This window comes from Ovis canadensis, chromosome 3 (assembly GCF_042477335.2).
Source record: "Ovis canadensis isolate MfBH-ARS-UI-01 breed Bighorn chromosome 3, ARS-UI_OviCan_v2, whole genome shotgun sequence".
Taxonomy (NCBI): Eukaryota; Metazoa; Chordata; class Mammalia; order Artiodactyla; family Bovidae; genus Ovis; species Ovis canadensis.
In genome coordinates this window covers 219768328-219899394 of record NC_091247.1, presented here as the reverse complement: position 1 = coordinate 219899394, position 131067 = coordinate 219768328, and the positions used below count along the sequence as shown (strand labels likewise).

General features: G+C 50.3%; 2 protein-coding genes across 2 annotated transcripts; one reads left to right on the top strand and one right to left on the bottom strand.

Moving 5' to 3' along the window:
- Positions 1-36905: 36905 nt before the first annotated feature.
- On the bottom strand, positions 36906-117635 carry WNT5B (Wnt family member 5B). The gene is made up of 5 exons (XM_069581566.1): positions 117274-117635; positions 49766-49915; positions 48500-48747; positions 42620-42912; positions 36906-38206 (listed from the first exon to the last, which is right to left on the bottom strand). The coding sequence occupies exons 2-5, from the start codon at positions 49840-49842 to the stop codon at positions 37748-37750; spliced, it is 1077 nt and encodes a 358-aa protein (XP_069437667.1). The 5' UTR covers positions 49843-49915; positions 117274-117635; the 3' UTR covers positions 36906-37747.
- FBXL14 (F-box and leucine rich repeat protein 14) lies at positions 75147-78023 on the top strand. The gene has a single exon (XM_069581565.1). The coding sequence runs from the start codon at positions 75303-75305 to the stop codon at positions 76503-76505; it is 1203 nt and encodes a 400-aa protein (XP_069437666.1). The 5' UTR covers positions 75147-75302; the 3' UTR covers positions 76506-78023.
- Positions 117636-131067: the final 13432 nt, after the last annotated feature.

Here is a 131067-nt window from a genome sequence, read left to right as displayed (position 1 = left end):
GAGGTTATTGCCTTAACTGTCAAAAATCTTGGTATACTAATTAAAGGAAAGCCATAAGCTTTCAAGGACGCCCATGCCCCAGGCTTGTCCATCCTGAAACTGAGTGGAACCTTGTGAGGCTCCCAGGCATGGAGGCCTTGTTTTTATGTCCCCCATTTCTTGTAAGCAAGACTCTACCCTCCACGTCCTTCTGGAGTTCCAAAGGGCAGATTTGAACAGTTGCTAATCAAGGGAGGAGACGCCAAGAAACCACCTGAGGCAAGATTAAAGGGACCAGAGGAGCTTAGCTAGATTAGGAGACCACGTGAGACCCTGCAGGGCTTCCCTCCTAGCTCAATCGGCAAAGAATCTGCTTGCAATGCTCGAGACCCAGGTTTGATTCCTGGGTCAGGAAGATCCCCTGGAGAAGGAAAGGGCAACCCACTCCAGTATTCTTGCCTGGAGAATCCCATGGACAGAGGAGCCTGGCAGGCTGTACAGTCCATGGGGTTGCAAGAGTCTGACACACTTCACCACCACCACTATGAGATCCTGTACACACCCTAATCTTGTCAACAACCCCCACCCTTGGGAAATATTGCTGTATAAATGCATGCATGCTCAGTCACATCTGACTCTTTGCGGCCCCCTTGACTGTACCCTGCCAGGCTCTTCTAAAACTCCTTATCAAATCCTCCTGGGTAAGAGGACTCTCACCCAACTATGCTGGCACCCTGATCTTAAACTTCAAGCCTTCAGAACTATGAGAAACAAACTTATGTTGTTTATAAGCTTAAAAAAAAAAAGCTTCCTGGGTAGGGACACATTTTTTCAAGGCCTGCGATATCTGCCTTTGCCTCGCAAGATAATAAAGCTATCCTTTTCTACTTCACCCAAAACTCTGCTTCTGAGATTCAATTCCCCACTGGGGTACAGAGAAGCTGAGCTTTCAGCATCACTCCCTGGGACCATACCAAGAGGAAAAAGAAAGGAAGCTGGAAAAGGGTCGCAGATCTCATATCAAAAGACCTAGGGTCTGATACATAAGGGAAAATGTTTATAATAGAGAACTTTTCAGCCTGGAAATGTAAAATCTTAAAAGTGATTAAAGTTACTAAAATCAGAAAAAGCATGAATAAGATGATCTTAATACTAATATTCTAGAATACTAGTATTAAGTCTGCCCAGGTAAGCTTGAAAAAAGCCAACAAGGACTTCCCTGGTGGCTCAGTGCTAAAGAATCTGCCTGCCAACGCAGGAGATACAGATTCGATCCCTGGTCTGGAATGACCCCCACACACCAAGGAACAACTAAGCCCATGTGCCACAACATACTGAGACTGTGCTCTGGAGTCCAGGAGCTGCAACTACCGAGCCCTGGAGCCCATACTCTGCAATAAGAGAAGCCACCGCAATGAGAATTGTGTGCATCACAGCTAAAGGGTAGCCCCTGCTCTCCACAGCTAGAGAAAGAGCTCCCGAGGCCAGGAAGATCCAGCACAGCCAATAATAAAGTACATAAATAAATAAATTTTTTAAAAAGCAGACAACCTTATACTACAGCACCTCAGAAACAACACCAGTGTGTCTGCAGAGCAAATTTGACTTACAGAAGGCAAAGAGAACTGGGGCCTCAGGCTCAATGAGAGGTCTGCTGAGGACGACAGAGCTACAGAAAGACTAGATTGTTCAAAGACTTCAAACTTTGTCTGTATCCTTCTCTAGGTGATTTTGTTTTGACAGACCAAAGCACTTTACTCTGGAGCAGTCCTTGCCCTGCTGAAACACGTGAGAAAGAGCCTTATCATTTTCCCCTCAAGATTTGCCTCCCATTCTGTCATTATGGTCCTGCCCCCAGATCACCTCTGCCAGTTCCTGATGCCTCCCAAAGATGAAACAAACCCCACCATTTCTTCAGAATGCTCACACCTTCTCAGTCAGTGAAGACATTGTCACCACCCCCAACCTGAAGGACTGGCTTCACCCATATCTCTTACCTAAAGGTCACCATTAACTGTCCCAAAACAGATTTTTCAGATCTCTCTTGCCAAATGTCCTTCAGTTCCTAATCTTTGTATATTGTCTTCTAAGTGGCCGTGCAAAAACCAAGGGGAATTCAATCAAATTCTGCATCCTCCAGCGTCAGCTGCATCTCTAGAATGTGGGTTCCCTCCATCCTGAAGGTGTCCCACTTCTCCATAGGAGGGTGGAGTACTTCCTCTCAGCAGCACCCAGGAAAGAGTCCCTTCCACCCCCACTCCCCATCCTAGTCACTGGTGACCCAACACTGCCCAGCAGCACAGCTAGTCAGATGTGGTCATCTGTACAATGACCAGATGCTGCTGACAGAGAGGTGCGTCACTGGGTAACACTCATAATCCAGGTGCGGTCACTCCATGATGAGGAAATGGCGCAGCTGAAATGGTGACAATGGGCTTGCTCTGAGGACAGCCTCAGCCTGCATTGTGATCTGCAGGTCAATAGCCAATGAGAACTGAGGAGGTCCCCAAAGTGAACAGCAAGTGAAGGTGCAGCTTTCAAATTCTGAAGCATAAAGAAAATACTCTAGACCTCATAGTGAATTTGGGGGAGCCAAGGTTTGTTTCCTCCTCCAATAAAGAAAAGAGAAATTATTTCATTTATTATTTTTTAATCAAAGCAATTGCTATTTTTAAGAGACAAAAAGGCAAATTATTCTACTAGTGACAATCAAAATTAGCAGCGTTCTTCGAAAGAACTTTTCAAAGTCTACATCTTTTCCAAAAAGAAAAATTACAAAAGGAAATTTACAGCTTCATTATTACAAAATACCTAAAACCAACCTAAACTTTTCTTTTCTCTTCCAATATCTCTAAGCTTTTGAAAGATAAACATCAGAACTAAGGGGGGAAAAAATCTGGACAAATTGGGAAATGGACCATAAAAAAGAGAAACCAGAAAAAAAAGAGCAAGAAATGTCAAACCATCCCTTGTGTTTGTCTCATATATGTTGTAGAAAAGAGAAAATTTATTTATACCCTCTTAAGTTCTATGGTGAGCCTAAGGAGTAAACAGAGATAAGACATTCACAAGAGAAAAACTTACAAATTTAATATTTTTACATGTACACAGGAGTCTTCAGAAAGAAAATGAAGACATGAGAAAGTCTTAGAGTCAAAAGCTTATATCCCTTTTTACATAACGAAATATTGTGGTGATGTCACAAGACAAAGGGGCTTTGGTGAGGCGTGGTAAATTGGGGCGACCCAACAGTGCCCTGCAGCACAGCTAGTTGGATGTCGTTATCTGTACAAATCGGGGGACAATACCTAGGAAATATGCTGCAGGAACTCATGAAAGATCAGGCTCACTCTGGTGGGGTTCTCAGTACAGGTCCATTTTGGTTTAGGTCAGCTCCCAGTCTAAGGAGATTCTTCAGAGTCATCACGTTGTACACTGTAAACTTATACAAAATTTAACGTCAATATCTCTCAAGAAAACTGGGAGACAGAAAAATGAAAGAATGTTCTCCTCCTGTTGTAAGGAGGTACCTTTTTCATGGGAACTGTTAGGACCTAAAGGGGGAGGGTTGGGACTTCCCTGGCTGTCCAGAAGTTAAGATTCCTCACTCCCAATACAGGAGGCATGAGTTTGATCCCTGGTCGGGGAACTAAGATCCCACATGCCAAGCAGTGTGGCCAAACAAATTTTAAAAATAATTTTTTTTAAGAAGAAAAGAAAGGGGAAGGGAGCATAAAGAGCCCTCCCTGTATCCTGTATCCCAATTGTCCTCAGCTCGCAATAATAAATACACCAAAGAGGCATACTTTGGAGTTATGTATTCAGGGCCTCTTCAGTATAGAACCAACAGTCAAAAGCAGGCAGCTAATCGGACTTTGAAGCATTGGGATTCAATGCTGTTAACTACTTTGAAACTAATTTACAGTAGAATTAGAGAGAAATACATCAATATCTGTATTCTGGCTTCTTGTTCAGTCGCTGAGTCGTGTCCAACTCTTTAACTCTTTGTGACCCTGTGGACTGAAGCACACCAGGCTTCTGAGTTCTTCACTGTCTCCCAGAGTTTGCTCAACAAACTCATGTCCATTGAGTTGATGATGCTGTCCAACCATCTCATCCTCTGTCGTCTCCTTCTCCTTTTGCCTTCTTCTCCTTTTCTAGAATCAGAGTCTTTTCCAGTGAGTCAGCATCAGGTGGCCAAAGTGTTGGAGCTTCAGCTTCAGCATCAATTGTTATTCTGGCTTAATTGTAATTAAACTGATCTCAAATACCTACACTGATTTTAAAAAAATCACATTCATCTTAGATTTTCAGGTTTCCAAGGAGTCCATTTCAAATGCTCAGAAAAACATCACAATACCCTAAACTCTCATTTGTGCCACACGGTGGTCATGTTTAAAACTGAGGATAGACAGCAGTATAAACATTCTGGTAATCGTGTAAATTACATTGGCAACTTCTCAAGCACAGGTTAGGTAACATGGCTCTGGGGAAGCAGCATCATTACCAATGAGCTGCTGACTCACTGCTCAGCTGTGGCCCGTGTGTTAGCTCTTGCTAAGCTTTGTATCATCACCAATGAAAGGAAGATGCTTGCTACTACATTTTTTTTAATGGACAGAAAGAAAACACACAGCTTTGTGGATGTGCTTGACACTGGGGAGAGGTAGAAGATAGGTCTGAGAACTAAGAAGGCTTCACTCTTACCAGTAATATTTCATTTCTTCTACATGAAAAAAGCTAAAGCAGATGACAAAAGTGTTTAACATTTATTAATCCTGGTGCTGTTGTCTATTAGCATCTTTTCAGAATATCTTTTATAGTTCGTTAAAATAGGCTTTTAAAATAAAATGTTAAGATAGGGAAAGATTAAAGGCAAGAGGAGAAGAGAGTGGCAGAGGATGAGATGGTTAGATAGCATCACCGACTCAATGTACCTGAACTTGAGCAAACTGGGGGAGATAGTGGAGGATGGGGGAGCCTGGCATGCTGCAGTCCATGGGGTCCCAAAGAGTTGGACATGACTTAGCAACTGAACAATGACAAAATAGGCTTTATTGAAATATATTTTACATACAATAACATGCACCAATTTTTTGTGTACAAAAGGATTCCCCCATCAAGTTAATGAACATACCAAAACCTCATTTATTTACTTTTTTTTTGGTGAGAAGTTTGAGCTCTACTCTGATTAAATTTCGATTATACAATTTAGGGACTTTGCTGGTTGATCCAGTGGCTAAGATTCTGCCTTTCCAATGCAGGGGATATTGGAAGGAGAACTGAGATCCCACATGCCACAGAGTGCGACCAAAATAAAATAAAATAGTGTCCTCAGATTTGGTAATGTCGATGAAAACGTGATCAGTCGATCTAAAAAAACATTGGAAAATTTATTCCAGACGAATTTGAAGAGCATCTGAGAAAGCTCTGAGAACTGTCCCTCCCACTAGAAGTCAAGACATAACTTATTTAAGACATTTTTGAGACAGAGGTCTGTACATTAAATGACATACTATTGAGAGTTTACCTATTCCAGATTGAAGTGCCGTCGTGGTGGCTCATGTGACCCTTTACCAGATCAAGAAGGAATGTTATCTTTTAAGGAGTTATCTATTGGCACAGGGAGAATGTTGCTGTTTATGGCTGAGCACGTATTTCTGCTTATAGGGGAGGTTCAGGTAATGCCTAAAGCACACACATGATGCACAATGAGGAGAGGTGAGGTCAAGGGGCAGATCATTTTATGTTTAAATTTTTTCTTATCTTCTCATAAATATGAGTTTTATTTTTATTGTAACTTGAAACTTCAGTCTTGCGAAATTAAATTATGGGAATTCATTGAGAAGCTGTCTCCCGGGCTATCATTCTCACTGGAGCACTGAATAAATGCTACTCTACTCACAGCTCACATTTTGCACTTGTTTCCAGTCCACAGTTAGAACCATCTCGTTATAGTTTTAATTTGCCTTTTCCTGATGACAAATGACATTGAAACTTTATTGCGTACTTACTGGCCATTCTTTTCTTTCCCAATGTGTCCATTCAAATTAACATCTTTTGCCTGTTTAAAAAAAATAGATTGTCTTCCTCCTTATTATTGAATTGTAACAGTTCTTTGCTTATGAGTCCTTTGCTAAAATAAAAAGCAAGCAGAAATTTTTTTCTTAAAGTTCTAGGGTTAAGTCTGAAATGCAGTACTTGGATGCAATCTCAAAAATGGCAGAATGATCTCTGTTCGTCTCCAAGGCAAACCATTCAATATCACAGTTATCCAAGTCTATGCCCCAACCAGTAAAGCTGAAGAAGCTGAAGTTGAATGGTTTTATGAAGTCCTACAAGATCTTTTAGAACTAACACCCAAACAAGATGTCCTTCTCATTACAGGGGACTGGAATGCAAAAGTAGGAAGTCAAGAAACACCTGGAGTAACAGGCAAATTTGGCCTTGGAATGAGGAATAAGCAGGGCAAAGGTTAATAGAGTTTTGCCAAGAAAATGCACTGGTCATAGCAAACACCCTCTTCCAACAACACAAGAGAAGACTCTACACATGGACATCACCAGATGGTCAACACCGAAATCAGATTGATTATATTCTTTGCAGCCAAAGATGGAGAAGCTCTATTCAGTCAACAAAAACAAGACTGGGAGCTGACTATGGCTCAGGTCATGAACTCCTTATTGCCAAATTCAGACTTAAATTGAAGAAAGTAGGGAAAACCACTAGACCATTCAGGTATGACCTAAATCAAATCCCTTATGATTATACAGTGGAAGTGAGAAATAGATTTAAGGGTCTAGATCTGATAGATAGAGTGCCTGATGAACTATGGAATGAGGTTCATGACATTGTACAGGAGGCAGGGATCAAGACCATCCCCAAGGAAAAGAAATGCAAAAAAGTAAAATGGCTGTCTGGGGAGGGCTTACAAATAGCTGTGAAAAGAAGAGAAGCAAAAAGCAAAGGAGAAAAGGAAAGATATAAGCATCTGAATGCAGAGTTCCAAAGAATAGCAAGAAGAGATAAGAAAGCCTTCTTCAGCGATCAGTGCAAAGAAATAGAGGAAAACAACAGAATGGGAAAGACTAGAGATCTCTTCACGAAAATTAGAGATACCAAGGGAACATTTCATGCAAAGATGGGCTTGATAAAGGACAGAAATGGTCTGGACCTAACAGAAGCAGAAGATATTAAGAAGAGGTGGCAAGAATACATGGAAGAACTGTACAAAAAAGATCTTCACTACCCAGATAATCATGATGATGTGATCACTAATCTAGAGCCAGACATCTTGGAATGTGAAGTCAAGTGGGCCTTAGAAAGTATCACTACGAACAAAGCTAGTGGAGGTGATGGAATTCCAGTTGAGCTGTTTCAAATCCTGAAAGATGATGCTGTCAAAGTGCTGCACTCAATATGCCAGCAAGTTTGGAAAACTCAGCAGTGGCCACAGGACTGGAAAAGGTCAGTCTTCATCCCAATTCCAAAGAAAGGCAATGCCAAAGAATGCTCAAACTACCGCACAATTGCACTCATCTCACATGCTAGTAAAGTAATGCTCAAAATTCTCCAAGCCAGACTTCAGCAGTACGTGAACGGTGAACCCCCTGATGTTCAAGCCGGTTTTAGAAAAGGCAGAGGAACCAGAGATCAAATTGCAAACATCCGCTGGATCATGGAAAAAGCAAGAGAGTTCCAGAAAAACACCTATTTCTGCTTTATTGACTATGCCAAAGCCTTTGACTGTGTGGATCACAAGAAACTGTGGAAAATTCTGAGAGAGATGGGAATACCAGACCACCTAACCTGCCTCTTGAGGAATCTGTATGCAGGTCAGGAAGCAACAGTTAGAACTGGACATGGAACAAGAGACTGGTTCCAAATAGGAAAAGGAGTACATCAAGGCTGTATATTGTCACCCTGCTTATTTAACTTCTATGTAGAGTACATCATGAGAAATGCTGGACTGGAAGAAACACAAGCTGGAATCAAGATTGCCGGGAGAAATATCAATAACCTCAGATATGCAGATGACACCACCCTTATGGCAGAAAGTGAAGAAGAGCTAAAAAGCCTCTTGATGAAAAAGTGAAAGAGGAGAGTGAAAAAGTTGGCTTAAAGCTCAACATTCAAAAAACAAAGATCATGGCATCTGGTCCCATCACTTCATGGGAAATAGATGGGGAAACAGTAGGAACAGTGTCAGACTTTATTTTTGGGGGGCTTCAAAATCACTGCAGATGGTGACTGCAGCCATGAAATTAAAAGACGCTTACACCTTGGAAGAAAAGTTATGACCAAACTAGATAGTATATTCAAAAGCAGAGAGATTACTTTATCAACTAAGGTCCGTCTAGTCAAGGCTGTGGTTTTTCCTGTGGTCATGTATGGATGTGAGAGTTGGACTGTGAAGAAGGCTGAGCGCCAAAGAATTGATGCTTTTGAACTGTGGTGTTGGAGAAGACTCTTGAGAGTCCCTTGGACTGCAAGGAGATCCAACCAGTCCATCCTGAAGGAGATCAACCCTGGGATTTCTTTGGAAGGAATAATGCTAAAGCTGAAACTCCAGTACTTTGGCCACCTCATGCAAAGAGTTGACTCATTGGAAAACACTCTGATGCTGGGAGGGATTGGGGGCAGGAGGAGAAGGGGACGACAGAGGATGAGATGGCTGGATGGCATCACGGACTCGATGGATGTGAGTCTGAGTGAACTCTGGGAGATGGTGATGGACAGGGAGGCCTGGCGTGCTGCGATTCATGGGGTCGCAAAGAGTTGGACACGACTGAGCTGAACTGAACTGAACTGAGGGTTATATAATATTTCAGTTACAAAGGGCTGTTTACATGTAGTCTCTCATTTGCTGTGAGAATGCAAATTGAAACAAAAAATTTTAATAACCATAAACTCATAGTAACAATGTTTTGTGTTAGAAGGTACAGAAACAAACAAACAAAAAAAACAGGAAATGGAGGTGAAAATCTATGAAGAAAAAATTAGTTTCATAAGTAATTTAGAAGCAGACATTGGTTTAAAGTCTGTTTTTTCTTAAGGAAAAATTCAAGACAGCATCTGTTCTGTTTAGCAGCTCCTTAAGCAATCATCCCCATGCAGAAAGCTGTGAACCAAAAAAAAAAGAGCATTTGTTGCACTAAACTTTAAAATCTGTAATACAAAGTAGTTCATGTGCTATATGCGTAATATGTGCTAAGTCACTTCAGTTATGTCCAACTCTTTTGACTCCATAGACCGTAGCCTGCCAAGCTTCTCTGTCCATTTGATTTCCTTAGGCAAGAATGGAGTGGGTTGCCATGCCCTCCTACAGGGGATCTTCCCTACCCACGCCTCTTACATCTCCTGCCTTGGCAGGCAGGTTCTTTACCACTAGAGCCATAAAGAACTTTGCTAACCTTCAAATGTCTTGACTTTAAATGTTTGACTGTGTAGATCACAACAAACTGTGGAAAATTCTTCAAGAAATGGGAATACCAGACCACCTGATCTGCCTCCAGAGAAATCTGTATGCAGGTCAAGAAGCAACAGTTAGAACCAGACATGGAAAAACAGACTGGCTCCAAATTGGGAAAGGAGTACATCAAGGCTGTATATTGTCACCCTGCTTATTTAGCTTATATGCAGAGTACATCATGCTAAATGCTGGGCTGGATGAAGCGCAAGCTGGAATTAAGATTACCAAAAGAAATACAAATAACCTCAGATAGGCAGATGACACCACCCTCATGGCAGTAAGCGAAGAAGAATTAAAAAGCCTCTTGATTAAAGTGAAAGAGGAGAGTGAAAAAGCTGGCTTAAAACTCAACATTCAAAAAACTAAGATCATGGCATCTGGCCCCATCACTTCATGGCAAATAGATGGAGAAACAATGGAAACCGTGAGAGACTTTGTTTTCTTGGACTCCGAAGTCACTGCAGATGGTGACTGCAGCCATGAAGTTACAAGACCCTTACTCCTTAGAAGAAAAGCTATGACCAACCCAGACAGCATAGTAAAAAGCAGAGACATTACTTTGCTGGCAAAGGTCTACCTAGTCAAATTTATGGTTTTTCCAGTAGTCACATATGGATATGAGAGCTAGACTGTAAAGAAAGCTGAGTGCTGAAGAACTGATGCTTTTGAACTGTGGTATTGGAGAAGACTCTTGAGAGTCCCTTGGACTGCAAGGAGATCCAACCACTCAATCCTAAAGGAAATCATTCCTGAATATTCACTGGAAGAACTGATGCTGAAGCTGATGCTCCAATACTTTGGCCACTTGATGCAAAGAACTGACTCACTGGAAAAGACTCTGATGATGGGAAAGACTGAAGGCTGGAGGAGAAGGGGATGACAGAGGATGATGGTTGGATGGCATCATTGACTCGATGGACGTGAGTCTGAACAAGCTCCAGGAGTTGGTGATGGACAGGGAGGCCTGGTGTACTGCAGTCCATGGGTTTGCAAAGAGTCGGACACAGCCGAGAGCGGCTGAACTGAACAGAAATGTCTTGATGCACAGCTAAAACCAGAACTTATACCCAGCAGCTTATCAGGGTCATTTGATAAGAATTCTCTCATCAGCTTACAAGGATGAACCCTGGGACCGGGGCTTACACTTTGGTAAAGTGACGACTTGCAGAAATAAGTTCCAAGAACTGGCATTTACTGAAGAGGGAACAGGACTGACCTGGAATTGAATTCCAACACCTGTGACCTGAGAGTCACTGAGGATGGAACTGTGTGGTTGGGGCTGTTCTCAGAGCTTGTTTCACTAGCTCTTGTCCCTTTTCTGTTGCTTTAGGTTAAAAGTTAAACTGGGAGGAGTAGGGGGATGTGGCAGAAAGACAAGATTCCTGCAGGATAAGTCCGCAGGCCCTGCAACGTCTCAGCCTCTCCCCTCCAACTTCCTCTGTTGAGTGATTTTATCAGCCCTGCCTGTGGGGCCTCTGACAGGCCTAAACAAGAAGGGAACAGAAGAGGAAAGGGTGAAAGAAAAGGGTGTGGGCACCAGGAAGGCTGGAGGTGGCACAAGGTGACCAGCTCAGCTCAGCACTCACTGATAAAGAGTCACTGCTTCTTCTTCCCAAACAAATGGGGGAGAGTCAGAGCTTTTCAATCTTTTGTGCACAAAGTTAACACCTGGAGGGCGTGTTAAGAATGTGGATTCCCAGGTGGGATAAATTAGGTGGTTGGGATTAACATAAACACACTACTGTATATAAAACAGATAATAAACAAAGACCTGCTGTACAGGACAGGGAACACTGGTCAATGTGCTGTAATAATCTAAATGGGAAAAGAATTTGAAAAAAAATGAATATATGTATATATATACACACACAAAAAATTGAATCACTTTATTGTACACCTAAAACTAACACAACATTGCAAATCAGCTATACTCCAATATAACACAAAAACTTAATTTAACCGTATGTAAAACAGATAGCCAGCAGGAATTTGAGGTATGACTCAGGGAACTCAAAGAGGGGCTCTGTATCAACCTAGCGGGGTGGGATACAGAGGGAAATGGGAGGGGGGCTCAAGAGGGAGGGGACATATGTATACCTATAGTGGATTCATGCTGGTGTTTGACAGAAAACAACAAAATTCTGTAAAGAAATTATCCTTCAAAAATAAAAATAAATTTAATTTTTTAAAATTTATTTTAAACAAAAAATCTTTGCCTATACAAGATCTTAAGTGAATTTTTAATTTAAAAAAAATCAAAGACTCTCAGGTGAAAAATGACTTACATACCTCTAGAAATTATAGAAACAAAAATATTAGCCATATAGAAAAATATCTGCAATATGACCATTGCTGATTTCTGTAAATGTACTTAGTCTTAATAAGAAAATTAGAAAACAGAAAGTGAAATAAAAACTCAAAGTTTGGGGGGCTTTTTTTCCAGGCATACGTTTATTTTATTAAATCAGGGGTCAACCAACTTTCTCTAAAGGGCCATAGAATAAATACTTTAGGTCTTGTTGACCATACAGTTTCAGTTCCAACTATTTGACTACTGTTGTGGTACAAAAGTGCCCACAAACAACATGAAAACAAAAGAGCATGTTTATGTTCAATAAAGTTTTTTTTTCTTTATAGAAAGATTTTTTTTTCAATATAGTTCTTTTCTTGCTTTTTTTTTATAGTTCTACTTATAAACATTGGGTGGGTAGGGAGGACGAATCACTGTTCCCAGAGATTCTGATTCATTAACACAGTAGGCTTCAGAAATCAAGATTTTTCTTTTTTTTTTTGGCTGTACTATGTGGCATGTAAAGTCTTAATCCCCCGACTATGGATGGAACGAGAGCCCCTGCAGAGGAAGCATGGAGCACTAACCACTGGACCACCAGGGAATACCCAGAAATCAGATTTTTGCCTGTCGGAATCTGGCAATTCTGATACCCTGGTCTCCTGCAGTCTCAGTTTCCCTGCATCCCTCTCTGTACTCAAAAGGACTGATAGGTACTTTCATGTTCTCTTGTCCCTGTCCTGAAATTCTGAACAGGAGGCTCACACTTTCATTCAACACTGGGTCTTACAGATTACATAGCTGGTGCCATCTGTACCCATGGACCGCGTTTTGATAAACGTAGCAATGGAGGTTAGCTCTTAGCCTTCAATCTCCCACTCCTGAATATATTCAGGCAATTAGGTATAGACCTATCGGATTTTAAGTCTCATCGACAACCAGCATCCGAATAAAATCTTTTTGCACACTTTCTTACTTGGCACTCTTGGATCAGGGTTTCCAGGAACGTTTGTTTCCAAAGGAAGCGCCCAGGGAGAGCAGCGGCCATTACTGCAGGAAGCGAACTCCTGGGGGTGGCTGTGGCAGAGATCGGTAATGACTTGTGCAAGGAAGGAATAAAGAAAAAAAAAAAGAGCAAAAGAGAGACTTCCCTCCTAGTGGTCCAGTGGTTAAGACTCCTAGCTTCCACTGCAAGGGGCTTGGGTTCAATCCCTGGCTGGGGAGCTAAGATCCCACATGCTGTGGGTGGCACAGCCCCCCACCCCCCCAAAAAAAGGAGAGACCTCAAAAATAGTACATGGGGAAAATATCACTGTCAGGCATTTGAGAAGGTCAAATAGGCCCAACAGAGGTAAATAGATAAGCCTGAAATTCAACACTCTGGGGAAAACTTTGGTCATTGAAAGCTGGACAAAGTTGACGTTTGGAGCAAATTCTAATCTGATCTGATCTGATGAACCCGTTCACCAGTGGATGTCAAAGGGTAGAGGTATGGCTCAGGCTGTCATAGTATTCTGTGGGAGAACCAGGAGAGAAGAGCTTTAGGACAGCCCATCCAAAGTTCATATTTCCCAGGGACTTCCCTTGTGGTCCAATGGTTAAGACTCTGCCTTCCAAAGCAGGGGACACAGGTTTGCTCCCTGGTGGGAAACTAATGCCTCGGGGCAACAGGCCTCGAGAGTCCACATGCCACAAATAGGGAAAAGCCTGTGAATTGCAAGGAAGACCCAGAGTAGCCAAAAAAAAAAAAAAAAAGCTTACATTTCCCAGTCCATCATTTACTCCTGGTACAGCATCAAGGATGCTCACTCCATAGGTTGAGAAACCAGAACCACGGCCATGAGTCAGTTCCACCCTAGACTGGAAAATAAAATCAGTACACGTTTTAGTTATATCTAAAAAGCAAACTGCTTTTTCCACTATAATTGCCATTATAATTGAATATACTCATCTCCACAGTCAAGTCTGGTTACCCAGGCTTAAGAGACTGGCTGGCCTTAAAGGAAAAGGTTGTGTTAGTTTTATCCAGAAGAGTCAGCTGGTTATTCAACAGTGCTTGTTGGTTGTCTTCTCATTCACTCTAAAGTGGCTTCAGGAAGGTATCAGTCATCAGGATTTTCAGCATCATTGTCATCAGTGCCACGTCTATGCAATAATTATAGTAATAATAGCTAACACATTTATAGAATATTCACTATGTGCTGAGCATTTTCTAAGCTATATATACACTCATGTAATCCTTAGCACAACTCCTAACGTATGACGTAGTACAATTGCTATCTCCAGTTTACAGATGAGGAAACTGAGGTCCAGAGAGGTTCCTTATTGTTTAAGGTCACACAGAGATGAAATAGTAGAGCCAGGATTCAAACACAGGGGCAGATGACACCACCCTTACGGCAGAAAGCGAAGAGGAACTAAAAAGCCTCTTGATGAAAAAGTGAAAGAGGAGAGTGAAAAAGTTGGCTTAAAGCTCAACATTCAGAAAACGAAGATCATGGCATCTGGTCCCATCACTTCATGGGAAATAGATGGGGAAACAGTGGAAACAGTGTCAGGCTTTATTTTTTGGGGCTCCAAAATCACTGCAGATGGTGATTGCAACTATGAGATTAAAAGACGCTTACTCCTTGGAAGGAAAGTTATGACCAACCTAGATAGCATATTCAAAAGCAGAGGCATTACTTTGCCAATAAAGGTCCATCTAGTCAAGGCTATGGTTTTTCCTGTGGTCATGTATGGATGTGAGATTTGGACTGTGAAGAAGGCTGAGTGCCGAAGAATTGATGCTTTTGAACTGTGGTGTTGGAGAAGACTCTTGAGAGTCCCTTGGACTGCAAGGAGATCCAACCAGTCCATTCTAAAGGAGATCAGTCCTGGGTGTTCTTTGGAAGGAATAATGCTAAAGCTGAAGCTCCAGTACTTTGGCCACCTCATGCGAAGAGTTGACTCATTGGAAAAGACTCTGTTGCTGGGAGGAATTGGGGGCAGGAGGAAAAGGGGACGACAGAGGATGAGACGGCTGGATGGCATCACTGACTCAATGGACATGAGTTTGGGTAAACTCTGGGAGTTGGCGATGGATAGGGAGGCCTGGCATGCTGCAATTCATGGAGTCGCAAAGAGTCGGACACGACTGAGCAACTGAACTGAACTGATGACTATGTAACCCAAGCACTTAACCTCCAGATTATGTAACAAAGGGCACCAAGCAGGGAACTTAATGAAGCAAAGCAAGCAGAGTCATTCTCAACGTTTGGGGAGTTACAGAGTCTGGAGAAGCTATAACCTTCAGAAAAATATATACACACATATTTACAAATTTCCAGAGGACATCCCCCCCTCCTCCAGGACCACATGTTGAGCTTTAGGACTCAATCCCAGGTTAAGAAATCCTGCTCCAGACACTAGTTGCTTCAAAGTGTACAATGGTTATTGCTACCAAAAGACAAAAGGATTGTTTAAAAGCGAATGGCTCCAGGGACTTTCCTGGTGGTCCAGTTGTTAAGACTCTGCCCTCCTATTGCTAGGGGTTTGATCCCTTGTCAAGGAGCAAAGATCTCACATGCCACGTGGCAAAAAAAATAATAAAGCTAATGGCTCTGTGAATTGTAAACTCAGCAACAGACTATAAGCCTGACACTCCCACCACGTCACCGAGTCCGAGAACTGGCTATTGTTAAATAACAAAGTTCAAGGCTTTTCATCAGCTGCCAAATAATTTCAAGATGGAAGAGCAGATCACTGCAACTTTTAGCACAGAACGTGATGCCTGGCCTGCACTGAGTCCTCAACAGACGTAGATAGAGAGAAGAAAAACAGACAAAGAAGACACAGCGAACCTGACGCTTCTTAGTGGTGAACTCAATGTGATTTCAGAAATATCATCCAACATTTCTTTCTTTGTTTCTTTTTTTCCATTCCACTTCTTTTTAATGGCATTCACTTGTTTGTTCACTCGTTGAGTATTTCCTTTGAAACAACGATGCTAGGGCCTCAAGAGTGCGAATTTAAAAGTTACTGTAGGGGCTCCCCTGGTGGTCCACTGGTTAGGACTTGGAGTTTTCACTGCCAAGGGCCTGGTTCGATTCCTGGTCAGGAAACTAAGGTCCTACAAGCCTTTAGAGCCAAAACAAAATATTTTTTCAAGAAAAAAATAGAAAAGTTACTGTGGAGCAAACACAGCAAAAATGTGAAATAGGAGGAATGCCAGTTGTCATGTGACAAACAAAACCAGCTATTAAAGAAGCACATCAAGGAACTGGTTTTGTTGTTTAGTCACTAAGGTGTGTCCAAGTCTTTGGGACCCCACGGACTACAGCCTGCAAGGCTCCTCTGTCCGTGGGATTTCCTGGGAAAGAATACTGGGGTGGATTGTCATTTCCTTCTCCAGGGAATCTTCCCAACCCAGGGGCTGAACTGGAGTCTCCCACGTTGGCAGGTGGATTCTTTACCATTGAGCCACTCGAGATTTGAGTGACTTAATGATCTCATGTACAGCGACGCTCGTGGACCAGCCTCTGTAACGGCAAGAGGATTGGAGACAAGAGAACTACGCATCAGAGGACAATGGATATATAAAATACAGTATCTAAATACGTTGTAATACTATGTGTCACTAAAAGGAACAAACTCCATCCACACAGATCTCAAAAGCACACGGGCTAACACCAAGTGGCAGAAAAATACGAAAGGTAAAATGGCACTGATCTGAATTAAAAAGAAAAACGTACCAGCTCATAGGATGGAGAGAGAGAGAGGGAATAGGGCTGAGAGCATCGGGTAAAGGGATTTTTAGACATTAGACATTTGTAATGTTTTATTTCTTTGCAGGAAAAAAAAGACAACCCACATAGGACGAAGGTATAACCGTTATAAATCTTGGGCTGTGAGACCAATGGTGTTGGTTATATTGTTTATGCTTTATATGTTATTATTTGTGCTTAAATTTTTAAAACACATTTTAAATTTCTGAAGATTTTACATATATATTTTTTAAGAAGAATTATGGAGTCTGAAGAACAATGTACAATTTTGGCTAATATCATCTGAGTTGTCTAAATAATCCTGCCAAGACATGAGGTTTACTGGGGCTGTGCCCCTCCACGGAGTTTGCCTCACCAAGTCTGCTCTGCATTCTATCCTTTCTAGATTCTGACGAAGTGGACGCACGCGTTCAGACCTGCTGTCCTCACGAATTTAACTCCACCATGGAGTTGCTGGGCAAGTTAGAAAGGAGCATTCTGTTTGAAGTAATAATGTCATGAATTAAGGATAAATGTTTCTCTTGCATTCATCTTTGCCGTTTACCATGGCACCAGCGTCTGGTAGGAGAGGCTTCTGTTTGAGAGACACAGCCTTTGTGGGCAAGGCTGCAGCCAGATAAGAAATGGACCTTACTCCAGGCTCCAGGTGTCGTGACTGACCTGGACTCCTGACTCAGGATGCTCTTCCCCAGGGAGTACACCTGATAACCCACCAGCCTCACATGGTGAGAGAAAAGTGTACATAGCTGAAGTGAGGACTCTAAATGAGTAAAGTCTTTTGGAAAAAGACCCTGATGCTGGGAAAGATTGAGGCCAAGACGAGAAGGGGACAACAGAGGATGAGATGATTCGATGACATCACCGACTCAATGGACATGAGTTTGAAGCTCCGGGAGATAGTGGAGGACAGGGAAGCCTGGTGTGCTGCAGTCCACGGGGTCGCGCAAAGAGTCAGACACGACTGAGCGACTGAACAACAATAAAGGTCTTTTCAAGTGAGATGTAAATTATGTCATCTCTTTAGGGAAACGTGTAGTGAGAGGGATACGTTAGGAGTTTGAGATTAACATATACACACTCATATATAAAATAGATAACCAGCAAGGACCTACTGTATAGCACGGGGAACTCTACTCAATATTCAGTAATAACCTATATAGAAAAAAATCTATTCTTTTCCCATATATATATATATATATATATATATATACACATATGTATACACACACACACACACACACAGACATATAACTGAATCACTTTGCTGTACACCCGAAAATAACACAATGTTGTACATCAGCTATACTCCAATATTAAAGAAAAAATTGAATTAAAAAAATTATGTTATCTCTTCAATTAATGGAAGGAAGTCTAAACTTCTAGTGATTTTAGATTTTATGGTCAGAATATACGTGGTGGGACGTCCCTGGAGGTCCAGAGCCTAAGACTCTGTGCACTCACTGCAAGGGACACAGGTTTGATCTGGGGTCCAGAAGCTAAGATCCCACCTGCCATGGGGCATCAGTTCAGTTCGGTTCAGTCACTCAGTTGTGTCCAACTCTTCAAGACCCCATGAATTGCAGCAGGCCAGGCCTCCCTGTCCATCACCAACTCTGAGAGTTCACCCAAACTCATGTCCATCGAGTCGCTGATGCCATCCAGCCATCTCATCCTCTGTCATCCCCTTCTCCTCCTGCCCCCAATCCCTCCCAGCATCACAGTCTTTTCCAATGAGCCAACTCTTTGCATGAGGTGGCCAGACTATTGGAGTTTCAGCTTTAGCATCGTTCCTTCCAAAGAACACCCAGGACTGATCTCCTTTAGAATGGACTAGTTGGATCTCCTTGAAGTCCATGAGACTCTCAAGAGTCTTCTCCAATACCACAGTTCAAAAGCATCAATTCTTCGGTGCTCAGCTTTCTTCACAGTCCAACTCTCACATCCATACATGACCACTGGGGAAACCATAGCCTTGACTAGATGGACCTTTATTGGCAAAGTTATGCCTTTGCTTTTCAATATGCTATCTAGGTTGGTCATAACTTTTCTTCCAAGGAGTAAGCATCTTTTAATTTCATGGCTGTAATCACCATCTGCAGTGATCTTGGAGCCCCCAAAAATAAAGTCTGACACTGTTTCTACTGTTTCCCCATCTCTTTCCCATGAAGTGATGGGACCAGATGCCATGATCTTCGTTTTCTGAATATTGAGCTTTAAGCCAACTTTTTCACTCTCCTCTTTCACTTTTTCATCAAGAGACTTTTTAGTTCCTCTTCACTTTCTGCCATAAGGGTGGTGTCATCTGCCATATCTGAGATTATTGATATTTCTCCCGGCAATCTTGATTCCAGCTTGTGCTTCTTCCAACCCAGCATTTCTCATGATGTACTCTGCATATAAGTTAGATAAGAAGGGTGACAATATACAGCCTTGACAATATACAGCCTTTTCCTATTTGGGACTGTGGGGCATAGCCCCCAAAAAAGAGTATATGTGGTGAAACAATGACTACATCATCGGGATTTCCTCCATTGACTAGCTTTGTAAGACGTGTCCTGTTGATGTGAGGATGGGAGGGTGAGAACGGAGGAGACTGAAGGAGGGAAGGGTGCAGCCCGTGGGGCTGTGCAGACGGCTGCCCGCGGTGACACAGGGTTCGATACTCAGAGCCGAAAGCCAAGGAAGAGAAGGTGATGACTTCTGGTTCTCCCAGGTGAAGACACCTCTGCCCCTCAGCAGGCTCTCCAGGGAAAACAGTGGAGGGGCCTGCACCCCTTCTGTCTCGTTTCACTCTCATCCCTCCAGGATCTGGTCCTCCTCCACCCTCAGAGTCTCAGCCCTCAGAAAGGTGTTTGACTTTAGCACCTGCCTTTCCATGTTTTTCCAGAAAGAGGGTCAGACTGGAGTGCAGGAGATATGAAAGAGGCCAAGTGTCCCCTTCCAGTCTGAGTCCTGGAGCTACTGCAAGGCTGCACAGTGAGCCCTGCGTTTTCCTTTCCTTTTTTTTTTTTTTAAAATGTATTCATTTATTTATTTGGCTGCACTTGGCCTTAGCTATAGCACTTGGGATCCTTAGTCGTGGCCTGGGGGATCTAGTTCTCCAACCAGGGATGGAACCCAGGCCCCCTGCATTGGGAGCTCGAAGTCTTAACTGCTGGACCAGCAAGGAAGTCCTGAGTCCTGCTTCTTCTAACACCAGGAGAAACAAACTGTGTTGAGGGATTCTTCGGCCTGGAGAAAGGTAGTATCCCAACAGAAGCTTAGGATGTTTCTGACAAATTATTAGAGATCATCTGATACAGAAAAACCCCCAAACAAAAATGTGCCAAGAATTTCAATCGAACCCACTCATTATTATAGTCCATTTTCCCTCGCTCCTCTTTGGCAGCCAAATAAACTGTAGTCGAAGTGAAAGGTCTTTGAGGACAAAGATCAGCCAGATTAGGGTTATTTCAGCTGTTTCCCAGCTGTCTGGGGTGTTTTCATTTCTCCTTGGTCTGAGTCTGATGGCAATGATGGTTCCCAGCCATCACAGACCCCATGGCACTGAGTGAGAGGCTTAGGGACCAGAGCACAGGCCTCAACAGGCACCCCAAGGGGCCCTCTCATTGGTGGAGGCAATGTGGGGTGACAGGCCACTGCCACTCAGACAGTTATTTCAAAATCAAGAACAGGGAGAGGCAGGCTGCTAAAAACTGGGACCAGCCAGGTTGGGCCATCCCCACATGAAGTTACAAAACCAACGCTGGGCTGGCGTCAGGCATCGGAGGTATGTCTTCCAGATCCCCGATTCCCTCTGGCCTAGACTCCCTCTACCCTACTTCTGCTCCCCGTCCAAAGGTCGGGGCTCGCCCTAATGCCTGGAGCTGCAGATAGACTTGCTCACATGGATTGTGACACTGTCTTTGGACAGAAAGCCAACTGGGCACTGGTGGAAAGGTCGGAGAGCAGTGAGATGCTATTCTCGGAGGGAGAGTAGTCTTTTCTTTTGCTGCTGTTAACGTTTGGTTATTTCTTTGGCCACACAGCAGTCTTCGTTGTAGCATACGGGATCTTTAGTTGAGGCCTGTGGGGATCTGGTTCCCTGACCAGGGGCTGAACCCAGGCCCCCTGCATTGGGAGCACAGTGTCTTGGCCGCAGGACCACCAGGGAAGTCCCAGGACAGTAGTCTTGCATCAAGATCTTATTTTCCCTGTCCAGGGTGTGAACCTAGCCGCCAGCCCACCAGGAGCTAGAGGCTAGAAGCAAAGTTCCTTGATTTTTACCCCTTCTGAAACTAAGAATGTTTCAAGGTGGCAAAACTGTAAAACAAAGACAAAGTTTATTACTAGGGACACAGCATATATATGGGAGAGCGCACAGTGAAACAGTTTATTCTTTTCTGTCAGAGGCAAGGCAGAGACACCCCCCCCAGACAGGAGTGTGGGGATCCTGAATAAGGAGCGCAGTAAAGAGGCAACACAACACTTTGTACAGGACAGTCCTTGCAGGTTTTTGCCGACATGTGGCCAATAAACTTGTTTCTTTCTCCGTTCTAGGACCCTCATCAAGATGCTTGCACAACCGTTTTCTAAGAGGGATCCCACTGCAGAGGCCTATGGGTGCATGTCCAGACTTATTATGGGATGGGAGCCCCTCCCTCCCCACCCCCAAGAAGCCTTCCTGTGCCTGTGCAGACAGAGAAGTCTGCCTTGACCTCGGGCACGGGCACATCTCTGCACTTTGGCAGAGCTCAGTTTCTGCCAATAGCTTTGTCCTTGGAGCGTCTGGGTGAGAACAAAGCTAGGATTTTATTCCACTTGATGAACACCAGGTGTCCAGCCCAGGGGTCCATCTATCTCTTACCTCAATGCCAGCCTGGGAGGAAGGGCAGCTGCGGGAGGACTTGTGGGGGAACTTGTAGGGTAGGGGCTCTCCGCTGCAGCTCTGCTCTCTAGGCCAGAAAACAGTGGGTTGTTCCCTCCCTGTGGGGGGGAGCCTGAAGAAGACTAACTGGACCCTTCTTTGTTGCTTTTAGTTTTGTTTTGTTGTTTTATTAGTTTTACACATACACGTTGTTATGTTGTTGTTCGGTCACACAGTTGTGTCCGACTCTGCAATCCCATGGACTGCAGCATGCCAGGCCTCCCTGTCCTTCACTTCACAGAGCTCTAACTCATGTCCATTGAGTCCATGATGCCATCCAACCATCTCATCCTCTGTCGTCCCCTTCTCCTCCTGACTTCAATCTTTCCTAACATCAGGGTCTTTTCCAGTGAGTCAGCTCTTCAAATCAGGTGGTCAAAGGATTGGAGCTTCAGTTTCAATGTCAGTCTTTCCAGTGAATATTCAGGGTTGATTTCCTTTAGGATTGACTGGTTCGGTCTTCTTGCAGTCCAAGGGACTCTCAAGAGTCTTCTCCAACAACGTATTTGAAAGTGTCAGTTCTTGGGCACTCAGCCTTCTTTCTGGCCCAACTCTCACATTCATACATGACTACTGGAAAAGCCATAGCTTTGACTGTATAGACTTTTATCGGCAGTGATAGCTCTGCTTTTTAATATGCTGTCTAGGTTTGACATGTTGCATATGTGTTATAGTAACATGTACTTGTGTGTGTGTATGTATATATTTATATATGAATGTCAAAGTTGCATTTCACACTCTTGTCAGAAAATTTATAGGAAAAAAATATGAACTGGTTTGGTTAAAGATCATGAGGCAACACACTGGTTACGTCCTGCACCTTTGCAAGTCAGTTAAGCCAGGTGGGCACCTTATTTAAACATTCTGCTCAAGGAAGATAACACTTGGGGCTTCCCTTGGTGGCTCAATAGTGTAGTAAAGAATCTGCCTGCAATGCAGGAGGGGTAGTTTTGAGCCCTGGATTCAGAAGATCCCTGGAGAAGAAAATGGCAACCCACTCCAGTATTCTTGCCTGGAAGATCCCCTGGACAGAGGTGTCAGGCAGGCTACAGTCTGTGGGGTTGCACAGAGTTGAGCACAACTGAGGGATGAGCATGCAGGCACATGAGATAACATTCACCATTTAACCATCTATAAGTCCATAGCTTGGCTGCATCAGGAACACTCACAGGGTCTTACAGCCATCACCACCGTCCACCCCCAGAACCTTTTCATCATCTCGAAACTGAAACTCTCCACATGAAGCACCGACTTCCTCGACTTCAGCCCCAGGACCCCCATCTGCCAGAGTCCAGCTCCGGCAGCCAGGGAATCAGCCTGAACGGATGAGCGGTGTCCGCGAAGAATGATGTAGCCTCTGACTAGAGGTGTGGGACTACATGTTTATTTCAAGCATCAGGTCTTCTTTTATACTTTGACAAAAGCATTAGGTCAGAGGTTTGACATTTTCAGCTCCCCTTCACCCAGATTTATCGTCTCACTGTTGCCCTTCAAACAGAGTTCCTGCTTCAGCATTCTCTCAGAATCGTGTTTACCTGTGATTACATCGTAACTCATGCTGATGTCTGGGCTGTATACCACATTCCTCAGTTTATTTCTTATCTTTCTAAATCCTCTTTGCCCCTAGCATCCTAAGCTCACTATCTCCTAAAAAGGCTTTTAACTATTCTTAATTATTCCTAAACCCTAAACTCAGCAAACTTCCTTTCCCATAAGAATTTCCCTCACAAACAGGTCTCAGATAACAATCCTTCCCATGGCCTCAAGCTGCGGCCTACATGCTCATCCTGGGACATTCTTTGTAAAAATACTTGAATAAATGTCAATGGTTACTTTATAGATTTTTTTCTGGGCACAACTGCAGAAGGCTTTGTGCTTTCTGATGCTTCTCTCAAGAACAATAAGCACCTTAACATTTTTTCCAGCCAACTCAACCAAAGATAGAAAAGAACAAGTCAGAATCTGACCTCCATCCACTTTTTGCCTTTGTGAAGGTGATTCCTCTGGGGACCTGGGAGAGGCGGAGTCCCTCAGACCTGTTCTGCTGGGACTGCCCTCTCAGCACAGTTGCTGCAGGGCTCCTCTGTGTTGTTCAATTTCACAGCTCATCTTCCATCAGCTCGACTCTTGTTTTCCTGCTGGGGACTCTGACACTGAAAACAGACAACCAACTAAGCTTCCTTGGCCCCGGGGCTTCCCTCGTACCACCCTAACATATATGTAAATACGTTTGCCAGAGTGGACATTTTCCAGTGCTTTTTCCTGCCTGTCCACCTCATGATTGGAGTGTTAACAGCTACTCCTGAGAATTTCCTGGTGGTCTAGTGGTTAGGACTCTGTGCTTCCATTGCAGGGGGCACGGGTTCCATCCCTCGTTGGGGAACTGAGACCCCATCTGCCGTGCAGTACAGCCAAAAAGTAAAAGAAAACAAAAAACCAGCTGCTCATGGCTCTCACTGCTAAGGGCTTCCCGGGTGGCACTAATGGTAAAGAAAAGTGAAAGTGAAGTTGCTCAGTCGTGTCCGACTCTTTGCCACCCCATGGACTGTAGCCTACCAGGCTCCTCTGTCCAAGGGATTTTCCAGGCAATAGTACTGGAGTGGATTTCCATTTCCTTCTCCAGGGGATCTTCCAGACCCAGGGATCAAACCTGGGTCTCCTGCATTATAGACAGATGCTTTACCGCCTGAGCCACCAGGGAATTCCTGGTGGTAAAGAACCCATCTGCTAATGCAGGAGGCATAAGAGATGTGGGTTCCATGCCCGGGTCAGGAAGATCCCCTGGAGGAGGGCAAGGCAACCCACTCCAGTATTGTTCTTGCCTAGAGCATTCCAAGGACAGAGGAGCCTTGCAGGTTACAGTCTGTAGGGTCAAAAAGAGCTGGACACAACTGAAGTGACTTAGCGCACACGGCTCTCAGTAGGACCCGAGCTGGGACTATGAGGATGGAGGGCCTGCACTGTCTTCCCCCATCAGGAACCCAAAGAGGGCAGGCCTCTGCTCACCTTCCTCTCCAAGTACAACAGGCTTTTAAAACGTGCTGTCTGTTTGCTTGCTCTTTGTAATTATTATTTTTAAGTAGTATGTTCAGATAGTTAAACATACACACAGTAACAGAGTGTGGTGAAAATAAGCCCCTCCCCACCCCGAACCCATGTCCTGGTCCCCTCCCAGCCATCGTCTTTCCAGAGACATTCACAGGTAACAAGCACGTGGGTGTCTTTTTACAGGAAAGATTTCACTTCATGCCCAATGCTCTGAATTGTGCTCTTTGAAAAAGTACATAAAAGTCACATAAGAAAAGCTCCCACCACCCAGTGCTGATAAAAACTCATCTTTGCTGTTTCCTTTTTTCCTTTATATAAAAGAAGTAAAATGTTACAGATAAAGTTGAAATATTCTGTAACCTTCATAGACAATCCTCTTCCCGGCTCCTTACCCCAGAGCTGAACATTGTCATTTATTTATTTCTTTCAGTAATTTTGTATGTTTCACATGTAAATTTATATCTGGCTGTGAACAACACATAGTATCATTTTGTGTGATTTTCCAGTTCGCATAATAACCATGTTTAATACCTATTCCCATTGACAGGCACTTAGGTCCTTTCAGACTTTTACTCCCCAGATAATGCCACGGGAAACTTCTTCCACATACATCTTTGTACACACATGTGACATATGAATAGGATAAACTTGTAGAAGTGTGGTCACTGGATCAAAGCATAAGAGCATTTTATTTTTAATTTACTTTTCAAATTTTAATTGATATTAATTTGTTTATTTTTGGCAACCCCAGCACATGTAGGATCTTAGTTTCCCATCCAGGAACTGAACCTGTTGCCCTCTTCACTGGAAGCATGGAGTCTTAACAACTGCGCCACCATGGAAATCCCAGGATATGTGCCTTTTACATTTTGATAGATTGTTCTGAGGAGGTGGTGCTTTTTATTCCCAGCAGCAATGCATGGAGTACCTGTTTGTTCTCTTCCTCTCCCATAGAGCAGCGCATCAAATTTGCTCATCATTACTCATCTATTAAGGATTTCCCAGGGAGTTCAGTGGTAAAGAATCCACCTACCAATACCAGAAACTCGAATTCTATCGCTGGGTTGGGAAGATCCCCTGGAGAGGGACATGGCAACCCACCCCAGCAATCTTGCCTGGAGAATCCTATGGATAGAGAAGCCTGGTGGGCTACAGTCCATGAGGTCACAAAAGAGTTGGACACAACTAAGCAACTAAACAATGACAGCAAGCTCATCTATTAGGTGGAAAAATTATATCTCCTATAGTTTGAACTAACATTTCATTTGCTATAAATGAGGTTAATCACGTCTTCATGAGTTTGACCATCACTCCTCTGAGGTGGCTGGAGGACAGCAACCAAAATGGGGGAGGTGGTCTGGCTGGAGCCCCTACAGAGCCAGGTCTTTAACCGCGGAGTGTGGCAACTCCCCCCAGGGAGTCCTCCCAGACCAGACGGCCACACCTGGGGGCTGGGAGCAAAGAGGGCCTTTACCCCAGAGGGCTTTCGCCTAAATGGCTTTGTCAGGAAAAATGCAGATTTCAGTCAAGGCAAGAAGGAGTGAGAATGTTTTCTGTCCATGGAATTCTCCAGGCAAGAATACTGGAGTGGGTAGCATTTCCCTTCTCCAGGGGATCTTCCTGACCCAGGGATTGAACCCGTGTCTCCTGCATTGCAGGTGGATTCTTTACCATGTGAGCCACCTGGGAAGCCCAAGAATGTTTTGGGAAAAGCCATTCACAGCTGTATAAGACTGTGTTTCCCTGGAATCTTCTGGGTGCTTTCCTTATTTCCCAAAGTTGGGTTTTCCGTAAGTGAATGAATCTTAGGCTTCATGGTCTTCTTTCTTGTATTGGAAGGCCTTGTATGTCATTTGTAATTTTAAAAATTGCTGTGCCCCACCCCCCGACACACACACACACACCCTGCCGGCCCGCCATTCTGACTGCGTAAGCTTTCAGCCTCACAAAACTCTTTCTACCTCTGCTTAGAATTCTACTAGTCCCAAGATGTCATGTCCAGCCTTCGAACTGTGGTTAACACTGTCGTATGGAGTGTCTAGAGACTGTTAAGAAGGTAGGTCCTAAATGTCCTCTTCACAAGGAGAAAAGGTTTTCTTTTTAAAGTCTCTAGGCGGTGATAGATTCTTCTTTTTTTTTTTGCTGCACTGCTCAGCTTGTGGGATCTTTGTTCCCCGACCAGGGATCAGACTTGGGCACCAGCAGTGGGAGCGCAACATTCTAACCACTGGACCCCCAGGGACTCTTGAGATAATGGATTTACACTAAGCTCATCATGGTCATCATCTCAGAATATGTGTAAGTCAGGTGCTGGTCCCCTAAAACTTAGTGTCTCAGTTACATTTCAAAAAAATAAAAAATAAAACTGAAAGAAAAAACAAATTAAAAAAAAAAAAGAAAAAACAAATAAAGCATTTCCCTACATGCAATGCAAGCAAACAAGCAACACCAAGACAAAACAAAACAAAAACTCCAAACAAAAACCTCCATGTTCTGATTTCTAAACAATTTCACTTCCCCTGTTCTGTTAAGAAGTGAGCAGACACCGTAAGAGGTCCCCACCCTGCCCCAGGAGTGAAGTTTGTTCTCAATGTTTCTGTCCTAGATGGTATCTGAAGGCGTGGATGTGACCTCAGCAGAGGACACAGGCACCCAGTCAGTATTCTCCAGCTCAGAAAGAAGAGCAGGCGCATGCGGGCAGGACGTGTCAGGGCCAGGGGCACAGGCTGTGTTCCTCCGGGCAGGTTTGGACCAGCCCACACTGCATGTTCATGTTCTGAGTAAGCGCTGGGACACTTGCAGGGTGTCTGCCAGCTTGCAGGGTGACACCCCGCCCACTCCCTCTCCCAGGGAGCAGAATGTCCCCGTCTGATGAATGGGCATTGTTCTCAGGGAGTTGGTAAGTCAATTGTTTAGAGTTAGAAGGCATTTCCCCAGATAAACAAGGGAATGTGTGAGCTTTGCTGTTCAGGGCATCTCTAGACAACTGCTTGCCTCACTGAAATCAAGGCCAGGGATGATGGTAGCAGAATCACCACCCTGAGTAAAGACCTGCTTCTCAACTTGTAGACTCTGTGACTGCAGAGCAGTCCCAGGTCTGGGCCCTCCAAGTGGCTGCGTGGCCTGGGGTGTAGGCAGCGAGGAGACAGGGCTCTGAGTGGGTGGCCAGACCCTGTGGAGGGTGGAGTAAGGGCCTGGTTCCTTGGCCACATCTTCCAGAGGTCCAGGGTTGGGCTTGCTTCCTTGCTGCTTCTGTGCAAGGTTTCTTTGCCCTTTTGAAGTTCCCTAAGGTCCAGAAACAGCAGGAAATAGACTTAAAAAGTGGTTTCCAGACTTTCCTGTGGTTGATTCCACCTTCAAATGCAGAGGAGTCAGGTTTGATCCCTGGAGGAGGAACTAGGGTCCCACTTGCCACACAGTGCAGCCAAAAAAGTTTTTTTAATATATTTTTTTAATGACTTCTTTTGGAAGAGCACAGTGGTCCCCTTCTCAAGAAAAATCAAAGTCAACCTAGAGAAGAATGGTGAATTTCTGGGTATTCGAAAAGCCAAACGAATCCAGATTAGATTCCTTGCATTTTCGATTGGCTCTGATCAAGTGCGTGCATGCATCCTCAGTCATGTCTGACTCTTTTCGAATCCCAGACTATAGCCCACCAGGCTCCTCTGTCCATGGGATTCTCCAGGCAAGCGTACTGGAGTGGGTTGCCATTTCCTTCTCCTGGGGTCTTCCCGACCCAGGGATCGAACCCTCATCTCCTGCATTGGCAGGCAGGTTCTTTACCACTGAGCCACCTGTGAAGCCGCAACTTTGACTGAGAGATGATTCCAAAGATCTTACACGGCATAGTTGTGTGCTTTTTAAAAACCATGTTACCTTTGATCTTGCCTTGATACAAGTACCAATATCTCCTTTAAAAAGACCTTATGGGACTTCCCTGGGAGTCCAGTGGTTAAAACTCTGCACTTCAACCACAGCAAGCGTGGCTTTGATCCCTGATCTGGGAATTAAGATCCCACATGCTGCACTGTGAAGCCCAAATGTATAAAGAAAAAAATAAACTAGGCCACAGTGAACTTTCTACATATGTATTTTTAAAAATCATAAAATTAAAAAAAATAAGACAATGTTTTACAGAAAGCTTTCACAGCCTTTATCTTATCTGAAGGAAATATATTATGGTGGCTCAGATGGTAAAGAATCTGCCTGCGATGTGGGAGTCCCAGGTTCGAACCCTGGGTTGGGAAGATCCCCTGGAGAAGGGAATGGCTACCCACTCCACTATTCTTGCCTGGAGAATCCCATGGACAGAGAAGCCTGAGACACAGTCCATGGGGTCAAAAAGAGTCAGACATGACTGAGCAACTAACACATATTATGATCCCTGTTTTATTGCTAAGGGAACTGCCTGAGATGACTTAGCCCATCCTCTGCACCAAACCTGAGCCCGTCCTGGTGTGTGTGGTTAGCTCCCCTGAGGGAGGCAGGCCTCACAGTCCTGTAGCTGAAACGAGTCTCCAGGGAATATCTGGTTTTCAACCTGTCTCCAGACACTACTAAAGTTCCCCAAACATCTCAATGCCCCTTATTTCCTTAAACTTCTCTGGGGAGTGAAATCTATAATTCTCAGTTACCTATCCTGGTGAGAAATAGCTTCTTTCTGCTTAGAAAGATAGCCTTTATTTCCACTTTGGTTCTTTTTGTTACCAAAAAAAAAAAAAAAAAAAAGTCTATTTGGCCAAGAGAGTGTTGTGTTTTTTTTTCATTTTTGTTTTTTAACCACTTTGTGGGGAATACACAATAAGGGGCTCAGAAAACAAGCCAGGGATCACTGGGTCAGTCCACAGCACACCTAAATACCAGCTAAGAGTGGGAGTGGGCACACTGCTCAAAGTTCTTGCCTGTCTCTGTGGCAGCCGAGCTTCACAGAGCCCGCCTTGGAGCGGGAAGCACTGGATAACAAACCAAAGCCTGGAATCCAGGGCTGCATCCAGGGCTCTCGCACAAGCCAAGAGCAGAGTCGGGCCAGAATTCTGGTGTCTGACTCTGGGGTTAAGAAGCAAGTCCCTATCTTACAGGGTCACACTGACCTGTAGCTTAACAGAATTTTTATCTGGAAAAGCCCTCAATTTGTGGCCAGACGCAGGACTGGTAGAAGCAGAAGCAGAGGTGACCGCAGGGGCTTTCTTTAGAGAGAACGTGACATTCACGTGCTGGCTGGTAGCCTCTGCTGGCTGGTCCCTGGCCAGGGTGGGCGGAGGGCATGCAGTGGCCAGCTCTGCCCTGCCCAGACCTGTGTGGGTACTGGCATCAACAGAGGCTCCTCTTGGGCTGCTGTCCCCTGGACTGGGACCAGCTGAGCGCCCCTTCAGTGCACATTGTGTCCTCTGGGTTTCTCCAAAGCTAGACGGGCCCATGATGAAGCCAAGCTCAAGGCTCAGGTCTGCCTCCAAGAAATGCCCTCCTTATCTGGTCATCCAAAGGGGTCCAACTGACCATAGCAGAGGTTAGAAGCAGGTCTAGGAAGTTATTATCCGTTCACACATCTTACGAAGGAGGAGGCTTTGGGGACAGGCTGTACTGATTTTAGTTTCTTGTGTGTGTGTGTGTGTGAGCTCAGTCGAGCCTGACTTTCGCAACCCCATCCACTGTAGTCTGCCAGGCTCCTCTGTCCATGGGATTTCCCAGGCAAGAATACTGGAATGGGTTGCCATTTCCTTCTCCAGGGGATCTTCCTGGTCTAGAGATCGAACCTGTGTCTCTTACTTCTCCTGCATTGGCAGGCGGGTTCTTCACCACTAGCGCCACCTGGGGAGATGCTATCAGGAAGGCCCAATGTCCGCTCGTGCAGAGTCAGTTTTGAGTGCCTAGACACTGACTTCTAGCAGGCTGATGCCCTTCACATTTTAAACCCAGCTCTTCTGCAAACAGCTGTCTCCCCTGTGTGCAAGGCAGATTCTCTGAGCCCACAGCCCTGCACCGCTGGTCCTACCTTAGGTTGAGGACAGCCTTGTGCCTCCATCAGAAGAAATTTCCCTGCTCACCCTCCTCATCCTAAATTCATGGTGGTCTGAGGGGCAGATCAGTGCGCACATCTGAGGCTCAGAAGGAAACAGGCCCCTCTTACTTCACATCCTGGGATCTCTCAGAAACCCACCAAGGAGCCAGAAGGGCCCCTGGAGTCAGTCAGCATCAGCTAGCAGCTGTGTGAGTCAGAGGATGTTCCTGATGTTCCTCCGCTTCTCTGAGTCTTTCCTCCCATCCGGAACTTGTGGATAATGACACCAACCTTGCGGAGGTACCGAGGGAATTATAGATGATGTACGCAGAGCAGCTGGTACAGTCAGTCCTCTGTGGAAACTACAGTGACTCCCCACCTCTGGGATGATGACCATCAAGCAAGAAGAGCATCTGGCTGCCGGCTCAGAGGCTGACCCAAGCCACTTCCGAGCCCGAGCTCCACTGTCATCACCCGTGTCTCGGGGGCCCATCCCAGCTGGACCGGGCACTCCCCTCATCGTCCTTCCACACTCAATTTTTAACAAATTAGTGAAATATGGGAGTTCCCTGGCGGTCCAGTGGCTGGGACTCCGAGCTCTCACTGCGAGGGACCGGGCTCGATCCCTGGCTGGGGAATTTTGTGCTGTGTGTTGTTACTAGGTCACATTCAACTCTTTGTGACCTTGTGGACTGTACCCCGCCAGGCTCCTCTGTCCATGGGATTCTCCAGGCAAGAATCTGGAGTGGGTTGCCACGTCCTCCTCCGGGGGATCTTCCCAGCCCAGGAACAGACGGCTGTTTGCAAAAGAGCTGGGTTTAATGTGTGAAGGGCATCCACCTACTAGAGGTCTCGCAGTGTGGAAAAAAAGAATTAGTAAAATCACACTGAACTGATTCTTCCCAAATGTGTTCAAATGAAACATCGAAAACTCAGCTGTTCTGCTTCCCAGAGTCTGTTTCTGGCACAAGGACCCCACGACCAGCTTTTGAACTCAAGTGTGAGTGGCAGGCGCTGGGCTGGAGCTGGTGAAACAGCGACACCGTGTGGCCAGACAGGAGCGCAGCCAGGCGAGGAGCTGGGGACCTGGCTGTGGCTCAGGGAGATGGTCCCCACCAAGGAAGGAACACAGCCCCTTACATGTGCGAGTGGACTCACGTCCTTGTCCACAAACGCTCCTCTCGTCCTCAGCCCAAGACGGGAAAGCAGGACCATGAGTGCTCTCCAATCAGAAGGATGCAAGCAGGCGGCCGCAGGGCATTTGAAGACGGCAAATTCCACATTTGCCATCTCTGCTCCCAAGGGCCCTGGGAGATTTACAGGAACATCTGGCCACCCTCATCCCTCCTGGATGTTTCTTTTTGGTGAGGACTCCGGCCCTGCCGGCCAGGGGGTGCAAAGGAAGCAGCTGGCACCGTAGTCATTACCCTCAAAGGGGAATATCTTTATTTTGTTGTTGCTTTTTAATTGTTTTAAAAAATCTTTTTCTTCTTTCTCAAAGGGACGTGTCTTTGCAATTTGGTTTTGGCCAGGCAGCATGCAGGACCTGATCCCCAACCAGCGATAGAACCTGAACCCCCTGCAGTGGCAATGCCCATCCCTCATCATTGGACTGCGAGGGACGTCCCAAAGGGACGTACATTTAAATCATTAGCAGGAACTCCTGACCCTTCAGGTCGAGCTCAGGGTAAAACAGTCTACATTCTGGGACGGAATGGCAGCAGGTTTGTCACCGTGCAGGGACACCCAGACGGTGTCCAGTCTGGGGACACCTCTTAGCAGTTTTACCCCCTCAGTCCTGCGAGTCAGAGAAAGGCTTCACCTCACCCCTGAAGGTTTTGAGGGAGTAGGGCCCCCCCTCACACTCAGCCTGGGCTCAGGTTTTCACCCCTTTGAGGAAAGTCTCAGGACCGGCCCCACAATTACATGATGTCATGGATAAGGGACTTTGTTTGACCATGTCCAGAGTAAACAGCAGTCTGCATGGGACAACAGCCATTTTGCTTTTTTGCATTTCTTTTCCATGGGGATGGTCTTGATCTCTGCCTCCTGTACAATGTCACGAACCTCATTCCATAGTTCATCAGGCACTCTATCTATCAGATCTAGGCCCTTAAATCTATTTCTCACTTCCACTGTATAATCATTAAGGATTTGATTTAGGTTATACCTGAATGGTCTAGCAGTTTTCCCTACTTTCTTCAATTTCAGTCTGAATTTGGTTATAAGGAGTTCATGATTTGAGCCACAGTCAGCTCCTGGTCTTGTTTTTGTTGACTGTATAGAGCTTCTCCATCTTTGGCTGCAAAGAATATAATCAATCTGATTTCGGTGTTGACCATCTGGTGATGTCTGTGAAAAGAAGAGAGGCGAAAAGCAAAGGAGAAAAGGAAAGATATAAGCATCTGAATGCAGAGTTCCAAAGAACAGCAAGAAGAGATAAGAAAGCCTTCTTCAGCAATCAATGCAAAGAAATAGAGGGAAAAAACAGATGGGAAAGACTAGAGATCTCTTCAAGAAAATTAGAGATACCAAGGGAACATTTCATGCAAAGATGGGCTCGATAAAGGACAGAAATGGTCTGGACCTAACAGAAGCAGAAGATATTAAGAAGAGGTGGCAAGAATACACGGAAGAACTGTACAAAAAAGATCTTCACGACACAGATAATTACGATGATGTGATCACTAATCTACTACTACTACTACCACTAAGTCGCTTCAGTCGTGTCCGACTCTGTGCGACCCCATAGAGGGCAGCCCACCAGGCTCCCCCATCCCTGGGATTCTCCAGGCAAGAACACTAGAGTGGGTTGCCATTTCCTTCTCCAATGCATGAAAGTGAAAAGTGAAAGTGAAGTCGCTCAGTCGTGTTCGACTCTTAGCGACCCCATGGACTGCAGCCCACCAGGCTCCTCCGCCCATGGGATTTTCCAGGCAAGAGTACTGGAGTGGGGTGCCATTGCCTTCTCCGGATCACTAATCTAGAGCCAGACATCTTGGAATGTGAAGTCAAGTGGGCCTTAGAAAGTATCACTACAAACAAAGCTAGTGGAGGTGATGGAATTCCAGATGAGCTGTTTCAAATCCTGAAAGATGATGCTGTGAAAGTGCTGCACTCAGTACGCCAGCAAGTTTGGAAAACTCAGCAGTGGCCACAGGACTGGAAAAGGTCAGTCTTCATTCCAATTCCAAAGAAAGGCAATGCCAAAGAATGCTCAAACTACCGCACAATTGCACTCATCTCACATGCTAGTAAAGTAATGCTCAAAATTCTCCAAGCCAGGCTTCAGCAATACGTGAACTGTGAACTCCCTGATGTTCAAGCCGGTTTTAGAAAAGGCAGAGGAACCAGAGATCAAATTGCCAACATCCGCTGGATCATGGAAAAAGCAAGAGAGTTCCAGAAAAACATCTATTTCTGCTTTATTGACTATGCCAAAGCCTTTGACTGTGTGGATCACAAGAAACTGTGGAAAATTCTGAGAGAGATGGGAATACCAGACCACCTAACCTGCCTCTTGAGGAATCTGTATGCAGGTCAGGAAGCAACAGTTAGAACTGGACATGGAACAAGAGACTGGTTCCAAATAAGAAAAGGAGTACGTCAAGGCTGTATATTGTCACACTGCTTATTTAACTTCTATGCAGAGTACATCATGAGAAATGCTGGACTGGAAGAAACACAAGCTGGAATCAAGATTGCTGGGAGAAATATCAATAACCTCAGATATGCAGATGACACCACCCTTATGGCAGAAAGTGAAGAGGAGCTAAAAAGCCTCTTGATGAAAGTGAAAGAGGAGAGTGAAAAAGTTGGCTTAAGGCTCAACATTCAAAAAACAAAGATCATGGCATCTGGTCCCATCACTTCATGGGAAATAGATGGGGAAACAGTAGAAACAGTGTCAGACTTTATTTTGGGGGGCTCCAAAATCACTGCAGATGGTGACTGCAGCCATGAAATTAAAAGACACTTACTCCTTGGAAGAAAAGTTATGACCAACCTAGATAGTATATTCGAAAGCAGAGACATTACTTTGCCGACTAAGGTCCGTCTAGTCAAGGCTGTGGTTTTTCCTGTGGTCATGTATGGATGTGAGAGTTGGACTGTGAAGAAGGCTGAGCGCCGAAGAATGGATGCTTTTGAACTGTGGTGTTGGAGAAGACTCTTGAGAGTCCCTTGGACTGCAAGGCGATCCAACCAGTCCATCCTGAAGGAGATCAACCCTGGGATTTCTTTGGAAGGAATAATGCTAAAGCTGAAGCTCCAGTACTTTGGCCACCTCATGCGAAGAGTTGACTCATTGGAAAAGACTCTGATGCTGGGAGGGATTGGGGGCAGGAGGAGAAGGGGACGACAGAGGATGAGATGGCTGGATGGCATCACGGACTCGATGGATGCGAGTCTGGGTGAACTCCGGGAGATGGTGATGGACAGGGAGGCCTGGCGTGCTGTGATTCATGGGGTCGCGAAGAGTCAGACACGACTGAGCGACTGAACTGAACTGAACTGATAGGACAACAAGCTGGAGTGTGTCCTCCCATCCAAACACCAGCAAAGAAGCCCCTCTCACCTCCATGAACTCTGAACCCCCTGCTGAGGTCCTGGGGAAGTGGGGGGCACCGGCCAGGGGTCCTCCCAGGAACTTGGCTCAAGGACTAGTGAGGGAGTCAGAGTGACTTCCAGTGGCTGTCAGTTCGGACCCTGTGGGTCCCCACCACGAGGGGCAGGGCGCAGACGGAGGGAAGCCCAGTCTGGTAGGTCCCAAGGGTCTGGGACAGGCAGCATCCCTCCAAACCCCGACGTTACCTTCCTCCTTCAGGCTGGCTCAGATCAGCCTCTGTCACTTGCAGCTTTGAGAGAACAAACCACACAGACTGAAGCCAAGGACATGGTTTTAATCTTTTGTAGGCCAGTTGGTTTAAACATCTTCTCTCATGGACCATTCCTCTCAAAAACGTCTACCAAAGGAATCTGAGTGACCGTGTGAGGAGCTGTTAAGAGTAACACAGCCAGACATTCCTTGGTGTCGAGAAAGGAGGTTCTTCTCTAGGTACGAAGACACAGCAGGAGACGGGACCACAGATGCCCTTAGGCAGAACCTGCAGTGTCATTTGCTTTTTATAACCAGATTAATTCTGCAACCCCATCCCTTCCCTAGAAACAACCTTTTCTAACATGAAACCGGTGTCTTGAGTGGCTACTGGCTCAACATCTCTCTCAGCAACTGCCTCCCTTTCTAGAGTCCCTGAGCTCTGCCTTATTCTCCCTGGCCCCAGACACTTGCTCCTTGGAAGAAAAGCTATGACAAACCTGCTAAGCTGCTAAGTCACTCCAGTCATGTCCGACTCTGTGCGACCCTTTAGACGGTAGCCCACCAGGCTCCCCCATCCCTGGGATTCTCCAGGCAAGAGCACTGGAGTGGGTTGCCATTTCCTTCTCCAATGCATGAAAGTGAAAAGTAAAAGTGAAGTCGCTCAGTTGTATCTGACTCTTATTGACCCCATGGACTGCAGCCCACCAGGCTCCTCCGTCCATGGGATATTCCAGGCAAGAGTACTGGAGTGGGGTACCATTGCCTTCTCCATGACAAACCTAGACAGCATATTAAAAAACAGACATTGCCAACAAAGGTGTATAGTCAAAGCTATAGTTTTTCCAGTAGTCATGTATGGATGTGAGAGTTGGACCCTAAAGAAGGCTGAGCGCCAAAACAATTGATGCTTTTGAACTGTGGTGTTGGAGAAGATTCTTGAGAGTCCCTTGGACTACAAGAAGATCAAACCAATCAATCCTAAGGAAGGACTAATATTGAACCTGAAGCTCCAATACTTTGGCCACCTGAGGCAAAGAGCTGACTCACTGGAAAAGACCTTGATGCTGGGACACACTGAAGGCAGGAGAAGGGATGGCATCATTGACTCAACGGACATGAGTTTGATCAAACTCCTGGAGATAGTGAAGGACAGGGAAGCCTGGTGTGCTGCAGTTCATGTGGGTCACAGAGAGTCGGACACAACCGAGTGACTGAAAAACAACAAGCAGATACTCCAAAGCTGGAGATCTGGCCCTGGACCGGACATGGTGACACAGAGAAGCCAGCAGAGAGCATCCCATCACCCGTGCAAATCCAAGAGCCAGGAGGATGGATGGGGGGTAAGATGGGGGGCCAAATGTGAGGTTTAACCTCCAACCTCTGAGCTCTGTTCAGAACAGCAGAGTTAACAGCCATGGTTGCTCCCTGAGTTACCTTTGGGGGGGCGGGCATACATGCGTCACCTTATTAATTCTCATGACATCCCCCATCCCTCTCACCCAGACCAGGGCTCTGAATGATCCCCGTCCCCTCACCCTCCTGCGTGTGTGTGTGCACCGTGCTGCAGGTTTCCGAGGATCAAAACTAAAAAGGAGCCACGCATCCAAATAAGGAAAGAGATAGAAGCTTCAGTGGAGGGTGTTTAATGTCGGAGGGAGCTACATCTGGGGCAGAGCCGAGCCCATGCCAAGAGCTGGCCCCGGCCTGCCCTGGCCTCCCTGGACAGGGAGGGCCAACGGAAGTATCAGAGCATCTGTTCCCAGCGGTGCAGGAGCCCGGTGCGACCACCTGACTGGGCACCACCTGGCTTTCTGCAGCTCGGGCACAGATGCTGTGGGAGCCGAGGTGGGAGCCCGTGAACCCTGGAGTAAGAAAATCTCTCGCTGGAAAGACGGGCCCCAGAGTCGGGGGAGGAGCTGATCCGGCCTTCAGAGGTGACAACGGGCCTCTCCTCTTTCCTGTAACTGTGGATTCTGCAAGCACACACAGACGAATATGTGAGAAGGCACCGGGCCTCTCACGGAACCGGTCAGTGTTCTGCTGGAGACCCAGAAGATGCCAGGGGTGAGGCTGAGTTCCCATCACCATCCAAGGGGCTGCCTGGCTTAGCAGCTAGGGTCGCAGGGCCGTCACCCACCCAACAAGGACTCCAGATGCCATCCACTTCTCCCTCCAAGCACCCTCTCTGTCCTCAAGGCCTCGTCGGGTAGGCCATGAACATTCCCAAGCCCCCACCTCTAGAGAGGCCCCGCCAGGGCAGAAGCCAAAGCCCACGTCCCACCCACTGGGAGCAGAGACCCCCAATCCTCAAAGACCTCCAGCATCTCTTAAATAAGCTTCTCCTTTCTGTTGTCTTCTTTTAATTATTTACCATCCAGCCTTTCCTTTATACAAATATAAAATATATTTATATAGATTTATATCCCATGGACTCCCGGCCCCGCTCAGAGGAGCGGGCAGCAGCCGCAGCTACTTGCAGACGAACTGGTCCACGACCTGCGTGCACTTCTTGCAGCGGACGAAGCAGCACCAGTGGAACCTGCAGTGGCAGCGCTCGGTCCGAACGCTCTTGAACTGGTCGTAGCCGCGGCCACAGCACATGAGCGCACAGCCGTCCAGGCCCTCGGACGTCTTGTTGCACAGGCGGCCCCGCGTGCCCAGCGAGCCCGTGCTCTCGTCGCGCAGGCAGTAGTCCGGGCTGGGGTCCACGTACACCAGGTCCTCAGGGGTGGGCGGCTTGAAGCGGCTGTTGACCAGCTCCAGCTTGCCGCGGCGGGTGATGCGCATGGCGGCCGCGCTGTCGTACTTCTCCTTCAGCTGGTCCCCCACCTTGCGGAACTCGGCCAGCTGCAGCCAGCAGGTCTTGAGGCTGCAGGACCCCGAAACGCCATGGCATTTGCAGGCCACGTCTGCCGTCTTGTACACAGCCTGTGGAGGGGAGAGAGAAGAGGATGAGGAGAACGTCCCAACAAGAGATGCCCGGAGGCTGGCTCGGGTCGCCACAGGGCGAGTGCAGGCGGGGGCTGGCGGGCTGGGCGTGTGCAGGGGCTCAGGTTCTCCAACCGCGTCCAGAGGTCTCTCCAGACTGAAAGGACATGAAGAGCAGCAGCACAGAGAAAACCGCAGGGAGGTGATGCCCAGTCTGATCTGCTTCCAGAACCACACTTGCCCTTTCGACTTTGTTGCTGTTTAGTCGCTCAGTCATGTCCAACCCCATGGACTGCAGCCCGCCAGGCTCCTCTGTCCATGGGGTTTCCCAGGCAAGAATACTGGAGTGGGCTGCCATTTCCTCCTCCAAGGGATCTTCCCAAACCCAGGGATCGAACCCGCATCTTCTGCCTCTCCTACACTGGCAGGCAGGCCCACCAGGGAAGCTCCTTTCTGTGTTATCCAACTCTTATTACTTGAAATGTGTCATTGTTACCAGCAGGGGAAGAAAAAAAGATATTTCTATCTTAATCAATGTCTCAAACAAATAAAAACCAACAAAATGAGTCCAGCTTCTGCATCATACAGAGTCCAAGACAGAAAAAAAAGAATCAGCTGTACCAGGAGCCTACAACAGAGACCTTGTCCGGCCACAAGCTCTCTCCGATCCTGCCAAGTCTCCCAGGAATTAAACGCTCCCCTTTTCTGGGTTAAGTGGGTCATTAGCTCTGCAGAGCCGTCGGGCTCCTCCCCATAAACCACAGCACACTTGTGACAAGACACCCCCTGGGAGTGGCTGCCGATGTGGGGAAGTGGGGCGGGCCCTCTGCCACGGGACAATGGATTGGGGGAGGGTGATGCTGGGAAAACAAACCCACCCAGAAGTCACTGAACCACAGCAGCGGGAGGAGACTGAACGTGGGCTACCCCAGACCCAAAGGGAAACGCAGGAGCAGACCAGAAAGCTGCTCACAAAGTGCTTTTCAGCGAAAGCATACGGACGCATTGTGTCCAGCAGCCCTGGCAGCCATCCCAGAAGTGCAGATGGTGGGATAAAGATGCAGGTCTGCCGCCCAGCATTTTCTCCTGCCACAGCTATTGTCACCGACGCGGGCAGAACTCATTTGTCAAGGGCTCCTCTCAGCTTTCTTTTCAAGGGTCCCCAGATTGTGTCTTTATTCGGCAGGAACCGCTGCAGGTGCAAGCAAGAGCTTCCACACCATCAGCTCGTATTACAACTGCCCGGGCTCCTCCCGATTTTTTTCTGGTGCAGGACTACCCCCACTGTCTTACGGTGGAGACACTGAGGACCACCCAGGAGGGAGTACACCCCAACCTTGGGGCTTAAAAAGGATTTAGGATGGAGAAGGCGGGCAGGCCCCTCCCCGAGCACTTGGCTGGCGGCTTGAAGGCAGAAGTGACCCCCCATTCCTACAGGCACTTCAAAGACAGCGCCTGCAGTCACCCTCTGGCTCTGATCCCCCGGGTCTGAGCTGGAGCCTGACTTTCCCTGGAAATGGTCCTTGGTTTGGAGAGGGACTTCCGGCACGAGGAGGAAGCATTAAGGGCCTAAAGCTGTGTACCTGCCCTAAGTGAGTGGGGGAGAAGGCAGGATAGCATCTATCTCCGTGGCGAGCAAACACTCAGGGGATCTGGGGAAAGAGAGTCGGGGAGGCTTCAGGGGAGGGACAGGAATTCCAGCAAAACGAATCTAGAAGGTAGAGAGCCACTGAGCCTCACTATTCACACGTTCATTCTCCTTCCTCCAGGAAGAAAGACATCACAGAGATAGCAACGCCTGTATTTTAGATATTTCACCGTTGCTCATATATAGACCTGCCTCTTGCAAGAGAAGGGGGAGGGGATTTTGGCCTTCCTGGTAACTGAAAAAGCAATAGCATGTTCGTAAGTTTTTCTTAGTGCTCTATCTTGCCCCCAGCAGAACCCACTCCCCCTCTTCCACATGTAACAGCGTGGCCGAGCTCAGTTACTGGCAGGATGTCACAAGGATGGGGCAGTTTTCATCTAGAAAATGCTCAGAGGCCCTGCAGTGACAAGGCAGTATCAACCCACTGCTCTGGCCTTCAGTATGTAAAATGGGGTCACTGGAGGTTCTCAAAGGCAAGAGAAATTTCTCACAAAGTGTCCCTGACGTTTACACTGCACCAATATGTCAGATCCTAGATAGCCTACTTTAAAAAAAAAATCCAGTTGTAAAATAGCAGCTCAGGCACTTTCCCATCCCCACCAGTACTCAGTCCTTCCCGAGGAAGGCTCTGTGTAGGTGTGAGGAAGTGGGAGGCCTGCTTCTTGGAGGTGGGATGAGAACTCGAGAGAGAGACAGAAGTTCCCCACCTGGAGCAGATGGAGGCCGGGGAGAGAGAAAGGGTTGTGAAGAGGCATGGAGCCTACAGGATGGGGGCCCAAAGACGGGGAGCAGACGGAGGAAGCCGGGGAGGGTGTGGGAAGGGCAGATGGAAGGCGCAGCAGAGATAAGGGCTGGAAAAAGCAAACAAACAATTAAGGGTGATGAAATGAGGAGCCAGCAGAAGTGGGGTCAAGATTCGACTGATAAGACCGGCTGAGGGTAGACGCCTGGTCCCCTCTGCCTCTGCAACCGAGTCAGAGAAGGAAAACCTTCCTCCCTGTGGCCTCTTGCTAGGAGGCCCAGGGGAGTTTCCTCTGCACTGACACATACGCCCACCAGCTAAAGAGCAGAGCAGAGGGCCCAGGGCGAGGAACAGGAAGTCCGTCTGAAAGGATCCACTGCCCTCCAGACACAGATACCATGCAGCACAGGGGATGCGAAGATGGTGGACGGCAACTGGGCTTCCTTGGTGTCTCAGACAGTAAGGAATCTATTTGCAATGCAGGAGACCAGAGTTCAATCCCTGGGTCAGGCAGATCCCCTAGAGAAGGGATTAGCAACCCACTCCAGTATTCTTGCCTGGAGAATCCCATGGACAGAGGAGCCTGGAGGGCCCACGGGGTGGCAAAGAATCAGACACGACTGAGCAACTAGCACAACGCCTGCAGGTAGTATTTACTGGGATCTTGAAAAATGGGTAGAATTTGGGCATTTAGGAGACAAGGTGAAGACCTAACATTTTTTGGTTTGTTTGTTTCTTTTTATCAACCAGGTTAGACGCCCAAAGACAGGCAAACAGAGAGGAGGTGGAGCAGATGGAAGATGCTTCACAAATGACTGGAGGAGCCGAACAGCACTGGTCTCTGAGCCCAGGTTCACAGACCAGAGCCGCGGCCTGGACTCCTGACTCACCACAGATGGGCACCCACACCTGGCTAAACAACACTCTGAACACGGACTCTGCAGAGAAGATGCTGGGCAACAACCAAGTCTAATCCCGACCTGATATCAGATAGTGACGGTGCTAAGCATCCTACCAAGACCGGGGACCCCAAGTCATATGAGAGGCAATTCCAGTCCTTTTGTTTGACATGTGCTCCTACGAAACATGAGTTAATTTTTTTTTTTAATTTAACATAGAAACACTTTCTAAGACGTATATCCATATCCTATTACTGAATCACCAATGAACCAACATTAAATTTCTGAATTTATTTCTCCTCCAGAAACTGCCGTTCCTGTTTTTGTTTTTTTTCACTGGCTCATCTTTGGTCTCGTGAAGAACCTTGCCAGGCCCCGAACCTGGGTTTGACATGGACCTGGGTGTGGACAGCTCTCCCGGAGAAAGGTCTGTGTGCTTTCCTGAGAGGTCGGGGACCAGAAGGGTCTCCTGCCACCCAGCACTCAGGCCTCACACCTCTCTCCAGGGGCACCTGGATGCACAGTGGACACCTGACCAGCAAAAGAGAGAGCTTCCAGCTTAGCAAGCCCTCTAGCCCCCACAGAGCAGACCCTGCCCGGGAAACAGGAGCAGACTGTGTGCCCGGAGGTTGGGGGCTCCCTGAGCTGGTACAGCGGATGGGCACAGAGCTTTCCAGCAGCTGTTCAGGAAGCCTAGCACCCCGGGGCGCTCTGCACATAGGATAAAGCCAGCTCCCCGAAACCTATGTGTTACTTTCCACTGAAATTGAGGCTCGGAAGCCCTTGTGTCTTTTATGAGATTGATGAGCCTAGGCCTTCAAAGGTAGCCACCTTCTGCATTTCCACTCAGGTTAAAGCACACGTACAGGTAAGAATCTCCGTGGTCAGACTCATCTCTTTCTGGACCAGCCAGAAGCTGGCAGCACAGCCCAGGAACAGCCGATGGTGTGGGGCGGGTAGGGTCCTCCGTCTGGGTGTGTATGGGGGTGAGGGTGTCTATAGTTTGGTGCGTGTGGGGAGGGGGATTACATGGTCACTGCCTATGTCCTGGCGGCCAGCAAGCCGCCCAGGTGCACAGGGGCAGAGCCCACCCTCCAGGTACGTGTGGGGCAGGGATCGCTTACCCTCCGGCCTGCCTCGTTGTTCTGCAGGTTCATGAGCACGCGGCCCTGCTCCTCCGAGCCCTTGGCGAAGTTCTTCTCCCGCTCGCGGGCATCCACGAACTCCTTGGCGAAGCGGTAGCCGTAGTCCACGTTGTCGCCGCAGCCGCCCCACAGCCAGTCCCGGGGCAGGTCCTTGGGCCGTGCGGCCCGGCTGCAGCCACAGGTGGACAGCTCGCCCTCACGGCAGGCGCGGCTGATAGCATTCACCACCCCGGCCGCGCTCACAGCGTAGGTGAAGGCCGTCTCCCGGCTCCCTGCAGACAGAGGGGCAGACAGACAAGGGGAGAGGTGAGGCCCTCCCCCGCACCCCCTCCCCTGCACCGCCCTGGCCCGCACCAGGAACAGGGCATCTCCCACTGCCGAGGCTCCAGGGTTAGAAAGCACCAGGACCAAGAACCCAAGTGTCCCTTCAGCGCCAGCCAGCACCTCATCCCATGTGGATAACTTTACCCACCGGCACCTTCCTATCAGGCCAGCCTGAATGGACCAGAGAGTGGGATTAACACGTTTGTGGACCAGCCCGAAGGAGGCTGAGAAGGGATCACGGGACCTGCAGTGCGACTCCAACCTGGCATTCATCTCTCCCTCACAGACGTGCTTCTCACCCTCCACAAGTCACTCATCTGTCTGTCTGTGGCTGCATCACCTAGGTAAACTCACACACCTGTCTACAGCTGCATAACTGAGGTAAACTCACACACCTGTCTATAGCTGCACCCCCTGGCTAAACAGCGGCCAAGACCAGGAGTAGAAATGAGCCAGTATCACAACGACCAGAATCATCCCAGCCACTTCCCTCTGTCTCCAAGGTCACCACTGCCTCCCACCCAGCAGAGCTGGGGCACAGACGCTCGGCACAGTTTCTCTAAACGTCCAGATCATTTCCTGTAAAGAATCCATCGCTAAGGCGAACCACTTAAAGGACCGTATGATGTATGCTCTACTTCAATAAAAACGCTTATAAAAATAATACTTGGCCCCCAGAGACATGCAAATCAAAATCAAAGGCATCACTTCACACCCGCGAGGAAGGCTGTCATCCAAAAGGTGACTAGTGACAAGTTGATGAGAACATGGAAAAACCGGAAGCCTCATGTGCTGCTGGTGGCAACGTTTGATGGTGCAGCTGCTTTGAAGAACAGTCTGGCAGCTCCTCGAAAGGTTAAACATAGAATTACCACGTGACCCAGCAACCCCAACACCTAAGAATATAACCAAGATAAACGGAAACATGTGTGCACAGAAAAACCTCTACCTGAATCTTCATCACAACATTATTGATACTATCTAAAAAGGTGGCAACAACCTATAATGACCATCAATGACACAGATGAATGGGTAAACGGAAGGTGGTATTGTACATGCAGTGAAATAGTATTCAGCCATGAAAAGTAATGAGGTAATGGGGACAGGCTCCAGCATGGATGAACCTTGAGGTATTAACGCGAAGTGAGCACTTCACATTTTGTATTGGACAGACCCAAAAGGCCACATATGAAATGTCCACAGTGTGAACTTTCATACAGACAGAAAGATGAGTGTTGTCTGGGGTTTGGGGAGGAGGGAGAAGACATGGAGCACACCCACGAACAGGAGTGCGGTGTCTCCACAGGGCTGTGACAACGTCCTGGCTGGTTGTACAGCCTGCTGAATATACACGGGACTGCTACACTTTAAAATGCTGTGCTATATACAATGTGCATTATATTTAGTAAAATCATCATGAGAAATAATAAATCATACTCATATGGACTCAGACATGGAGACAGGTGTTCTTAGCAAGGAGCTGAGATTCAGTCCTGATTTCAGTGAGGGAACTGGGCAGAATCTTCTTTTTTTTGAAAATGAAATAAAATTTTCAACTTTTTAAACATTCAAAACAACTTAAAAATTTTAAACATTAAACAAATTAACCTTTTTGAAAATTAAAAAATTTTCTTCTGTTTGGCTGCACTGCATTGCATGCAGGATCTTAGTTCCCTGACCAGGGATCAAACCCGTGCCTCCTGCAGTGGAAGCGTGAAGCCCTAACCACTGGATCACCAAGGAAGTCCCTTTTTTAAAAAAAATTTATTTTAATTGGGCAGACTCTTCTGCTCCCCATGTCCCCCTCTTCTGAGCCTCCGGGGTCAAAGGTGGCCATCTCACAACCTTGTCTTGGCAGGTGGTGAGGCAGGCAGTCTGAAGTCAGTGCTACATCCAGTGTGATCTGCCACCTGGCCCTACTTCTGGATGGTCGGGCAGGACACAGCGAAGTTTGCAACCAGAACACACGGGGCAAATCAGTTTTGCTCCTTTAAGCCGGGGCCGACTTCTGGTCAGATGCGGAGCAGAACAGTACCGGGAAAGCCAGGTGACACGGGAAGCCACACAGGACCAGCGGTCGGGACTGACATTTGAACCCCTGTGAACTTCGGCCAGAGTCAGGATCTATGGGTCTAGGGAATCAGACTGTGTGAGCTCCCAGGATGGTAAGATGGCCAGGAGGTCTTTGGGAGCGGGGCCTGGACCCTGCTTTGAGGGAGTCATATCTGAGAAATCTTCTTAAAACGGGCCTTGGCACCCTACCTGGCAGCCCGGGACAGATACCATCTGAAGCTGGACCAGACCTACACTCTGTCTGTCAGGAGCACTGCTTTACAACCTGCCTTGGAGAATAGGGGCCTTCCCTGGTTGAGACGGTAAAGAATCTGCCCGCAATGCAGGAGACCCGGGTTTGATCCCTGGGTCGGGAAGATCCCCTAGAAAATGGAATGGCAACCCACTCCAGTATTCTTGCCTGGAGAATCCCCTGGACAGAGGAGCCTGGCAGGCTATAGTCCATGGGGTCACAAAGAGTTTGGACATGACTGAGCATCTAGCACTAACACTTGGGAGAATCATGTTGGGTGCCCAAGGCCACCCAGCCTGTCTGTGTTAAATGACACTAGTCACCAGAATGTTCTTTCCCAGAACAAGCTGCAAGATGACTTCCTACCACTTCCCTCTGCTGGAGCTAATCCCTCCTGCGTCTGACAGCCCTTCAGTATTTGAAAACAACGAATATGCCTTTATGTTTTCCCCTTTCCAAGTTACATATGTCTGATTTCCTTTTTTTTTTTTTTTTAGTAAACACACTTTGCAGAGCTGAGTCACCCTTCTCAGAACTGCCTTTAAAAACAATGTTTCTGCAGCTGAGTGTTTACTGCAGACAACAGGGCTCTGAGGGTCCCAGCCCACCATGTAGCTGGTGACTCACCCACCGGTGAATCCGCTTGGCATCTCTCCCAGTCATTCTGCCTCCTTTGTTTCGGAGCATCACTGGGCCTGGAGTGCAGGCAACCCCGCCCTACTGGGGCAGCATGGGAGTCTCAGAACAGACCTCATGCTGCTCTCAGCAAGCAGGGAACTGGGGACTTCGGAGTGGATGAGCAATGTGGGGACATCTCTATGTGTGTGCTTAGTTGCTCAGGTGTGTCTCACCTTTTTCGACCCTTGTGGACCGTAGCCCACCAGGCTTCTCTGTCCACGGGATTCTCCTGGTTGTCCTGCAGTGTAGGCAGATTCTTTACCATCTGAGACATCAAGGAAGCCCATGTGTGAAACAATTCAGGGGATAAATGCTGATAAACCAGCAGCCATGGAGCTCCTGAGAGACAGTGCATCTCCGCCCAACAGGGAGACAGCGGGACGACATCACGCCCTCTGTCCCACGGCTGCCCAGCCTCCGGGTAGGTGCCTCCAGGTGAAGGGCCTGGTGCCCTCTGGGGCGCTCTGCTGCCCTCTGGTGGTGGATGCTTGCAGTAGCTCTAAGGGGAGGTTCCACGCCAGACACCGGGAGAGGACCAGTTAGAACCCAGCCTCCGCCCACCTTCCCAGGCAGCATAAGCCTGCAGGGAAGGTGCAGAAGGGGACAGTGACAACAAGGACAACAGCAGTGTTCCGTCTGTGACAGAACAGGGCCAGAGACTGGTGTCCGCTTTCACTGGTGAAAGCGTGTGTGTGTCCAACTCTTTGCGACCCCCTGGACTGTAGCCCGCCAGGCTCCTCTGTCAGTGGGTTTCTCCAAGCAAGAATACTGGAGTGGGTAGCCATTCCCTTCTCCAGGTATCTTCCCGACCCAGGGATCAAACTTATGTCTCTTACCTCTCTGGCACTGGCAGGCGGGTTCTTTATCACTAGTACCACCTGGGAAGCCCTCCCCACGCAAACCGGCACACTCCACAGAGATTATGGTCCCGACAACCCTTCTCCCCTAAAGCAAAGCCTCACTTTTTTGGTCTTCATGTGACAAAACCACATGAACTGAACAGAATCTGGCCAATGTCAGGCATTCACTCGGTCCCAAAGAAACACTAGCTCCCTGGCAGTGATTATGGGGTGCCTCTCTATACCTTTCACGAGGAAGAAAAATTGATGGGGGGGCATAATTCTTGAGGTATGAGCCTACTGTGTTCCCCCCTCTGCCGGCTGAGAATTAAAGCCACCTTCTTATTTCCTCCAAATTCTGTCTCCATATTTTTTATACAGCTTTGGTGGGCAGAGAAAGCCCAGATTTTGGCCTGCAACATACCTGGGCCATTCTAGTTTCTTCACCTGAGATACAGTGGGCAGGGAGAACGGCTGACCCAGATACCCACCAGGAAGAAATGACTATTTGAGAAGAACTGATAAAGAGTGCCTTGGACTGCAAGGAGATCAAACCACTCAATCCTAATGGAACTCAGCCCTGAATATTCATTGGAAGGACTGATGCAGAAAGACTGATGCATTTCAGAAGATGCTGATGGCATCTCTGGCTCAATGGACATGAGTCTGAGCTAACTCCAGGAGATAGTGAAGGACAGAGAAGCCTGGCATGCTGCAATCGATGGGGTCGAAAAGAGTTGGACACAACGGAGTGACTGAACAAGGATAAACTATGAATGAAGCCCACCTGACCCCCAGGTCCATTCTTTTGGGAAAGTTGCCCAGGAGGAGGGTTACAGGAACTCATGAGCACTCCTTTCACAGACTTCAAGCTGATATTCAAAGGAGAGAAGCAAGGTTCCAAGTGTGCTTCCCCGACCTCACTTTCTCCGCATGGGCCAGGTGCAGGGGCTCCACAACAGAAGCACAGAGAAGCCTGAGCTGCCCTGCTCACTGCCTGCCAGAAACGCAGCCTAGGGGGACTCCCGAAGGTCGCCTTTAGGGGGAAGCTGTTCTGGGAGAATGTGAGCTGCGACCTGAGGCTCTAACACCTTTCTTTTATGGCCCTGGGGATAAGAGCCAGTAGAATAGGGGCCGGATTTCTCAATTTCTTGCCAGGGAGGGGAGGACTGCATTTCAAAAGGACCTAAAACAATTAGACCCGAGATCACACCTCCATCTAAGCAATAGGGCAGCCCAAGAATCTTGGGCCAGGAGCTGGAGAGGGAGATGTGGGAATCCAGGTGGGGGTGGGGGGAGGCGGAGGGCTTCGGGGAGTGGCGGGTGGGCGCTCATCTTCCTCATTCAGTCTGCCCATCCCCCACTTTCCAACACATTCTCTTTCAAATGAAAAGGCCCAGACTGGATCTGGGTTGGGTTAATGACAGCCACTGCCAATCTGATCCAAAGTCTCTCTGAGTCCAAAAGGAAGAGACGAAACTCCGTAGACACTCAGGGCTGCAATCTTGTGTTCTCTGCCCACAGCTCGGGAGGAGGCCCTGGAGCTGAAACTGGGCACCAGTGGTGGGTGAGCTTCTCAATGTGCTCACACTCAACACGGACCCTGACCCCAGCTCGAGGCCTCGCCCGCTGGGTGGGAGACTGAGGGCCAGCTGACCACCCGCCACTGGAGACCCCCTCCTTGCCAGCGGGTCCCAGCCCATCCCCACTCACCGATCTGCAGGACTCTCCCAAAGACGGAGGCGTCGTCCACGGTGCTGCAGTTCCAACGGCGCTGCCGGAACTGATGCTGGCACTCCCTGATGCCCGTCCTGGCGCCCTCCCCGATGTAGGCCATGTGCTCCTGGTAGAGTTGGCAGAGCTTCCTCTGGCCGGCGGACAGCCCCGGGAGCTGGCTGCACACAGGCTGGGCCCCGATGATGAACATCTCGGGTCTCTGCACCGGGCTCATCGCCAAGGACCTGCAGCCAGAGGGCCGAGGTGAACGTATGGGCCAGGGCAGCAGCAGGCCCGGAGCTCCACCCCCTCCTGGAGGATGGCCCTGAGCCAAGGGCTTGGCAAGGAGAGTTAGTACAAACAGAGTTCCTGCCTTCAAAGGGAAACAGAGGCACAGAGGTAGGCGACACGCGAGACGCGGAATGTCTGAGACCGCCTTGAGCATTTAGATCCAAGTGACCAGAGGGGGAAGGGCGCTCAGCGATGGGAGCAACCTTTAGGAGACTGGGGTGAGTATGCAGGGTGGACGCAGGGTTCTGTGCAGGAGTGTCGAGGCCACTGTGGCCCAAGGGTGCCACATGTGTGGAAAGTAACCAAGGCCTTCAAAGAGAATTCCCCTTAGGCCTTAAAGTCGAATGTGATTTACATGCAGGGCCAGATACTCTCAAAGTTCTCATTTCCTGCTCACCCCCACAGCCCCTGAGCCCACCCTCTAGGGCTCTCCCCTGGCTCATAGAATAAAATGCTGAGCTGTGAATCTGCCAGCTGAGCAGGATGAGAGCAGAGCCCAGACCAAACAGGGGTGGGGGGGTGGGGGGGGTGGGTGCCTGACGTTTCCCTTTGCACCTAGCAATGACAGTCATCTTGAAAACACAAAAGGAAGCCACACGTGGTCCCGTCAATCCCTCATGCGGGTTTTCAGACTTATAAACCGGGAACCCTAGTCTCCTTGCCCTCACCAGCAGAAGGAAAAAAAATCAATATTCTTATTGATCCTATAACAAGAAAAGCTATTTCTAACAAGCCATGGAGATGGGGACAGTGGGGGTGGGGTGGGGGGCAGGGAGAAGGGATTGCAGCCAGGACCAGAGAAGCCAGATGAACTAATCCTTCATCCTCTGGGAGCCGTCATGTTAACTCTGGGGCTGGAGAGAGAGAGGAAGAGCTGTCCGGTGTCCTGGGGTTCTATAAAGGAATGGCCCCTTCTCCCCCCTCCATCGCCCAGAGGAGACAGGCTGGGAAGGGCTCCGGCCCCGCACTCACCACCAGGAGCTGGCTGCGGCTTGGAGCGGGGCCCAGTAGGCGAACAGCAAGGCAAGCAGGGCCGGCAGGCTGGGCATGGTCCGCCTGCGCCCCGCCCCCCCCAGGGCCGGGGAAGACCCCGGGGATCGATGGCTTCTGAGACGGGGCTCCCTGGAGGGAACAGATGGAAGGGAGGAGAATCAGTGTGGGATGGACCAGGAGACCCCGCTCCCCTGGAAGGCCTGCCTCCCCCCAGACTCTCTCCCACTCTGGCCTTCTCACCCGAGGGTCGCCCCTGGCCGGGGAGGGAGGAGGTGAGGAGCCCTGCTCAGGACCACTCCCTAAGGCAACTGGGAGCCAAGAGACCAGGAAAGAGAGGAAAACGAGACATTTCCATATCAGGCCAGAGACGCTCGGGATGCTGCGTGCGCACCTGCCCTCCTCCAGAGACGGGACCATCTCCTCTGCCCCTCAACCCAGGGATGCAAATGTTGTACGGAGCTAAAAGCATCTGGCGAGTCCATTCCCTACGGGTTCTTGGGAGCCTTCCCTTTCAGTCTGCACCTTCTCCCTTAAAACCGTTTTCCACATCCCAGCCCACAAGGCGAGGACATTTCAGTTTCTCAAGCCCACTCCTCCGGGAGATGTAAAAGCCGCCCCTGGGCTGTGCGGCGGTATCCCCCCTCCAGTGGCCCTGCTTCCTGTATGCTTTCCAGGGGCCCCAGCAGCCCCCCAGCATGGATGCTGGAGGAACTCTGGAAATGCACCCCTCCCCCGCTCCTCCCTAAGCGCCCATCCAGGGCACGACCCACACCTCAAGGCCCCTCAGCACCCCAAGCTTCGTGAAACTCTGGCTCCTACACTCTGAGCCCCTCCTTCACACACACATCTCACCGCTCAGCGCAGGGCTTCCTGGCTCTCCGGGAGGGGGCGGCAGGGCTTCTGGGTCATCAGCCCAGGACGTATTTCTGTTCTGGGGCCACCGGGAGAGGAAGGTGGCCGAGCAGGGCCCGGGGGTGCTGGGCCACAGCTGTCCCCACCCCCTCCGGGCTTTTCTTCGGGAGGTCCCAGCTGGGGCGGGGACACCAACAGGCAGGTGGCGGGCAGCGTGGGGTAGGGGGCAGATCAAAGCCAGGATTCGTCCCTGCCTCTTTGTCATGCAGAGCCGGCTCGGAAATGATCCGGCCTGGTCAGCCACTAACAGCTCCCCCACACCCAGCTTTCCTAACAGAACTCTCGCCCTCCCCGACCCTCCCCCCCCCATAAATCCTCCCGTCCCCCAGGGCAGGAGGTCTGTGAATGCCCGCCTGGGACCAGAGATGGAGCAGAGATAGGGCCGGCACCAGAAGCTAATGGCTTTATGGAGGGGAGGGGACCAGGGCCGGAGCAGGACGGGAGGGAAGTTTCAAAGAGTTTCCTTGTCCAAACACCCTGGACCCCACCACCAGCCCTTCTGGGGAACTGGAGGGCTGGGCGCCCCTCCCTGGGGTCCTCTCCCTCCACGCCCACTCTGCAGCAGGCCTGTCCCCACACCTGAGAGCCGAGTTCTCTCTCCCAGCAGGTGACACTTCTCATTCCCAGGTCCCTCTTTCTCAAGCCTGTCCGCCACCCCCCACCCCCATCAGGCCCCTGTGAAACCCCTAGGGCTCTGCAGGCCCCAGGTTCAGCCGAGGCCACACTGGGGCCCTGTCTCTGTGGACAGGAGGCAGGGCAGCTCTGACAACAGGCGTTAAGGCCAAACTTCCCTGGAGCTGCTAATCTCGGCTCATAAAACTCACCCGGGGCAGGAATCACCACCGAGCAGCTGTTCGGCCACCCTGTGCTCTCCAGCAAACTCTCGGCTCATTAAAATACATATGTGTATGTTTTATTTTACGTACAGTAACGTCTATGCTTCTGGTGCTCTGTGACAACGTGGAGGGGTGGGATGGGGTGGGAGATGGGAGGTTTGAGAGAGAGAGGGGGGATATATGTTTACCCGTGGCTGACTCACAGTTATGTATAGCAGAAACCAGCAATTATCCTCCAAGAAAAAGTTTAAATATATATATAGATATTAAAAATTGGGGGAAAAAAGACCCTACCACGTGTGCTAGCATCTTGCTGTACCTTCCAGATAGGTGGCACCTGAAATTGAACACTTCCGCTCCCAAAACACACACAGCATCTCTCAGGACACATTCTTTCCTCAGGACAGAGGTGACACCACCCCCAGGGGTCATCTCCCCTGCCTTTCCAGGGTGGAGGGGCAGGAAAGGCAGGTGTTGATGACTGGCCTTCTTGGCATGGGCAGAATGGAAGCAGAGTCTTGCCCTGTCCGGCTGGAATAGAAGGCTCTGAGGCCCAAGGTTTGGCCTGGTGAGCAGACAGAGCAGGGTTAAGCAGGCGGGGTCCAGGGCAGGATGCCACCCCCACCACCCCGCCCAGAGAGCCAGCCAGGTCAGATAGCTGCTCTGCCCTCCAGACTCGGTGTTTCATTCCCTCAGCACAGTCATCCACCAGATGTGCCCTGGGGGCCTGCTATGTACCTGTTACGCTCCTGAGTGCCAGAGACACAGCCAGAACAGGCAAGGACATGCTACATCAAGTCCAATGAACCTCGAGGAAGGGCTGAGTGGGGACAAAGACCCAGAGTGAGGGTGTCAGTTCATCCTGAGTAGGGCCCTCGGGGGAAGCCTCCCCCAGACCCTCAAGTAGACTGATGGGGGTGCAGCCCTGGTGCCCGCAGGCCCCTCTGTGCACGTCTGTGATCACTCCCCTCTGTGATCCTTACTGAGACCTTTGTCGCAGCCAAAGGGGCGCATAATCGAATTGGGACTTTGCCAGCCACCGGTTTTCATTCCCTAAGAGGCCGCGTCCACCCCGTGCAGTTAGGAGACCCAGAGAGGGACTCGGGTGGGTGGAGCTGATCCAACAGTCCTGTCCTGGAAGGGGCGACTCGGTGCTGTCCACACACACAGTAGTGACGCCTGGGGACCCCAACCCATAGGACAAGCGCCTGCCACAGTCACTGCTGCCCTTGGAACCCCCACTGGGCTGCCTGCAGAGCCTGAGGACTGGAGCAGCTCAGGTGCCCCTAGGAAGTGTTGTCACCTCCCATACCTGCCCTGGGCCTCAGACGGACCCCCCCCCCCAAACCTGGAAACCTACCCAGAAAGAAAGCCTTTCTGAGCGTCGCCACTGGTCACTGTGTGAGCCAGCAAGGAGCCGTGTCATTCAAAGGCCCATGGCAGTTTTGTCAGCGGTCCTGGCCCGGCAGGCGGATAGCCTCAGCATTTGGGAGGGAAGCGCATCCCCCTGTGACCTCCCGGCCGCTGTCCAAGTGCTGCCCTTGGTCCCTGGATTTCTGAGGCTGGAGGAGGGGTGACCGGGGGAGGGGAGGAGGGTCCCAGAGCCACAGGCCTGTGCCTTCCGTCCCCCAGCCACTCCATCTGTATCTGCCACCGCGGAGAGGGCTCTTCATGGACCTCAGGACTCCTGACAACCCCTCCTGGAGTGCAGTCTCCTTCACCTCCATCCCACTTTCTGGAAGTGCTCTCGGCCCTGCAAGCCCCGGGGCCCAGACACCAGCTCTCCTGCAGCCTCACCATGCCCTCCCTGCCAGCCCACCCCTCCTCTTCATTTGAAAACTTTCGAAAGTTCCCAGCCGTTGAGCCCCCGAAACTTTCCCACCTGGCCTCCTTCTACCTCCGCTCTTTGCCTGAAGTTCTCACCACAGGGTCTCTCTCCCAGTCCCCCTCCTGCTCTCAGACAAGCCCTGCTCCCCTCAGGAAGGATCTCATTCCGAGCCTCTTCCTCTCCAGCAATTGAGCCTCAAACCACTCTGAAGTCCACAGTCAAGGTTCACATCCGCCCTAAAGCTGCCTTTGATTAATCCAATGCCAGGAGGCTCTTTGCACTGACCTTAGCGCCTAGAGGGCAGTGTCCATCCTGCCCTGCCCAGCCCACATGCACTGCCTGGGGACTGTGTGTGTTCCCACTTCTCTGGCAGGTGCAACGTTTCCTGAAGGTACAAGCATGCCCCACCCTGCCTCATCCCCTGGGTCCCTCATCCTGCCCACTGAACGTGTACCTGACAATAAACAGCTCCTGACTGATGACAGGTGATAATACCTAATGCTAGTGAGCATTTATTAAGTACTGTCTACATGCACTGAGCCAGATATTGCACCCATTTTTCTCATTTAACCATCACTAAAATTCTATGGTATAGGCCATTTTTATTCTCACTTTGAGCAGAGAACTGAGGCATGGAGGGGCCAGGTAACCTGGTCTCACAGCCACTGAATGGGAGACCCTGGCTTGGCAATGAGGCCTTTCCCTTCTCCCCCAAACACAGGTAAACACATGTACCAACTCTGGAGCCAACATTTTCTCTGCTCTGCCTCCTGGGAGTTCACCACTGTCCTCCTACCAAAGCTGTCCCAGGACAACATCCTGACTTAGGAAGTGGCCCCAAAGCAAATGTTGATTAAAAACCTGCAGATCGTGGACTTTCTTAGTAGTACAGTGGATAGGAATCTGCCTGCCACAGCAGGGGACATGGGTTTGATCCCTAGGCTGGGAAGATTCCACATGTCTCAAGCAACTAAGCCTAAGAGCCGCAACTTCTGAGTCTGCACGCCTACAGCCGGTGCTCCACAACAAGCGAAGCCATCACGGCAAGAAGCTTGAGCATCGCAACGAAGAGTAGGCCCCACTTGCCACAACCACAGAAAGCCCATGAGCAACAGTGAAGGCCTAGTGTGACCAAAAAAAAAACAAAAAATGCTGATTGCAAAGTAACTAATATAAACACACACACACACACACACACACACACACAGAGCCTGTGGTAGGAAGGAAAAAAAGCCAGACTTGCCCCCAAATAGAATGATATGCAGATTGAGAACAAGTCAGGCTACTTAAGGCTGGAGAAATTAGAATAGAATAAAAAGAATTTTTCTTTCATTTTTTCACTGAAGTATAGTTGATGTACAAGAAACAGAATGATAATTTTAAGGAGCTAGGGTTTTCGTTGCAATGGGAGAACTAAGATCCCACAGGCCACTCCATGTGGCCAAAAATTTAAAAAAAAAAAAATCAGGAATCACCAACCATCAGACAATCAAGTCACTTAGACTAATATAAGGTTCTGAACTATGAATGCTTCGTGGGTGGGAGAGGGGACACAGGCTGATTTTCCAAACTCCCCACCGTTCTCTGTTGCCTCTCTCCTGGTTGCTTCATGAATTCATTTTGCTTGCCAGTTTCCTAAAAGCTTTTAAGCATGTGACTCTGTTATTTATTTTTTATGACTCTGTTATTTAAAGGAATCTTAATATGTGTGGTGGTGGTGGTTTAGTCACTAAGTCGTGTCTGATTTTTGCAACCCCATAGGCTGTAGCCTACCAGGCTCCTTCATCCGTGGGATTTCCCAAAGATACTGGAATGGGTTGCCATGTCCTTTTCCAGGGGATCTTTCTGACTCAGGGATCAAACCCACATCTCCTGCTTTGCAGGTGGAGTCTTTATCACCGAGCCATCTGGAAGCCTACTATGTGTATTAAATATTATATTTTTATATACTACTAATAATAGTCATTTTACCATGTGAATAGTCTTTCTGAACTATTTATGATTCTGGATTTGCACACATGGGGTTTTCTGAAAGTAGTTACTTTTACCGGTTCTTCTTCTTAAACAACTCTGTTATTTCTTCCCAGAAACAGAGAGTTTGGATAAGTTATTGCCTCATCTTACTCTGATCTTCTTGTTCACTTAAAATCTTACTGAAGTTGCCAACCTCCTGCTTAAAAAGTGGGCGGTTTCCATTTGGAAAAATAAGATAGGTATTTCCTTCGTGTTTATAAACACACGAGATGCCTACTGCAGTTAAGAGAACTGTGGGAGCAGCAGCTTGGATCCACAGGGTGGGAACAGGGGTGTGGGACAGGCGTCCACCTCCCCCAGCCAGGCCCTGGGGCTGTGGCTGAGTCAGGACCAGCCGGACAGGCTTCCAGGGCAGAGCGGAGAGGATGGGGCGGCCGACGGTCCTAAGCCTGACCGCCCACACCGACATGCCCCTTGGCTGCCACGAACTCTAGATGATGCCCGTTGCCATCTGCAGCTGGTCTCCTGGTCTGGACTGACCCTTGGGCTGTGCTGCAGAAGAGGCAGGTCCTCAGAGGGAAGAAGCGCCGAGCATCCTTCTAATGACACTGGAGGCAGGAAGCGCTCATCCCAGGCAGAAGCCCCTAGTTCTCGGCTTCCCTAGCCAGCTCGACACCCACATTTCCTTCCCTAAAACCAGAGTCGCACAGGCGCCTTCGGGTCAGGTCTGGGGGTCTCACAGGTTCTGGCTTTTGGGATTAAATGACTCGTGTGGCTGCTTCTGGGAAAAGCAAGATCCCCAAGGCCCCAGGCAGGTTGAGGGGGCTCTTGGTTCACCACCGAGATTCTTCTCTCTCGTGACTCTGCCAGGCCCCTTCACAGGCTCCCAGCCCTCTTACTAAGGCTCCCAGTGAAGGCTGCAAGAACAAAGGCCGAGCTGGGTGGCCAGGTGACCAGGGTTGCCTCATTGGGGTCCACAGAGAATGCAGGGGACACACAGACGCCTGCAGGCTCCTCGAATTCTGCAGCCCCCGCTAAGCATCCAGTGTCCATCCTGTGACAGACAATGACTGTGGGCCCATCGAGCACCACAGAGGGGCAGACAACAGATGAGTGAGGGGTCACTCTCCCTAGGAAGACAGCCCCACTGCCCTGCCCGATATGGTAGGCCACTGGCTACTCATGACCACTGAGAGCTAAAATGACTCAGCATTTCCCTGGGGTTCCAGTGGTTAGGGCCCGGCGCTTCCACTGCAGGGGACCCAGTTCGATCACTGGTCAAAGTTTTAAGATGAGGACCCTTGTAGCAGGACCAGGGTAGGAGCAGCCAACCAAAGCCGGCCCGAGGATCCGGCCCAACACTGTCACCAGCGGCAGTGACACAGCTGTAGGACTCCTCGCCGTGGTTCAGTTCTGCACCTCCCAGAGCATAGCCGACTTGCATTATGTGTTGAATCCAACGGAAGCACCACTTGGGGCGTGGAGGAGATGTCCATATTTATTCCCTTTCTGTGACAGCCGCATCCAATGAAAAAAAGGGCTACAGGGTCCACCCAGGATCTGGAAAGCCAGCTGGGCTGTTGGAGCTTGTCTCCATTTCTCCATGAATAAACATTCGGCAGAGGAACCCTGAGCAAACAATGTCGCTAATGACATGTGAAGCAGATGGGTCCCCAAACCCCACTGGCCAGGGAGACACCAGCTCTGCCTGGCTAACTGTAGCGCAGAAATGCGTTTTTGCCGAGGAAGGCCAGTGACTCTGTAACTGGACACACGCTGAAGTCCCATGGGGCGGAAGTGATGAATCAGGAGGCATCTTTTGACTCCGCAGCTTTCCGAAGCAGACCATGCTCTGTGACCATAGCCTGTGCCTAGGTGACGCAGCAGATCAGGTCGCAGAAAAGAAAACAACTCTCTCTTGCCATCTGGGTTCCATCAGCAAAATAAAACAGCACTGTGGGTTTCAAGAGCAGTCGGAAATTCTAGAAAACTGATGTAAGTGCCTGAGGCCCGCCGCAGCAACACGACTACCTACTAATTCCTGGAAGAAGCAAAAGAGAGGTGTGTCTTCTCTGCATTCCTTCCACACTAGCACGGTCTCTGCACCAAAGTGATGCACGTTCGTGACAAGGTCCCTCCCTAATTTATATGTCGGTCGTATTTCAATAAAACAAATAGATTTAGAAAACTAACAGAGAGGGGAATTCTAACGAGGACCAAAAAATGCCCAGAAGCCAGCGCCTGCAAGTTCAAATCAAGGACACATTTGCAGGAGCAAAAACAAGGCAGGAGCGTTTTTTTTTTTTTTTTTAATTAATTATATCTTTTTCGCTGTGCTGGGTCTTCACTGCTGCGAGTGGGCTTTCTGTAGGTGTGGTGAGCAGGGGCTACCCTAATTGAGATGCGCAGGCTTCTCATTGCGGCGGCTTCTCTCGTTGCAGAGCACGGGCTCTAGGAGCATGGGCTTCCGCAGTTGTGACACGTGGGCTTAGCTGTCCCATGGCATGTGGGATCTTCCTGGACCAGGGATCGAACCAGTGTTCCCTGCATTAGCAGGCAGAATCTTTACCACTGAGCCACCAGGGAATCCCTGGCAGGAACATTCTTGATCTTCTGCAAAAGGCGTCACCCTTACAGATGCCACTGTCTGGGGGGCAGGAGCAGACAAGACAGCTAGGCTCCCTGGTCCACCAGGTAGCACAGGAGCAGCTGCAACCCCTCAACCTGCAGAAAGGCCTGAGCTTTTCACCCACAGGAATGTGAAAAAGCATCCTGATGACAATTTCCAGCTTCAAAGGGTCAGACCCCTAGGAAAATCTCAGTACTGAAAGGTGTTTGCATCAAGAGAAACCAGACACCCAACCTGAAAAGCCAGTATCAACAACCAAAGAGTCAGTGGAAAACCTCCCAGCAGAGCCCAGAAGTATAATGGGACCTACTGGGCTCCACAGGGAACAGCAGGGAATAAGGTACAGGAATGGTGAAACAGCTGTATTTGTCCAACATTCAGAAAACATCCTGAAAGACAGAGGCAGATCCAGAAAGGTCTGCATTCTCACCCAGTCCTGGGATGCTCCCCATGACACAGTCTCTGCTCGAGGCTTTAAAAGACAGCTTCCTTCTCCCTCTCTACTCCCTACACAAGACACATATTAATTAAAAAAAATCAGATAAAAGAATATTTGTTGTTGTTGTTCAGTGGCTCAACCATGTCTGACTCTTTGCAGTCTGCAAGTCCATGGACTGCAGCACGCCAGGCTTCCCTGTCCTTCACCATCTCCCAGAGCTTGCTCAAACTCATGTCCATCGAGTCGGTGATGCCATCCAACCATCTCATCCTTTATCAGCCCCTCCTCAGCATCAGGGTCTTTTCTAAAGAGTCGGCTCTTCACATCAGGTGGCCGAAGTAGTAGAGCTTCAGCATCAGTTCTTCCAGTGAATACTGAGGGCTGATGAAGAATATTTATTGGGTGCCAACTGCATACACTGTACCAGAGGCTGCAGGAAGTGAATGAGAAAGACAAACTCCTCGCCCTGGTTCAGCGAGTGCAGCCAGGCTGGAAATGTCCCGGGAGGGCATGGCGATCACAGAGGGTGGTACAAGGATTAGGGCCCCGTTCCCAGCCCTTTTCAATTCCAGGCAACCGCTGCCAGCGAATCTCTAGCTGTTCGGTCCGCTGAGCAAACAGAACTTGTGATGATTTGTAAGCATAGAAGTAAACCTCCTGTGACCTGTTAAGCCCCCTTTGACTTAAACAAACAAGCAACTTAAAAAAAAAATGAAACAAATATACACAGAATAAAATGTACAAATAAATATACAGCTCGATGAATTTTGACATTTATGTACACCCACGAAACTACCACCAGATCCAGGTTCATCTAACCATGAAGCAAACCAAACTGGTATGCTGCAGAAACGTGGGGGAGAGAATCTCTGATACGCCTCTCTAGAGTTACTTTACAGCTGTTTTCAAGTTTATTTTGGTGTTTAGAGATAGTTTACTCTTTTGGGGGGTAAGGTGGAGGTGTGGAAGGTCCACTCAAGCAGGATCTAGAAATACTCTAACAGGCACTAGGCAACCCTCCCCCAGGATGGAATAGTCTGCTTGTTTAATTTTGCAGGATCGCTAATGTCTAAGAGATGTTCACAAAAACACTCAGGCTCCAACCTACAAAAGGGGCGTGAAGCAACTCAACTTTCACGTGGAACCGGGTACTTTCTCATGTAGAACACCGCAGATGTAATCCCTCTAGCTTTCTTATTTTTTGTCACTCATTGCTTTTCATGGTAGAACAGAAATGGCAAATAATGTTTTCAGGTCTTCAAGTGTCCCTTTTCTAGCTTTGTCTTAGAATTTAAATGAATGGAATAAAATATATATGTACGTATTTTTAATGGAGACCTCCCTGGTGGTTCAGTGGTTAAGACTCAACGCTTTCAGTGCCAGGGACCCAGGTTTGATCCCTGGTCAGGGAACTAAGTTCTCACAAGCCCAAGCCATACACCATGGCCAAAAAAGGAAACAAAACAACCCCCACCCTCAGTTTGGAACACAATCCATGCATCAGAATGGAACAACTGGCTCTCTCCAAGGACAATTTTTTTTTTTTACTTTATTTTACTTTATAATACTGTATCGGTTTTGCCATACATTGACATGAATCCACCATGAGTGTACATGAGTTCCCAAACATGAACCCCCCTCCCACCTCCCACCCCATATCATCTCTCTGGATCATCCCCGTGCACCAGCCCCAAGCATCCTGTATCCTGCATCGAAAATAGACTGGCAATTCGTTTCTTACATGATAGTATACATGCTTCAATGCCATTCTCCCAAATCATCCCACCCTCTTCCTCTCCCTCAGAGTCCAAAAGTCCGCTCTACACATCTGTGTCTCTTTCCAAGGACAATTTAAGATGATCAAATTTTGAGAACTTTTTCTATTTATTTTTTGATGTGCTGCTGCTGCTGCTAAGTCGCTTCAGTCATGTCTGACTCTGTGTGACCCCATAGACGGCAGCCCACCAGGCTCCCCACATCCCTGGAATTCTCCAGGCAAGAACACTGGAGTGGGGTGCCATTTCCTTCTCCAATGCATGAACGTGAAAGTGAAAATGCATGAAAGTGAAAGTGAAGTCGCTCAGTCCTGTCCGACTCCTAGCGACCCCAGGGACTGAAGCCTACAGGCTCCTCAGTCCATGGGATTTTCCAGGCAAGACTGGACCACTTTAAAAGTCTTTACTGAATTTGTTACAATATTGTTTCTGCTTTATGTGTCTTGGTGTTTGGGCATGTAGGATCTTTTTACCCCCTGACAGGGATCAAACCTGCACCCCCTGCATTGGAAGGCAGATTTTTAACCACTGGACCATCAGGGAAGTCCCTAAGATGATCTAAACCAAACCATGGATTCTTTCATTTTTCCCCTTCAAATTAAAGTACAGTTGATTTACAATATTGTGTTAGATGTATAGCATATCGATTATTTTTGCTGATTATACTTTATTATATGTTATTACAGGGTAATGAGTATAATTCCCTCCGCTGTATCCTTGTCGCTCATCTATTTTATACATAGCAGTTTGTATCTGTTAATCCTGTGTGCCTAATTTGTCCCTCCCCTCTTAAATCATGAGATTCCTTATGTTGCTTCAGTTCAGTTCAGTTCGGTCGCTCAGTTGTGTCCTACTCTTTGCGACCCTATGAATCGCAGCACACCAGGCCTCCCTGTCCATCACCATCTCCCGGAGTTCACTCAGACTCGCATCCATCGAGTCCGTGATGCCATCCAGCCATCTCATCCTCTGTCGTCCCCTTCTCCTCCTGCCCCTAATCCCTCCCAGCATCGCAGTCTTTTCCAATGAGTCAACTCTTCACATGAGGTGGCCAAAGTACTGGAGTTTCAGCTTTAGCATCATTCCTTCCAAAGAAATCCCATAAGGATGAAGAAATGCTCAAATCTTGGCACTTCCTATTTTATACTACATAACACAAAAATATTAGCATATTAATTCACACGGTACTCACAGCTTTCCATTGGTATAGGACACCTCTTCTCAGTAAATGCTGTGTTTATATTGGACGCGTTGATGGTCAAGCCTCAGCCCAAGAAGCGGGTGCACCATTTCTACCATGAAGCATAAGACAGGCTGCAGCTGGGGTCACAGTGCAGCTCGCCCACTTCTTCTCTGTCCGCTAGAACGGTTTCTTAGCTTTTATATTATTTTTCAAAGCATGCCAAATGTTTAGCATTTATATTTTAAATCAAGAGAATGGAGAACCAAGCAAAAAGAAGACCCCAAAGGCGGGGATTTCCATTTCCCCAGAGCACGTTTTCTAAAAAATTTTACTTGTTATTTATTTCTGACTGTGCTGACTTTAGTTGCCGCACAAACTTTTCTCTAGTCCTGTGAGCGGAGGCTCCTCTCTAGTTGCAGAGTGCCGGCTTCTCACTGCAGTGGCTTCTCTTGCTGCGGAGCACGGGCTCTAGGCCACGCGGGCTTCAGCAGTGATGGTGCACAGGTTTAGTTGCTCCGTGGTATGTGGGATCTTCCTGGACCAGGGATCGAACCTGTGTCTGCTGCACTGGCAGGAGGATTCTTTACCACTAAGCTGCCAGAGAAGCCCAGTGCTTTTTCTTTGAACATACTTAACAATATGTTCATTATTTATTTGTTTATTCCTCCCACCCCAACCCTCAGCACATTTAACAGTTGCTCACACCACTGTTTGGAGTAGCTGTTTTTCCTCCCCTGCTGCAGTGTATCAGTTACCACCCTCCTCACTTAGTGGGGGAAGTGAGCCCACTTTTGGGGACTTCTGCCCATGCCTGACTATCCTTTCAGAGGCACAGTTTTGTTTTTTTTTTAATGCATTTGGCTGTGCTGGGTCTTACTTGCAGCAGATCTTAAGTTGTGGCATACGGGATTTTTCTTTTTTTTTGAGGATAATTGCTTTATAATGTTGTTAGTTTCTGCCGTCCAGCAACGTGAAACAGCTTTTAGTATACAAAATCCCCTCCCTCGTGAGCCTCCCTCCCACCCCTCCATCCCACCCCTCCATCCCACCCCTCTAGGTCATCACAGAGCTCTGAGCTGAGTTCCCTGTGCCATACAGCAACTTCCCACGAGCACCTATTTTACACATGGGAGCGGGGAGCCTGGTGGGCTTCCGTCGATGGGGTCGCACAGAGTCGGACACGACTGAAGCGACTTAGCAGCAGCAGCAGCATATATATAGGGCTTCCCTGGCGGCTCAGATGGTAAAAAATGTGCCTGCAATGCAGGAGACCCAGGAGCCATTCCTGGGTCAGGAAGATCCCCTGGAGAAGGGCATAGCAAACCACTCCAGTATTCTTGCCTGGAGAATCTCGTGACAGAAGAGCCTGGTGGGCTATAGTTCATAGGGTTGCAGAGTTGGACATGAATGAAGCAACTTGGCAGAGTGTCAATATGTCAACTGTCTCAATTTGTTCCACCCTCTCCTTCCCCTGCTGTGTCCACACACCCATTCCCCATGTCTGCATCTCTATTCCTGCCCTGCAAATAGGTTCATCTGCGCCATTCTTTCTAGATTCTATACATTTGGCATTCAGGATCTTTGGTTGCAACATGTAAACTCTAACGTGACATGTGGAATTTTGCTCCGTGACCAGGGATCGAACCCGGGCCCCTGCATCGGGAGTGCGGAGTCTTAGCCACTGGACCACCAGGGAAGTCTCCAGACACACAGAGTTCTCATAAAATATCTCATACAAGGGCAAGCCTCCGTGAGAGGTTCCCAGAGGCTCTGCAGTCCCAGGAGAGACCCTGTGACCCTGAGAAGGTCACTTCTCATTCTCCGCCTTGTTTTCTCCGTTTGTAAAACCCAGAGCTGTCCTCATGTGTCCTCACCACGCCCTCAAAGCTTCAAAAGGAACCATCATCCAGTCTCTAGTTCCCCTCTTCTCCCCAAATGCTGACAGCTTAGTCCCCCCAAACAACTAAATCACTGAATTCTGGATAGTCAACAGCAGGCATGGACCACTTGGGTCAGTTACTTGATCTTTTTGGCTTTAAACAGTACGTGACATTTAGAAATCAATAGTAAACAACAAAGAACCTCACTGAGCTCAGCACTGAGACAAGTTGCTCCAACTTTAGGAAAGTTGGGACGGGGTTTCTGTGATGCTTTCAGACCCAGACACAGCAGGGAACCCGCACTTGGACTTAGTGGCCCCTTTGGAGTAACTGTTTATCAAGAAAGTGTCAGACCCCATGATTATGTAAAGATATGATTTTTATCCTTCATGGGATGTGAAGAGTTAATACCAACAAGGCTAGATTGTGCTTTTTCACCCTTTGAGATTCTGGCTTTAACCCTATCCTCTAGGCAGAAAAGAAGATCTGGCTGTGAGCTCAGTGCCAGAGCCTACCCCTAGTCCTCCTGCGGGTCTGACATCATGCAAGAGGTGTAAATGCCCAGGCCCATCCACAGAGGACTTTCCAGCAAGGCCTGGCTCAGCGCCAGCACTATCCAAAAGGGAACAACCTTCAGACTCCGGCCTGTAAGGCTGCAGACAGCAGCGTCCTAGGATCTCGAGGAGTTACAAACCAGTGCTGAGTAAGATTGGTCTCAGTCCCCTCCCTGTGTTTGCAATATTTATCAGGATTTGACAAACAAATGAATAGGCATTGGAAGGACTGATGCTGAAGCTGAAGCTCCAGTACTTTGGCCACCTGATGCGAAGGGCTGAATCATTGGAAAAGACCCTGGTGCTGGGAAAGACTGAAGGCAGGAGAAGGGTACAGCAGGGGATGAGATGGTTGGATGGTATCACCGACTCAGTGGACATGAGTTTGAGCAAACTCGGGGAGATGGTGAAGGACAGGGAAGCCTGGCGTGCTGCAGTCCATGGGGTCGCAGAGTCAGATACGACTGAGCAACTGAACAGGACAAATCTGTGAGGATCCTGAAAAAAATGACCTTGCCCGGCAGAGAGAACAAGGCCCCAGGCTGGGGAGAAGCAGCCTAGCTAGCTGTCTACTCAGGTGGTGAAAGTTTGGAATGTACTCAGCCCTGGGATCTCATGGCCACGCCTGCTTCTCTTGGAAAAGGGAACTGAAATGGGTTAAAAATAGTCCTTCTCTACCCCCGTCAGCCCTCCAGAGAGAGAGCCCAGGGTGCAGCACCCAAGCCTGCAGACATGAAATGGCACTCACGAAAGATGGATATGCACTCTGTTCCTGTAAATGACTCCATTCATGTCGTGGTTTGAGATTCCACATAGGAGTGGTGTCACATGGTATTTGGCCTTCTCTGTTTGACTTACTTCACTCAATATGATAACCTCTAGGTCCATCCATGTTGCCGCAGAAACAGACTCACAGACTCAGAAAAAATGATGATTACCAGAGGATACGAGGGGCGGGGGGAGGATAAAAAAGGAGTTTAAGATGAACAGATACACAGTACTGTGCATACAATAGATAAACAACAAGGGCCTGCTATATAGCACAGGGGATTATATGTGATGTCTTGTAGTAACTTGTAATGGAAAAGAATCTGAAAAAAAACCAACCTGTATATATTGTGTACATATACGTACACATGTACATGTGTACACATATACACACACGTGTACATATATACACACATGTACACACATATATACACTTGTACATATATATACATACATGGGTCTTCCCACGTGGCTCAGTGGTAAAGAATCCACCTGCCAATGCAGGAGCTGAAAAGAGATGCAGGTTTAACCCCTGGGTCAGGAAAAGTCCCTGCAGGAGGAAATAGCAACCATTCCCGTATTCTTGCCTGGGAAATCCCATGGACAGAGGAGCCGGGAGGGCTACAGTCCATGGGGTGGCAGAGTCAGACACAACTGAGCGACTTAGCACACATACCATACATCCATATGTGTATACATGTATGGCTGCATCACATGCTGTACCATTGAAACCAACACAATATCACAAATCTAACAGTACTTCAGTTAAAAACAAACGGTTAAAAACGTTTGAAACACAGGAGCCTCTCTCCTCTCTCCTCTCCAGATGCTCTGCCTAATCTTTGCCCTTTCCAGACCCCACGTCTCCTGCAGCCCAGGGCCACACTCCTCTTTTCCTAGCACTTCCCCCCCACACACACCCCGTCCCCCCAACCCCCCGCTCTCCCCGACTCCCGGGCTCCCTGAGGGTCTCCTCACCCCAGGTCACCTGCACTGAGAGGGGGCTGTTTCCTAGAAAGCGGGCTAATAGGGAAGCAACCACTAGAGGGTGACATGATTACACATAAACGTGCTCCTGGGGACGGAGCAGGGCCAGAGCTGGCCAGGCATCCAGCTGGAGGCCCGGAGAGGGAGCAGGCCTCAGCACAGGTGACCCACTGTGACGAGCACACTCATAGCAGCGTCTTCAGGCTCCAGTCATGTCTGTCTGTCTGTCTCTCTGTGTGTGTCTGTCTCACACACACACACTGACCCATACTGGCTGGCTAACCAACCGGGGTTTCAGGTGTTCTGCACAAAAGCCACTCCTGGCCGTGGTCCACGACCGTGAATGGCAGAGTGCACATCTCAGCCGCTCCTTTCACGGCCCTCCTTGCAGCTCAGCCAGGTGGGAGGGCAAGCTGACATGCCTCTGCAGGGCAGTGGAGCTCAGGGGCTTAGAAAGTGGCTCAAGACCTGGACTATGGAGCTCAAGTTCCAGTTCTGTGGGCCCACTGGTCCTGAGCACTTACCTGTCTGTGCCACGGCTTCTCCACCTGTAAATGGAGGTGAGCTGACGTGAGGAACAGCTAAGTTCATACTCGTAAAGACCTCTGAAGAACGTCTAACACACAGTAAAAGCTCAGTAAATAGCAGCTGTTTTCCGACAGCTAGGAGCTCCGCTAGAAGGTTTTGTGCATTATCCTACTCAATCCTCACAAGCCCCCAAGATACGAAAGTCACTAGTCCCATTTCACAGATGGAAACACCAAGGCTCCAAGTGGTTAAATAGCTTGTCCAGAGTCACAGAGCTGATAAGAGTCAGATTCTAGGTTTTAACTCAGAATCTGTCTGACTGAAAACCCATGTTCTGGGACTTGCCTGGAGGTCCAGTGGTTAGGACTCCTCACTTCTACTACAGGGGAACATGGTTTCGATCCCTGGCTAGGGGACCTAAGATCCCACATGCCACGTGGTGCAAAGTAACTCAATAAAAATAAAATAAAATAAAAGCCCATGTTCTTTCACTACATCATGGGGAAAACTTTGGACTTTGTACCAGAAGACTCAAAGGCAAAAGATGGGGGCAAGAAGGGGAACAAAATTTTTTAAACATTATTTGTATTTTACTCAAAAAGGAAAGCCTTCAAGAAATATAATTTAGCAAAAGTTTTACAGCAGGAGAAGTTAACCCAGGGAACGGGAGGTTCTGGCAGCAGCACCGGGGAACCTGCTGAACATGTGAGTTCTCAGCAGCTCCCCAGACCTCTGACCCAAGGCCTTCCAAGTTACTCGGACGCACATGCAGGCTTGAGAGGCAGAAGGAAGCCCAAGAGCTGGTGCTGAAAACCCAGGTCAGAGGCAAAGGCGGGACATCTGTCTGGCAGACACTGAGTCTGGGACTGAGTCTTCCTGCCTCAAGGAGGAGAAAATAAGGGGCACAGAGCCAGGGCACCCCCATGTGAACACCCATCTCAGACGCTCTTGTGAGTTGGCCGCTCTGTTCCTTTGACCTGCACATTACTCAGAAACAGGAAATAACATTTTTTAAATGTTTAACTGTCAGTAAGAATGCATCTGTGTAATTTGGGGGCACATCTGTGTGGGGTTTTTTGTTTTTTTTTTTTTCTGATGGTACGTACGTTTATAAAAGAAAAAAACCAGAAGGGCATTTGTTAGGTCCCTCCCAGGGGCCAGGTTCTGCACAAGGACCCTCCCTCTCCACTGGTCCTCTAAATGGAGGACATTTTATTTATAACCATCAGCCATTGGCACTTCCACCCCGATAACTGGTCACTATTTTGCAGTGTGTTTCTGTCTGCCCTTAGGGGCAGACACACCCTCTGCATCTCTGTCTACTCCAGGGCACAGAGCCGTGCACACCAGCTGTATGTACGTCCCCTGTTCCATCAAATGATTGAAAACTTTGCCCAAGTGTTCAGTGCTTAGAAATGGCTGCGTTTACAACACGGGTTATTCTAATTTTAGGGTTGTCATAGCTACCTGCTCGGTAACAAGCCCCCAAGGTGTTTGATATTAACATGGCACCCCACTCCAGTACTCTTGCCTGGAAAATCCCATGGACGGAGGAGCCTAGTAGGCTGCAATCCATGGGGTTGCTAAGAGTCGGACACGACTGAGCGACTTCCCTTTCACTTTTCACTTTCATGCATTGGAGAAGGAAATGGCACCCCACTCCAGTGTTCTTGCCTGGAGAGTTCCAGAAACAGAGGAGCCTAGTGGGCTGCCGTCTATGGGGTTGCACAGAGTTGGACATGACTGGAGCGACTTAGCAGCAGCAGCAGCAGCTGATACTTGGGGGTTTTTTATCCAAGTAATTCTAATCCTTTGGTTGGGTGTTGGAATACATGAAAATAGGTATGAGTTAACACGCAAAAGTTGCAAATGACAAATTTCAAGTGGTAGCCAATTTCCAGAGTAGACGGAGGGAACGTCCATCCATCTGGGGGTGACTCTCAACAGTCACTCTTTCTGCATGAGTTTTTCCAGTTAGGACACAAAAGGGTACAGTCATCCTGAAGTGAGGGCTCCAGCCAAACAGACCCCAAACCCTCATTTTCCTTGGGGTGGATAAAGCCCTTGTCTATAGGATATAGTGAACTAATAATTTGAGAGTCAGTAAACAAGTAGTTCGGAGAAGGCAATGGCACCCCACTCCAGTACTCTTGCCTGGAAAATCCCATGGATGGAGGAGCCTGGTAGGCTGCAGTCCATGGGGTTGCTAAGAGTCAGACATGACTGAGCGACTTCCCTTTCACTTTTCACTTTCATACATTGGAGAAGGAAATGGCAACCCACTCCAGTGTTCTTGTCTGGAGAATCCCAGGGACGGGAGAGCCTGATGGGCTACCGTCTATGGGGTCGCACAGAGTCAGACACGACTGAAGTGACTTAGCAGCAGCAGCAGCAGCAAACAAGTAGTTTGGGGGTGTCCCCAGCAATTTGTTGATGTGAGAACAATTTTCACCTATTTTTCCTATTTATGTCTTCATTTCACATTGTTTGCTCTGTTTCTTTCATTTTCACATAATATGGAAGATACTATATCTTCCATATTTTCCTATATTTTCATTTTTAATTGTTGCAAAATACATAAACAGTAAAATTTAGCTCATAGCCATCTTAAACCGTAGAATTCCATAGTGTTAAGTACATTCATATGGTGCAACAAATTCCCAGAATTTGTTCATCTTGCAAAACTGAAACTCTATGCCCATAAACAGCCCCTCCCCCTCAGCCTCTGGCAATCACCCTTCCAGATTCTGGGATTTTTCACCACTCTGCACACCTCACATAAGTGAAATAATACCCTATTATCTTTTTGCGATTGGTTCATTTCACTTGGAATAAAGTCCCCAAGTTTCCTCCATGCTGCAGTGTGTGATAGCATTTCCTTCCTTTTTAAGGGCTATCCTGAAAGATGATGCTGTGAAAGTGCTGCACTCAGTACGCCAGCAAGTTTGGAAAACTCAGCAGTGGCCACAGGACTGGAAAAGGTCAGTCTTCATCCCAATTCCAAAGAAAGGCAATGCCAAAGAATGCTCAAACTACCGCACAATTGCACTCATCTCACATGCTAGTAAAGTAATGCTCAAAATTCTCCAAGCCAGGCTTCAGCAATACGTGAACCGTGAACTCCCTGATGTTCAAGCTGGTTTTAGAAAAGGCAGAGGAATCAGAGATCAAATTGCCAACATCCGCTGGATCATGGAAAAAGCAAGAGAGTTCCAGAAAAACATCTATTTCTGCTTTATTGACTATGCCAAAGCCTTTGACTGTGTGGGTCACAATCAACTGTGGAAAATTCTGAAAGAGATGGGAATACCAGACCACCTAACCTGCCTCTTGAGGAATCTGTATGCAGGTCAGGAAGCAACAGTTAGAACTGGACATGGAACAACAGACTGGTTCCAAATAGGAAAAGGAGTACATCAAGGCTGTATATTGTCACCCTGCTTATTTAACTTATATGCAGAGTACATCATGAGAAATGCTGGACTGGAAGAAACACAAGCTGGAACCAAGATTGCCGGGAGAAATATCAATAACCTCAGATATGCAGATGACACCACCCTTATGGCAGAAAGTGAAGAGGAGCTAAAAAGCCTCTTGATGAAAGTGAAAGAGGAGAGTGAAAAAGTTGGCTTAAAGCTCAACATTCAGAAAACGAAGATCATGGCATCTGGTCTCATTACTTCATGGGAAATAGATGGGGAAACAGTAGAAACAGTGTCAGACTTTATTTTTGGGGGGCTCCAAAATCACTGCAGATGGTGACTGCAGCCATGAAATTAAAAGACGCTTACACCTTGGAAGAAAAGTTATGACCAACCTGGATAGTATATTCAAAAGCAGAGACATTACTTTGCCGACTAAGGTCCGTCTAGTCAAGGCTATGGTTTTTCCTGTGGTCATGTATGGATGTGAGAGTTGGACTGTGAAGAAGGCTGAGCGCCAAAGAACTGATGCTTTTGAACTGTGGTGTTGGAGAAGACTCTTGAGAGTCCCTTGGACTGCAAGGAGATCCAACCAGTCCATTCTGAAGGAGATCAACCCTGGGATTTCTTTGGAAGGAACGATGCTAAAGCTGAAACTCCAGTACTTTGGCCACCTCATGTGAAGAGTTGACTCATTGGAAAAGATTGTGATGCTGGGAGGGATTGGGGGCAGGAGGAGAAGGGGACGACAGAGGATGAGATGGCTGGATGGCATCATGGACTCAACGGATGCGAGTCTGAGTGAACTCCAGGAGTTGGTGATGGACAGGGAGGCCTGGCGTGCTGTGATTCATGGGGTCGCAAAGAGTCCGACACGACTGAGTGACTGAACTGAACTGAATATTCCATTGTATGGATAGATCACATTGTGTTTATCCATCAACTGTGAGGGACACTTAGGTTGCTCCTACTCAAACCATGCATCTCAGATTGGGGCTTGAACCCATTTGCTGAAACATAAACCTGGCCAAAATCTAGTTTGGGACTCAAACCCACGTGACCAGGACTTGGCGGTGGTGGTGGTTTAGTCCTAAGTCGTGTCTGACACTTGCAATCCCATGGACTGTTGCCCACCAGGCTCTTGTGTCCATGGATTCTCCAGGCAAGAATACTGGAGTGGGTTGCCATTTCCTTCTCTAGGGGATCTTGCCGACCCAGGAATCGAACCCAGGTCTCCTGCATTGCAGGCAGATTCTTTACAAACTGAGCTATGAGGCCAGGACTTCAACCTGCCCTAAACCCATGGTCCTCCAACTCAGATCATACACCTGGTTTCAGGACCCAATGAAGCTCAGGATCTTGATGTCTCATGGCAGAAAGAATTCAGTGAGAGACAAAGTGATAGGTAAGGAGCGGATTTATTTAAACAGAAACACACTCCATGGACAAGAGTGTGGGCTATCTCAGAAGGCGAGCGTGCATGCTGAACCACTTCAGTCGTGTCCTATTCTTTGCAACTCCATAGCCCGCCAGGCTCCTCTGTCCATGGGGATTATCCAGGCAAGAATCCTGGAGTGGGTGGCTGTGCCCTCCTCCAGGGGAATCTTCCCGACCCAGGGTTTGAACCTGTGTCTCTTATGTCTACCTGCATTGGCAGGCAGGTTCTTTACCACTAGCTTTGAGAGCAGCCTCAAAAAGTGGTGTGGTTAGTTTTTATGGGTGAGGTAATTTCACACGCTAATGAGTGGGAGGATTACTTCAACTATTTTGGGGAAGGGGAGGAGTTTTCCAGGAATGAGGCCACCACCCACTTTTTGGCCTTTGATGGCTGGCCTCAGGAATGATCATGGTGCCTGTAGTTGTATCACTTAGCTTTGCTGCTGTGTCACAAGGAGTGTATACTAAGGCTCAAGGTCAAGTGAATTCATCCACAATCTTGGACCTATTTGGTTCTAATCAGCTTATGTCCTGTCCTCTGGCTATGTCATTCTTTTAAAGGGTGTGCCCTGCCCCCTCCCTCCTGTTTCACTATCTTCTGGTTGTTAATGCTATGAACTTGGGTGTACAAATGTTTCTTCTAGACTCTGCTTGTCTTTATTTTTGATATATATCCAGAAGTGGAATTGCTGGATCATAGGGGAGTTGTATTTTTAAGTTTTCGAGGAACTGCCACGCTGTTCCCTACAGCAGCTATACCATTTCACATTCCCACCAATAGCACGCCAGAACTCCGATTTCTCTGCCTCTTCACCAACACTTATTATTTTCTATTTTATTAACTGCAGCCATCCTAATGGGTACGAGGTAATGCCTTATTTGGTTTTGATTAGCATTTCTCTAATGATTAACGATGTTGAGCATCTTTTCATGTGCTTGTAGGCCATTTGTATGTCTTCACATTTACGGAGTGCCTCCTACACAGGCATGTGACATGCCATGGATACAATAGTTAATATAAAACATACACAACATAGTTTAACTCCTTTGATCCAAGGCCTGCCAGCTAGACTCTGGTTCACCGTTTCTGCACGCATATATATTATTTATATACATAACTGTCGGTCACCCAGTCTCTGGACCATGATGCTCTCCCTCTATTTTTGTGTCTCAAATCATAGCCTAAACTGAAACCCCCACGAAGCCACGTGAAATTGTCCTTACTCTCACTGGCACTGGGAACAAAGTGAAATGTTGGGACGAGACAGAACTCAAACACTCATGCTTCCCCATAGTGTGACTTGTGGGAAGATCACTGTAGACTATCCAGCCAGTCTGCCCTGGCAGAACACAAGGGGACTGAGACCCAGAATGGGGAGGCACTTCCTCCTCACCCCAGGCTCAGCAGAGGGGGCACCTATGCCCCGCTGTGTCCCCAATTCTTCCTGATGCTTATTCTATTTATTAAACATGAACATAATCATATTGCTGAAAATCACGGTTATATGTTTGAATGTCTTAAGTAAAAAGGCCCTGTACTAATAAAAGTCTAGAGTGCAACTCAAGAAAAAGTTTTGTGAGAACTAGCAGCAGGTTGTCAGCGTCTAGAGAGAGCATTTTCAGGTACCACTAAATGACTTTTCAGAGTTGAGAGCAGGGGTGAAATGAAAGTCACTCAGTCCTGTCTGACTCTTTGAAAACAGTCCATGGAATTCTCTAGGCCAGAATACTGGAGTGGGTAGCCTTTTCCTTCTCCAGGGGATCTTTCCAACCCAGGGATGGAACCCAGGTCTCCCCCAACGCAGATGGATTTTTTACCAACTGAGCTATCAGCGAAGCTAATAGAGCAGGAGAAACAGGGTTAACTTAAGCTCCTTCACTCCAGGTCAGGCAACCCCCAGCCATCCCCCCAAGCAAATCTCCCCTCCCTCCCATTTGTGGTTGAGGACTTTGTTTTGTGTTAGGGAGGTTTAAGGTGTTTTTGATTAAGACCTTGATAACAACACAAACAAGTCTGCGCCCACAGACCAACAAGAAAAGTCACTTTACAGGGCGTGTAACGTGAAAGGTTAGGCAGCAGTGGTGGGAAACCACCATAAGCCTAGATATACCCCAGGACAAGAGTGCCAGCCGAGGTGTGCCCCAGATTTGTGACTCTATTGGACAGCACATTTGGAATCCTCTAGATGACCAGCACAACCCTGTATTATTCCACGTGCGTGCACGTGAAGTCGCTTCAGTTCCATCCGACTCTTTGCTCCTCTGTCTATGGGATTTCCCAGGCAAGAAGACCGGAGTGGGTTGCCATTTCCTCCTCCGGGGGATCCCATCGCCTGCATTGGCTGGCGGGTTCTTCACCACTAGAGCTACCTGGGAAGCCCATTATTCCAGGAGAGTTATACATATCTATGGGCCTCACACCGGGTGCAACTGGGGGGTGGGGTGGGGGGATTGGGAGGGGGGAGCGTGTGTGAAGGTTTTGCTTCTGTATTTCCAGAGGGAAGAATAAGAGAGGTAGGTGGTAAAGCCTAAAACGTATGATGCCTATTACCAATCTGTATGTACTTAGCCCACTACTGGTCTCCTGGGCAAAACAGAAGTGGCCAAAAGTGAACCTCATATACTATATATGGAACGCAGTAAAAACAGTGTTCATGCCCTTAAAGAACCAATTAAACCATTCCCTACCCCCACCCCACGCGAGATCTTAGCACCTTAGTTTCTCAACTAGGAGTAGAACCCGGACTTCTCGCATTGGGAGCCCAGTCTCAGCACTAGACTGCCAGAGAAGTACCCCCAATTTCCTTTTTTGATAGCTGAGTCACGTTTGTGTGAATCCACAAATTCATTAAAAACACAGAGGTTCATTTTCTGACTGCGGAATTCTTGGTTAGGGGAAGTTAAAATGAAACTGAAATCCTATCCTCTGAGTGGTTATTTAAAACCCAGGAGCCACTTCTAAAGCATTTCATGATTCCAGCAAACACAGTTTATAAACGAACAGACATTTGCTGAAGCACTTTAAATCAAGCCCAATCGTCACTGTTTTACCCAAAGGCAAAACTGTGAAGGCACACACGAATTCACTGGCTGTCAGCACGACTGGGCCCTTCACCGTATAAGAGGCTGACAAAGAAGGCAATGCAGAGAAGGGTTTGGGGAGGCAGGAGGATGCGACCCGGCGCCGCCCGGGACTCCCGGCCGAGTGCGGAAGCGGAGGAAGTTGTGATGCGCAGGGACCGAAGGAGCGCACAGGCGGCTGTGTCTGGAAACACCCGGAACATGCTAGAAGGAAGTGGTAATGCCTAGATCCCCAGTGCGCACCGGGGGACCGAGCTCGGCTAAGGGACGCGCGGACAGAGCGGAGTTTCTCCCCAGTTTACCGCACAAGACTGGAGAGAAAGGAACCGTGGGAAGCTGCCCACTGGGAAGAACCGAGGGGGTGGCCGCACAGACGCGCCGCGGGGCCCCGGGGACGCAGGCAGGGAGGGGAGCGGAGCGGCCTCCAGCCGGGATCTGGGGAGGAGAGTCTTGAGGGAGGATAAAGGGAGCCAGCGAGAGGCTGGGCAGGGGGCGCGCGGGGCAGCCTTGGACCGGAGGCTCAGAGCCCAGACGCGCGGGCCGGGCGTGGCCGGCAGCTCCCCGCAGGCGGCGGCGGCGGAAGCGGCTGCGGGCTTCCCACGTCCAGACGGCCAGCACAGGGTTAACCCGCGGCGGGCCGGCGCTCGGTTTCCAGGGCAACGCCGGCAGTTCCGGCGCGCAGGCTCGTACCATCGCGCGCGCGCGGGGGAGCGCGGGGGGCGGGGGCGCGGAGGCGCGGAGAGCAGCGGGTCCGGCCCGGACGCCCCCGGCGCGGCCGCCGCTCGCCCCGGGTCGGCTCCGCGCGCGCGCTCCGTGCCGGCCGGCGCTGCCCCGCGCGCGGACGCGGGGGCCGAGAGCGCGCCGGCCCGAGGTCCCCCCGCTGGGGCGGCCGAGTGCGGGCGGCCCGCTGGCAGCTTTGAAAAGCGGGCGAGGACAAAGGCGGCCGCAGCCTCCCGGCGCCCAGCCCGAGCGCGCAGCCCGGCCCGCGCGGCGCCGGAGGATGCGGCCGGGGACGCGGCGGCGGCGGCGGGGCGGCGCGGGCCGGGCGCGGCGGGGCTGAGCCCAGCGAGGGCCGGGCCGCGGGGGCGCCCGCCCGGGATGTGAGCGCCGAGCGCGCCGGGCGGGGAGGGCGGGCAGGAAGGACGCGCGGACTGGAGGAGGAGCGGCGCCGAGCCGGAAGGCGGGAGGCGCGTCCGTTGGGCCCGCGGCGCGGCCGGCCAGCCGCCTCGTCGCTCGGGCGGGAGCGGGGCCCGCGCCTCCTCCCCGGCGCTGCGGGGAGGAAGATGGAGACGCACATCTCGTGCCTGTTCCCCGAGCTGCTGGCCATGATCTTCGGCTACCTGGACGTGCGCGACAAGGGGCGCGCGGCGCAGGTGTGCACGGCCTGGCGGGACGCCGCCTACCACAAGTCGGTGTGGCGGGGGGTGGAGGCCAAGCTGCACCTGCGCCGGGCCAACCCGTCGCTGTTCCCCAGCCTGCAGGCCCGGGGCATCCGCCGGGTGCAGATCCTGAGCTTGCGCCGCAGCCTCAGCTACGTGATCCAGGGTATGGCCAACATCGAGAGCCTCAACCTCAGCGGCTGCTATAACCTCACCGACAACGGGCTGGGCCACGCGTTCGTGCAGGAGATCGGCTCGCTGCGCGCGCTGAACCTGAGCCTCTGCAAGCAGATCACCGACAGCAGCCTGGGCCGCATCGCCCAGTACCTCAAGGGCCTGGAGGTGCTGGAGCTGGGCGGCTGCAGCAACATCACCAACACCGGCCTCCTGCTCATCGCCTGGGGCCTGCAGCGCCTCAAGAGCCTCAATCTCCGCAGCTGCCGCCACCTCTCGGACGTGGGCATCGGGCACCTGGCCGGCATGACGCGCAGCGCGGCCGAGGGCTGCCTGGGCCTGGAGCAGCTCACGCTGCAGGACTGCCAGAAGCTCACGGACCTGTCCCTGAAGCACATCTCCCGGGGACTGACGGGCCTGAGGCTCCTCAACCTCAGCTTCTGCGGGGGCATTTCGGACGCCGGCCTCCTGCACCTGTCGCACATGGGCAGCCTGCGCAGCCTCAACCTGCGCTCGTGCGACAACATCAGCGACACGGGCATCATGCATCTGGCCATGGGCAGCCTGCGCCTCTCGGGGCTGGACGTGTCCTTCTGCGACAAAGTGGGGGACCAGAGCCTGGCTTACATCGCGCAGGGGCTGGACGGCCTCAAGTCCCTGTCCCTGTGCTCCTGCCACATCAGCGACGACGGCATCAACCGCATGGTGCGGCAGATGCACGGGCTGCGCACGCTCAACATCGGCCAGTGCGTGCGCATCACGGACAAGGGCCTGGAGCTGATCGCGGAGCACCTGAGCCAACTCACCGGCATTGACCTGTACGGCTGCACCCGCATCACCAAGCGCGGCCTGGAGCGCATCACGCAGCTGCCGTGCCTCAAGGTACTCAACCTGGGCCTCTGGCAGATGACGGACAGTGAGAAGGTCAGGTGAGGGCGGCAGCACCCGTCCCTCCCGCGCCCCACCACCCCCAGTCCCGCCCTGTTCGCCCTCCGGCCGCGGACGCGGTGGGGCGATGACCGGAAGCCCCCAGGCTCCCCTCCCCTCTTCCCTTCTCGTGTGTCCGGGGTGGGGGTCCCTCCCCCGCCCCTCTCCTGTTCCCGGAGGGTGTGGAGATGGACCCGCCGCCCACCACCCACTCCTCCCGGCGGGGGTCTGGAGGAGGGACTGAGCTACTGTGTCCGAGCTGCGCCTGGAAGTGGGGGTGGGGGTGGGAGTGAGCAATCCCTCCAGCCCTGGGGAGTTGAGGAAAATGTCTGCCTTCACTTAAGCTTTCATTTGAATACTGTGATCTGGTTTTTATTTCGAAATGTATAAAAGCAAACCCAACTACAACGGCCTTTTCACCCTTCTTCCACTTTGTAACTAATCCCAGTCTCGCCTCATCGCTCCTCTGACAGCACTCTGCTACTCACGCTCATTTCATCCATATTGTCTCTTTTTTTATTTTTTGAAGAAACTTGACATCCACTTGTCTCTTTTTTTTTCTGCTGAGTATATTCTATATATTATATATATATAAGTTATATATATATATACACACATATATATGTCTGGCTACCTCGTTTTAGTTTACTTTTTTCTCTGAAGCCCTGGAATTCTACAAGAGAGATATTTTGAGACTGAAACATTTTTGTGCCTGGACTGGAAAGATGCCCATTGGGTTTGTACGTCTTTTTTCGTTTTGGCTTCTTCCCAAGCCCCATCCATCCAGTGTTTCCCACTTCACATTTCTGGCTCTTATTTTTCTTTTTATCCTTGTCCGTAAGCATTTGAGGACTCAGCCCATGCTCCTAAATCTTGACTTAATTTATAGCACAAATGTGTGGGAGACATGAGAGTTGGACTGTTGTTTTTTTTTGTTTGGTCTGAGATGCAGATTGTGTCTTGAAAATGATGATTATATATGCAAAGTCTGCCCTGCCCTCCCTCTCTTCCACATTTCCCCACGAAAAGGTCACAGTGAGGCTTCCTGTAGGGAGCAGAGGAGCTGGGACTGGCACTGGCTTAGAGAGGCCTCCGGCCCTGGTGTGAAGGGGAGGAGACTGAAATTCATGTCTTATCTCTATTCTGTTAATAAAACAGGTGTTGGTGGGTTTTTTAAAAATTCTGTTTCTAAATGGAGGAATAAACGCCTTGCTTTATTTTGGTGGGGGTTGGGACTTGTGGCTTTAAAAAAAAAATCACTTCTGAGTAGGATGTATATTTTTCTGTTGGAGTTTTTTGTTCGTTTTGTTTATTTTTTTAGAATCCTCCACAGCAACATGCGAGACCATGGAGTTAAAGAAACCCAGAGACCTTTATCAATTAATTGTACTGTTTGTGAATTTGTATAAATAATAACAAAGATCCTCTTAAAACGTTTATATTCTTACAGTAAAAGGTTAAACTGATATTTATATAATAAAAGAGGAAATATGAAGTATGTTTTTTGAAAAAAAAAAACCAAAAGCCTTGTATCTGTGAATTATTTTTAAGGCAGTGTGTGTGTTTGGGTCCAGGCCAAAGTAGGAGGTGGGTTTGCATCTCAGAAGTAAAAGATGCAGGGTTTGGTGGAGCCTTGTGTGGTGTGAGTAAGCTTGTGGTGAAAAATTTATCCTGTATAAAGTTTACTGCTGACATCTAAATGTTCTGTTGCTAGAAATGTGATTAGAATGGAGATTTATATCATTTCTGAACTGTCAACAACATGGAAATTTAAAGAAACTGAACAAAATGAAACTTTTGTAAGAGTCAAAATTCCACCAGGGTGGCCAGTTTTTCTCCATGAGGACATGAGACCTAGAGGACATGTTCGAGAAATGGGTCATGAGATGTGGAAGTGGAAAGAAGGATGGGTTTCTTGATTCCTAGAGGGTATGGGGGAGGCTGCGAGAGGGCGGGGTGGGCACCAGGGCCATTGTTGTTGGGAAAGTTAAGGGCACTCAGGCGAGCGGACTGAGCCTCAGAGGGAGCCGTGGGCAGGGGAGGGGGGCACCGGGTCCCTCCTTAGCATTCTCCACCAGCCCCAGAGTCGGTGGGGAGGCGGGCCTGGAGTTCTTGCCTATTTGCATTTTAAGAAGGAGGCGGGCCTGGAGTTCTTGCCCATTTGCATTTTAAGAAGGCGGTCACTCCATCCACTCTGGTGGGGTCTTAGCCTGCACTGGGGCAGAATACCAACCAATTCCAGCAAGGAGACAATAAATAACTAAATCATCTGACACCCTGTGGTTGGGCTGTGGAAACAGAAGTGTATGTAGTGAGGCTGTTCATATTCCTGGTTTCACATACGCCTGTCTGGTTTTAATACTGATCTCAGAAAACGCTGGTCCGAGCAGCACAGCACTTTCCTGGATCCACACCTCTTTCCAGGAAGAGAGCAAGAACCAGGTTTCTCTTGGGGAAGATTGTTTTGTAAAGTTTCCAAGCTCGCTGCTCAGGCCGATCACAAAAGCGGCATTGTTCCTTTTTGGAGAGCTTTCACAAGTGGGTCTAATGGAGCCTGACACTAGATCCATCTTCCTTTTCTTTGGGGAAGGTGTGGATCTGTTCCTTTCCTCTTAGGTTACAGTGCTTACTGCCTGGGGAAAAAATGTGTGAACCCTGGTGAGGACGAACTCTGAATCAGGGTCAGCTTTTTGATTCAGCATTTGCCTCTACAGCTCCCACAAGCAGTTGAGTTCTCAGACTGGTTTTCTTCTCCCAAGAGACTGCAGGGCTGTGCAGATTCAGCCAGTAAAAATCTGGGCACCTCCTAAGTCTTAGACTCTGTGGTCACCTCTCATTTAATATGAAAAGTAATCTGCCAACTATAACCGGAAGGTTTTTCTGCTTCTCTGTTTGTTTTTTACTTTCAAAGCTAAATATAAGCTTGATTCAAGGCTGGTAAGTTAATGTTTGGAAGTTAAGATAGGGGGCCTAGTTCCTCATCCTGAATTGGGCATACTTCAGAATCCATCTGGAGCGTCTCTGGCAAACAATGAACAAACCTCCTTCTTCCATCAGAGGCAACTGTCATCCCTCAACGTTTTGGGACGGAAAGAAAGGAATTGGGGTTGAGAACCTGTGCTGTGCTTTGCCTGTGCCTGTACACATCTAGTCCTCAAAGTGGTCTGCTGATAGGTACCCTCTTTTCCAGGTAAGAATACTGCTCGCCTTAAGTCAGCCAGCCACTGAGTCCAGGCCCTTTCTGCTCCCCAAGAAGGATCAAATACTGATTGCACCTTGGTTTCATGGAAGGTGACCTCCCAGAAGTGAGTGCTGGCTGCCTGAATCCAGGATGGACAAGCTCAGGCCACAGGGCACCACTTGAAAGGGAGAAGTGGGTTTGGCCTCACCGTACCTACAGGAATAGAAGGGGATGCTTTTAAAGAAGAGCAGCACTTAGAACTCAAGTGGATACGTCATTTGTGGGTGGTACACACATTAAGAGGCACTGCAGGGCAATTTTTAGAATAACAGAAAAAAACCTGGCTCGGGTGTTTGCTGAAACTTCAGAACTGACAAACCAAAACAGGAACTTAGTGTCAGTCTTATCGTCTAGAAGCAACAAACCTCAGTAGGAACTGTCTGAGTGGCAGTCAGGAAAGGGTTCCCCCAGCTTATCCGCAACTCATGGGGCAAGAGCGTTGAAACACCTGCTTAAAAGATGACCTAAGCGAGGGCAGGGTTCAGACAGCACCTGCAGCCCCTCCAGGACCAGGACAGGCCCCTAGCTAAGAGTGCTGGGTATCCTGGAATAACTCCCCTCCTCAGATTTCTTCCTGCCCAATTCTTCCATCCTAAGGTGTACGGGTTGGGGGTGGGAGGTGCCCACTTGATTCATTCCAAGTTTGGCAGCAATGACAAAGATGCTTGCTCAACTTATGGTACAACCTTAAATAGTTTAGAAAATTCAAACTGATCATATGCTTTCATGATTCAAATCAGCCAACAGAGATCTGAAAAAGCAAAGGTTCCTTTTACGGAAGTTTTTCTTTTTTTTTTTAATTAGGCTACGTTGGGTCTTACTTGCACCATACATGTGCTTAGTTGCTCTGAAGCATGTGGGATCTTAGTTCCCTGACCAGGGGGGACCAGGGATTGAACCCACAACCCATGCATTAGCAAGGCAGATTCTTAACCACTGGACCAACAGGGAGGTCCCAGCAGTTTCTTTTTAAAGCTAAGAGCCTTCTCTTAAATGGAGACATATGATATGCAAACTAAAGCACAGCCTTTCCCCCTCTCTCCCCACTTTCCCACAGTGGCTACTAGACAGGTGCTGATCTCCAAATATTAGTAAAATCTTTTCCTTCTGACTTAGAGAATTTGAACTCAGGTTTTCAAAGCCGGAGAAGAGGGTCAAGGACCTCAGGGAACACCGTGTTCACAAAAAATTAGTGCTGAGTCGTGTCCAACTCTTTGCAACCCCATGGACTGTAGCCCACCAGGCTCCTCTGTCCATGGGATTTCCCAGGCAAGAATACTGGAGTGATTGCCATTTCCTCCTCCAGGGGATCTTCCCAACCCAGAGATAGAACCCCCATCTGGCACTGATTCTTTACCACTGTCCCCCCGGGAAGCCCAAAGAATTTTGTTGTTCAATTACTAAGTCATGTCTGACTCTTGGTGACCCCATGGACTGCAGCATGCCAGGCTTCCCTGTCCTTCACCATCTCACGGAGTTTGCGCAAATTCACGTCCATTGAGTCCATGATGCTAGCTAATCATCCCCTCCTCTGCTGCCCTCTTCTCCATTTGCCTTCAGTCTTTCCCAGCATCAGGGTCTTTTCCAATGAGCTGGCTCTTCACATCAGGTGGCCAAAGTATTGGCACTTAAGCATCAGTCTTTCCAGTGAATACTCAGGGTTGATTTCCTTTAGGATTGAGGAGTTTGATCTCCTTGCAGTCCAAGGGACTCTCAAGAATCTTCTCCAGTGCCACAATTCAAAAGCATCAATTCTTCGGTACTCAGCCTTATTGTCTCACATCCATACATGATTACTGTAAAAACCATAGCTTTGACTGTAAGTAACTTTGTTGGCCAAGTGATGTCTCTGATTTTTAATACGCTATCTAGGTTTGTCATAGCTTTCCTTCCAAGGAGCAAGTGTCTTTTAATTTCATGGCTGCCATCACTGTCCAGTGATTTTGGAGCCCAAGAAAATGAAATCTGTCACTGTTTCCACTTTTTCCCCATCCATTTGTCATGAAGTGATGGGATCGGATGCCATGAATAACACCCTCTTATTGAGAGATCAGATTTGTAACCAAAACCCAGACCTCCTACAGCTTCTGACAGCAGCCCCTCTGCTCCCAGGACCCTGCTGTGGCCACAGGGCCAGTGGTCGCCCGTCTGCTGCCCTACCCCCCCTGCATCAGTTGTCACCCCCTTTAAAAAGCTAATTCTGTGCCTTTACTAGAGGGCAAGACCTAAAGTGTGTGCCAACGTGACCCATGAGGAGTCAGGGCTGGGGCTTTGTGGATCCTGGGAAACATAGGATTAGAAATCGGAAGCCAGTGCCCGGGCCACACCTCTATCTCATCTTGTCGAGGTCCTTGTTCAGAGTGGGGAGCAAGTGACAGTTTTTGAAAAGTGAATGTTATCAGACAGAGAGACCTCATATTTGGATCCATGCCAACTATTAACAACTTAGAATGTCTCCAAGGTGAGTGCACAGCTGGGAGAAGAGCAGACATTTCGGTCTCGGATAGAAGATGGGTATTTCCAGACATTGCACCTTTAAATGTCCACACCTGGTCAGTGTTAGCCCTTTCGTCTTTTCCAGGAGTGGCTCTGACATTGCCTGCTGGAGCTGCCTGTACCGAGTGCTGGGTACCACACTCAGCCCCTCCTTCAGTCTAGGGGCAAGAGCCAGAGACACAGCTCCAGATGGGGTATGTTAACGCCACCCTGCAAGTAAAACAGAATCCACGTGGAATTCTACCTCCTGTTCATTAACACAGAGACGTGCATATACTTTCTTAAAAGAAGACTTAAAAGCTTGTCACCCTTCCACTCTGTGTAAAGGACAAATGCCCCATGTCCTTGTGTGTTCACTTTCATCTGTGAGTGTGAACAGCCTCCCAGTCACACATGCCGGGCAGAGTCGAGTGGGACATGGATGCCGCCCCCGGATGCATGGAGTTGGGACCGTGTGCGGCTTCCCAGTCTCACAATTCCTGTTTTCCCAAATCTGGTAGATACTGGACATTTCATTTTAGAAATGGGGAAGGAGGCTTGATGAGGGTGAGAGACTGTGCCCAGGTGATGGCCCCAGGCGTTCCCCATCAGCGAGGAGCCAGATCCTGGTTGGTGAGCTGTTGCTAAGCAACACCAGACACGCCGACCCACTTCTGAAGGAGCTGAGCGGAGGAAGCACCCTGAATGCTGAAAGTTTTGGTTTTTGGGCCTCTCCACGTGGCATGTGGGATCTAAATTTCCTCCAGCAGTGATCTAACCCATGCCCCCTGCAATGGAAGCGTGGAGTCCTAACCATGGGGCCACCAGGAAAGCCCCCTGTAAGTTATTATTACTAGTTAATAAGTTACATTGTGCAGACTCAAATGCTGTGTCCGGCATTTTGCAAGGAGCTGGAAAGCTTGTGTAAAGAGTTGGTCAACGGGGTTAGGGTACCGGTCCCCCTGTGTGTCCCCCGCTGTCCTTCAGCACACGAGCCAGCCCCCCAGCACTGCTGTGTCACAGACACTGCAAACACCTCCACGCTGAGAAGTCACAGCCCAACACGCCACACACTCCGGGCTGCCCAGCTCACAAAGAAGAACTGAGTTGTGGGAACATGGGCTGTGTTCTTACCACTCAAGAATCAAGGGTCTTGACTTTCCAGGTGTTTTACCTACAGATCCCTCTTGTCCTGAGAGTAAAAGGGTCTAGTAGCTCCCATTGACAACCACTTCTGTCTTGCACTCCTTGGTGGATGTAACCAGGCTCACAGTGCTGGCGGAAACTGTCCCCCACACCCCCATATCAGGGTCTGAGCAATGGGAATGGCACCTCGGGGAAAGAGTTGAGTCCCAGATTCATTTTTTATAACTAGCATGAAATTATTCCACATGGCTTGGGAAGCATTGTTTTCCTGGTCTAAAAAGATCAGGAAAGTATCTACTACAAACGTCCGTAATAACGTTTCTCCTTAGGAAATTTTTACCCCAAACGGGCAGTTCTATATGGACACTTGTGCACGTTTATGTTGGAATAGCTACTGACTTCCATTCTGCTTTTTGAGAAGCAGTCTCTAAATAGAGAGGAACCCCCAAACTAGTACTGATACTCCTCAGAATCTTTAGTAAAATCACTGAGGCCAAAATTTGACAGATGGGTAAAATAGAGGAATTGTAACAGCTAAACACCTCAAATTCTTAGCCTTCTCAGATGGAAGACGAGTTGCCTATGGCTTTCAGGAGACATAAGAGACTTGGGTTTGATCCCTGGGTCAGGAAAATCTCCTGGAGTAGGAAATGGCAACTCACTCCAGTATTTCTGTCCGGAGTATCACTATGGATAAGAGGAGGCTGGTGGGCTACAGTCCATGGGGTGGTAAAGACTCGGACATGACTCAAGCAACTTAGCATAGCACATTTTAAACTTGAACTTCATAGCTCAAACCCTGCTGCTATGAACTACCAAAAAGAAAAGAAAAAAGGCCAACAAGTGTGCCTTGAGCAAACCATATGAAAATACCTAATTAAAGTGACAATTTCTAGCTCTTCTAATTCATTTCAAATGGACAATCTTTAGAATCTTTTTTAAGAGATCTGTGAAAACAGTACGGCTGAGTTCCGTGGTCTGAACTTTGTCAAGCTCCCAGTTTGCTGCCGCTGGAAGCAGAGAAAGTCCTTGGGGAGTTTTGAGCCCAGACAGGATGGACAACTGGGCTTTCCAGCTCCCTGAAGTCCAGACGCCTGTCCAGGGGCGACAGAACAGCGTGACCCACGGAAAAGGCAGCTGGTTTATCTTTCCTCCACACAGGAGGGTCCAATTCTCAACAGGATCACAGGAGGACCACTGGAAATGCACTCCAGTAAGCAGGGCACAGGGTTGAGCAGCAACAGCCCCGCCCCTTCTTGCTTCAGAATCGAAACCGTGTCCACACAAGTTAGGAGACAGGTCATGGGTGGCCCCTTGTGAAACGCAGGGGTGGAAAGTCATTCTCTCCTCCTGGGTTGCTCCTGGACCTCCACCCCCTCTCCCCTAAACCCTCTCCCACCTGTTCACCCTCTCCATGCCCCTGGGCCATGTCCACACCAGTGTCAGAGCCCGGGGTCTGGCCTCATGCTTTCCTTTACCCCAAGTTCACTAGGATTCACTGGAGGGCAGAAAAGTAAAGTACCATTCATACAAAATTCTATGTATTTGTTTTCCACGTGGAGACTACGACCGTCTTTATCCACGGCGCCTGTGAGCTTTGCGTCCGGCCAGCAGGTGGCAGCGTTGTCTGTGAACTGCTGCCCAGTTCTGAGCACCCCACAGAGAACTTCAGAGCGGGAGAACCTCACCCCTCCAGAAAGATGACAGGGAATTTTCCAGTTTCAGCCAGGTCAGGGATCCCCGTCCTGGGCACGCCGTTCGTGGAGCAGGTATCAGATGCACCCTGAGGACACTTCCCTGATGTCGCTGGCAGGAACCAAATGTCACTGTCTAATTTCAGTTTAAGACCATCATATACAAATTAGATTGGCATATTCAGGGGTTTGGAGAAGGCAATGGCAACCCACTCCAGTACTCTTGCCTGGAGAATCCCAGGGACGGGGGAGCCTGGTGGGCTGCCGTCTATGGGGTCGCACAGAGTCAGATGCGACTGAAGTGACTTAGCAGCAGCAGCAGCATTCAGGGGGTTGGGGAGAACAACTTGGGAAAATGTTTACCTTCATACATGGAAATATCCATTTTAACAGGAGGAGCAAAGGTGCTGGTTTTTTTCAACTACAAAACTAGAAAAAAATAGAAGTGTACTGTTTGTGGTGAAAAATTCTAGAGCTCCTTGGAAAAGAAACAACTGTTTTAAAATTTGGGGAGTATCAATTCTTTTGTTTGTTTGGTTTTTAATCAAAATGAGTATCTTCTAAAGGAACCCATGAACGTGAGAACGATTAAAAGCCCTGATAAAGCAGCGAGGGTCTCGCTTTCCTAGACTCCTCCTGGGGAAAACAGGCATTAGGAAAAGGCAGCAGAAAGTAAGACAAGGAGAAAGAACTTCTGAGCCATAAAATGCCACACGAGGGACACGCTGGGGGCTTCTGCCATCTTGGTCTTGATCATCTGGCCGCAGCAATGGAAGCAAGGCTCCAAAGGGCAGCTGGCACAGACGTGGGATAAAAGCGTGGAAGCCGGGAGGTGGCCGTGCCTCGCCAGGCCAGCCCAACGAGGCTCGGCCCCCAGCCTGGTGACACCAAGGTGGTTTTTGGTTAGGAAATGGGAGAAGAGAAAGGAGAAGCTTCTGGAACTCAGGGCCCAGGCCTGCAGCTGATCACCACTCCTGCCAGTGAGAAGGCTGAACGAAAGCAGAAACCCTCTGGGCAGCTCCGTGGACTCTCAGGCCAAAATACATCACTGTCAGCGACCCGCAGAACACATAGATCCAGGGAAGGAACCCAGATAAAGAAAAGAGGACACAGATCACTCAGGTTAAGCAGAGGGGACCAGGTGAGGTAAGGGCAGAGCCAGCCTGGTCCCCAAGAGGGGCTGGGGGTGCTCATCTCCCCAGAAGGGGCTGGGAGCTCGGGTTTTCAAGAAGAGAGGCCTTCTTCTCTGGTTGTGTCAAATCAGACACCAGACAAAAACTCCAGCTACAGTTCCCAGGCTGGGAGTAAAGTGATATGTTCCCCTGTGAGGTGGTGGGTCTCCTTATAAGGTGGGGGGTCCTCCCTGTGAGGTGTCGGGATCCCTGAGAGGTATTGGGTCCCCCTGTGAGGTGAGGGGTCCCCCTGAGAGGTGTTGGGTCCCCCTGTGAGGCGAGGGGTCCCCCTGAGAGGTGTTGGGTCCCCCTGTGAGGTGAGGGGTCCCCCTGAGAGGTGTCGGGTCCCCCTGTGAGGTGTTGGGTCCCCCTGTGAGGTAAGGGGTCCCCCTGAAAGGTGTTGGGTCCCTCTGTGAGGTGAGGGATCCCCCTTAGAGGTGTCAGGTCCCCCTGTGAGGTGAGGGGCCCCCTGTGAGGAGAGGGGTCCCCCGTGAGGTGTAGGGTCCCCTTGTGAGGTGAGGGGTCCCCCTGTGAGGTGAGGGGTCCCCCTGAGAGGTGTTGGGTCTCCCTGTGAGGTGTTGGGTCCCCCTGTGAGGTGAGGTGTTCCTCTGAGAGGTGTTGGGTCCCTCTGTGAGGTGAGGGATCCCCCTGAGAGGTGAGGGATTCCCCTGAGAGGTGTTGGGTCCCCCTGTGAGGTGAGGGGTTCCCCTGTGAGGTGTTGGGTCCCCCTGTGAGATGAGGGGTCCCCCTTAGAGGTGTCGGGTCCCCCTGTGAGGTGAAGGGTCCCCCTGTGAGGTGAGGGAACCCCTGGGAGGTGAGCGGTTCCCCTGAGAGGTGTCGGGTCCCCCTGTGAGGTGTTGGTTCCCTCTGTGAGGTGAGGGATCCCCTTGTGAGGTGAGGGATTCTCCTGAGAGGTGTCGGGACCCCTGTGAGGTGTTCGGTCTCCCTGTGAGGTGAGGGGTCCCCCTGAGAAGTGTCGGGACCCCTGTGAGGTGTTGAGTCCCTCCCTCTGTGAGGTGAGGGGTCCCCCTGAGAGGTGTCGGGACCCCTGTGAGGTGAGGGATCCCCCTGTGAAGTGAGGGGTCCCCCGTGAGGTGTCAGGTCCCCTTGTGAGGTGAGGGGTCCCCCTGTGAGGTGAGGTGTTCCCCTGAGAGGTGCTGGTTCCCTCTGTGAGGTGAGGGATCCCCTTGTGAGGTGAGGGATTCTCCTGAGAGGTGTCGGGACCCCTGTGAGGTGTTGGGTCTCCCTGTGAGGTGAGGGGTCCCCCTGAGAGGTGTCGGGACCCCTGTGAGGTGAGGGGTCCCCCTGTGAGGTGAGGGGTCCCTCTGTGAGGTGAGGGGTCCCCCTGTGAGGTGAGGGGTCCCTCTGTGAGGTGAGGGGTCCCCCTGTGAGGTGAGGGGTCCCCCTGAGAGGTGTCGGGACCCCTGTGAGGTGAGGGGTCCCCCTGTGAGGTGAGGGGTCCCCCTGAGAGGTGTCGGGACCCCTGTGAGGTGAGGGGTCCCTCTGTGAGGTGAGGGGTTCCCCTGAAAGGTGTTGTGTCCCCCTGTGAGGTGTTGGGTCTCTCTGTGAGGTGGGAGGTCTCCCTGTGAGGTGTTGGTTGTCCCTGTAAGGTGTCCCCCTCCCAGGCCTCAGTCATTGCTGTCCCCCTCCAGGCCCTCACTGTCGTCAGGACAAAGGTGTTCCCATCCTGCAGGGAAAATCAGCCGGCCTGACAGTGTCCTAGGGATGTTGTGATGGCCCCTATGTCCTGAGGCTCCGCTGGCCTGGACTCTGACCCTCAACCCCCAGGAGTGGGGCCTCTGTGTCCTGTCCTGGCTGTGAAGGTCTGGCCAGCACACGAGTCATCCTTCGGTCCCTGGCCCGGAGACCCCGGCACAGTGAGCAAAGCCAGGCGGCCGCACCCACTGTGCACTCACCCCTTGGCTCCCTCTGTCCGCTCCCTCCTCCCCACAAAACACAGGGGCCACTTGAAGTAGTCTGTCTGGCCGGGCCGCCTGCTCCCTGACTCCGTGGAGATGGTGACGGGGTGGGCACCACCTGGAGCAGGCAGGCCACAGCCTCTTGCCACCTCCTGACCCTGATGCCTGGAGAGAAAGCCCCACGAGGAGCCCCCATGCCCAGGGGTCAGTCCCCTCTCCCCCATCTGCTCCTCCCCCTGCACCTGCTAGGGACCTCACGGGGCTGCTGAGGAGACCCTATGGGTAAGTGGCTGCCAACACCTTCCCGCCCTCCAGGAGCCTGCCCCCGGCCCGCTGGTGCTAATCCACGCGCAGCTCGGCTCAGCGGCTCCGCTCCCCTAAGCCCCTGATAACGGTTTTACTAAAATCCTCTTTTGATGGAAAAAAACCCCAGCTGGACATTTCAGGCCTTGCACAATGTCCAGGCCTGCGGGTCCCCTTCCCACTTCACAAAGGCCTCTAATCAAGTGGAAAATGTGCTGGAGGCCAGAGGTTGGCTCTGCAATTATTTTTGAAGGGATTATGGAGAAGAATAGGGGCAGCGATGCCCTCCCCACTTTGTTTTCCGCTGGGTCCCCGATGGAGACGCAGGGGGCCGGTGGCAGCCGCCCAGGGTCTTACCTCTCCTTCCCCGGAGGAAGGAGGGCAGCTTTGAACACTGTGATTTCAGGGAGACGGGGAGAGGCTGGAAGCAACACGCAGGCCCTATTCTGACCCCCATATAAGCCCCTATTTATAAAGCCACGGTGGGGCGGGCTCCCGTGTGTGGGGAGAGCCCTCATTCATTAACCTCTAACCCTGCTCTGAGTGCAGAGGGGAGGGTCCATACGCTGCGGGGATTGCGAGCATTCAGGGGGCTTCCCAGGCTTTGCAGGGCAGAGGTCATGTTCCCAGTCTTGCCAGGTCTCCTCCCCCTTATTTATATACATTGACCCTTCCCCTCACTCTGAGCAAATATCCAAGAAACTCCTAATGCACAACACGGATAAGAATGCAAGATGCCCACCATTCTTATCAGCCTACTTGGGATCTTTGTTGAGAAATGCACAATACGGAAGGGGATGTGCCCTCCCTGTGCACTGGGAAGGACCTTTTCTGACATCATTCGTACAGGAATATTCCTTATAGATTAACTGCTGAAGATGAGCATCTCCGGTTGGCCTTCTGTTTTCATCCTTCTATTTCAGCCTAGAGAAACCTCATCCCTCCAGACCAGCTGGTTAGTGATGTATGCAGATCCCCAGTCAAAAGGACACAATCGCAAATTCCTAAACTCACCCTGGGATGGTCAAGGATTAGGCTGTTTGGCTCTGAGAGGTAGAGGTCAGCATATATTTCAAAATAAATACCAGGCTGAGTGATCATTTTCAGATCCTTTCTTCAAAGTCGCTGAAATGACTTTGGTCAAAACAAACCAACAACAACTACTAACAGCAAGACAACAACCCTGGCCTGTTTTCATTAGTATAAACGACTTGCCAACAGATTCTGCCTCATTGATTTTCCAACGCTCCTGCAGAAAAACCTTACCATCAAAAAGTAGATGGGGAGAAACATGACGATTACATTTAGGATATTACACCTAACACGGCGCAGATTCGACCGAGTATTTGATGTTGGCCCTCCTAGTGCCTTTGGTGGGTATGACAGGAGAAAGGGACCACCGTCTGTCTGGATCCGCTGGGGTCCTTGACCCAGATCATGACAAACAGGCTTACAGAATCACTGCTGCTTGTTATCAAAACTCAACAGCCTTCTCCAGGAATGAATGAATAATCTTCACCCTGCTGGAGAAGAAGATGAACTTTGAAAAAGTGCATGGCAGGAGACAGTGGACCACCTCTGAAGCAGAGTTTGAGGGGGCCCGACTCCCGGAATAAGAGCAAATCACAAGAGAAGCCTGCCTTTCACGGGAGGGCTCCCAAAGCCTCCTCCCCTGACACACTTCCTGAGTCACTGCCCAGAATGCCTGTTTACTGCAGTCCTGGGCTTATCACCCTCATTTTCGGATTCATCGTTCTCCTTACACTTCTCCATCCTTTTAACAAACTCTGCGGAACAAAAGATGAGTTGTTTTCAAAGTTGCTCTTTCAGGACTTCCCTGGGGGTCCAGTGGCTAAGACTGCGTACTCCTAGTACAGGAAGCCTGGGTTCCACCCCTGATCAGGGAACTAGATCCCATGTGCTGCAACTAAGAGTTCGCATGCCTCAACTAGAGATGCTGGGTGCTGAAACTAAGACTTGGCACAGCCCCCCACCCCCACCAAAACATATGTTAAAAAAATAAGCCATGAGACTTTCCTGGTGGTCCAGTGGATAAGAATCTGCCTTGCAATGCAGGGGACACAGTTCGATCCCTGGTCCAGGAACTAAGATCCCACATGCCACAGGGCAACTAAGCCTGCATGCCACAATTAAGACCTGACAGCAACCGAAGAAATGAATATTTTTAAAAAAAATCATCCAGAATACAAAACTTTGGATGACAAAGCTGCCCTTCGACCTCCATCTGAAGCCTTGTCCCTCCCCCCAGGGGCTCTGGTGACAGTGACCGTATCCTTTTGGACCCAACTCCAGCTTTCAGAGTTGCCAACACTAGTGAGGTGATACATACCCCCAATTTGGGGCTGATAATATTATCCTTGGGGCTTCCCCAGTTACTCGGGGGTAAAGAATCTGCCTGCAATGCAGGAGACGCAGGAGATGTGGGTTTGATCCCTGGGCTGGGAAGATCCCCCAGAGGAGGAAATAGCAACCCACTCCAGTATTCTTGTCTGAAGAATCCCATGGACAGAGGAGCCTGGCGGGCTACAGTCCATGAGGTCACAAAGAGATGGACAGAATTGAGCAACTGAGCACTCATTCTTATCCTTGGTCTGTATAAGATCTTGAAATTAAGCACTAGCCAGCCTGGGTGAGACCCCCAGAGGGTCCAGAGTAATCGGGCCACTGAAGCCCTTTCCCCCAGGCTCCTGCTCCAGAACCTCTCCCAGGTCCCCTCTGGAAGGACAATGAGTCCATCCACGTGGAGGTGACAGTCGAGCGCAGGGCCCATAACGCCTGAACCCAGCTTTATCACTTATGGAGCTAAACTCGCTTAAAGTCTGTAAAACCCTGACAAGTATCCCTTCTGACCAACCTGTACAGCATGGGTACACATCATAGGAGCCTGCTGGTTTATTGGGATTAATTGCTAACTAATAGTTAAAATGCTAGAGTTTATGAATGACTTGTTAAAAATACAAATTAGTGTGGGCTCAAGGCTCTCCTTTGCTTAGTAAATATTTATTTGGCAGTGATGGTGGTGGAGGCCCTGGGCCAGGCAGGGGATGAAGGCCCCTTCTCAGTGGGGGAGAAGGAAGAGGCTGAACTGGGAGCCACCTCCAACCTGCACCTGACTGCTCTGCACTGCAGCCAGGACCTGGGGGCCCATGCGGGAGTGCCTCCTGTGTTTTTGGGGAAACAAAGTCAGAGAGGGGGGTCCCTGCTACCAGGAGGGCTCAGTACAGGAGGCCGGGCTTCAGCCCAGGAAGGGCGCTGAAGTTCACACAGTCTACCGCCAAGTTCCCTCCAGCCCCAGCTGCTCCCTCAGGTCAGCCAGGCTAGGCTGGACTTTGTCAGCAATGCACAAGCTAAAAGCCTTAGGGGAGGCCAGGCTGGCCCAGGTCCCTGACATCCAAGACGGTTTACGTTGTCCCTGGCCCCTCCGGTCATTCTGTTTTATTAGAGAAAGCATTTGTGAGAAGGAAAGGAACAATGTAAGGGTTCCTCCTGCCGCTGGAAGCCAGTGAAATGTAGACAGAACCTTGCTGGCTGTGCAGGGGGCACTATCTCACGGGCATTTCTGAGTGGATAGAAGCCCGGGGCACAGGGTCCCTGTGGCCAGGACCCCATTGCCCCAAGATCCCGGAGAGGAAGAAGGTTCAGGGCTTGAACCCAGCCTGAACCCAGGGCTCAGTGAGTCCCAGGATCTGAGATGCTGTCCCGAGGACCGCAACCCTGACCTTACCTTCCTCAACATGCAGGAAACTCCAGCCCAGCTCACTCACTGCTGCTCTTGGGGGGGCCGCCAGGTACCTTCGTGGGCTCCCAGGACCGCCTGCTCCGAGGCAGACATGGCTGGACAGAAGCCAACAGCAGCTCTGGGGGCAAGGACGCCAGTGCTGGGGGTGGAGAGGGCCCACCAGATCCCAGAACATCTGGGAGCCACAAGGGCAATGAGGTGGAGAACATGGTCCCGGTGCCCCTGTGAGTGTTTATTCAAAGTGCCTTTAGAGGCTACCCTGGCGGTCCACTGGCTAAGACTCCATACTCCCAAGGCAGAGGTCCTAGGTTCAATCCCTGGTCAGGGAACTAGATCTCCTATGCTACAACTAAAGATTCTGCATGCCACAATTAAGAATCTTGTGTGGCCAAATAAATAAACGAATAAAATTTTTAAAAAAGCAAAGTCCCCCAGTCCTAAACAAAGATCTGTGCTTGTATCAGGGCCAGGCAGGCAGGCAGATAGGTAGATAAATGAGTCTGTCTAGACTGACTTTTTGTTCAACTTTTAATCAGCATCTCCTGAGAAACTGAACTACTTTCATCTCAAAGTGGAATAAAGGAACTCTAGGGAGCAAAGGAGGTCAAAGCCGTGGGGGATCTTTATTTTTATTTTAATAGAAGTTTTTTTTTTCTCCCTTGAGGTTTTGCTTATCTGTCCATATATGTGCATAGAAAATATTATTCTTAGAGTCCAGAGTCTGTTCACATTTGTTGTACAGATTCCTAAGGGCAGATAAAAGACAAACAGAGATATATACTTTGATACTAACTGTTGTACTTAGATGGTGTGTTTAGATCTTTCCCATCTAGTTCAGAAGTAATTTGTTTACCACGATGGACCTAAAAATACTTTTAAATACACTATTGAGTTCATCAAAGACAACTTGTAAAAGAGCCCGTAACTTCTCCAGTGAACTCCTAGCAAACATCTTGATGGTCTTGATTTTGCTGGAATTAGACAGAAGTGCTCAGGGGAAACCCCGGGGCTGTGGCCAGTCAGGACCAGGCAGACATGGCTGGACAGAGTATTGCTGGGGACCAAAGACATCAACAGGAGGTCAGCCTGATCTTGAGCAAATCTCGTCCCGCCATTGCCGTTCTCGCTGCCTCTCTTCAAGTTACCTGGTCAGTTTGATCCATCATCCTCTTTTGGTCCATATTTCATAGCCACAGGGCCTGGATTCCACAGGACACAGCTGAGGAAGGTGCACTGTTCAGTAACATTCTCCTCCAAGCTCTCTACCAGCTGTCAGTCCAGCTCTGATGGCCACAGGGTTGGAGAAACCTTGTCTCTTTTGATTGTTCCAGAAACTGCTGTTTAAGCACAGTCTAAGGACCCTGAAAGCTCTCCCCTTCCTGCTGCCCAGTGGGCCTTATTGATGTGTTTGGTTGGGTCAGGTCTAGCTGTGGTATGCCGGATTTTTGTTACGTCATACGGGGTTTCATTTGTGGTGCACGGACTCTCTAATTGTGGCACACGGGCTCAGTTGCTCAATGGCATGTGGGATCTTAGTTCCCTGACCAGGGATCAAACCCACTTCCCCTGCCTTGGAAGGCAGATTCTCAACCACTGGACCACCAGGAGAGTCCCCAGTGGGGCTTATGGTTTGGTCTCTAGTGTAAGGGTCCCAGGGCATGAACTTCCCTCGTGCAAGCCTGGTGGGCTCCGACCTGTAGCTTAGGGAGCCTTCCTGAAAACATGAGGACACCATCCATCTTGGACAGTTTGATGGCAGACCTCATACTGAATCACCAAGATTTAGAGGTAGTGATTATCCAGTCCCCTGGCTTTAAACTTATTATTTATTTTTTTAAGAAATAGAAGCCTGCTTTTCTAGAGAAATCGTGTGCTGATGCAAAAAAAATAAAAATTACGTGTGTAGTTGAAACTTGGGGAGGGGAAGGGACCTCCAAACTGGCCCCTCAGTAAGAACTGTTTTCATAAACCACTTGTCTAGCCCAGGCAGTCCTCTATGTTAGACAAGGAAATGGGTCCACAGGGAGGTCAGGCCCGTTTCCAGGTCTCGGAGTTAGTGACCAGTCCAATACCCTGAGGCTGAATTCTCTGCCCTTTCCACAGGAACACCCTGTCTTTGCAAATCTATTCTGAACCTCCTGAATTCCATGTGGCAACATTAAGCCACAAAAATGACTGACTCTGTCCTCATTAGAGACTCACCCCTGCTCATTCCCTGAGGATAACTTTTCAGTTCTTTGTGCCACATTAACTCCAATCGGTAACTGTGCATTCCCTCTGGCAGAGGTAACATAGGTCAGATTCCATTAGACACATTATCAGCAAAAAAAAAAAAAAAAAAAGAAAATTTTTTCCAAACCCAGCTCATGGTCTACAAACTCCAGTAAAATTTAATCAGCGAGCATTTAGTACTAAACTACTAAAGAATCTGGATAGTGTTTTGAGTTTTACTGTGAAGAGATTTGCCTGTATTGCATCTGTTGGCCTGTATTGGAAGATTTGATCATCCAGACAGCAGTGGACTTCCAAGCCCTCCACCAGAAACATGGCCAGATGTCACAGAATCCATCATGGGGACACCCCGGCCAGGACCCTGAGGAGTCCATCCCCTGCTCCACTTCCCTCCCCAGGCAGTCAGATGAGATATGCAATTTGCTGCCCTGGCTCAGGGCCCCTAGAACCCCCATGGCCCCCACAGGCCCCCTCTGGGATGGGCTCTGAGACCCCAGCTTCATCAGTAAGGAGCTGGATTATTGACAAGACTGGACGACTTGTTGTTTCAGTTGCTAAGTCATGTCCTACTCTTTTGCAACCCCATGGACTGTGCCCTGCCAGGCTCTTCTGTCCATGGAATTCTCCAGGGAAGAACACTGCAGTGTGTTGCCAGTTCCTCCTCCAGGGGATCTTCCCGACCCAGGGATCAAACCCAAGTCTCCTGCTTGGCAGGCAAATTCTCTACCACCGAGCCACCTGGGCAGCTCACTCGAAGACTTACTAAAGCAATACTGTCCAAGGCAGTTCAAAAGAAGAGAAGATATGAGAAGTGGAAAGAAATGTACGTGCATATATGAAACAGGGGCAGGCAGAGGCGGGTATGGGATGGGGGTTGGCACCCTGTGAAGGCTCCTGGAACCAGGGGTCCCTCTGAGTCATCCCTGCATCCCTGGAAGGGGGTTGAGGGGAGGGGAGCGCTGCAGTTTCAGGAAGGACCAGTCGCGAGAGCAACTGCAGTGCAAGGGAGAGTGCAGGAACGAGGAAGCCGTCCATACAGGGTATAAACTCAAGGCCAAGATCCAAGCAAAACATCGAACTGCAAAGAAAAAAAATAACAGAAACATTTCAGATGACAAAGTTGAGACTCTGAGGCGGCTCCTCAGATCTGCCTTTCACGCTCGACAGCCAGAATCGGAGCCCTGTCATCTCCAGACACTGTGTCGGGGATGCGCCGGGCCCTGGGTACAGAGGATGTCAGGTACAGAGGGACCCGGCCCTCGGCACAGAGGGGCACCAGACCCCGTATACAGAGGGACCCGGCCTGCCATGCAGGGGTTGGGGCAGGGACAGGTGTGTGGGGGCCGGTGCACCCCCTACTCGGGTTTCTCAACCATCAGCTTGCACTTGGAACCTGGTACTAGAACAGTTCACGCTGGGACGCTCCCTGAACTCTTGCCCTGGTCTCCTGGCCCTTCTTACCTTGCAAAGGGAGGGAAATTTAACAACACAAAGAAAACAAGGGAGAGAGGATGAAATAATTGTGAAAGCACTTGTTAGCACTGAGTCATGCACACACACGCCTGGGAGTGGTAAGGGGACCGTGTGTTCTGTGACACGTCTGACCTCAAGGGGCAGCCAGGCTCAGCTAAGGCTGAGAAGCCAGCCAGGGTCTAAACACCAGGGGCTTTTCAACACCGCCGTACCACATGGTGGTGGTGGTGGCAGCTCAGTCACTCAGTCGTGTCTGACTCTGTGCAATCCCATGGCCTCTAGCCCGCCAGGCTCCTCTGTCCATGGGATTCTCCAGGCAAGAACACTGGAGTGGGTGCATTTCCTTCTCCCGGGGATCTTTCTGATCCAGGGATCATACCCATGTCTCCTGCTTTGGCAAGCAGATTTCCAACTACTAGACCACCAGGGATGTCCCCCCGAGGAGTGTTTAAAAGTAAAAGTCGCTGGGTACTTTCCCAGACCTGCCGATCAGAACCCCTGTGGGTGGGGCTCTGGGATCTGCCAGGATTCTCAAAACATCCCAAGGAATCAATCCAACACAGTCATCTTGGTCTCGGTCCACCGTAAGATCAGTCTTAACGGTGAGGTCCCGTGATGGATCGCTGTAACAGAAGCTGAAGCTAAGGCCCCACAGAACAGGCCCCAGGCAGGGGCTGTGAGTGTTGGGAGCTGGGTGGGTTGGGACCATCATGGAAGTGGAGCTGAGTGGGGACAAGGGTGGGAACTGGAACCCGAGCTCGAGGCCGAGAAGCCAAACGCCTGGCCAGAAGACAAAGCCCTTGAGTGGGAGTGATGGGACAGAGGTCAGGGAGGAGGTTGAGACCAGCTTCACACACTCATTCATTCATTCATTCACTGTGTAAACTTATTTGGAAATAGGATCTTTATAGCGGTGATCAACTTAAAGCGAGATCATTACGGTGGGCTTTAATCCAATGTGACTGGTGTCCTTATGAAAGGGGGAAATCGGGACACAGACAGACATGCCTGGGCAGGGGAGACGATGCAGAGACACGAGGTGGGGTGCCAGGGGAAGGTGGGGGGATCAGAGTGTGAGTCTATAATCCAAGAACCTGCAGACTGCTGCCAACTACCAGGAGCAGGGACGGGGCTTGGACAGATCCCGCCCCGTCCCCCATGGCCTCAGAGAAGCCCATCCAGAAGATGCTTTGATCTCAGACCACCAGCCTCTGGATTGGGAGATGATAGATAGAATTTGTGTCTATTTCAGCCCCCAGCTTGGTGTTGGTGCTCAGTTGCTACAGCCCCTGGAAAGCGATGTTGAGCAGTAGTGGCAAAAGCAGCAGAGGGAGGTTGTGGAGTCAAGCCCTGCCTGCCCATTTTCTGGACTTCGGGGTTAACCAGCTAATTATGCACCCAGGGGTGCCGGGAACCCCTTGCTGAGTATCATCCAGTGTCCATAAATATGTGCTGGGTAGTTCATGAGATGTCGGGGGACCAGGAGGCATAAAGAGGGATTCTTGGGGAGCACAATGGGACGTGTGGCGGGACTGAAGTTCCCAGATGAGGCGACGTCTCAGGGAGAGACCCCGAGAGGTAGCTGACACAGGAGGGACCCTTGGGAGGGAAGTCTGGGCAGAGATAAAGCTTCAGGAATCGTCCATCCAGAGAGAACAGACCAGATACAGTCAGAAAAAATTATATAGGAGAAGAAAAGAGTGTAGTTTAGGGTCTCAGAAAAGAACAGAGGAAGGAGAGAGGATGTGACCAGTGGCCCAAGCTCAGGAGGAGGACGCAGCTGCGGCTCACCCGGAGCGGGATGCAGGCTTCACACGTGTCACATTATTCCCTGCCCAGGTAACCGTGGTTCTTTCTTTCCTTGTGTGTGTGTGTGTTTTAATATTTACTGGGCTGTGCTGGATGTTACTTGAGGCATGAGGGATCTTCGATTTTAGTTGTGACAAGTGGGATTTAACTCCCAGACCAGGGATGGAACCTGAGCCTCTGCCTCGAGAGGGAGGAGTCTTAGTCACTGGACCACCTGGGAAGTCCCTGGGTCTTTATCTCTTTTTAAAAATAATCTTGCTTATTTATGTTGGTTATTTGAGCTGCGCTGGGGCTTTGTTGCTGCATGCAGCCTTTCTTTAGTTGCAGAGAGTAGGGGTTACTCTCTGGCTGTGCTGCACAGCCTTCTCATTGCAGCGGCTTCTCCTGTTGCAGAGCACGGGCTCTAGGGCACATGAGCTTCAGTGGTTGCAGCCCAGGGGCTCAGTAGTTGCAGCTCCTGGGCTCTAAAGCACAGTCTCAGTAGTTGGGGTGCATGGGCTGAGTTGCTTTATGACATGTAGGATCTTCCCTGAACTAGGGATCGAACCTATGTCCCCTGCATTGCAAGGCAGACTCTTAACCACTGGACCACCAGGCAAGCCCTCTTTCTTTTTTTTAAAAAAACATAAATCCACGGAAAGTCTTGAATGGTTTTAAATGGAGTAGCTTTTTAATTTCTTAAATTCATAAAAACATTCTGGGTGGGGGGGGGGGGGGAGTGCATTGTGAATCTTGACTGTTTCAACAGCAACCCTAACCTGACAAGCTCAAAGAGCACAGGATCAAGCAGAGAATCCAGTAGCAAATATTACCTCCCTCCTGTCACAGGTGAGAACACTCAGAGAACTACTGATCTGTAGCCCAGAAAATGGGGTTCGGGTGAAGGGCTGGGTTCTGACTCCTGGGCAAATATTTGGATCAAAGCACCAGCGGATTTATTTGTCTGCTCACTCATTCGACACGTTGCTGACCAGCTGGCACTGCCCTAGGAACACAGAGATGAATCAGATCATCAAGGCACTTCAGACAGGCACATGGTTGGGTAATTTTTTCTTTTTTTTTAATGTTGAAGACCTTAACTAGAGAAACTTTAAAAAACAATACTCTCCCATTGATGGATGACTGGATAAACGAAATACGGTACTTGCACGCAGTGACACATGGATGAGCCTTGAGGACCTTGCACTGAGAGAAACGAGCCAGGCTCAAAAGGATGAGCGCCGCACGATCCCACTTATCTGAGGTCCCAGGAACAGGTGAGTTCACAGAGCCAGAAAGCAGCGGGCGGGCGGCTGCCTCAGGCTGAGGGAGGGGAGGGGGAGCTGGGGTTGAACGGAGACCGAGTCTCAGCTTGGGAAGATGAGAAAGTTCTGGATGTGATGGTGGTGACAGTGCCCGACAGTGTGAGTGTGCTTCCAGCCGGAGAACTGTTCACCGAAAAGTGGTTACAAGGGTGAATCTCACATCACGTGCGTGTTGCTGCAATAACGTCTGTGAACCTATCAGGTAACTGAATACATGGATTTTTTTCCCCCCAGGAGACTCTATAAGAACACAAAGCTTTTCAGCTCCCCAAGTTGCCAAGTTCTTATGCTTCCAGATTCCATGCTGAAAGGAAAGCATTCTGCTTTCTCCTACCCAGTTTGAGAGTCTCCCAGGTGGCACTAGCAGTACAGAATCCAGTGCAGAAGGTGCAAGACACACGGGTTCCATCCCTGGGTCGGGAAGATCCCCTGGAGAAGGAAATGGCAACCACTCCAGTATTCTTGCCTGGGAAATCCCATGGGCAGAGGAGCCTGGCGGGCTACAGTCCATGGGGTCGCAGGGACCAGGGACACTGCCCTTTCATTTAGCTTATGTGTCACCACCAACAGTAACAATTAACATTGGTCTAACAACAGGCATTCCCAGCTTCCTTTCAATACACCAAGAAGAGCTCAAAAAACAAAAGCAAACACACAAAAAGCCACACACCAAGAAGATGTGATTGACCAAATTCAAGTAAGAAATCTGTTATTCTAGGACACACTACATATTTTAAAGTTTTTATCACAATTAATTAGCATTTGCATCATTAAAAGTAACTTTGGGGTTTTACTTTATTACATGCTCACTGTCAGAAACGTTAGAAACTAAGAGTTAGAAACGGGAAGAAACAGCACTTCAAATTCCATCACGTGGAACTTCCCTGGTGGTCCAGCGGCTAAGACTGCACTCCCACTGCAGCGGGCCTGGGTTCCATCCCTGGTGAGGGAACTGGATCCCACATGCTGCATCTAAAACCTGGCACAGCCAAATAAATGAGCAAATACTTTTGAAAACTCTATCACCTAGAAACTAACACAACTTTGTAAATCAACTGTACTTCAATGAAAACAAACAAAACCCATCTCCCAGAGAGAACCACGACTCCCACTTGGCCACAGAACTTTTAGCTGAGTTTGTCCTCTGTTCAACTTTCTGAAGCTCAACCGCCTGTGTGGAATCTACCATCCTCCCCAGTTACAAGTGGCAAGTGCAGTCCAGAAGGAAGGGTGGGGCAACTCCCAGTACCTCACAGTCTGGAGGGAAATCAGAATCAGCCTTCGATCCTCCCGGGCTGTCTGCGCCTCCTGCACGTCCAGTAACTATCTGGACTGTCAGAGCCATTGCCGGCCTCAGCCAGAGCCACTGGCTGAAAACACAGCCTCCTCTGAGATGGTTTCCGCTATTGGGATGTTTAAGAGTCAGCCAGAGCCTGGCCTGGGTGCTGAGTAAACATCTGGGTGAGGGACTCGCCAGAGAGCCACCCAGCAGCTGGGGGCCATATGGGCAAGGAGCCTCCCAGCCGGCAAGGCCTCCCTCCTCCTTCTTGCACCCCAGCTCCCTGCATCCTTCCCCCTGCACCCCCCCTTCTCCCTGCACCCCTCCTCCCTTCATCCTCCTCCTTGCATCCCTTCTGTGGACGGAGAGTGGTGGCCAGGCTTCTCAGTCCTGCACAAAGCACACGGTTCTAGGAAGCCACCGTCCATCAAAGTCGACACTCCAGGACATTCTATCACAGTCTAACAACTCTGAAATGTGAATTTCAGTGCTGTCAGCCAGGCACACTTCAGTGACAGAACTGTCCCTGCTTCTGAATGAGAGAATCTGGTCACCATTGTTCACCCTGTTGTCACTTCAGCTGAGCAGGGTCCACTGTTGGTGCTGCACGCGCTGAGGCTCGCTGCTGTTTAAATGTTTCCAAAAAAGATGACACACCAAATCAGAGAGACTGCAGTCCCCAGAGGGGCGTGAGAATAGCACAACAGAATATATTAGCACATTTCACACTAGTAAACACAATGTCATTGGAGGATTGACCAGCGTTCCATACTTTATTGCAAAGTGATAACCAAAGGGCTCGTGGGACCTAAGACAGGAAGGCACCCTGTTGAAGCTGGGTCATTTCCTACTGAGATAGTCATCACAGGCCAAACAAGGCACCGGGGCGAGAGGAAGGGACAGCTCCCTTGGAACTGACAGGAGACACCACAAAGCAAGAGAGGTATACATCCATCTTTTCCTGGGACTGTCTAAAAGGCCTCATGTCATAGGAGTGTTCACTGGAAGGACTGATGCTGAAACTGAAGCTCCAATACTTTGGCCACCTGATGTGAAGAGCTGACTCATTGGAAAAGACTGATGCTGGGAAAGATTGAAGGCAGGAGCAGAAGGGGACAACAGAGGATGAGATGGTTGGCTGGCATCATCGCCTCGATGGACATGAGTTTGAGCAAGCTCTGGGAGATGGTGAAGGACAGGGAAGCCTGGTGTGCTGCAGTCCACTGGGTCGCAAAGAGCAGGACACAATTAGCCACTGAACAGCAACAATTTTCTCACGGAGCCCCCAGGCTCCAAGAAATACTGTCTCGTTCCACCGAGAGAGTAGCTAAGTCCAAACAGCGCAATGAAGTTCATATTCCAACGTCCTGGGAGCCATTAGAGAAGACGAAACAGATACATTGACAGGAGACTAGCTGTACTTCCTTCTTAAACAACCTCCGGATGACCCCTCAAAGTGAGTTCTCAACCTCCTTCAGAAACGAGGAAGTTGAAGTTCAGAGAAGTTCAATGCCACTCCCCAGGTATCCGTGGTAAAAAAAATGCCTCTGCCCCGTAACATATGTCTTTGCTTTCTTTGTTTCTCCTTCGAGGCAGGGATTGTCTTAGCCGTGTCTGCTTCAGCAGTACCTAGCATAGCATTTTGCCACAAAGTAGAATAAAGAGTCCTCGAATTAAGTCATCTGTTTCAAAGAACCCCTCAGGTTACAGCATCTTTGGCATTTTGAGTGGCTAACTCCACCGCATTGAACAGCATGGTGAGGAAAAGGTGCCAAAAGAAATTAGGATTAGAAAGCGTGCTTGGTTGCAGAGCCTGGATAGGGGTGGCAGAAAGCCACCAAGCGGAGACCCTCGTGGGTCCATGAATCTGTGTCATGAAGCATTTCTTCTCACCTGCCTCCCACACCCTGAGCCTGAGCACAGGATGTACGGCTACCACGGAGTTGGCGGAAACTGTTCCCGGGGCACACGCCGAGAACGTGACATGAGAGGTGCCCACAGGCTCCAGCAGCTCAGAAATGACCACATGTGGAGAAGCAGGGGTCAGAGACCTCCAGAGACCATGGGACCCATCCACTGGGAGGCATGTGTGGAGAAAAGATCAGGGATCAGGACTGAAAGAAAACATCCCTGGGGGGGCCAACACTAGGTGGCCTGGACACTGTGTCGAAGCCCCGGAATTATTCCTGCTCCCGGGCCCTGGGTGTCCCTCTGCCCCTTGAGTAAGACCTCTTCTAAATACAGCCTAATAAAATATGAAACTGAACTTCCCATAGCACAGATTCCGACAACAGGAAATTAACACCGCTAGAGCATTAGTAAGTAAGTATTCACTGGTGGTTAAGTGGTTAAGAATCTGCCTGCCGATGCAAGGGACACGGGTTGAATCCCTGGTCCGGAAGATCCCGCATGCTGCTGCAGCCACCAAGCCTGTGCACCACGACTACTGAAGCCTGTGCTCTAGGGCCCGGGAGCCGCAACTAGTGAGCCCATGAGCCGCAACTACTGCAGCTGGTACGCCCTCGAGCGTGCGCTCCACAGCAGGGGAAGCCACTGCCACGAGAAGCCCTTGCACCGCAATGGAGAGGAGCCCCCGCCTCGTCGCAACTAGAGAAAAGCCTGCGTGCAGCAACCAAGACTCAGCACAGCCAAAAATAAATAAATAAATATTTTTTTAAATGGAAAAAAAAGAAAACCAAGTCCTAACAAGACCTACAGGAAAGATGGCGTTTGAGTCCTGCCAAGTTAAAGTCTGTGCTGTGAACAGACCCATGCTAAGTGCCACCCGACTGACACTGGCACCAGTGATCAGCCAGTAATGTAACTGTCTACAAGAACGAGACACCACACACTTTAGACACCCCCTCCCCTGCCCCCGCACACGCACAAAGCAGAGAGGGAATGCACAGAAAACAAATATCAACATGGCAGACTTCAACCAAACCATAACAAAAACTGCATTAACTGATCCAAAGGTAACATCCCCAGCGGTAGGAATGCTGACATCACGTACCCCTGAGAGGACGACACAGCATCCCCTCTGAGTATTTCTGTCTGACATGCACAACCACCACCTGCTCAAGAGGAAAGAAAAGGAGCAACCCACACTGGCGGGGAGCCGGGGGAGACGTATGCACACACCTGACTGTCAAGGTCAAGGAGCACAAAAGGGACAGTGTTACTGACTGGAGGACACTGAGGGGACATGACGACTAAATTTCATGTGAGACTCAGGGCTGGACTGGACCAGGGGCCAGAAGAAGACATTAGGGAAAAGCTGGTGAAATTGGAAGCAGATCTGTGAAGCACTTAATAATACTGTAGCAATGTTAATTTCCTGCAGTTGGAATCTGTGCTATGGTTATGTGAAAAGGTTAACACTAGGGGAAACAATTATTTTTGCAACATTTCTGTAAGTCTAAAATGATTTCAAAACAAAAAGTTGAAAGACTGTATTCACTTAAATGTAAATAGACTAAGCAGGACAATTAAAAGACAGGGACTGTCACATTAATCAAAGTCTAGAACAATGGAAACAGTGACAGACTATTTTCTTGGGCTCCAAAATCACTGCAGATGGTGACTGCAGTCATGAAATTAAAAGATGCTTGCTCCTTGCAAGAAAAGCTATGACCAACCTAGACAGCATATTAAAAACCAGAGACATTACTTTGCTGATAAAAGTGGTTTTTCCAGTAGTCATGTATGGATGTAAGAGTTGGACCAATAAGAAAGCTGAGCGCCAAAAAATTGATGCTTCTGAACTGTGGTGTTGGAGAAGACTCTTGAGAGTCCGTTGGACTGCAAGGAGATCAAACCAGTCAATTCTAAAGTCCTAAATATTCATTGGAAGGACTGATGCTAAAGCTCCAATACTTGGGCCACCTGATGAGAAGAACTGACTCACTGGAAAAGACCCTGATGCTGGGAAAGATTGAAGGCAGGAGAAGAAGGGGACAACAGAGGATGAGATGGTTGCATGGCATCACTGAATTGATGCACATGAGTTTGAGCAAGCTCTGGGAATTGGTGATGGACGGGGAAGCCTGGTGTGCTGCAGTCCATAAGGTCGCAGAGAGTTGGACAGGGCTGAGCAACTGAACTGAACTGAGAATAAGCTAAATGTCCATCCAAGGTGAATTCAATGGTATAGGTATAACACAGCAATCAAAGGAAATGAGCTATATTAATAACCTCAGCAACAAAGGAAAAATCTCATAGATTTCAGCAAAAGAAGCTGAACACCAAAGAGCTGAAACGAAAACCCGAATTATTCTGGTATAATTCTGTTTATGTGAAATTCTGGGCTCATTCAATTGTGTCTGACTCTTTGCTATCCCATGGACTGTAGCCTGCCAGGCTCCTCTGTCCATTGGATTCTCTAAGTAAGAATACTGGAGTGCATTGCCATTTCCTACTCTAGGGGATCTTCCCAATCCTGGGATTGAACCCAAGTCTCCTGCATCTCCTGCTTGGCAGGTGGATTCTTTACCACTAAGCCACCTGGGAAGTCCCTATGTGAAATTTTAGAACAGGCAAAACTAGAATGACATCAATCATATCAGTGTTTGCCTGATTGTCGGTGGGTGTTAGCATGGAGAGACTCGGGGACCAGGGGATTTTCCAGGAAAACAAATCTCTTGTTTGGCGATGCAGTTGCATGAGTTTGTCCAAATTTATTTAACTACACTCTTAACAAGGTATGAATTTCATTGCATGCAAATGATACTTCAATGAAATTGACTGAAAGAAAAAGTAAGGGACTTCCCTGGCGGCCCAGAGGTTAACACTCTGCACTTGCACGGCAGGGGCCACGGGTTTGATCCCTGGTCCGGGAAGTAGGATCCTGCATGCCATTCAGTGTAGACAGAGAATAAATAAGTTAAAAAATAAAATAAAAAGTAAGCCCCCCCACCATCATACAGTTATGGCAATACCGGGCAGCAAGTGAAGAAACAGAAGTCTGAATGAATGAAGCTTATGAGTTTTGACACCACCAAGACTTTCCCCAGCCTCCAGATACAAACAGCTCAGGACATTTCTTCAAAAGCAGCCTTGCAGGTTTCACCAATAAAACCTAGAGGCCACTTAAGGCTCTTCCTCAGCGCCTGGCATAGTCAGCCATGCACCTCCACGATCTCACTTGAAAGAAAACACCCCCAATCTGTCTGGCAAGGTTGAGACCAGGATTCTACTGATTTGGTCCCTGTAGAGCAAGTGACACCTGAAAATGCAGTCGCTGCGGTCAGATTACCGTGGAGCTGACATGTTTGTGTAGTTTACTGATGCCACACCTAAGTGTGAAAGTAACACCAACGCGACCCCTTCTCTCCAGACACAACCTGGCTTCTGATGACGTCAGCAGAGCCAGTCCCTGGGAACTGAACAGGAGTGATTTATGTGGTTGTCCTTCCCCGGCGGCTCAAAGAATCTGCCTAAATGTAGGAGAGCCGGGTTCAATCCCTGGAGAAGGAAATGGCAACCCACTCCAATACTCTTGCCTGGAGAAGCCCACGGATAGAGGAGCCTGGCGGGCTACAGTTCGTGGGGTTGCAAAGAGTCAGACACGAATGAGCGACCGACACACTTTCACTAGAAGCATAATTGGTCTTCTCAGGTGACACTAGTGGTAAAGAACCTGCCTACCAAGCAAGAGACATGAGACACTCAGGTTCGATCCCTGGGTCGGGAAGATCCCCCGGAGGAGGGCATGGCAACCCACTCCAGTATTCTTGCCTGGAGAATCCCATGGACAGAGGAGCCTGGCGGGCTACCGTCCATGGGGTCACAGAGAGTTGGACACAACTGAGCAACTGAACACACATTAAGTAAGTAAGTAAAGTCACTCAGTCGTGTCCGACTCTTTATGACCCCATGGACTGCAGCCCACCAGGCTCCTCAGTCCATGGGATTCTCCAGGCAAGAATACTGGAGTGGGTTGCCATTTCCTTCTCCAGGGGATCTTCCCGACTCAGGGATTGAACCCGGGTCTCCCGCCTTGGAGGCAGACGCTTTAACCTCTGAGCCACCAGGGAAGCCCTGAACACACATTAGGAGCATAATTAGTGCGAACATCTGCCAGGCGGGACTTTCTACAGGCAACACCCTGCTAGGTGCTTTCCATGCGTTTAGTTAAATCCTCGCAATGGCCTCTAAGGACTCTCTTAAGTTGAGATTGTTTTAAAACAGTTATTTATTTGTTATTATTTTCGGCTGCGCTGAGTCTTGGCTGGAGCCGGGGCTGCTGTCCGGTTGCTGTGTGCAGGCTTCTCGTTGTGGTGGCTTCTCTTGTTGCAGAGCACAGCTTCTAGGGTGTGTGGACTCAGGGATCAGACCCACGTCCCCTGCATTGGAAGGTGGCTTCTAAACCCCTGGGCCCCCAGGGTAGTCCTCTAAGGATTTTAATATTTATTTTTATTTATTTGGCTGTGCCAGGTCTTAGATGTGGCACACCAGACCTTCAGTTGCAGCATGCAGGATCTAGTTCCCTAATCAGGGACGGAACCTGCGCTCCCTGCATTGGAAGCATGGGGTCCTAACCACTAGACGGCCTGGGAAGTCCCACTGCTGCTGAGTTTTCCTATTGGGCTGCAGAAGTTGATTTCTTGAGCACTGCATGTAGAGATTAGACTTACTCATTCATGATAAATACATTCATGTTAATGTTGATGACTTTTTTTTTTTCCAGAAATACTTTCCAATGGGGAGGGGGGGAAGCATGGCTCTCTAGTTACAGGGTGTAAATTCTTCCTGAAACTTTGGGATAGGGTTTAGCCTCAGTAGACAAGCTCCTACAAAAGTTTTCAAAGACTCTCCTAGAAACAGAGAAACGAGAAGCCCAGTGCCAGGCGGGAGTCACTGTCGAGTCACCTGGGGCTGTCTTGTCTCTGGGTCACCTTCCCACTCTGATGAACAGTGCCTCACGTTGGGTGGAAGCCACTTTCACGCACACGGTCTCACTTAATTCCACAACTTTGTGAGGTAGGCACGAAGGGCACATTGTGAACCCATTGGCTTATTAATTTACCAATACTGTTCAGTTCAGTTCAGTCGCTCAGTCGTGTCCGACTCTTTGCGACCCCATGAATCGCAGCACGCCAGGCCTCCCTGTCCACCACCAACTCCCAGAGTTCACTCAGACTCACATCCATCGAGTCCGTGATGCCATCCAGCCATCTCATCCTCTGTCATCCCCTTCTCCTCCTGCCCCCAATCCCTCCCAGCATCAGAGTCTTTTCCAATGAGTCAACTCTTCGCATGAGGTGGCCAAAGTACTGGAGTTTCAGCTTTAGCATAGTAACAATGCTGATTTCGGGGCTTCTCAGAGAATCCACTCAGACCAGGTCCTTCAAGGGAAATTCACGGAGCCTGGAGCGTGGAGCTCTTGTGAAGAGCTCCTTGTGAAGGCAGCTGTCATGGAGGTGTATTTTCACATCTCCTTCGTCTCCTCACTGTCAAAGCAAGCCAAGTTACAAACACGCAGTTCTTCTGGATCAAATCCTGAGCAGGTCCTGGAGCATCTGGGTGACGACCCCCTGACACCTTCACTTTGTTCAGTGAAGAGTTAAAGAAGAGGGCTGACCCTGGATGGCCCTAATTCACACAAACCATCACAGTGGATTTTCAGGATAAATAACCCTAGGAGCTGGCCTTTATTATCCGTGTCTACAGGATGAAGAACGGGGAGCTCAGAAAAGGTCAGGAGTTGGGGTGAGGTCCTCAAGTGTGAATGGCTGAGTTGGGATTCTAACTCAGGTCAGTTCACTTGCCCCCAGAGGCCGTGTGCTCCCCACTGCTCAGGGGACAGGAAGCTCCAAGGTCACAGCAGCCCTGAAGCCTAGAAGGCTGATATCCGGGCTGACACTGTCTAAACAACTGCTTGGCACACAGTGGCCCCTCTCCTGAGGACACCCCACTTTCGGGGGACCCGCTGTCAGTCGGGCACCTCCCTGAGGTGGCTCCCAGCACAGTCCCGGCAGCACGCAGGGCCTCATCTAAGATGTGATGAGAACACGGTGTCACCACCCGTGTGGCTGGGAGCAAGGGTGAGATGCAAACACAGGTGATCACAGTGCAAGACCAAGTGTGAGAAGGACCCCACGGGTGAGCTTTGAACAGAAGCAGCCCTTCCCCGCCAGCGCCCAGACAGAGGGGCCCTTTCCGACAGAGGCAGGCAGGGGGCTGGCATCTGAGGGGCCCACAGGAAGAGGGTGGGGTAGGGCAGGGCTCTGGCTTGGCTGAAGCACAGGGAAGCAGAGAGAGGACTCTGGGAAGGACATTAGGGGCAGGATTGACAGTATTGAACCCGGAGTAAAGATACTCTGTGAGTTGAGTAGGGACAGGAGGAGTCACTCAAGAATGCTGAGCAGGGGGACCTCCCTGGTGGTCCAGCGGTCAAGAATCCACTTGTTAATGCACAGGACACTGGTAGGATCCCTAGTCTGGGAAGATCCCACATGCCCTTGCACCACAACTATTGACCCTATGCTCTAGAGCCCAGGGGCCAAAACGACCGAGCCCACACCCCACAACTGCTGCAGCTCGCACACCTACAGCCTGTTCTCTGCAACAGGAGAAGCCACCGCAATGAGAAGCCCGGCCTGTGCACCACAGCCAGAGAGTAGCTCCCCTCGCCATAACTTGAGAAAGCTCGAGAGCAGCAAGGAAGACCCAGCACAGCCAAAAATAAATAAATACTAAAGAAGAAAAGAATGCTGAGCAGGGGAGGGATGTGGGGCAGCAGGGGACCGTCTGGGAGCTGGTGAGCGATGTCCCTGGGGAGTGGACCAGGGGTGAACAGCGGGTGGGAGAGCTGGGGCTACAATTCACATCCCGCCTGGTGGGAGCACCAAGACAGGATGCAAAATGGACAATAGTTCCAAAGGATTCAGGGGAACTGGACACAAGAAAAGCTTCTCTGAAAGTCACAGAAACACTTTAGAACAGTGGTTCTCAGACAGGGTCAATTTTGCCCCCTGGAGACAGCTGGCTGTGTCTGGGGACACTTTTGGCTGTCATCACTGGGAGGCAAGGCTGCTGGCATCTAGCAGGGAGAACTCAGGGACGCTGCTCAACAGCCCACAGTAGACAGGACAGCCCCTACAGCAGAGAATTACCAGGTCCAAAATAAACAGCGTCGAGGTTTGGAAACGAGGTTTGGGGACTATAAGGAAAGAAAAGTGGCACTGATGTTCTTCTCACCAGGAGGCTCGTGAGCCTGAAAGGTAGAGGAACCACCAGGCCTTCCCTGCAGAGACACAGCTACACACCAGGACCCGCACACAACTGTGCCGCAGGACTCCCGTCCACACTCCCAGGCATCTGCTACAGCCAGGCCCGACAGGCAGCAAAGGTGAGGACAGGCCTGGCACCTGCCCTCCAGGCATTGCCATCCAGAAGGGAGACGAGTTGGTAAGAAATACACACGTGTCTGAAAATGCATACATGCTTGCACACGTCTGTGCAGTAAAGGCTGAACAAGGGGACGTCCCTGGTGGTCCAGTAGTTAAGCCTCTGCACTTCCACTGCAGGGGCTGTGGGTGTGCCCACCGTCCAGTGCATCCCCAAACCACCAGTGACGTGTGTGCACTGTCACAGATGGGGTCTTCACCCCAGAAGATGATGTTGTTTAGTCGCTCAATTGTGTCCAACTCTTTGTGACCCCAGGCTACAGGCTCCTCTGTCCATAAGATTCTCCAGGCAAGATTCTACTGGAGCGGGTTGCCATTCCCTTCTCCAAGGGATCTTCCTGACCCAGGGATCAAATCCGTCTCTCTTGCACTGGCAGGCGGGTTCTTTACTACGGAGCTACCAGTGAAGCCCCTAAGCAAAGAAGATGGGAGAATAGGAGACTCAAGAGGTATTAGAATTCTGCACACTTACTGTTTGTACACAGAAGGAATTACTAGAACAAAATCTAGGAACTGTATCTTATGTCTTCAGCACTTTGGACATGTCTGGACCAATATTTATTATATGAATAATGCAATCCAACTCAATCCACAGAAAACCATTAAGGATGGCATTTTTTTAAAGGCGAAATAGGCCTCCTTCTCGCAAAGAACGTGCTACACAATTACAAAGCTCACAGAAGATCAACAGTCAACAGCTATTCTGGGAAGGCTTTTAAGCTCAGGCATCCTCAGCAGGGTTTCGGCTCTGAGGACTCGGTGGAGAATATGACAGACGTGGGGCAGCCGACATTGAACAGGAACCAACAAACCAGAGAGTTAGAGGCGCTGATGGGTGCTCTAGAGCAGAGAGCCAGGAACAGAGAGTTGGGAGGTGGGCAGTGGGCAAAGCTGCCACTGAGACTTGAGGGCAGGGGTCCAGCACAGTGAGGACAGCATCATGTGTGCCCACATGGACAGGACGACAGGACCAGGCCACGGTAGGGGGGCCTGCGACCACAGCAGTGGAGCTAAGAAGGGTGTTCACGTTGGGAAAGACATGGAGAATCTGCAGGAAAGCTCTGAACCTGAGACTCTGAGAGGCGGGACTCTCGAGCAGCTGAAGGCTGGGGGTTGTGGACTCTGTGCTTTGACATTTAAAGGACTCAACCCATCTGCCCCCCTCCTCACCAGGTGAGGCATCACCTCCATCCTGGAGAAGGGCCGGTTGCCCAGAAAACCAGTGGGTCCCCGCTTGTCAGCCCAAGGTCCCCTGAGGCCACCAGGAAGGTCTCGGCCAGTGTCCAGCCAGCAGAGCGGTTTGGTGGGGCTGAGAGGGTGAATTTAAAAGCCTTGAGTTGGGAAAGCCTCTCTAGTGTGCATGCGAGCCTCCCCCACTGCTGGCGACTACCCCTCCTCCCCTATGTCCGCCCTGCAGGTCCATTCTGCTGGTTCCTGGACCCACCTGACGGCAAGGCCCTTCACAGGTGCTGCACCCCGTCTCACAGGGTGGATGGACCCGGCCTGGGAAGAAGGAAGACACCCACGTGTAACTCCCCCTGTGCATTTAAAGCTCACTTCAGATGTGATTTCACAGGGGTTATCCTTTTAAGAAAAAGACAGCATGTCAAGATACTGAGTGGTTTCCAAACACAGGGGCTGTCCGGGCATCTGCTGAGTTGAAAGGACAGATGTGTTTGAGATGGGGGTCCGTGAGACCCCTCCTCCCCTGCCGGGGCCCGGCTCAACCCCCAACCCTACAGATCAGCATCCCGAGGGGCTCCACTTCTCCTTCCCTTCACGATGGCCGACCCCAAACACCCGCCCCTGCTGCTAGTGGTCGTTCCACAAACCCAGAACCTCTGTCCCTTGGATGTCGTGCCTGACAGGACATAGTCGACACCCATGAGAGTCACTCCCTTCCGGGACTGACTCAGACTGACCTAAGCAGCGGCTGTTCTGCTCATGGGAGCAAGGGGTGGTGGGGCTGGGCTGAGGGTTCTAGGTGCCTCCCCGACAGCATCACAGTCAACAACATCCCCCTGCCAATACCTCCAGCCCTCCAAAGCCTGGAACTTTACAAGCTCTGATCCTTTGCAGCCCTGATCTTCACCACCAGCTACCACCTGAGAGGAACAGGAAGTTACTGTTTCCACCTACAAGTGAGGACATCAAGGCACAGAGAAGCCGGGCAGGTGGCTGGCTCCAGCCTCCACTCTCTGAGCTGCCCACAGCCTGTGGACTCAGGGCAGAGCCCACAGAACCATCTAGAACCCCCACCCCATCCACCAGCTCCTGCCCCTCAGTGGGCTAGGACATTTCTAGCCCTACACTTAAACACAAAAGCTCTTCAAAGGTTTCATCACTTTGAATGCAGGTCTTGCACCCCAAATAACTGTATGAAGTATTTAGTAATGATTGCTCAAAGTTTCCCAGGAGAAACTTCCCAACGAGCAACTCAGAGATGATTCCACAAATTGGGCTTGACTTCCCTCAGCCTCCCTCAGCGATGGGAAACCTGACATCTCCAGGTATCTCCTGGGAGGAGAAATGAGGGGGAGGGGACGGCAGCAGGAACAGAGCCCAGGGGTGCTCTGCAGCTCCTCCCCCAAAGCCTCCCCTCAAAAGGAGAGCAGAGTGAGACTCAGCAGGGAACAGGGTCACCCCAAGTTCGTATCAGAAAAGCTTTGTTCTCATTTTTTTTAATATAAAGTGATTTTTATTATATTTTTATTATATGCTATGTAATCTTTTTTTTTTTTTTTTAAGCTGTGTCGAGTCTTTGTCGTGGCACGTGGGATCTTGGGATCTTCCATTGTGGTGTGGGCTCTCTAGTTGTGGTACGCAGGCTTGGTTGCCCTGTGGCATGTGGGATCTTAGTCTCTGACCAGGGATCAAACCTATGCCCCCTGCATTGCAAGGCGGATTCTTAACCGTTTGACCATCTTTTTATTTAAGTGGTACACTTTCTTTTTCTTTTACTTTTGGCTGTGCTGGGTCTGTGCTGCTGCCCAGCACAGGCTTTCTCCAGTCTCGGGGGGTAGGGGCTCTCTCTAGTTGCAATGCAAGGGCTTCTCTTCCTGAGGAGCACGGGCCCTGGGGTGCGGGCTTCAACAGTTGGGGCTCGCAGGCCTACTTGACCCATGGCAAGTGGGATCTTCCTGGACCAGGGATCGAACCCGTGTCCCCTGCACTGGCAGGCAGATTCTTAACCACTGCACCACCAGGGAAGTCCTGTTCTCATGCTTTTTGCTCCCCTAGTAATGCTCAGAGGGAAGTTCTGTTCTTGTGTCTTTTGCTCCCCAGGAATCCTGAGAGCAAACTTACTCATTGGACGTTCCAAATCACTCAGATGTGACTTGGGGGCTACAGTCTGTAAACCAAGAACTTCTCAAACTGAAGCCCAGTTTAGTTCAGTCGCTCAGTCATGTCCAACTCTTTGCAACCCCATGATTGCAGCACGCCAGGCTTCCCTGTCCATCATCAATTCCTGGAGATTACTCAAACTCATGTCCATCAAGTCAGCGATGCCATCCAACCATCTCATCCTTTGTCATCCCCTTCTCCTCCTGCCCTCTATCTTTCCCAGCATCAGGGTCTTTTCCAGTGAGTCAGTTCTTTACATCAGGTGGCCAAGTATTAGAGCTTCAGTTTCAGCATCAGTCCTTCCAATGAATATTCAGGACTGATTTCCTTTAGGATGGACTGGTTGGATCTCCTTGCAGTCCAAGGGACTCTCAAGAGTCTTCTCTTACACCACATTTCAAAAGCAACAGTTCTTCAGTGCTCAGCTTTCTTTATGGTCCAACTCTCACATCCATACATGAGTACTCAAAAAAACATAGCTTTGACTAGACGGACACCCAGACCTCAGGAAATCCCTGACCCTATTAGTCAAACGGGAGTGACCTTTGAGGGTTAGCATTTCTGTGGTTCAAGGAAGCCGTAGAAGAGAAGAGACCCTGGGCCCTGGCCCCCATGTCTCCAGGAGCTGGAGATAGGGCCTCCTCACTCCATCTTGGAATGCTGACTAACCACAGGGGCCCCTGAGGCCAGAGCCAGGAGCGCAACCTAGCCCCTGGCTGGACCACAAGCCCTGCCTGAAGCCATGGGGGGTGAAACGGGAACCGTGTGAGAAGCCCGCTGCCCTTGGTGGGGACCGCCCTCCTTTCATTGGCGGCCACCCACCCCCACGCCTGTGCCACAGCAGAGGGATTTCCAAAACGGAACCAGCCAAAGCTGTTAGAAATAACCGTCTATTAGAACTGGAAGAGTTCTAACACCCCACGTGACAGGAGAGACAACTGGGCCCCCTGGGGAGATGCTACGATGCACCCCAATAAACCTCCCTCAGAGACTTCATGCAAGAGCAGGACACACAGGCAGGCTGGGTTCTCCTGGGGTGTGGAGGGTTAAGAAACAGCCCTGTGTCTTCAGGGCCCTGGGCTGGGCTGGCGACAGTTACAGTCAGCATGAGGGTCTCGGTCAAGGCTGGAGTCGAGGGTCCCTGTGCCTGATATTTGTGGGGGGGAGGGTCAGAGGAGAGCCTCCCCCAGTACTGATCAGCTTCCACAAAGAGGTGGGAAGAAAGCCTCGAGGGGAGACGCAGGAAGGAGAGAGGCAGACTTTAGAAAGTCTGGAAGAGAACCTGGGCTGCACAGCTGGGAAAGACTCAGCTGCAACCACAGGGGCCAGGAAGCCTGGAAATGCTGCCCAGTGGCCAGGAGGGTGAGACCCAGAGCCAGTGGGTCAGACTGGAATGAGGGGGTGGATGCTTAAATTTAGCCAGGTAAACAGTCCCAGCAGAGGGGCTGGGAGTAGTGGGCCACCATTGCCAAGGCTGGCCAGACTGGACCAAACGTCGGGTCCGCTTTCTGGGCTCCACCAGCTCGCTGCCTGGAGGGGGCAGTCTGTCCCCCTCAGAGATGGGGAGAGGGTGATTTGTACTGTAAAAGCTGGCTCAGATAAAAAACCGTAGAGATTTCACCTTCACCAAGCGTCCATCCCCAAGCCCTCTCCAGGGTTTCTCTGAACTGCTGGATGCAGTTTGAAGATGTTTAATAGACACGTCACCAACACAATGGACATGAATTTGAGCAAACCCTGGGAGAGTGAAGGACAGGGGAGTGTGGTATGCTGTAGTCCATGGGATCACAAAGGGTGTGACCTGACTGAGTGGCTGAGCGATAGCAACTAGCTAGGGATGCCCCGAGGCAAGAGGGCAGAACCACTTCCCTCCGCCCTGTCCTCTCCCCACTGGGGACTTCTAGATCTCCTGCTGTCCTGAGGCTCAAGAGACTTGAAGGAGCCCCCCAAACATCAACAACCAACCAACTACTGAAAACTCTACGGACTGTGTTCAGGTGTGGGGAAGGAGCAGGGGGACCTGTGCAGAAGACGAAGGGGATTAATGGCAGGCAATTTGGAACGGAGCTCGGAGCAGAGAACAGCAAACAGGACAGCTCTGTGGGCTTTCTTGTGTCTATTTAGAGACGGTGAAGACCAGCACGGCACATAGAGCCTCCTCCCCTGCTAGACACATGAGCATGGCCATCCAGAAGCCGCAGAGACACCAGGAGTGAAAATTAGAACAGGCTAGCCTGGGCTTTGGTCCTCCTTGAGGAAGAGCAAACAAGAAACTCTTTGAGCTGCCACTAGAGTAACAGCAGCGTGAAATACGCAGGTGAAGGGCAAGCCCCAATTTTTTCTTTCGTAGCATATGGCTCCCAGCAATTTGGCTTAGACTTTGGGCATAGAAAAAAAATTTTTTTTTTTTTTTTTTTAGAAAAGGATTGTTTTCAAGCCAATCAGATCCCTTGGAAGCAAAGCTCCATAGAAAGGACCCAAAGAAGGCTATTTTCAGACTGAGCAGATGTCTATTCACACATCCATACTCGAATACCCGAGAAGCTGGGGCCTGGGACTGCAGGGCCTGCAGACCCCAGCAAGTCCCAAGCCCGAGGGCCAGTTTTTCCTAGAGGGAAAGGAAAGGGGCTGCCCTCAGATACTTATCCACATGCCACCTCAGTAGGTCCTTGGCTCCACAAACATCCTCCTCTGTGCCTGCTCCACCTCTGATGGTGCAGAGACCTCTGTCCTCAGGTTCGGGACTGGACCTCCCCACAAACGCCCTGCGGCATCACGGCTCCCTCAGCGTGCAGAGCTTTCTGAGCACTGCCTGTCCTTCCCAGTCGAGGTATCTCCTTCCTCCTGCTATTTATAGCTACAAATCTTCTGTGTGAAGATAGAACAGATGCTATTTTGAAATGGAGGAAACCACCACTCAGCCTTCCACATCTCCTGGGTCGGCAGGTCTGCCGGGGACCTAGCAGGTGTGTGGGTGCAAGCTCAGGCTGGGTGTCACTCACCCCCGCCTGAGAGCAGAGCCTTGCGCTTGATAAGTGAACGGCACACGTGATTCCACACCGGAGGGGCGGGCTCCAGGAGAGGGCCCTCGGCTCTCCCAAGGTGTGCCCACTGTCCCCAGCCCCTGTGTTGCCTGAGGGCTAGCCTCAGGAGGGGCCACCCTAAGCTTCTGCTGCTGCCCCTGGCCCGGTGCTGGTAATCTGGCAGGAGCGTGACTCTGCCCACTGGAGATAACCGCACGCACCCTGACGGCTCGCGTCTCATTGCTGTCAATGGAAACTTCCTAGGCCACCAGACTGGTAACAGGATTCTCCTCCAGGTACCAGGCTGAAGCTCTGCCCGGGGTGGGGTGGTAACTGAAGGCGGTGGCCAAGCAGCCAGGTGGCAAAAGGGCCCGGGGCGGGGGGCAAGCGGAAAGCACGTCCCCCAGCACAGCCAGGTCACACCTCAGCGCCTCTCTCTGTCGGAGAAGCAATCCTGCTTCAAGCAAAGGCAACGAAAACATCCAGGAAAGGGCGCTCTGTCTCGAGTGCGCGGCCAAGTATCCCCCGAGGCTCCAGGAGAGGGTGGAGAAAGGCCACCCCGCACCTCTCTCGGCCAGCAGGGAAGAGGCAGGGGGAGCGGAGGCGCAATGAAAAACAGAAAACTCCGAGGACCAGCCGGAGACCTGCTCGGGCTTCGGCAGGAATCCAGGCACCAAACTAACACTGCTCGCGGGGGTTAAAAGAATCCAGATGGAGCCTCGCCACAGTCTGGCGGGCGCGGGGCGCAGAGCCCACCGTGGAGCCCAGCTGGGCCCGAGCGAGCCGGGAAAAGCGCGCGGGAAGCTCGGGGGCTCGCGGCGCGCGGACTGCCCGGGGCTGAGCCCGCGCGCCCGGGGGCGGCTCCCCGCAGCTCCCGGGGCCCGAAAGCGGCGACACTCGCCTCCTGGAGGGCGGGGACCCTTGCTACCTGCCGGCTGGGGGCGGCTCGGGCGCGGCGAGAGCCAGCGGCCCCAGCTTTGTTCGGCGGCAGGGACCCCTTCCCTGCGCGCCCCCTGCCCCGCCGGGCCCCCCGGCCCTGCAGACCCGCCCCGGTCCGAGCTCGGGGTCCCCGAGGATGCGGTGGGGTGGGGCCCCTCCTGGACCGCGCCTCTCTGCTCCCGACACGGGCACCCAGACTGGCCCGCGGGCGAGGGGCGCGGGGAAGTTGGGCGGCGCGGCGGGGGCTCACCTGCGCGTCCGCGGCTTGTCAGGCCCGCGGGCTCCCGCTCGCCCTCCGGCGGCCCGGCCCTTCAGAGCCCGCGGGGCCCGAGTGGCCGGGGGCGCCGACTCTCTGCGCTGCTGCTCGGTCTCGCCGTGCGTCCGCCCGGCCCCGGGGGTCGACCACTCGCCCCCGCGGAGCCCGAGCTCTCTATCCGGAGGGCGCCTGGGTCCGCGCCGGCGGGCGGAGGCGGGCAGCGGTCGGCGGTCGAGCGGAGGAGGCCGGGCGCTGCGCGGGGCTCGGGCCGAGGGCTGCGCGCTCCTCTGCCCCCGCGGTAGGGAACTTGGGCCCGAGTTGGCTGCGGCGGTGGCGGCCGCGGCTCCGAGTGCAGGGCCGGCGCCGGCCGGCGGGTCCCGGGCCCCGCGCTCCGCCCCGCGCCTCCTCCCCGCCCCCGCCCCGCCGCGACAACCCGCCCCCGGGGCTCCTCCCGGGCGGGACGGGGCCTCGCACCTGCCTCCGCGACCCGTTCGCCCGCTCCTTCTCGGGACAGACTCCGGGACGCGCGTGGGGAGTCCCCCTCCCCGGACACCTCGCACATCTACCGCCCACTTCGCCAGAACTCTGCCGGGTCCTCCGGGAGCACCTAAGGACTCACTGGGCAGCAGCCCCGGGTGCAGCCAGCGCTCCTGCCGGGAGCCCCCAGCTCACATCAAACCCTCGCACGCGCTTTATCCTCCTCTGGGTCCCCCCAAGGAGGAGAGGACCTGTCATTTCTGGCTCACAAACCCGAGCCATTCCCTTGGTCCTCGATCCCTGGACAGCACCCGGCAGAGCCATCCTTCGGGTGAGGACGGCCCCCTCGGCGGAGCTCACAAGAAACGCGTTTCAAAAGGAAAATGCGCGCCCTCATCACTTCTGGGACACGGTTCTGGCTGAATTACTCCGGTAGTCACTGAACGGAGTTAGAGCCTTAACAGTTACTAGAGCCTCGGCTGGGAACCATGTCCCAACACTTTGATTGCAGCCCCCAAATCTGGGGAGCGCAGCACCATCTGGTACCCCTGGGCGAGCTGTCCCAGAAGGAGTAGCCAAGGTCCCACCAGGGCAGAGCTCCAACTCCAGCCCGGGACCCTAGTCCAGAACCCAAACAAGAGGGCCCCAGGGTGTGAGGCCCACCTTACAAGGGCTTTTTTTTTTTTTTTTTTTTTTTAATATTCTACCCCTCTTCCCTTCCCCTAGTGAGTAGAAGGTTGTTCTGCTAAAGAAATTATCTTTGAATGCAGTAGGTGAGGGGGAAAAAGGCCATAAAAACAATAGCAATAATTGAAGGCTTGGGCTTTTTAAAAGTGGTATCACAACAGGGTGACAGCCTTCCCCTTTCAGTGGGGGAAGGGGCTGCAGGGCCTGGTCAGAGACTGAGGGCCCAGGAACCCACCACAGTGGGCTGGCAGTAAGGATCTATTGTGCTCTGGGTTTTACAATAAGGAAAGTAAGCGCAGTTTTAGCAAATACCACGCTAATTAGGGAGAAAGTCTTCCCTGGAATTGTGCTGGCCTGGCCGGAGGTGCCCCAGGACTCTTCTCACCTCACAGTAAATGGGGTTTATGAGACCAGGTCCAGCAGCCTGAAATGAATGGCCTGTAATTGCCATGGGGTGGGGGGCCACCTTCCCCAAGGGGAGCTAGTTCAAGGCTCTATCTGTGGGGACAGATGAGACCTGCATGGAGCTGGTCTAACACAGGATGCAAGAAGAAAGCTTTGAATTCATCTTGACAGATTACAAACAGGCTCACCTCTCCTCCTCACAAGAGATGGGTTCTGAGGTAAGGAAGGCCTCATGCAGAAGAAAAGTGGCAAGCAGCCTGGCGGAAGCTGGGGATTCACTTCATACTCTCGTTTATGGAGCCCTAAACACACAGAGATGGCTAAGAGCAGCTCCCAGCCTCAGGAGACTAAAAGTCTAAAGCAATAACTACAAGAACGAGCAAGTTTACTTGGGCCCCAGCTGACCACCCAGGGGGAGGGCAGGTGACAGGTGACAGCCATCCCAGCTGAATGTCCCCTGTGTGGTTCTGCACCTCCCGCCTCCATCTTGGTCCAAGATGAGTCAACGCTTGTGGCCCAGCAAGGGAAGCTGCAGCCCCCCAGGAAAGGAGTTTGTGGCTGAGTAGCTGGGAAAGCATTCGAACAAGGAGCCCCGCGTCCTGGGCCAGGTTCCCAGGGGAAGTGGTGAGCGCCCCACTGCTTGAGTCAGCCCGGAGGCCAGTGCTGTGGGACTGCGGACAAGGCTCGCCCATGTTTTGTCTGTGATGGCTGGGTGGGGTCTCCCGCCTTCTCCCCCAGATAAAACATATCCTGACTTGGCACTTGTGGTTTAAACATAGAGAAAGCAAGTTTCTGGACCTATGGAAAAGAGTAATGGTTCCCGCTTTGTTTATTGGAGACACTGTTCCTCCTTCCTGGTCATGCCCCCACAGGCTGCCAGCCACCCTCAGAGGTTTCTTCTAAGGCAGAACAGCTAACAAAACCCTGTTGGCAGGAGACAGGCAGAGCCAGCCCCCTCCGTTTCCTTAGTTCTCTGTGGCTCTCTGTTGAGGCCCCTTTAGGGCTGACCTCTGCCCCTTGGGCTGTGCACACTGAGGGCAGCTGTCCCCTTTCCCATCCCAGCACCGGGAGGAAGAGTTTCATGGACCACAGCTGCTCTGGCACCAGCGCCCTGATGTTAGAAAGTCCTCCACCCCACCCCAACCCAGTTGCTTCTCTGGCGCCTTCCTAAGGGTTTATTTGGGAGGCACAGAGAATTTCTTAGGGGCACCGGCCTGACGAGCCTTCGAAGCCAGGAGAAAATGGAGAAACAAAGCTACAGAGCTAGTAGCCGTTTTACCAACAGCTACTCCAAGGGCACACGGTCTGTGCCAGACAGTGTTCACCTTGCGCTTGTTGTCTGGTTGCTCTTCTGAAAACAGAGGCTTGAAAAGCTGGTAGATTCTGACCCGAATATCAAGCCGCCACCCATAGATCCCCATAGATTACCCCCTCCAATCCCCTGCCTGCCTCAGACTCAAAGTAGCTGAGACATTCTGGGATGTGTGGGTCGGGGCGATACTAAACGCTAATGGCACCAGGGTTGGAAAGAGGAGAACTCTGCTGTCACGGGCTTGAATCTGCCTCTGCAGTGACCTGTCAAGGGAAAAGTTCACAGCAGGAGGCCAGCAGCTCAAGGGAGGCAGAAGGAAGCAAGAGTATTGACCGTCTCAACACTGATACAGGAGAAGGCAATGGCGCCCCACTCCAGTACTCCTGCCTGGAAAATCCCGTGGATGGAGGAGCCTGGTGGGCTGCAGTCCATGGGGTCGCTGAGGGTCGGACACGACTGAGCGACTTCACTTTCACTTTTCACTTTCATGCACTGGAGGAGGAAATGGCAACCCACTCTAGTGTTCTTGCCTGAAGAATCCCAGGGATGGGGGAGCCTGGTGGGCTGCCGTCTATGGGGTCGCACAGAGTCGGACACAACTGAAGCGACTTAGCAGCAGCAACACTGATACGTGTGGTTACGTTTCATCTTGATTGAGATCCATCTGGTGAAGACAGCCCTGCTCACCACCCTTGGAGGGTCTCCTGTAACCCGTTCTCCCCAGAAAGACCAATGTCCTCCAGGGAAAGATCTAGCAAGGGTGCTGAGCAGGGGGCTCCACATCAATACCCTCCCATCCCCCTGACCCCGGACATCCAGACTCACTGCCTGTATACGTGATCTTGGGCAGGAACAGCTGTCTCTCAGCCACTGTTTCCTCATCTGTCAGGGAGTGGCGGTGAGACAGCCTGCCTCAGGGGGTGAGTACTATGTGGGGTGAAGCAGGTGAGGAAACCGGGGGCCACCTCTTACGGATGGTGTGTGCTGTGTGCTCAGTTGCTCAGCCGCGTCTGACTCTTCGCGACCCCATGATTGTAGCCCACCAGGCTCCTCTGTCCATGGGGTGATCCAGGCAAGCATACTGGAGTGGGTTGCCATTTCCTCCTCCAGGGGAGCTTCCTAAGCCAGGGATCAAACCCATGTCTCCTGTGGCGCCTGCACTGGCAGGCAGGTTCTTTACCACTGAGTCACCTAGGAAGCCCCTCACGTTTGGCACACACTCAATAAAACTACACTTGATCTTAGCCAAAAGGCTGAGAAGTGATAATAAAAACGGCTAACAGCGTTACTACTCTAAAGCAGACAGGACCTGAATTCCTACGTGGATGGTCTAATGTGGCTCTCAGCCTCTAAACTCCTGGATTTTCATCCCCATATTTTCTCCCATGAGAAGACGTACAGAGTCCTAGAATGTTCCTTGAATGAATTACTGCTTCACAAATATTCAGAATGAGGCAGCTGAAGGTGTCACTGAAGTGAAGTGAAGTTGCTCAATCGTGTCCAACTCTTTGCGACCACATGGACTATAGCCTACCAGGTTCCTCCATCCATGGAATTTTCCAGGCAAGAGTACTGGAGTGGGTTGCCATTTCCTTCTCCAGGGGATCTTCCCGACCCAGGGACAGAACCCAGGTCTCCCACATTGCAGGCAGACACTTTACCTCCTGAGCCACCAGGGAAGGTGTCACTAAAACCTAGCAAAATCCAGAGATCCCAGCATCACAGTCAGCATTCCCTGTAAAGGTCCTGGGGAGCACGGGAGGGAAGCTCTCCTGGCTGGAGGGGCGGGGTGGGGCCGGGGCGGGAATGAACTGCTGCAGGCTGGGCCCACAGGGCGGCGCTGTTTGGAGTCACCATGGGCACGCAGCGCTCCGACCACCTTGACCTGTCAGGATCCTCGCGTTCTATTTCCCCTTCTTGGCTTTGACTGAAGTCCTTTCGTGTGTGTTTTGTATGGACGGGTGTTAGGAGGGAATGGGGACGTGGTGCCCGTGTCAGGGGCTCTGCCCTCACGGTGGGGCAGGGGCCCTCAGAGGGGCACACCCCCGGGTCAGGTGCCCTCAGGACAGAGCGGACCCTGCAAAGGTCACCTTCTCTGTCGGGGCTGCAGTGTCCTCACAAAACAAACCCCCTATGGAGTCAAAGGGGAAAGGGAGGTAGATGGCGGTGTGGAGGAGAGAGGAGAATCTGACTCCATGTCCATCTCATTCTGAGGGCTAATGGGAGCGGTCAAGTGTTGACAGCAAGAAACAGCAACGGGAGGGAGGTTGGAGGCCAGGGTGACTGGAGGTGTAGCGCCAGCGAACTGAACTGGCATTGGCAAGGGTCCAGGTGGAAGGGGACTGAGCCCTGGGGATGGTCCTGCAAGGTTAACTGTCAGGGAGTGGGGCTAGGGTCAAGTGATGTGCTCTTCACAATAAGGGACCCCTGCATAGCTTGCACTCAGAAGAAAAGTGAGGTGGCTGAGAAATTCCTGGTCTTGGAAAGGAATGGGGAGGGGAGGAGGGAGCCAGGAGCTCCAGGGGTTGGGGGTGGGGTGGGGGGTCGGGTGGGGGCTCGGGTGCGGGGGTGGTGGGGGTGGTGTGTGGTCGGTCCAGGCCTGAGGGGCCTTCCTCCATCCTCATGGGGGCTGTGGAGTCTTGTGATCAGAGGGTGTCTCATGGTCATTGGCTCTGAAACTGGGTTGGGAGGCTTCCTGGGGTCCTGGTGGTTTGGACTGTGGGTTTATCAGCATCTCTCAGGAAAGACTCTCACAAACACAGACTCCCAGGCTGCACTGCAGGCCTTTTGAGCAGGTGTGTTTGTGGCCTGTAACTTTCAAGCTCCCACAGGTGACTCTGGTCTTCAGCTCAGCCTGAGACTTGGCCGCGTGTGTGCATGTGTGTGCTCAGTAGCTCAGTCGTGTCAGACTCCTTGAGACCCCATGGACTGTGGCCCACCAGGCTCCTCTGTCCCTGGGGTTCTCCAGGCAAGAATACTAGAGTGGGTTGCCATGTCCTCCTCCAGGGGATCTTCCCGACTCAGGGATCGAACCCTCATCTCTTGCATCTCCTGCACTGGCAGGCGGGTTCTTTACCACTAGCATCATCTGCGAAACCCCTGAGACTTGGCCCCCGAAGTCCATATCCAGCAAGCCCGAGAGGAGGGAAGAGGTGCCCCGTCTCCAGGGGACCCCGGGGAATCCACTCCTATCCCCTCAGGTGGAGGCAGAGGGCAGGGCAGCAGAGGGGAACCCACCTGGTACCCCAGCCCAATTCCTGCCCACCTTGGCCTTGGGAATGCGTCAGCTGAGACAGGGCTCCAGTTATCTAAATGGTACTAATGAGGGTGATAGAGGAAATCCGCAGGTAACCCAGACATCTCACGGTGAGTAATGGTTTGCCTGCGGACCTATAATTATCATCAAAAGCATTTCTAAACTCCTGAATTCCGCCCTCTGAACCAGAATGCTTGGTTGGCAGTTTCCTGGGTGAAGTTTTTGTTTGACTTGAGAAAAAGTGTTTGTACCCCAACAGGCGAAGGGTGACACGTGGGAACGCAGCATTGTAGTGGACAATAGCTACGTTGGACAATGTGAAATTTAACGCATTTAACACAACACCCTCGCCTGTTCTCTGATCTTCTTCACTCTATCTAGTGGGACAAGCCTCTGAATTCTAAGATGTAACTAAGTTCAGCACCTGAATTAACCCTGGATTTTTTTTTAATGTGTTGACCAATGAAAATGACTCACAGAAAATAGCAATCAGTTACAAAGTTAATTAGACTTGAAAAATTCTTCCTTCCTAGAGGCTCTTCTTTTTTCTAAAAATATTTTGGCTGCATTGCTCAGCATGTGGGAGCTAGGTCCCTGACCGGGGAACAAACCCACGTCTCCTTCAGTAGAAGCTCGGAGTCTTAACCATTGGACTGCCTGGGAAGTCCCCAGAGAAGCCCTTCTTGAGACTTCACACTCTGCCCACGAAGACAATGAAAGAGAGATGATCAGGAAAGAGACCAAAATTCCATTCAGTGTTTCAAGTTTCAAACGTGGGCCTTAAATACCATCACTACTAAGAGAAGAAGCAGATACATGCCGTTGGTTTGGAGAGGCCTGGTGGTGGGCTGTGGGGGCTGACCTGAGTTTCCCAAACCTGAGTGGAGAGAGCCCCAGGGAGAGGTGGCCGGGCAGGGAGGGGAAGGTTCTGGCCAGTGACCTCACCCCCTCCTTTATCAAACTCCTAGCCACCCTCGCCCCTTTCACTTCCTTTCCGCCTTCCTGCAGCCTTGTAACCACACCTGTGTCCCGCCTGCTTCTTTTCTCATTCTCGGGCTGTCATCTAGCCCAGGCGGCCACCAGCCTCCAGTCCACTTCCCAGGGTGCCATCAGGGCTCCCAGGCCAGGCCAGTGGCAGGAGGCCAGGAGCTGCTTGCTGCTCAGTTTTTAAGTTTAAACATCCACCTGGATTGGTGGTGAGGGACAGGGTCTTCAGAGCTGGCAGAGAAGGCCCAGGTCATTGAAACCCATGCAGGCAATCCAGGGTCCTAGGATTTTTGCTTTCTGTGAGGCATGATGAATGTGTGTTTCAAAGATGCTTCATGCTAACAGTTAAAGGGTCAGAACCAACCAGGTCACAATCAGTATTTCATTAATAAAACCCTTTCCCTTTGCACTTCGAGAACCCCGAGCAGGGACGCGATGGCTGATGACCTGGACAGACAGAGGACACTCGCTTGCTCCAGATACAGAGCACGCACGTGCTGACTTGGGGCCAAGCCCTGGCCCGAGAGCCTTTGATGTGGAGGAGACGGGAATGAATCAGACGGCTGGCAGTTGGGCCAGAGCAGGGGTGAAGTTTCTCTCTGGGGAGCAGCTGGCTCAGAGCTTCCCAAGGAAGGGGGGCCGGAGCTGGGGGCCCCCGAGCAGGGTGGCCTGAGAGGGCAAGGGAGGGGAGCTTGCGGGCGCACTGGGAGGGCCTCGGGTCACCCTCTCGGCCGCCAAAGCCACTGGCTGGAGGGGCCCTCACTGAGCAGAGTCCTCACTGCTTGAAGCAGAGTGCAATCTCAGCCTTGTACCCTGGGGGCGGAAGGCCAAGCCGGGAGAGAGTCACCCCCAGAGAGGGAGGGGTGGCAAGGAGGCCCCTCGGCTGCCCAGGACTGGCTTCCAGAACCTCTACCACCAAGAGGTGGTCCTCAGGCTGACTGGCTGGGGATGGTGCGTCCTGTCCTGTCCCCATGGGAGGCCCCATCGCTGGGCCCAGCCCCCATGCCAAGACCCTGTTTCAACCACAGGGCCCCAATCTGACTTTCTTTCCCATCTTAGTGGGTTTGGGAGAGCCTAGCGGGCTGGGAGCAATAAAGGCTGTTTTTGAGCAGCTGAACCCACAGGCATATAAACTCAGCCCCGGACAAGCCATGGGGCAGCCCTGCCCTCCCCCGCCTCCCAGCTCCACCGGCTCAGCCCTTACTGCCTGGGGCGGTGACAGGGGGAAGGAACCACCTGGGCCGTGTTCCTGACTTAGGGAGATACTCACCTGTTCCCAAACCTGGCCAGCCCTCTGCCCCTTCCAGTAGCCCCCAGGTGTCCCTCCACCCAGGCGTGGGGGAACACCCTCTCCACCTCTAGAACTGCCTTTTGGGAAGCAGAGATCCTGCAGCCCAACTCTTAGGAAACCCTTCCAGATTAGGGTAGTGACCGTGGCGATGAGTAAAGCAGGGATAGCTGTTAGTTTTTATGGAGTTTCCACTGCTGTGTGGCACCAGGAGTCATGTGGAGGGAAACCTGCTTGGTCAGCGTCAGGACAGCACGGACCAGTCCTAACGGAGCGCGTACCATGAGCCGAGGAATGGTGCCCTCACACCTGCATTCTGACGATGCCATCTCATCATGCCGGTGAGCCCCAGCCAGGCCACGGGGACCCAGGTCAGGCCTCACCTGTCCCCAGGTATACAAGAGCCGCTGTGAAGACAGAGCCTTCTCCAAACTCTGCCCCAACACCCAGGGTCTCCATCCCACCCCCACCATCACTCAGGGGCGGGAATCAAGCTGGCCAGGCTCTATAAATAGCAGTGGTGGTTGGGGTGGGGTGGGGGGCTGGGCTGGAGACCGTGGGAGAAATGCAGAAGATGAAGTGCTTTTCTGTGTAATCTGTTCAGGCTCACAAGGAGGCAGGAAAACAATTTCCCCGCAAACTAAGAATCAAGGAAAGTCCAGTTCTCTCGCCCCCGGTGGCTGGAGACTCAAGGCTTTTAATAAAACAATTCTGGGACAATGCCTGTAGGTCCAGGAAAGACCCCTGCAGCTGCTCAAGCTGGGAGAGGAGAGGGGGGATCAGTCCCTAAGCAGCATGGAGGCTGTTTCCTCTGCGGTGGTCTCGAGTCTCCCCACCCCTACTTCCACCAGCCAGAGGCTGCCAGGAAATCAGACCCATGGGATCCCAGGGTGGGGGGCTCCCTCTAGTGGCCCCTTGGACCCACTGGCAGCTGGCCCCTGGGGTCTTAACCGGAGGAGTGAAGGAAGCAGAGGTCTGAACGCCTGGCAGAGGAGAGGCCGGTCCCTTCTTGGGCATGAAACCCGGGGACGGAGAAGATGCATCCGGACATCGCGATCACGGCAGCGTCGTTCACCAGAGCGTAGAGGTGGAAACCGCTCAAACGCCCGCTGACGGATGGGTGGATAAACACAGTGGAACGTTATTCAGTCTTAAAAAGGAAAGAAAACTTGACTCAAGCTACAGAATGGATGAAACTTGAGGTCATTGTGCTCAGTGACATAAGCCAGACACAGAAGGATAAATGCTGTGCGACTCCGCTTATGTGAGGCCCCGAGAACAATCAAACACACAGAGAGGAAAGGAGAATAGAGGTTACGGGGTGGGGTGGGGGGGGGTGGTGGGGGGCTTCAGCCAGGGACAAGGAACACGTCTGGACCCAGATGGTTGGACGGCAGTGTGAATGCACTTGACGCCATTGGACTGGACACTCACACATGGTTACAATGGTAAATTTCATGTTATTTAGATTTTACCATAACAAGGGGGGAAAAAAAACAGGAAAAAAAGAAAGAGGGAATATGTTCATCCATCCTTGTGGGAAAAAAAACACACCTTCTTCCAGAGTCTTAAAAAGTTTGCCAAATGACCCAATTCGTGTTGAAATTTCCTGGGTTTGTCTCAGCCTAGAATGAAATCTAGAGTCTTAAAATTCACTCAGTTTGGGAAGAATTTCTGTACTTGAATATAGTTGGAGTAATCAAGACAGCATGGCCTTAGCGGAAGGGCACAAACCATTGGAACCTGGGAACAGACCCACACAGACACTCCCAAACACTCACTCCCAAACACTCACTAGAGACCCACGAGAATAGCTGAAATAGGAAGCTGGATCTCTCAGAAGTTGCCGGCAGGACTTCAAAATGGTGCAGCCACACTGCAGAAGAGTCTGGCAATTTCTTAAAAAACCAAACATACACTTACCATACAATCCAGCAATTGCACTCCTGGGCATTTACCACAGAGAAATGAAACCTAGTGCTCCACAAAACCTGGAAGTTCATGGCATCTCTATTTACAACAGCCCATAGCTGGAAATGGCCCACGTGGTCTTCAATAGGTGAACAAAATGTGGTCCGTTCAGGCTACTTAGCAAAAGGCACCACCTTGCAGAGCAACCTCATCAAGCCCTGGAACCCAGCCCGGGGCCAGAATTGTGAGGAGGAGAAAATTCTTGTATTCCCAGGTCAGGGATTAGCAGACCATTACCTCAGGGGCAAATCCTGCTGCCGGTCCTTGTATGACCTGTGAGCTGAGAACAGCTTCTACATTTTTAAGTGGTTGGAAAAAAATGTTTGAAAAGAATAATATTACCTGAGATATGAAAATTAGATGAAATTCAAATTTCAGCATCTATCGTTTCATCAGAAGACACACAATCCGCAGCTGAGCAGAGACAGTACGGGTGGCAAAGCCCGCAATCAAGACTTCCTACAAAATGAAAGTGCAGGGCCCATGCTCGAAACAATGGTTAAGGGACATTGCTGGTGGTCCAGTGGGTAAGACCCCAAGCTCCCAGTGCAGGGGAATTCTCCAGGCAAGAATACTGGAGTGGGTTGTCATTTCCTCCTCCAGGGAATCTTCCCGACCCAAGGATCGAACCCTCATCTCTTGTAGCTCCTGCATTGGCAGGCAGATATTTTCCTGCTGAGCCACTAACTGGTCACCCCAAGTAGACTCATTTTCTTTCTTGATGGGATTATCTTTTGGGGTGGGGGTGCGATGGGGGCATCACCCCTTTCGTTCAGGCAGTCACCCCACACTCCCCCTAAAATATCAGAGGCAGTCTGTGACATTCCTTTTCTTCATGAAGAAGTCAAAGTTTTAAAGTGTTAATATTTTTGGGTTTTCTTATTTCTCAGATATCATGATAACTCCTTTGAAACTGCTCCATCAGCCTGGTAGTTGGGTTGAGAAGTTATGTTTGAACGTTATTTCCAAGTTATTTGGGCTTTTTCCCTCAGGTCACTTAGAGGCTGTGTGTGAAGTTTAGCACATAGTGGCACTGTTCTTGGATACAGTAATTCAATTTGGTACAAACCTAGGAAGCAGAAACAGTGTATAGCTCCACAACAGGGTGAATCTCCGAGGCTCACTTTTATGCTTCGCAGTTGTTGGCAATTTGAGAATCCCAGTGAGCATCACCAGTCTTCTGCCGTCTCCACTGGACACCGATTTTTTAAATAAAATGCGAGATGCTGCCTCCATGGGTGGCATCAGTGGGGTGTCTGCGCCTGTTTGGATCTTTGCTGTTTCTGGTAAGCACAGATTTATGCTTGCTGCAGTAGGAAGGGCTCGAAGTGGATCCAGGCACAGCCTGTGCCCAGCCTCTAGTGAGCAGACCTTGGGGAAGACATGCCCTTCTCTGCCCATGGACAAGGAGGCTCCTCCAGCAGGGACCACAGCAGGAAAGGGCTCTAGGTGGCCTGTGATTCAGGTGGGGCTGGGACCCCAGTGCTGGAGGGAGCCCAGGCTGCACGGCAGAGGTCGGGCGCTGCCCCTAAGTGGCCATGGGCCCCTGACTCCCACATTTAGGAACGTTTCCAGACTTCCTTCTGTTTAAAATGAAGAGATTGGACAGGGTTTTGTTCTGTTTTTTTTAAAAATATATACTTTAGTTGTTTAGTTAGTTTTGGTTGCACGGAGTCTTGGTTGCTTCGTGCAGGCTTTCTCTAGCTGCAGCAAGTAGGGGCTACTGTTTATTACGGTGCATGGGCTTCTTATTGCAGAGGCTTCTCTGTTGTGCAGCGCAGGCTGTAGGGCGTGCAGTCTCCAGTGGCTGCAGCGTGTGGGCTCAGTAGGTGTGGTGTGAGCTCTAGGCCGAGTGGGCTCCAGTAGTTGCAGCTCGAGGGCTCTAGAGCTTGGATTCCGTGGTTGTGGCGCACGGGCTTAATTGCTCTGCCTCATGTGGAATCCTCCTGGACCGGGGATCGAACCTGTGTCAATTCAGTTGCTCAGTCATGTCTGACTCTTTGCAACCCATAGACTGCATCATGCCAGGCCTCCCTGTCCACCACCAACTCCCAGAGCTCACTCAAACTCATGTCCATCGAGTCGGTGATGCCATCCAACCATCCCATCCTCTTTCACCCCTTCTCCTCCTGCCTCCAATCTTTCCCAGAATCAGGGTCTTTTCCAGAGAGTCAGTTCTCCACATCAGGTGGCCAAAGTATTGGAGTTTCAGTCCTTCCAATGAATATTCAGGACTGATTTCCTTTAGGATGGACTGGTTTGATCTCCTTGCAGTCTAAGGGACTCTCAAGAGTCTTCTCCAACACCACAGTTCAAAAGCATCAATTCTTCAGCGCTCAGCCTTCTTTATGGTCCAACTCTCGCATCCACACATGACTACTGGAAATACCACAGCTTTGACTAGACAGACTTTTGTCAGCAAAGGCAGATTCTTATCCACTGAACCACAAGAGAAGTCCTGGACAGGACTGTTTTCAAGATCCTTTCCTACAAATCTATAAGAATTTTCTAGCATAAAATCTACTCAAACTGGCAGTCTGAAAGGGTAAGGGGAGTTGTGTGTAGTCCAGGGGGCCCTGTAACAAGAGGGGCATTTGGGTGACCCCTTAATAGAAAGCAGCCTCTCTCCACTTCCTATATGAAGTGAATTCCTCAGAGGGTTTCTGCTCTAAACCAAATAAATCTAATAAAAGGTAGTTTACTCAACCTCCTTATGCCCTCGTCCCTGTTTGGAAAGTGGAGGAAGCCAGGCAGGTGTCCTTTAGGGCAGACAAGAGGGGGCAAAAGACTGGCTGGGCAGCCTGGGGCTGGTCAAGGGGGGGAGCCTTGGGGATGGGCCAGTAGGTGCTGCCAGGACACTGTCAATATTCCAGAGACCCTGGTTCAAACTAGGGCCAGGGCTGAGCAAGGGAGAGGGGAGGTCCAGGGCTGCTGGGCCCAGACAGCTAAGAGCAGTGACCAGGCAGTGGATGGTCCTTGGTACCTGGCGGACCACCTAGGGCTTCATTCAAGAGGAACCTTGGAAGACTCGACTAGAGAGCAACAGTGCCCAAGACAGCAGATGTTTGCTGTGGATCAGCCTTTAAAAAAAAAAAAAATTTTTGTGTGTGTGTGTGTGTGATTAAAAAATATGTAAATAACATTTATACTTTTAACTATTGGTAAGTACACAACGTGGGCTTCCCAGGTAGTGCTAGTGGTTAAGTGCCACCCTCCTGCCAATGCAGGAGACGGAAGAGACACGGGTTCGATCTCTGGGTCGGGAAAATACCTGGAGTAGGGAATGGCAACCCACTCCAGTATTCTTGCCTAGATAACCCCGTGGACGGAGGAGACTGATGAGCTACAGTCCATGGGGACACAGCTGAAGCAACTAACACAAGAAGCCCCAGCTGCTGCCGTTAG

Excerpts from the sequence above, each read along its gene's own strand:
- WNT5B (XM_069581566.1), bottom strand. The coding sequence starts at position 49,842 with ATGCCCAGCCTGCCGGCCCTGCTTGCCTTGCTGTTCGCCTACTGGGCC. Across the intron at positions 48,748-49,765 it reads GCCGCAGCCAGCTCCTGGTG|GTCCTTGGCGATGAGCCCGG; the intron begins GTGAGTGCGGGG and ends CTCTGGCTGCAG. Across the intron at positions 38,207-42,619 it reads ACAACGAGGCAGGCCGGAGG|GCTGTGTACAAGACGGCAGA; the intron begins GTAAGCGATCCC and ends TCCCCTCCACAG.
- FBXL14 (XM_069581565.1), top strand. The coding sequence starts at position 75,303 with ATGGAGACGCACATCTCGTGCCTGTTCCCCGAGCTGCTGGCCATGATC.